The 127296-nt window shown below is 40.8% G+C and overlaps 3 protein-coding genes across 13 annotated transcripts; 2 read left to right on the top strand and 1 right to left on the bottom strand.

The window, feature by feature from the left end:
• Nucleotides 1-15324: 15324 nt before the first annotated feature.
• On the bottom strand, nt 15325-23303 carry CKAP4 (cytoskeleton associated protein 4). The gene is made up of 2 exons (XM_061371847.1): nt 22886-23303; nt 15325-18431 (listed from the first exon to the last, which is right to left on the bottom strand). The coding sequence occupies exons 1-2, from the start codon at nt 23237-23239 to the stop codon at nt 17103-17105; spliced, it is 1683 nt and encodes a 560-aa protein (XP_061227831.1). The 5' UTR covers nt 23240-23303; the 3' UTR covers nt 15325-17102.
• An 8828-nt stretch (nt 23304-32131) lies between these two features.
• On the top strand, nt 32132-46553 carry TCP11L2 (t-complex 11 like 2). Of its 11 annotated transcripts, none has more exons than XM_061371839.1 (12): nt 32132-32330; nt 35318-35438; nt 37108-37244; nt 37350-37519; nt 38748-38883; nt 39823-39943; nt 40848-41068; nt 41931-42067; nt 43107-43294; nt 44635-44816; nt 45544-45716; nt 46272-46553. In XM_061371839.1, the coding sequence occupies exons 4-12, from the start codon at nt 37384-37386 to the stop codon at nt 46520-46522; spliced, it is 1545 nt and encodes a 514-aa protein (XP_061227823.1). In that variant the 5' UTR covers nt 32132-32330; nt 35318-35438; nt 37108-37244; nt 37350-37383; the 3' UTR covers nt 46523-46553. The 11 variants fall into 11 exon arrangements, with proteins under 11 accessions (XP_061227823.1, XP_061227822.1, XP_061227826.1 ...); XM_061371838.1 differs by having other exon boundaries at nt 37097-37244; XM_061371842.1 differs by having other exon boundaries at nt 32132-32341; nt 37097-37244.
• Nucleotides 46554-50442: 3889 nt separating this feature from the next.
• Nucleotides 50443-127037, top strand: POLR3B (RNA polymerase III subunit B). The gene is made up of 28 exons (XM_061371833.1): nt 50443-50565; nt 51694-51726; nt 54178-54234; nt 54329-54393; nt 54928-55003; nt 58543-58643; nt 59830-59921; nt 61113-61230; nt 62242-62350; nt 70049-70171; nt 71274-71390; nt 71878-72012; nt 78176-78337; nt 81011-81211; nt 82260-82422; nt 84058-84211; nt 85999-86073; nt 86786-86884; nt 90354-90481; nt 97580-97789; nt 99647-99805; nt 101216-101333; nt 102026-102168; nt 114604-114707; nt 115563-115729; nt 117050-117163; nt 121882-122055; nt 126498-127037. Exons 1-28 carry the CDS (start codon nt 50494-50496, stop codon nt 126625-126627), a joined length of 3399 nt encoding a protein of 1132 aa, XP_061227817.1. The 5' UTR covers nt 50443-50493; the 3' UTR covers nt 126628-127037.
• Nucleotides 127038-127296: the final 259 nt, after the last annotated feature.

The following is a 127296-nucleotide window of genomic DNA, read 5'->3' as shown; positions in this document are numbered from 1 at the left end:
ACTCCAGTGCTGTCCTAATTGCCGGGCCCACAGCAGGGTGACTGTTAGGGCTAGGGTTGGGGCTTTTAGGGATGGAGAAGAGATGTTCTTGCTGTGCTGACAGGCCATTTTATTTGGAGCTGATGCTAGCTGGTCCACATGACAGCCACCTCTAGGCTTCTCCAGTCTGTGCTGCAGCCACAGACAGTCACAGTTCACCAACCCCAAAAGACAACACAGATCTTCAGAGAGGATGCAGCCACAGTCATACAAGGAGAAGGAATGCAACACAGTGATGCCAGGAGCTTCCCTGCAACAATGCAAAGCACACAGTACTTTGGGTAAAGCTAAGTGTAGAAAAGACCTACCTTCCCCAGGAAGCCCACAGAGATGCCTCCCTCTCCTCCGTGAGCTATGGCGAACCAGAAAATCTGGCCCAGAGCCTAAAAACACTTTTAAACTTGTCTTTCCTTATCTCTCCTCCAGAACTAGAATGCTCTTTCCTGCCTCCCAAGTATTATACAAAAATAAATCTTCTCGGATCTGCAGAATGCTTTGCTGACATTAATTGTGTTATAGGAAAGAAACATTTATTTTTAATGGAACAGGACACTCATTTCTAAAGAACATGGTTGAAGGTCTGTTACCAAGATGAAAAAAGTGTTCAAATTTAATAAGAGGAGCAACATGACTTCTGCATATTTCCCATTGCTTTACCAAGGCCGAATCCTTCCCATTTTACCTCAGCTTGTGCTAATCTCCGTGAGGGTTCCATGCACAGGAGCCTTTGTCAGCACCAAAGATGACACCAGTTAGGCTGCCTAGAATTAACCAGATGCTGCTGCAAAACAGCTGGAAATTACTAATCTCCCTCAGCATCCATCCCCTCTTGGCAATGACACTGTCTGAAGTCTTCTGTCTGATCCCTTCCTGCTTCTGTTCCCTTCCCTCGGTCCTCAACCCGCTCTCACTTGCTAGGGCAGATGCAGCAGGCTGATTGTGGGCATTTCCCCCTTAGGACCTAGACATGAAGCTCAAGAACTTTGCCCTATCAGGGCTTTCATCACCATTCTGCCCTGGCTTGATAAAAAGGAGGCTTTTGACCACTCATCAGCTGTCACCTACGCAGTATGTCTGGGGTTTTCCAAGGAGCCAGAGGATTGTCGGTGCTCAGATCATCCTGGCTTTGCACTTTGTGACACACATCCTCTGCTCTGAGTCACTGAACTCTTGAATGTGCAACCTGAACGCACCTGCTTTCTGTGACTGGTGGTGCTCAAGAAAAGCAAAAAGGAGTGCTGGAAGATCAAGAAAAGCAAGTGTGAGCTGGCGTGGGGCATGTTCATTTTTAAACGGGTGAATTATCCAAGGATGCTCCCTCTCCTGCAATTTTCAGCTCCATTGGAAATGCGTAGATCAAGTATCTGACAGAGGGAAATGAGTCAGATGAGGCTGTAACTTTACACACACCTTCAGTGGGGAAATGCAATAGCTAGATTTCTAAGATTTCACGCTTGCAATACTCGTATGAGAAGAGAGAAAGGAAGAAATGCGCTTCTTGCCACAGCCTTATGTAATGTGGTCTCTGGTAGCTGTTGATGAAAGAGACAAAACCTGCTTTGCTTTAGAAAGCGGAGTAGACCCTTTCTGTAGCACCACCAAGTGGCTGAGCATCTGTAGCAAAATCTATCTGCAAAGCAAGCATGCATCAGTGCTCACAGCAACGTTTTTCAACTACTTTACGGTCTTTTAAGTAGTAAATATTATTTTCGGCATGCAAACCTGGATGTAAATTGGGATTAACAACACTGACGCTGCCCAGAGTGTGAGTGAAGACAGTATTAGATGTATTGCACTCAAAGGAATCAGAAGACTGACAAAACCTGAATGCTCATCTGTCGTCTTCGTGGGTAAGCAGATGTCTTGAAAAAAAACAGGACCTGGCTGTATTAGGAGTGCGGCAGGTTTATAAAGCAGATTTGAACAGCTATGAAATGAGTTGTGATCAGAAATAGAGATGGGGTCGGGTTCCTGGTTCCATGACAGGCTCCTGGTGTAAATTGCCCCATCAGTGAAACTTCTTCATATGACGTGTTACCAGCTGTTGCTGCCCTACCTTCAGGGTTGCTACCCGAGGAGGATTCCTTTGCCTTTAGTCTCCTTATGATGGAGAGGGGCCTGTAGCAGCCTGGTTGCTCAAGCTCACCCCTGCCACAAAGAGACTTTCAGGCAAAGAAATTGGTTGGGGTGTCCCTTGTAAAACCTGGCTCCCAAAATGGTCCTCAGGAGCACACAAGTATCTAGTATGAGAGCCCACACCACTGGTATTGTCCTGCTCATGGCTTATTTGAACCCAAAAACCTGACTTACGGAAAGACTAAAAGTACTGCTCCTGGGACGTGACCATCAGCCTTCATCTGCATAAAACTGATTTAAGCAGGTTTCAGTGCAGGAGCAAAGCCTTTGCATCTGTGGTAATTAACCCTTAGAAAGGCACACTGTGTAATATGCCTCTCGGCTACCATGTCCCCCTCCATTCATTAACTGTAGGTGTCATTAGTTCTTAGCCAATGACCCCTACTTGCTTCCTGGCTGAAAAGGAGGACACTGAGGCTTGTGTTCATCACTCACCTTTTGCAGAGCCACAGGAACACTAGCTCCCTTCTATCTCCAGGAACAAAGGGGACCAAAGGTATCTCTGTCTTTCAAGGGGCCTGCTCAGGTGGAAAGAGCCCCAGGAGGAATGAAAGGCCACCTTCTGGTGTGCCAGCTAACACTTCTGTAATTAATAAAGCAGGTGCTTGGTGGCCATTCTGTCTGCCAGCCTGCAAACTTGAGGCACATCCAAAGATGCCTGAGGTGCCACTGTTTGGAAAAGCAGCAGAAGACTCAGCACTCCTAGTGACAGAGATAGGCTTTCAAAAATGCATTTCTTAGCATGACAGGCAAAGCTGTCATGGCGTGAAGTCTCAGGTGAAGTATTGCAGAGTCCCATTTTGAGGGACTTCCAGTGGTATGGCTGCTAGACTCATCCTGCAAGATGCTGCAGATAAATAATGGGAATATTCTTACTTGAAAAGAAGAGAAGCACCAACAGACCAGGACCCATCATAAACAAGCTTGTGAGAGCTAAATGTGATTTTCAGAGGAGGTGGTTATGCATGGATGTCACAGCATTTGCTGGGATCAGTGGCTGTTCAGCACTCCTGAAGAGAAGGCTGCATTGACCCTGAGGGAAAGTAGATAAATTGAGTCAAAACACATGGTAGTTTCTCATTTCCAAGAGATTATTATACTCAATAACAACTCTGTGCATTTGTGCATATGCAGCTGTGATATAATGAACAGCAGCATCCATATAAGTATATATAAAAATATTACCTACATATATGTATGTACATGAGCAAGTTCGTATTGCTTTAAGAGCTATAGTAGGGACCCTGTCAATATTAGCCATCAATATTAAACGTCCTTTAATGTTTATCTTGATGCTTGAGGATCTGAAAGCCATAGTTGACAAGGAGTTGAAATATTGTTCATTAATACCTCTAAAACGATAATCGCAGCGGAGCACATCACTGCTTTCAAGCCGAAGTCAAGCTGCCTGTATTAATACAAAGCTAGGCACCCCATTGTAGCTCTGCCCATCTGTATGCACGCTGTATTTAAAATGGAAAAAGGCCTCCAGGGAAAGTGAACCAAATTCACCACGGGTACAAGCAGGCATGGCTCTTTTGAGGTCTGTGAAATGTAGTTGCTTACACCAGTAATGGGTTTAATCCAGAGAGCATTGTTCTTTATAAGACTGTATTTTTCTTTGTGTTTATGCCAGCTGAACTCCATTTATTTTGGGAGGAATAATAATTATTTATACCAGTGTGAGTGATGCTATGTAACAGCTTTCATTGCCTGTTTCCTTTTCTACTTTACTGTACTTTTTCTGCAGGTGCTGCTCCTCTGTTTTTTCTACTTTTACTTCAGATTTCATTGGTCTCAATAAGAAGGCAGCCAGGCCTTCAGTGCCCACATCCAGTACCCGTTTCCCAGTGCACATCCCATTCCCGGTGCTGAGAATTTCTCTGTTGCCTTCACTGGCACTTCCCTCCTCCCACCATCACAACCACCACCATTCTAGCCAGGAAGGTCCATGCATTCCAGTAGTTCATCAATCCGACTTGCTAATTGTCCAAAGACTGGAGACAGAGGGGTGCTGCTCTGTGCGCATGAGGCATCCTTCTCTTCCTTGTGGGCTGACTGAATAACCTGATTTTCCATGGAGAAATAAGTTATGGTTAATAACTCAGGCCATGTCAATAAAATAAGGTAGGAAACAATAGTGTGCAAGAATCATGCGGTATTGTAGAGCACTAGAGCTGATCAAAAGGGCTTAATATTTAGTGGTCAGGAGAGTAGGCCAGAATGAAGGTAATGTTAACTTTCCCTATCATACAGTTAGCAAAAAGCACACATTTATTCTGCCTCTTTACTGTCAGACTTTGTGTCTCCAGACTTAACCTCGCAGTAAGTGCCACCAAAAGCTATTTCCTTAAGTTTTGCCTTCCTGAAGATCAGTGGCAGAATACGTGCATGCATTTGGGCTATTGACTTTATATATGCTGCTAAAAAGAGAGCCAGTCAGAAAAGGCTAAGCATCACACCATGGGTGTGGTTGGAGAGGTTAAAGTACAATCTGCCTTTCTTAGATGCCCGTCCTCTCACCCACTGATGTCATTTCCCCTGATAGCTGGAGCATTAGCCCTCTCCTCAGTAGAAAGATGAGTTCCCCAAGGAGCTTAAATTAAAGACGCCTGTACAAAAGTGCAGGGCCTGACCTCCTGCAGCTGCACCGAGGCTAATACTGATTCATTGTGCTGCTCCGTGTTACAGAACAAGGAGGCAGGGGAGGGATATGGAGGCATTTTGGGCTCCTCGTTAGCTCATTCATAGACACCTGGTATCCCGCCTCCTCCTTACGCTTTGGTGCACACCACCCCTATTGTATAGAAACCTCACTTCTTTAGAGATCTGAGCTGCTCAGGCTGGACAAAGACCAACATTAAATCCGCAGCTGCCCAGAAAGAGGCTTTCTCCGTCAGGGGTTATTATTGAGGATGTCTGATGAGAGACCAGAGTGGGGAACTCCCCTTGCCTCTGTCACTTCCAGTTACAGGTTTGGATGGATCTGTCTGCACATAGTTTTCTTCCTTCGCATGAAATACATGGGCCACTCAATAGATGATGTAGACTGTCACACCTCTGCTGACCCACTTTAGCTCCAGAGCTCCATGAGAGGTATATGACCTGCTGCACTCACCACATTTGGCTGGACAACACTCCAACTGTTCACAGCCTGCAGGGGCAGTGAGGCCAAAATACCCCTATTGCAGCTCCTTCACCCTCAATGAAGTTGCATTAAGGGTAAATTTGAACCGACAAGGGACAGCTCCTATTCTCAGTTACCCCAGAGAGAGCCTGGAATTGCGTCATTAGTGTCCAAGGAGTTAGTTTAGATCCACATGGGCACAAACGTGAGCAGAATCTGGCACTGAGTTTAAAGGAGCAGAACAAAGAGGGGTTTATGTCAAAAAAGAACAGTGGTAAGCGGCACATATAAGCTGTATAGCCCTGTGTTTTGAAAGGAAAAGAAATGTAAAGTTAATAGAAAACCTTTGTGGCTACTAAATACGTTTTATTCTTGAATCCCCTGTGGAAGCGATCAGCCCCTTGGCTTATAAAATAGGTGCAGCAGGTGTGAGCTTGAAGACTTTTGTGCCTCGTGTTAAGGGCACTAATGAAAAGTTTATGGTCAGTGAAACCGGGAGGAGAAAGCGGGAGTGGAAAAAATTCTGCCCTGCTACACTAGAGAACATCTGGAGCCATGCCATTGACCAGGGGAATTTAAATCTACATCTCAAAAGCTTTGTATCTGATCACCATTCCCACTATCACTGTCTAAACAGACCTCATGCTGGTAATGTGACCTATTTACTTGGTGGCTGCGCCTCCTGTTCTCTACATCTAACTCGCTTCTTTCAAGGCGATGCTGAGGACTGGTGTTGTTATCTGATTTTCTTTTGATTTCCCTGTTTACTCTGTGTTTCCTGTGTTTTCTTTGGGCACATCAGCTAAGTTGCAGCCCTTGAAGGCAGCCAAGGACAAGTTGCCTCCTTGGGACTGATGCTAGCCAAGCTGCAGCATGGGGGTGTGAACATTATGCAAATAGCAAAATATGGAGCTGAGAGTGGGGATTCACAGCCGCCACAGGGAATTGGATGACTGAATCCCATTAGGGTTGCAGTGAGGTTTGGCAACCTTGCTCTTCCTGGCCACCTTTAAAGAAGTCTCAACACAAAAGCTGAAGGCTAAATCTTGCATAAAGCAAGACACTATTACTCCCACAGGAAGGAGTGCTGCTCATTGCTATTGCAGTAGCTGAGCTGGATGCTGTGTAAGGATCCCTAGGCAAAACTCCCTTTATCCCGTATGAGGAAAAAAGGAAATATAAGGAGAATTTCAGGCACTGTCAAAAGATATTATGAGAATGTTGAAGATCTGCCCAAATCTCTATAGGCAGATCAGCTAGAATGATAACTGCATTATTGGTATTATTGGTATATTATTGGTATACATTGTTGGTATATAATATTGGTAAGATTTGTACATGTTTATAATTATATTTATAAAAAGTGGTCAGTGTTCTTATTCAGAGATCCACATGTACTTTAGCAGGTGCTATTACTTATTTAGCAATTAGTGAATTGCTAAACATTTGAATAGTGAAATAGTGAATTACTAAATAATGAAATAGTGAATTACTCATGTGACTCTTCAACACAGAAAGCCTGGTCATCACAAACTAGCTGCCCTATGTATTACAGTATGAAATCATAGAATCATAGAAAGGTTTGGGTTGGAAAGGACCTTAAAGATCATCCAGTTCCAACCCCCCTTGCCATGGGCAGGGACACCTCACCCTAGACCATGTTGCCCAAGATTCTGTCCAGCCTGGCCTCGAACACTGACAGGGAAATTCTGCCCCAGCTTGTGAATATTATGGGATTTGGGACAGGAAGAGGCAGTTAATCAACATGTTTAACCCAAAGATGGACAGTACCAGACCTGTTCTACACATCTTAAGTAACGCCAGTTCTTGACTGACTATGGAAATGTTTTAAAGTATGTTTACACTGTCAGAGTGATGAGAGGAGGCTCTTGTTTGTCAACAAACCAAGCTGCAGAATTAGGGGCTTCAGCATTACATCTCATCCTAAGGGTTTTGTGGTCTTCCTTTGCCCTCTGCTGCTGGAGCAGTGCATGAGAGTGAGCAGGCAGTGACAAAGTGCTACCGAACCCCAGTGCTCTGGGAGGGTTTCCCACACAGTTACTTACTCACATTTAGACATTTAAGATCATTAGAGCATCATAACAATGTGCTGCATCCTTCTTGCTTGTGATCATGCAAGTTTATTTGATAAATTTAGAACAAAACAAAACAATCCCTACTTTAAAATGGTTGAATTTTGACTTTGAAAAGAGTAAATTGAGTTGAACTGCCTTGAAGTGCTGTGTTTGTCTGTCACAAATACTCCTAATGAAAGGAGTAGGAGAAGGCAGGGAAAGGACAGACCCCACGGTTTCCTACCAAGGGTTAATATAATGTAGAGTAATATTGTAGAAGCACAGGAAGCTGTGAGATTCTCCATAATATCAGGGCTTATATTAAAGCAAACTGTTGTTTTGAATAAACTTTCTCACATAAACTGCATTAGAGATCTGCCAAAATGCCCAGAGTTCTTCCTTGATACCTGTGAAGGAGACCCAGAATACAGCCAGACAGGAGTTTCATTGTCAGAAACGTGCATATAAAGTCTAAGGTCAAAGTGCATGAGAAGATTTTCAGCTACACCTCAAATGTTGCTGTTCTTTTTGAAAGCAGATTGATTAGTGGTCTTGGGCCTTTTGCTGCACTTGGGACCTTTCCTCAGAGGGAGTTTTAACTGCACTCGCTCTCCCTCCCTGTACTGGAAACAATGTGGGGAAAGGTTTTCTCCTGCAGTAAAAGCACTTCAGCGAATGCATTGATGAGGAATGTCTGGGACTTAAATACAGGGAAACCCATAGCTGACAGCCTGGAACAGAGGGAGATATAATGAGGCAACTTAAGAAAATAAAAGCTAATTACAAACATGTGTAAAGCAAAAGGCAAGAAAAAGAAACAGGGAAAGAATGGCAAGGATCCTGTGGCAAAGTGTCCGGTGGTGAGCTGTCATGCCCAAAGCCACAGGATGAGGCCCACAGCATTTATTGCTCACTGGAAGTCATTTTTCAAGTCAAGGAGCAATACTTCTCCAACATAAATGAAAAATTCCAGTCAGCAGATACTTTAAACAAAAGTATCATTGAAGAGGGACTAATAAATCACCGAGTGACTAGATTTTTTCATCTGCAGTGGAGAATCCTCTCTCAAGCCAGGTCCCTGTGTCAAGCTCATCCCTTCGGTATTAACAACACACTTCAGGACGTGTTTATCTTTACTCAGTACAAACTTCAGAGAGACCTAAGCACTTTGGGAGTAATCACTTTGGCTGGGAGTTCCGACTGTCCTAGTGGGAGAGTTAGCTGCTAGCCTGAGCCCCCAGTCCCCTTTGCCTGTATAAACCCATAATAAAGGGCTGCTTCTCCTTTCTGGATGCAGACTGAATGGAGGGAAGGAAAGAAGCTTCTCTGCCCAAATACATACTAAATGCCACTCCCGAACACATTAAGGCATGAAGGAAATTTGGGCTCACAATCAAGACACAGTATAGCTGCATCCTCTGAAAGTCCTTTTGCAGGCAGCAGTATTGAGGTGGGCTGGATTCGCTGAAGAACGTGGCGATACGCATTTGCTTGTTGCATTCTGGATTCCTTTTTGCAGGAGTCAAGTGCAGATCCTAACTTCAGGCATCATCCTGAGACAAACTGGTCCCCAGATTCCATCCAGGAAATGCTGAAATCAGGGCTATATTCATTAACCACCTGTCTGCTGCTAATAGTTCAGACAAAAACGCAAACACTAAACTTCACTTGCTGCAGTGCATCTTTCCTGAGTTTGCTTCTCTTTTGTCAATGCAGAAAAGCACACCTAGTCTGGAACTTGGATTGTGCAGTGAAGTTCTTAAATTTATTTCATTGCTCTGCAGGCATAGGATAACTTCCTGTTACAGTGGCATGAGAGAAAGGAAAAATAAATAGCATTCAAAAACCTCTTTTTAATAGATGTGATTCTTTTTATAGTTCAAATACTTTCACAAACAGGGATTTAGCTCTGTGCAACCATTTGAAACAGCAGCTCTGTTACTGAGTTAATTTTATAGGTAAAGCAGTAAATTCTACCAGTTCTAATGAATGCAGAATAGCAAACCTAAAGACACTGAAGAGCTTTGTGAAGGCACCTGAAGGTAAATCAAGATCTGACAAAGGACAATGTAGTAGGACTCTTGAATATATTAAGCTGTTACACCCACTGTTTGAGGTTTGGGGACAGACCTCCACATGCACAAGAGCTGCATTACTGAGCTGTGTTACGTAGAGAGTCAGAATGTAGGCTGCAAGGGGCAGGACACTAAGACATTAATAAGACGTTCTTCCTGGAAGAATGGACAGAAGAAATAGATGATTCTTTGCCCTGGAAAAAGCTGTAAACTAATAAAGCTCCCCAAACCCTGGAATATATGTAACGGGGCCGGAAGCTGGACAGCAATAGGCATCCTTTGATCCTTGCAAATTTTGTTTTGCAACTGAATTCTTCCCTATTCTGATCCTACACATAATTCATCCAATAACTTTGGAAACTGACAAAGAAGGATCTATGTCCATGGGCCTTGGGAAAATGTGATACCACAGAAGACAGGGAGGGAAAGGGGCAGAAACACCTAGAAGCTAACGTTATAACAGGCGCAGTGGTTGCCACCAGCCAACTAGACTGGTTGCTCTCTCTGCTGTGTGCCACACTGCTTTAGCATACCTCATCTTTGTCTTTGGTTGATCAGCTCCTTTGGCAGGTAGTCTCTTATGTGGCTATACAGTGGAGATTTTTCCCAATGCTGTTGTTACAGGATAACCCAAAAGTGCATATGTGATAATACACTCAGAAGGCCCTACAATGGCCTGGCCTGGCTTAATCAAAGAAAGCTCCCCTGAACCCAAAGTAGCAGGAGTCATCCTGCTGCAGCTTTTAAACCCCAAGGACTTGGGAAGGTTGTACAGGGCTTTTTCCGATCCTGCCCCCAACCTGGAAGGTTCACTGGAAGGCTGTGACATTCTTCTGGGATGCTGTAATGCAGTTTAATCACCGAATGCATTCAAGTACAGAGGCATTTTTCAAGGGTCTAAGAGGTTATTATCACCTCAGTTAATTATCTGTAAGGATTCAGACTCCAGCAAATGTTAATTATCCTTCCATCAATCTCATGTTCACAAAAGCTTGGTAGGGCTATTTTTAGCAATACAGATATTTCCTTCCTCAATGAAAAAGCTGCTCTTTTCTTGCATATCTTTTTGCAAATGTTAAACACATTAGATGGAACTGAGGGGATTTTCCCTCTTAGAAACCATCCTAAGAATGTGCAATACTTAATAAAAGTGCTAACAATACCATCTTCAGACCTGAATGTATGATGTTAGAAATCTGGTATGGGGATGGGGCAAAAATTATCAGAATGGAGGGCTTGGAGTCCACATTTAATCCTGCAAAATATCCCATTGGTAGAGTGGTGCCCAAACCATTCGAGGGGATAGATGCCTACATAAGTCTTCTCATCTGGCACCTATGGCACCGGATTTGAGCCAATGCATGATGTTGTTATATGCATGATGTAGGAATAACAGCGCTACATTCAGATCACTCAACGTTCCTCGTTTCTGGAGCTGAGGGTTGTGATGGGATCTCTGAAAGCATCAGCTGGATGTGTACCAGTGTAGCTGCTCTGCCTGAAACCCCAAGCAGCTGGAAGCAATAGCATTGAGAAGTTTGTCCCTCAGTTCAGTGTTTGCTCTGGAGCTTAATGATGAGCATTGGGCTGTCTATACTATTAGTGTTTCCAATTTTTTGGACAGAAATAGGTAGCAAATATGCCCTGGGGCCCAGCCTGCTTCCCCAACACCATAAACCATATTTGTTTAAACCATAAACCTTAGAAGCCCGTACTACCTCCTCTGATGATGTTCTTACACTGCTGTGTCCAGACTCCAAGAAGGAGACTTTAGAAAGGAAAGGCTCACTCAGTATGGGAAGATCTGTTAGGTGTTCTGGTAAATAGCTCTCATGCACTCAGAGGAGAGGATTTTTGGAGCTTGAGGTACTGGAAATCATCACTGGGTATATTACACATTTTCTGTGTGGCTTTGGGCAAAGTGCTTTGGCCTTGATTTTGTACCAGGAAAGGAAAGGGGAGTGTAGCTACTGGCTTCAGTAGGATCTGGATCAGGACCCTTGTCGCTCTGTAATTTCTACGTTTCCCATCTGGTTGGAAACTTTCCTTTAAGACTTCACTGTTTTCACTTTACAGGCTTCAAATCTTTTGCAGTGCTCTCTCCAAACAGGTGGCTCTGCAGTGGTTATCCTCTCAAGCCCTGTTTTAGCTTGTGGTTTCAGATTATTGCTGTAAAGCAAATAGTATTTAAGCATCATATTCTGCATCCCCCCTGACATGTATATATTGGTGGGAAGTTGGTAAGAATGAAGACATGAAGGGAAAAGAAAACATTATCAGCACTTTGTTTGAAAGTCAGAGGACTAAAAAAAATTGGAAGTTTCAAGGTAACCCTGATTCTTTCTCCACTTGTTATGTTTTCCATCCTGACTCATAGCTCTAGGACTCCATCCCAACCCTAACCTAAGCAGTATTGACAGGAAAGGATTATCCACAGGAATTTGACATGGACAGTGCCAAAGGAAAATCTTTCTGAGTGGAACAAAGCCGGCCTTATTTGAACTAGATTCTTCCTCTAGAACTGTGGATGGACACCAGGATACAGGGCACAGGAGTTAACTGCGCAATAAGTATTACATCAAAACCATTTATTTCTAAACAGGATATGTCATAAAATGAGACATTACCTCTTTGGCTTTTATTCCTCTCACAGTGAAACTGGAATCACTTGAGAGAAGATGCAGTCCAAATGCTAAGCTCAGCATCTAGATAGCATTGTCTTGGAAAAGATTTAAAGATGTTTGTGTATCTGCAGCAGCCAAAGGAACACCTGCTCCATAAGCTTCAATATAAAACAGAGTTCAGGGATCTCTTTGTCTGAGGCCTAGCTGGCTACTACTGTGATGCTGCATTAACTCTGAATAGCTCTGGGTTTTAGTATTTGCATTATAAATGCAGGAATCATCAAGTGCTGCTCTTAGAAATAAATCTCCGAGTTTGCTTTCTCAGTGCATGAGCAATCAATCACTGCTCCTGAGAAGATAACATTATACAGGGAGATTGCAACATATTGCATATTAGAGATTCTAGAGAGGTTTTGCTATGTGAGCAAGAAGAAAATGCACTTTTTGCTTTGGTGTCCAAGGCAGAATTGCTTTTTGAGCATCCTTGGTCAGCGTTAGACCAAATGGGGTCCTGGCAAAAGGGATTGCTCTGTATGCTGTTGTACCATCTCATGCCAGAATTATAAATAAGCACTGGTAAAGTCCTGAAGGTAAATACTCTGTCTCTGCATCTCTGACATAGGTATCTATCTGCTCATGGTTGGGAGAGAATGACAATGACTGAAACATCTGCAGAAAGGGCAAGGTAGCAGCAATGTGTGAGCACTCAAGAGGACCAGGAAGGGTATCTATCTCCTTGTGCTACATATCATATACAGCTGGTACTAAAACCAAACCCAAAATAGTCACAGTTTCCCCCTCCCTAAACACCTATGGATGATGACACAAGAACTGGGCCAGGGACCGGTTATTACCAAAACAGCTACATTGGGCATCATAAGTAGCACTTGATTCTAGAGTCAGCCCAGCGCTGGCTGAAGGTACTTTTCAGGGGGGTGGTACCACATGAGGAGAGCATCAAACAGGGCACATGAGCCCATGCTGATGCGGGACCAGAACAGAGATGGAGGCGGAGCTGTGCCGCCTTTGCGAGCAGGAAGCGCGAGGCATGATCCCGGGGCAGGGATTGCCGTGGGTCGGACGGACGAAAGGACAGCCTCCATGGAGCCGCCCGCTGCCCTGCCGCGCCACGCCGCCGCCACGAGGGGGCACCCGCCGCTACCGCCTGCCGCCGGTTTTCCCAGCGAGGCCTGCTCGGGGGTTGGAGATGGTTTATGATCCTCTTTTCCTTTCAATCCCCCTTCCTCTTCCTTGGAACGTGAGCAGCCCCATAGTTAACTGCTCAGTCCCCTCCTTATGAGGAACGGCTGAGGGAACTGCGGTGCTTACTCTGGAGAAGGCTCAGGGGGACCTCATCACCCTCTACAACTGGCTGAAAGGGGGCTGTAGTGAGGTGGGGTCGGTCTCGTATCCCAAGTAACAAGTGATAGGACAAGAGAAAGCAGCCTCAAGCTGCGCCAGGGGAAGTTTAGACTGGATATTAGGAAGAACTTCTTCACCAAGAGCGTGATCAGGCCCCGGAACAGGCTGCCTGGGGAATGGTGGAATCACTGTCCCTGCAAGTATAGATGAGGCCTTCTTGTGACATAGAATCAGCTAGATTGGAAAAGACCAACCTGTAAGATCAAGTCCAACCATTACCCTGGACTGCCAAGTCCACCACCAAACAAAGGGCAAACTGATCTCCCCACATGATCTCCGTTTACAGCCACCCCTCATTTACCCCTCACAGTGGCACACACTGTATAGCTGCTGCCCCTACCCCTCATGGCTGCCCCTCATCTTCCCTCACAACCACCCCTCATAGATGCTTTTCACAGCCCATGGCTGCCCCTCCTCTCCCCTCATGATCTTCTGCCATGTCCCCCCAGCCATGCTGCTGCCCATGGCTGCTAGGGTACACAGACCAGCACTGGCACCTCCTTCCCTGTCCCTGTCAGGACATGCTCCTGAGCACCGACATGGTTTAGCACTGGACTTGGCAGTGCTGGGGTAATGGTTGGACTTGATGATCCTGAAGGTCTTTTCCAACCTGGTTGATCCTATGATTCTCCTTCACCCCAGAACGTTTTACCTCTCAGCATCACTCTCCTCACGATGCTCTCCAGCTCAGCCTCACCTTTCTCGAAGGGCTCCAAATGGGACAAACTGCCCTTGGCATTACTGAGCAGAACTGATGACCCACAATGGGTGTTTTTAGGCTATTGTGTCTGTACATCTCAGAAAGCTTCTTTTACTGTGGTCACTGAATTTCTCCGCAGCTTTATTTACACTACTGAGCTACGTCAAAACACGATGGTAAAAAGACTAAATCACTAAACCACCTTTGGGATCCCAGAAACTCTTCTTCCTGTTACAGGTTATTTCACTTGGGGCAGCAGTTGATGTGCAACTGGGAGAAGCCCCTGCACAGCACAAGATTTATCTCCATCATGTTTGCTGGCACAGCTATTCGGGCAAAGTTCTTCCAAATTTGATCAAGTCCACAGTGCCTTGGTATAATGACTTCATCGCTAAGATGGGAGCTTTCCATCTTTGAGATCAAATATAGCCCAACTGCACTGCTGGCTTTACACCCTCCAAGTTCCCTCATCATGCAGCTACTACCCTTTAAAGCCCAATGCATGCTCATGACCACCCTGTTGTCAACAGGTTCTATCTAATCTTTTAGACGGTAAGTAATCTAGTAACAGGGATTGCCTACTTCTGTGAATCTGGCCTCACGAATTGCTAAGGATGTGATGATGCCCATACTCCTGAAATCATCCTTTCCCAAACTTCTGAATGACAGTCATCTATCATGAAGACTGAAACAGTTTATGTGCCTTGCAATTCAGCATTCCAAACTACGCAAAAGCAACAGCCACTTTGGAGAGATGACAGAAGTCCTTTCTGCACAGTATTTCTGCTCTACATGCTTTGGGAATTGAAGTCTTACCAAGGCATCACTGGCAGTGTCCGACATAGCATCCATTCACTGCATAAATCACTTACTTCACGTATCACAAATAACACGTTGGGCTTCTGAGCCTGAAGGTCAACACCACTGCCCTAAGCTGACTCAAACCCCATTTTCACAAGCTCACCTGTAACTACAACAGATTAAGAGTGCCCCCACATTCCATTATGAAAGCTGAGAACAAGTACAGGGCTGCGCCACATCTGGTGCTTCACCCAGGCCCTTTCCTGTAACCTCACTGGAACCACCCTGGGAAACACAACATTAAGTAGCAATCAGATAAAAAAGGTGCAAAGAATATTCCAAATGTTTATTATGTATTAAAAATACCGCAAATAAGCCATACAGTTCATTTCACAGTAACCTAAACAACATTGTTCAAGAACTTCAGAAGTCAACAATGAACAGTGCAGTTCCAACAGCGACAAATTACCTTAATGCCATGGCTCCCTCTTTCTCTGCCAGCGACTCTTTCCGGTTTACACTGGGAACAACTCCGGATATGGTTCAGTATTTTATTTACCTAGGAGAACTCCTTTTCACCTGTGCTGTTCCCATAAGGACACCACTTCTGGAAGGTGCTGTTTCAAGGAATTCTTCTAACATAGTCACTGATCTGGCTAGTGCAGGCTGAGGTGGGATGATGCCCACAAAGGATTTCCAAGGTATTTGTGTGCAGACTCCTTTACCAAATCTTGAGATAAAGTTCAAAAGTAAACTTAAAAAAGGAGGGATATTGGAACTCCTTTCCAGAAAGATAGAAACCCAAGAAAGCTCGATGAAAAACTGGTTTTTAAATGAGCATCTAGAGAATTACAACACTTTTTCCTCACCCTCAGCCAGCTGCTAAAAAGATCCTTTGCTAGAGTGCTGCAGGCAGACATCTGAGGACAACGATGGTGACAATCAGGCACGAAGTCCTGAATACATAAGAGTTCAGGTTACTGTCAGCTGTGTGAAAACCTGGAAATGTATATGCCTTAGAGCAATTCTGCTGATTTCACAGTGATCTTCCCCTTTGTGTGTTTTGGAGTGTACTGTTATTGTTAGCATGCTTGCTATACATGGAACACAAGGTGCATTTGGTCCTTCTCTTTCCTTGTTCAAATTTGTGATAGGTTTTACAGAAAACCCTGTATTACCCTGTATTAGGCCTTTCCAGAAGAGACACATCCTCATCGTGGTAACAATCTAAAAATATGACCAAAAAAATTACTGTACCCTCTTGAAAGTTATCTCACCCTTCAGATGATGCTTCTAAGCACTGACCTGCACCAGCAGCTGAAGATGCTCCAAAGAAGCCTGTGATTACAGAGAATGAATCTCTCCAGCCATGTGGTGGAACACCTCTCTTATGTCTTGGTCCCAAGCAATGCCACTTAGCTCAAACTTTCCTTTGAGTTGAGGGGGCTCCTTGTTAACTCCTTGGTACAGATTAAGGACTCAGAGAAATATACTACAGCTCAGCTGACACCTGGTAAACTGACCACATGGCTGAATCCCAAACTGTAGAAACAGGTAAGTTGCTTCAAACCTGGTCCACATTTCAGGTTTCCTGCTCTGAACAGCTTAATGTAGGGATGTAGTTTTGTTCATTTGTTTCTTAAACCAAAACATACCAGTAAAATTCCCAGTGTGTACAGAAGTATGCATTTCATACCAGAAGTTGTAGCTTTTCTGTGTGGGGCATCTAGTGTCATAGTGTGAAACACCTTTGTGCCATGAAATATGCCCATGCTGGTGAAACACCTTCGTGCCATTAAATACACCCATGCCAATGAGGCTGTAGTGCCTCAGTTACACCACTACAGCTACAGCCATACAGCTTGATAGAAATTCAACCCCCAACTAAACTCTTGTTTTCTGGAAATTAAAAAAACAAACAACAACAACAAAACAACCAAAAACACTACACGAGAGAAATAAAGGAAATAAGCAGAACCGTCTCTATTATTAAAGTATTCTTATTCTCTTTGGAGGTATCAAATTGCTTTTAAAAAGAGTAAAAAACTGGGCATACAAAAGCTATTCTCCTTAATCCCTTATCTGCACAAGGAGCACCGCTGCCTAAACTTTTTCATGGATTTTTTCTACTTTCACAAACAACCTTTCCAGGTCATTCCTCAGGTCATCTATTGAGCTCTTCAGAGACTCCAAGTTGTTCTCATTACTTTCAATTTTCACGGAGTAGGAGACTAAACTATCCACTGCAGTTCTTATCATTTTCAAATCGGAATCAACCTGGCTGACAGAGGATCTCAGTTCATCTACAGAGCCTTCCACAGAAGAAAACTTTTCAAGATAGCCTTGAGACTGTGCTTCACCCTGGAGATTCCCTTGATCCAACAAAGTACTGATTTGCTTCTGGACATCCTGAAGAGCACCGGAGGATGGCAGCTCACTGATGCTTCTCCTCAAGTTCTCCACGTCATTGTAAAGTGAGGTCTGTGATTCACCAAGATTTTTCAGAACATCTGTGACCGAAGTTAAGTCCATGTCTGAGATTCCCTGAAGAGCAGCAATGCTTTGTTCTAGGGTACTGAGCTTACTCTTATATTCTGCCTCCTTAGAAAGAAAGGATCGCAAGTTTTCACTGTTTTGAACAGCAGCAGAAGTTAGAGACTCCAGGCTGTCTTCTATGTGTCTCAATCGAGACTCCAGTCCTTCACTGTTCTTCCCAAAAGCTTCTAAAGCTTTTCTGAAGAGCTCATTTTCTTCCCACTTGTTGAGGTCAGCTTTAACTTGCAGCAAATCTTCATCGAGTCTTTTAATGTCACTAGGGAGATGCATAATAGAATTCTCAGCTCTCAGAACTTTCTCCTGTAAAGCTTTTAATGAAAGGTGTTCAGTGTCTGCAGCCTCTTTGAATTTCTCATGTTCTTGTTTGAGGTTGACTAGCTCTTTCACTTCAGTATACACATCTGACTCCATGGAGTCTATTGTACTCTTCAAGGACTCTATATCCTTTTCTTTGGTTTTCATGGATGCTTGCATCTCATCAAAAGCATCTTTTAGCACCTTAATTTCATGTTTATACACATCTGCTTCCTCTAGTGAATCAACCTTTGCTTTCATATTGTTGATTTCATCTTGGCTCCTTTGCTGGACTTCGGTGAATACAGCAATGTTATCATTTATAGACTTCGTTAGCTCTGTTAGTCTCTCTTCAACTGTGTTTTCCAGAGATGTGAAGTCTCGTTCCCTTGCATCCTTCACCATGTGGATGCCATCAGACAAGTCTTTCAATATTTCATTTTGCAGCTTCTGCAGCACTTCACTGATGCGGTTTATTTCACTCTCCCCTTGTTTAACAGCCTTCTCAGTCACCTCCTGCTTCTGCTGAGCTATTTTCATCATGGACTCAAATTCTCCAAATGTGGCTTGAAGGGAACGCACCTAAAACAGAAATACACATGGTTAATACTTACAATTTCACCCTCACCCTTTGTGTCATTAGGGCCCTTGTTACGATACGAGATGACCACCTTGCAGTCCTTCATGCTCTCTACCCAAGGCGACCCTATGGTGAACGGATACAGGAGGCACAAAAAGCCCATCATATAGAGCCTTACAGCCATACAGAGAAATTCATCTTCTGCTGAGGATCCTTGGCCTCACTGACCTGCCACAGATGATCCAGGAAATGCATGTGTAAAAATCAAATTCGAGCCTCTTGAGTTTGCATCTACATCCCTGAGCCATCCCTCCCCTGTATGATGCCTGGTTCTATAAGCTGCAAGTCCACAAGGGAGGAAAGGGAAGGGGAAAAAAAACCAAAAACCATCTGGCATCAGCTTCTGAATACAGAAAAGCCAGCATTTGAAGGTAGCAGGCAGTAATACCCAAGGCCAATTCATGAACATGAAAGCAGTTTCACAGTAGACAAGAAAGAATAACAGGAAAAACTAAGGGGAAAGGGGAGGTGGGAATGGCTGGGGAATGGGAGTGGCGACATTTCCTATACACCAATTGAGACACAGAGTTTTCTTGTTAGCTATTTTTTAAGATAAAAAACATAGAAAGGCTTTAATGTTCTCAATACTTAGTACCTCATTATTCATACACTCACACACTCTTAGTGAACGTGTATGTGCAGAGGCAGAGAACAAAACCATAGAAGCTGCCAAGGGGACTGACTTGCATCTATCTCAGGTTAATACAGAGGGCTGTTACCACTGGATCACGGAGGTCCAGTAATCTTTACAGTTGGTTTTAGTAGCAGCAGGAGGGAAAAAGGCAAGGGGTGAGTGACCTCTACGTTGGTTTACTCTTACAATTAAAGGTAATATCCAGGCCAGGGAAGCACGCATTACTTCATCTGGGGGCCACACTGAGTATCAGTCTCAGACTGTGGAGAAATCTTCCTGTGTGCGTGTGGGGACTGTACTTTTTTAAACTTTGTAAAGCAATGTAAGAACTCCCACTGGCTGCAACAGGAATCCATCACGTAGAAAACACCTCAAGGCTTTGGCAGGGTGGCAAGTGCTGAGTAATGCATGCTGCCTTGCCTCATGCTACTCCCTGTGTCTGAGGGGTAGATTAATCAGTCATGCCACACAGGCTGCCATGTTTACTGATTAGATACACAGCTGGAGGGGTGGTTTTATTTTATAAATAGAAGGAAGTATATTTTATATGTTCTTAGAAAGAAATACACAGAACTCCTTTTTTTCTTCACAACTGAAGGAGGCTCCATCAGTTCCCAGTCAGACTTTGAATTCAGAAATTATTTTCAAAAAAACCCTAACAGATCTACTATTTAGAAATTAAATTATTTATACGTATTTTTGCAAGATTAAATCCCCAGCCAAATCCTCCTTGATTTTCATGGAAGTCTATACTGTGTAAGGATTGTGGGGTTTGGCCATGAGATTTACCCTTACTCCAATGGATTCCTGCAGTTTGAAGAATACCCATATAGATGACTTCTTTTTTCCCCTTCCCTCTGTAAAAAAGTCTGTAATGTCTTTACGTTCCCTATGCTTGTATTCTCTAGTGCCCAAATATGAAACTAGAAGCAAGCTGGGGGAGGCGGGGAGCAGATAATACTGCCATATGTATTGCAGCAGTGCACCAGCCACTACCATGACTTACAAACCTCATTTTCATTATGAAAGCCTTAGCTTTCATTCATTCTGATTTTTTCCACACAGACCTTTTTCTGTGTCAGTATGAATGGACTTCAGAAATCTAAAAGAAGAGCACAGCAAAGTTCTCCTCTCCCTTACAACAGAATTTTTTTTTGACACATTCAACCAAATCACTGGATTCATATTTGCAATTAACTATCTTCACTTATTAGTCTAAGAAAAAGCATCAGAAATGGCCAGGAGAACTCTCCAAAGGCCAGAATGTCTCTGCTGCTATATGTTTGCTAGAGATGGATCCCACTCCCCTTTAGTAGAAGTACTTTATACCAACTCCTCCACTGCATTTGGACCATGCTCATGGTGGAACCTGAAGCTATTCTCCTATACTTCCCACTGGGCCAGCCACATGAAGGTCAGAGAGCTCTGCCATTATAAAATGGACTGGTGTCTTCAAATGAGACCAGCTTCTAATCTGACCTGTCCTAACCAAGAGGCACCAGGACCCAAAGAAAACCCCTTGCACATGAGGGGTAAAACTGCAACTTCCAAATAGTAGTTTGTATTCACTACACAGTTGGTTTGCATGTGCACCTATGTGTGAGTTTGTGCATTTGGTGTCCATGGCGGGTAAGGTTTGAGACCATAGCCCTTGAAAGGTTTCACAGCATAAACAGCACATAAAAATGTATCTATAGCTAACACCTATGACTTCTCTAACTCGTCATGCTACCTTCTGTTTAAACATCAAACAATCTTGGCCTCTCAGAGAACTGGGCTATATTCAAGACTAAACTTCCACATCATTTCCTTTCTCCTACTGATGCGTAAAGCAGATGAGTTCACATAACACTCCCAACAGGAGCTCTCTGCAATAAAAAGACTGAAGAGCAAAGCCAGTTCCAGATGGCAGCCTGCACTGATGGCACTCCGCAGGACCCTGCACTTTTGGAATGCGGTGACAACAGCCTGGTCTCCTCTGCCTCAAGTCCATTCTTCTGTAAAGACATCAAACCAAAGCAAGCAAAGCTTTCAAGGGTTACACTGAAAATCTGTGTAATCTCTTTCCCCCTCCATTTCTGCCTTACTTGTATGTATGTCTTACATCAGCCACCTGCTATACACAGGCAAATAAAGTTTCAGTTCTTTTTGAAACCAACTATTTATAAACATTGGCTACATACCTGTCTCCTAGTGCATGTCAGATATACCTATGATTTTGTGCAATGACATGGAGATGGGAGGCAGCAAAATGTACCTATTCCTACGCTTATACATAGCAAAGACTTATATACTGCACATACATCTGCATTCCATGCTCATGCATTGTGCTGCATGCCTTGACATTGCAATTCCTTCCTTCCTACAAAGAGTCTGTAAAAATGCCTTAAAAAAAACAGGAAAAAACCAACTCTCGCTAGTTCAAATCATGACCCGATTATCAGTGAGTAAAATCCCCAGGATTTAAAATTAGCTTCAGAAACAACACTACAGCCCTGAATTTTACAATCCTTTTCACCCCTCATGGGAGTTTTCCCTTTCCTACTTGTACAGGAGAAGGAACACCAGCACTGACCCTACAAACTCCACATGCGCAGGTTGCTTCGCTTCTGGAGCACCACAGACCAGTCAGAGGATCTCTGCTAGTGCCTGTCCCAACCACCCTGTCCCCTCACCACCAGCCCGGAGGGATACAGGGAATCCGCACAGCAAGCAGTCAAGCTGAGACAAGAATTTCCTTTTCTTTGATCTGATTCAGCCATAACTTTACATACCGCTTTCCAACCAATTTACCTACTCCCCAGACAGAAGCTTGATTATATGTTGACGATACGCCCTCACAGACGCCATTTTTTAAAGGTTTTAGGCACTCCAAAGCACATCCAGATGGTCAGTGCTGTTTGTGAAACTGTAGCTCAGGGGCTAATAAGGCCTGAGAGAAAAAAAATAGGGAAACCAGCATTTCTTTCACTACATTTGAGCCGCACCCTTTGCCAACAACTTGTCAGCTCTTCCGTGGCCCTGGCAAGCCGTGGACAGTGTTGCTCCCTCGGCCAGAGGTAGCAGCAGGAATGTGGCAGGCAGGGTACTGCAGGCGCAGCGCTGCTGGCATGGTCTCTGCTGTTTGGTGGAGCTGGCGCACGTTTTGTTTTACAGAGGCAGGATGGTGCCACGTCCAATCGCACTGCCACGGCAGTGCACACACCTGCCCGCTCGACGCGGCGACAAAGAGCAGCCCATCTGCCACGCTCGGGTTCAAGTGACTGGCGACCGTCGAAGACGCGGAACCACCGTCAGCAGGGTCGCCAACTGCGGGCCCCCCGCACTGCTGCCAGCGTAAGCGTGCTGCCTGCGCTGCGTAAAATGGCTTCGCGCCCAAGCCCTGGAGGAGCGAGCTGGGCAGCGAGCCGCCTGCGGCCGCCACTATGCACTGCCCCTCAGGTCCCGCCCCGGCCCGGCCCCTCGCTGTGCTGTGCTCCCTGCCAGGGATTCTCCTTACGAGGCCACGTTTGCAAGCGCAGGCCCATGCTCGATTTGTCCCTCTAATGCCATGAAAGCATCTTTACGGAGGGGGAGAAGTGGAGGGGGTGGGGTACGGGACACGTCTGCTCTCCCGCAAGCCGGGCTGTCCCAGAGTTGCGTGGCTGCTTTTTTAAGGGGTGAACCCCCCGCCCCGCCGGTACCCGCGGCCCTGCCCGCCGCCACGGGGCTACTCCGCAGGATATCCCGCCCGCCTCCCACCGATGCCCGGCGCGGCGCTACCTTCTGCACCACGGCGTCCAGGGTGGCGGCCAGCTCCTGCCGCTGCCGGCCGGAGGCCTCCCGCTCCCGGGCGCTCCTCCCGACCTCCTCCCGCAGCTGCCGCACGTACCAGCCGGCGGGCAGCGCGGCGCCCAGCACCACTGCGGCGCCCAGCAGCAGCGCCCAGCCGCGGCGGGGGCCAGCTCCGGAGCGGCTCCCTCCGCCCCCCCCGGCGGCCCTGCCGCCCCGGCCGTGCGATGCCGCCGGAGGTTTCTTCGCCGCCGGCTCCTCGGCGCCGCCGGGCTGCGCGCTCTTGTCGTTGGCGGCGGCGGGTGGGCTGCCCCCCTTAGCGCCCCGGTGCTTGGCGGCCGACATGGCGGGACGCCGCCACCGCCGTCCGCGGAGCGGGAGCAGAGGGAAAGGGAGGCAGGGATGGAGAGAGGGAAAGAGGGAGGGCGGGGGAGCCGGCCCGAGCAACGCTGCGCTCCCCGCCCCGCCCTGGCCCCCGCCCCGGGGTGCCGCCACGCACACGGGGACGGCCCCGTACCGAGGCAGGCAGCGGGAGGGTGAAGCGCCTGGCACAGCGGAGGGCTGCCCCGCCCGACCCGGGGTGAGAGACCCGGTGGCGGCCTCTCCGACTGCCGGCAGGGCCCAGCCCGGAGGCCACACAGCGGGTTGCGCCGGGCCCTCCCTTGTCACAGCCGCGGGTGTCCCCAAGCCCGGCCCGGTCCCGCTGTCGGGTAGAGTTTTAGTGGCCTCATGAAACTCCTGTTTTGCTTGGTGGTGATTTCGGCTCACAGAGCAAGCTCCAAGAGCAAGGCACGGAGAAAAAGTTGTTTTCTCCATCCACATCCTTGTTTCTGTGCCTGCAGAGCAGGGACTTGGCATAAGGCTGGTCCCTCGGGCACACAACAGCTGCCTTGACTGGCAGCAGTGCTGCTGGCCCCACACGAATTCCCACCGGTTTCGCAGCGTGCTTTATGTGAGCACAGTCGACGATGGGAACTCAGCACTCGAACTCCCTACCGGGCCTTCGTGGTCCCATCATGCTCTTTTGCCTCACCACGTCGACACGACTCTGCTGCATCCCAACAGAGCATGTCCCGGCACATGGCAGGAAAGGATAAGCAGGCTTCCTCCTGCACCATGAGAAAGAACTGTGGAGGAAAGAATAAAACAGAACAAAGGGATGGGGTAAGGCACTGGTGGAGGAAACGGTCTGCTGTGCACCAGATTAATTAAGCGGTCTTACGGGAGGGAGAACTGCATCTGATGCTGTAATACAGGATCCTTATGCAAGTTCCACCAAGGAACTGGGTGGACTTGAGGCTGTGGTTTTAGGGCACTGGTAATAGAGGGCTGGGGGTGGGTACTCTTCATAGAGGAAAGTGGTAGGGAATGTACTTTACAGCTGTGTTTGGGTGGAAGGGAGATATATAGGAATAACTTGAAAACTCTGTTGAAAATCTCTCAATTTTTTCAGCATCACAAAGACCTGCTTAAACCCTTTTCAGAAACTGAGTAGTTGTATGTTAAACTGTTATCATGTACTTGCTTGATTGTGGAAACTTGAAAAAAATACAACCTAAGTGCCTTTCTGCTGTCTGCCTACAACTTTGGCCAGACTATAGGACAGGCCACAGCACAGAAAAAGCCTTAAATTAAAAAAAAAATTGCCTTGAGTTCAGCAGTATTGTACCCCTTTTTTGTTCTTTAGTCCTAAGTGGCTTAGAGAGAGGGACTTTTTGTAACCTTTGATGTCAAGTTGTCCACACACGCACAGCACAAGGCCAAGGTGTGTAACTGCGTCTGCTTTTTTTAACTGGGTTACAATTTGCAAAGTGAGTCCTAATTTTTACAAGAAAGGACTGGGGCATATTCTCTTTTAACCTCACTGGGTACCTTGCAGGCAACAGCAATACAGACTTTCACATACTCGCTGAGTACAAATACAAGTGCATTGCACTTGCCTTCTTCAGCTCTTGAGCCCCGCATGACTTCTTTCCTTCTTGAGTCCCTTGTGCTTATGTCCTGTTTGCTGCTTCCTTTGAAGTTGGAAGCAACAGTTACTCCCCTGTTTCATGAGTTGCCTGAAGATTCAGAGTGAGATGTATATTGCAAGTTGCTATTTCAGTGTTAGTAGAAGAGAGCTTGCAATCAGGTGGAGACTTGCTTGTTGCTGGCAGCTTCCATGAGGGTCTTGGACCCAGGATTCCGGACCTAGGAGGACAGTGTTGTACTGAACTGTCCAAGTAGCTAGGGTATCAGGATGGACTTGCCAGTATTTTTGAAAACTGCCTTTCATTTCACTACAAAAGATCAATGAACAAAGTAAAGCTGGTCCTATATTGTTCCTTTCTTTTACAATTATGAAGACCAGAGACTTACACAGTAGACTTCTATTACTGCCTCTCACGTTCTCGGGGGGGTCATGCACAGCAATAATGGCTCTAGACCTGGGCTAAATGCGAACAACTGCTAGACAACTAGTAGCAAATGTGGTAGTTTCAAAAGGATTTGGTGTTTGTGTTTTTAAGAACAATGCAGTGGAAAGTTCTTGGCTGTTGGTTTCTCCCTCAGACATGCTACTCTTCTGCTGTATTTTATGTGTATCTCTCTAGCTAAAGCTAACTTTTAGAACAAAAAGTCTTTACTCATGTTTCTATCTGTTAATATTCTATCATATTAAATATCTGTGGGGGATAAAAGAAAATTCTGTTCAAGACACAGAATCAATGAATGAAAATAATGCTTTAAAGCTCTGCTGGGGCTTCTGGGCAGAGATCTTACATGTGTCGCTTCGGTGTCCCTAAGACATGAAAGAAAATGTTAGTAGCAACAAGCTCATTCCAGTTCTATGCCTGGGCTGCTGAACTGCTGATGTTAATTTGATTTATTTCCTTCTTGTGCTTTTATGTTACACGGAAATGCATTGCTTGCCAAGAGGCACTGCACAAGTGAAGTTCAGCATGTTACTGTGCAAGCCGTAACTCCTTGCAAGAGAAAAGCTTGAGGTGCTAATGTATCTGTTTCTCTGTTTGATTACAGCAAGAAATCCAATCAGGTTTTGTCTTGGAAGACATTTTCTTTTCTTGGTTGTTCATTTGATTCCCAGTACATATTATAGGCTGTATTTTTAAATAAATTTTAGGTTGAGTATTCTTCAGTGACAACAATCTTTACCTAGGCAGTATCACAGCTCCTGATGTCAGACAAGCAAATCCAGTTCCATTCAATACTTTCAGCAAGGTTTAAGAGGAGCTGAACTGTTTAGCCTGTACATGATGTTCTAGGCAGTAACTACTAGCATGGGTAATAGAAGCAGAATTTACAGTTGAATGTCTCAGGCATTTTGTCAGCACACTTGTGTTTAAACACCAAATGACCTTGACCTTCTACAGACCTGAAGCCAAAAGTTACTATCTGGAGATGATGCTGAAGTGGCTGCAGGTTACGGACACCACAGCAAAACTTGCTTAGCTGATTGCACCGACCATCATAGTCCCAAATAGTGGAGAGCTTGCACAGGGTCAAGAGGTTGTCTTGAATACATCCCAGAGGTGGCTGGAGCCAATAGAAGGAGGCTTGCACTTAAACAGTTGAGGAACCTTCAATACTCTGTCCACCTCAATATCATGGGAGTAAAAATCTTCATCAGTAAATGAAGCACCCTGGGAAGGCTAGGACAGCAGTTTCCAAAGTGAACATCCAGCCACAGCCTTGGCTGTCTCACACTTTGTAAATGTGATAAAGGGGATCTCAGATTTATCTTAGGAAGGGGCTAGAAAGGCCAGGATTTGCAGCAGTACCCTGAGACCCACCTTTGAAGCTGTTTATTTCGGAGAGCTTACAATAAGAACTGAGCCGTATGGATGTTACCAGGGACGATAATAAAGAGGATCATCATGTTAAGCATGAAGGGAAGCAAGTCTTTTTCAGATAGTAAGGCAGTGTAGGCAACTGTTCTACCATTTCTCCTCCAGTTTGGCCGTGACAAGGAAAATGTTAGCCATGTACTAGCTAAGTCTTGTTCTCACCAAGGAGCCAAAGCAAACTATTCCACACCAAAAGTATTGCTCTACAAACAATTTCTCATTGTACTTGGTGTAGTGTGTCAAACTCTTTCTTTCCTATGTACAGAAAGACAGAGCACTAGTGCAGAGGAGAGTGTGCATTAGGGATTCGCTGAGGTGGAGAAGCAGCTAGAGATTGCAGACTGGTGCAGTTGCGGAGTTTACTGATATACCAGTTTCTCTCAGACTTCAATATAATGGTTTGCCTCTGTGAATTTGAAGCCAAATGCTTCAGCGTGGAGAAGCAGCAATCCTGTTTGCCTCTCACAAGACTTATTTCTCCTTGGAACACAGGAAACACGAAACAGCAAGCTGAGAACGCAACCTTAACACCTGCCTTGTGGACTTCTTGTCTTACCCTTGAGCCTATTATCAAATCTGGGCCTGATGGTCTCAGCCAACCCAGAGTCTTAACATCCATCTGTTAATACTAAAGCCAGTCTGCCTGGCTCGGTTATTAGGATTAGGGTAAAATATCTCGTGACTTCAAGTTAAGTTCTCAACTTAGTTGTCATGAGCCCTGGGTAAACAATAACATGCCCTTTCCCGCTCCTCCCACTCAAACCGTAAGTTAGCCATATACTGGGACATTTCTGACCTGTAGGGCCAAATGCAGCTGCACATCTTACCTAGTCAGTAGCTGTAGCTGTTTGCTGGATAAAGCAGTGATTAATTGTAGGCTTTATTAGCTTTGCCAGTTTTACTGGTAACAGTAAGAAAACGTTATGAACTAACACCCTGCAAAGGCTGAGCACAACCAGTTCTTCAATTAACAGTGCTTCTATAGTGAGGGACAATTAAGGCCAAATTAAGACACTAGTCAAAATTCCAAATTTGTACATTGCTGTGGTTTAACCCTAGCCGGCAGCAAAGCACCACACAGCTGCTCACTTGCTTTCCCCAGTGGGATGAGGGAAAAGAAGCAGCAGGGTAAAAGTGAGAAAACACATGGATTGAGATAAAAGTAGTTTCATAATTGAAATAAAATAATAAGACATTTTAATGAAAAGGAGTATAACAAGGTGTCCTGGGTTCAGCAGTAGCAGTCATTTTTCTCCTCCTCAGTAGCTGGTGGAGTGCTGTGGTTTTGACTTTCATCCTGGGAACAGCGCTGATAACACCAATGCTTTTAGTTGTTGCTCAGTAATGTTTAGTCTGACCAAGGACTTTCTGAGCCTCATGCTCTGCCAGGGAGGAAGGGAAGCCAGGAGGAAGCAGAGACAGGACACCTGACCCAAACTAACCAAAGAAGTTTGGTGGCCACCAATTTGGTGGCCCTCTATGATGGGGCTACAGAACTGATGGACTGCGGTAGAGCAGTTGATGTCATCTACCTGGATTCATGTAAAGCGTTCGACACTGTCCCACACGACATCTTTGTCTCTAAATTGGAGAGACATCAATTTGATGAATGGACCACTCAGTGGATAAAGAACTGACTGGAGGGCCGCACACAAAGAGTTGTGGTCGATGGCTCAGTGTCTGGCTGGAGACCAGTAACGAGTGGTGTCCCTCAGGGATCGGTGTTGGGACCGGTCTTGTTTAACATCTTTGTCGCTGACATGGACACTGGGATTGAGTGCGCCCTCAGCAAGTTTGCCGATGACACCAAGCTGTGTGGTTCAGTTGATGCGCTGGAGGGAAGGAATGCCATCCAGAGGGACCTTGACATGCTTGTGAGGTGGGCTGATGCCAACCTCATGAAGTTTAACCATGCCAAGTGCAAGGTCCTACACCTGGGTTGGAGCAATCCCAGGCACAGCTACAGGCTGGGCAGAGAATAGATTCAGAGCAGCCCTGCGGAGAAGGACTTGGGGGTGCTGGTCGATGAGAAAATGAATATGAGCCAGCTTCAATGTGCGCTTGCAGCCCAGAAACCCAACCGTATCCTGGGCTGCATCAAAAGGAGCGTGACCAGCAGGTCGAAGGAGGTGATCCTACCCCTTTATTCTGCTCTCGTGAGACCTCAGTTGGAGAATCGTGTGCAGTTCTGGTGTCCTCAACATGAAAAGGACATTGAACTGTTGGAACAAGTGCAGAGGAGGGCCACAAGAGTGATCAGGGGACTGGAGCACCTCCCATATGAAGATAGGCTGAGAAAGTTGGGGCTGGTCAGCCTGGAGAAGAGAAGGCTGCGTGGAGACCTCATAGCAGGCTTCCAGTATCTGAAGGGGGCCTATAGGGATGCTGGGGATGAACTCTTCATTAGGGACTGTAGTGACAGGACAAGGGGTAATGGGTTAAAACTTAAACAGGGGAAGTTTAGATTGGATATAAGGAGGAAATTCTTTCCTGTTAGGGTGGTGAGGCACTGGAATAGGTTGCCCAGTGAGGTTGTGAATGCTCCATCCCTGGCAGTGTTCAAGGCCAGGTTGGACAAGGCCTTGAGTGATATGGTTTAGAGCGAGGTGTCCCTGCCCATGGCAGGGGGGTTGGAACTTGATGATCTTAAGGTCCTTTCTAACCCTAACCTATGATTCTATACCACAGCACGTCACGCCCACTATATAAACTGGGGGCAGTTACCCAGAAGGTCTAGATCACTGCTCGGGTTGGGCTGGGTATCAGTCGGCGGGTGGTGAGCGATTGTATTCTCTTCCCTTGTTATTTCCCTTATCATTATTATTGGTGGTGGCAGCAGTAGTGGTCTGTGTTATACCTTAGTTAACTGCACTGCTCTTATCTCAACCTGTGGGAGTTACATTCTTTCGATTCTCCTCCCCATCCCTCCCGGAGCCAGGGGACAGGAGGAAGGGGGGGAGTGAGAAAGCAACTACATGGCTCTGAATTAATGACTGGACTGAAACCATGACACAAGGGGAGAGAAATAAACCCCAAAAAAGACAAGTGCTACAAAGGAGAAAACGACTGCTCACCACCAACCCGCTTGATGCCAGTCCCCAAGCTGCAACTCCCCAACAACCTCCTTCCTAGTTTTATTGCTGAGCATGACTTCCTATGGCATTAAATATCTCTTTGGTCAGTTGGAGCCAGCTGTCCCTACTGTGTCAACTCTCAACATCTTGTGCACCCCCAGCCTACTCACTGGTGGGGAGGTGTCAGGAGCAGAAAAGCCCTTGATCTTTGTAAGCACTGCTCAGTAATTAAAATATCCCTGTGTTATCAACTCTGTTCCCAGCACAAATCCCAAACATCATCCCATAAAAGTTACTGTGAAGAAAATTAACTCTATACCAGCCCTAACCAGCACATACCCGCATGTCCTATATAAGACACAAGGACATTGATCTTCTTAATTGAGCAGAACACATTTAAAAGTTGTACACTTAATTTTCCTGGCTGACATTGCAGAAGACATAAAGAAGAAATGAGTGAAATTTCTCACAGTAGGAAACCTACTTCAAGATCCATATAATGGCCTATAGATTCAGTGCCTCTGGATCAGGAAGGAATTGAAACCAAGAAGGAGGTTAAGTGTTGAGTACTCTGGTGTCTAGCTTACTCTTAGCCTTTGGACTGGAATCTGGAAGAATGTCTTTGGTGCCTCAGCTATGTACACAGATGCACATCTCAGACAGACAGATAGGACCAACTAGGTATTTAATGAGCTCCAACCCAGCCAGTGTGCTGTGCGAGAAGGGCGCTGCTACAACTGAAAGAAAAAAAAAAAAAGTTGTTTTAAAGCCATCCCTTTCTGGAATCCCATGTCTTACCCCATGATGTAGGGGGATACCCCTCAGATACTTTTTTCTTTAAAGTTGATCTTTCATACAAATATTTAGAAGCTAGTTTACTTGGTGAGGCTGAGGCATCCCTTTCCCTCCCTGTGCTAGGCCACTGAGCATCACAGGTTTCCTCAACTGCCAGTCCACACAGACAACACACAGTCACTGGCCCTGGTGTTTGCAGCTAGTACTCTTCATGCAGTTTTAGATGATATAGCTGGTTAATTAATAAAAGGTGCCAGCTGCCATCACAGCAAAAAGTAGAATACAGCTTCCCCCCATCTTTCAGGTGGCATTTAAGACAAAACGGATGTAAAAGATAACACTAAATAATGTCATCTGAAGTGGAAACAGTCCTGCACAAAGCAGCCCATCTGTGTGCCATCAGTCTTCTCCAAGGCTCTTTTGAGCTTCTCTCAGATTGTCATTGCCACATGACATGCAGAAACTGGGGCAAAGTAGCGCAAACATAGTTATTTAAAACATTGTCTTCTTTCTGGGAGCTATCGGATTAGGCTGTTGGACTTAATCCCATTTAATGTCTCTGGAGGCCAGGCTAAGAGTGCCAGGGCTGGCAGGTGCTCTGCACTGCCAGGAGCAAGCGCTCCTACCCAAGCAGGGAACTGCATTTGTGTAGCCAAACTCCCTTGCCTGCTTCAGGACCTCGCTTTTATAGTAGAGGTTAATAGGACCCACAGTGGGCTTTGGTCTATGCAAATACAACATCAATCCCATATAGTTCACTACGTGTGCTAAAAGATTATCTGCAGGAAGGGACCTCAGTGTCTTCATGACAAACAAAGCTTGATGTAGTTACCTCCTGCCTCAAGAGACGACTACCGCCGTTTTCCTCTCCACGCTTCCTGGTAGGTGGGGCAATGGTGTCACGTAGCTCCTGGACAGGAAGAGGTGATGACCCTGACAGGTACTGCTGGCCCGGCGGGTGCGTGAAGCTGCCTGGTCAATGAAGTCAATACAATAGGTAATGCATTCACAGTAATAGTGCTGTGCTGCCTCATGCCGCGTTCCTCAGTGGGCACTCAGCAGGCGTCCCAGCACCACAGTCATGAGAAAGGCGGCTGACCAAACGCGCCACAGCCCTCAGACTAAGACGGCGGGGGGGGTGGCAGCGGGCGGCCAAGTTGGCCGGGGGTGTGGAGTGTGGTACCTCACCCCCTCCCCGTCGAGAGACTAAGGAAAGTAGGGCAGGATTGCTCGTGGGGGCATACTTGAAGCTTCCACGGCAGCGCGGCTAACACAGACGGGCAAAACCGCCCTGAAGGGCTGCCACTTCCCGTGTTGAGAACGGGACCTTTAGTGTCCGTCCCCCCATCCCCCGGCGTGTAGCCTCACCCACTGAGGCCGCGTGGGGCGGGGCTAAGGCGCAGACCCTGCTCCTTCCCAGTGTGGGGCGGAGCCAGCCACACCGCCGCGGCTCTTCCGTAAACACCACCCCGGCCTTCCCCCCCACCCGGCAAGGCTCATTCGAGGCGGGGGAATCTGCAGAAGCGTCTCCCCAGTCACTTGATACATTCTCTCCCTTTGGTGCTCGCAGCCGGGTAGAATGAGGACATACGGACTGTTTCTGCGGGGATAGGCGCAAGGTGACCCAAGTCGTCGGACCAACTGGTCGCTGGCAGGCCGGAAAAGGTTACTTCCCCCCCACGTCACCGGCGGAGATGGACGCGTCCAAGGAAGACACTAATAGTCCGTGCTGGGTATATAACTGTAGGGGGGAGGGTGTTTAAAGCTCTGGCGAGCCCCGCGGGGAGGGTGAACTGCTGCTGGCGCCGCCGGCCCGCGGTGAGTGACCGGGGTGAGCAGGGATGGGCAGCGGTTGTGCTGGCCTGCGGTGTGCGAGGCGGCACGGCACACGTCTGGGTGTTCACGTACAGGCTGTGGGGTCAGAGCTGGCCCGTGCGGAGTGCTGGCAGGAGCGGGATGCGCTCGGCTCTGCAGCCCCAGTGGGGCTTCCGCTGCAGCAAGTGGGCTTCACAGCCACTGCTGTGGGTCTGTAGTGTGACCCTTGCCTTGCGTTTCCTGGGCTGTCTCCGTCCCTTGATGTCTGTTGCCCACCGGGATGGGAGCAGCAGTGGGGTTTTCACCTTGCAGCCCTGCTTCTGCTCCCTTCCCGGGGCGTGCAGGGCCAGGACGCTTGGGGACGGGCAGCCGGGTTCGCTTTCCACGGGGTTGGCGGAGACAGGGTACCCTCCTCTCTTGTCCTCCTCCCTTCCCCCCCCGGCCCTGTCCTTGGAAACGCTGTTTGTTTTGGTCGGTGAGTGCCAAGCTCCTGCCTATGGTAACTGCTAAAAACATGGGGCCGGGGGAGGAGACAGGGAAAGAAACAGATGGAGGAAGAGGAGGAGCAGGCGGCGGTGCCGCTGCCCCGCCGAGGGGAGGGGGTCGGACAGGGTTGGGCATCCTCGACCTCCCTCAGCGGTGTTTCTGGCCCTGGGTTGGGGCGCCTGGTGCCCAAATGCGGGAGGTGAGCGTGGCTGCCGTGGGCACGGACAGTGGGGGACGGTTGCGCATCTCGCTTTTACTTGGTTTTAAACTCTTCAAGAGAAGCCTGTATGTAAAATGGAGAGCTGCGGAACTAGGAAGGTAAAGGGAGAGAAATGAGGGCTCTGCGCTGTGAAAAAGGAGGCATGAGGAAATTCCTTAACTCTTAACAAAGGCTCTTTTCTGCTCCGGTGCCGTGAGTGCTGGCAGAGGTGGAATCAGTGATAGGGAAACTCGAGCCCAAAGGAGATTCGGTCGGTGCCAGCTAGAAGATAGTAAGGATGTAAGCCCAGTAGAGTGAACAAAGTTAAGACATTCAAAGTGGTAAAACTGGACAGAGCACTTTAAAAGTGTGCATGGATGGAGTGACTTACTTGAATAAAAGCAGGGCTGTGGAAAAACTTTTCTTGACGATGTTATCTGAAGTCAAACTCAGCCAGACGCTTTCCTTCCCTCAAGGTGCTTCATGAAATAACTTTTAAAGGAAGCTTTTGGGTATAAAAAGTGTTTGTGTTCTCTAAAACTCATCTGATCTTGTGATCTTTATCAGTTATAACTGTATGATACAGTTATCCCATCACCCAGCCCGATAAGAGCAAGATGCCTTTAGGCGTCTACAGTGTTGTATTCATTGCATCCAAGCTGTTTAAGTCGCTGCAGAAACCATGATAACTTAGTTAACTAGAATCCTGGGGTTTGTACACTTAGAAGATACTTTTATCTTGGTCTCCTATTTAGAGTTTTTCCTTAAAACCCTGTGGAATCGCTGATTGAAAGAGAGAAAACAGTGTATTGAAGCCCACTGTGAAGGAGTTCAACCTAATATAAAAGTAAATGAAATCGGTTTTCAATTCAGGAAGAGTAAAGCAGGTTGTAACCACAGGCTGATCCTTTAATAGAATAGGTAGGATATTAAACTGTATTAAAACAGCAACTAGTATGTAGTACCTAATGAACAACTAAAAAAAGTTGGGACTGTCTATTCAATATGGGGAGTTACAAAGAGATGTTGGAAGGTCAGAAGGATTTCTGAAATATTTTTACTTGGGGATTATATTAAACCTAAAGTTACATATGAACTTGGCTCGAAATAATTTACAAGCAGCTCTGTGCTGCCTGGAACAGCAGCTCTTCCAGTGTTTAGGCTATAAAAAAAAAGGACTAAGTGACTTGGTTGTCTTTTGTTGTAACTGTTTAGAAGTGCTTTTTTTTTTTCTTGTTTGTACTTCCCTTTGATATGCTCAATGAATGTACTTTTGTCAGAGTTTTTTAGCTGTTGGGTAACATATTTAAAAACTGTAGATGACATGTCCACATTCTGCTTGTACATTCATCTGTTTACCTTGTTGTGCTTACTGCCTTGTTTATCTTTTAAACTTGTAAATTAGCAATAATGTTCTGTATCTGCAGAATGTACCCATTCTTCCTTACCATTCCATTTGAGGCATCCTACTTGGTAATACATTTACTGTGGCAAAGATTTCAATGTATTTTCAGTGTGTCATCTCCGGTTACATTGTTGAAACCTGTTATTTAAAACCTCTTATTTAAATTGGGTCTTCTGAAGCACTCTTGACAGCTCTGCTATCTGTATGTGTGTATGTATTGTAGGAACACCTATGGTCTCAGTACTTCAAAATATGTCATGGGCCTCTTTGAAATGCACATATTTGATGCTGAAAGCTCCTTTACTGGGACTAATATGTAAAGATTTAATGTATATAGAATTTTATCATCATGGAATCATCATAGAGCGGATTGGGCTGGAAGGGACCTTAATGATCATCTAGTTCCAATACCCTGCCATGAGGAGGGACACCTTCTACTAGACCAGGTTGCTCAAAGCCCCATCCAACTTGAACACTGCCAAGGATGGGGCTGCCACTTCTCTGGGCAACCTATGCCAGTGTCTCAGAACCCTCATGATGAAATTTTAATTTCTACCGTAATGATTTGGACCTCTTGGGAATCATGACTGGGGCAGAAAATGGCAATACTGGCTTTCCTTCATGGCTGGTTGAGTATTCCTGTCAGGAGCTCCTTGCAAATTTGAGTGTTAACAAATTGGAGTATTTATTAGGATTATTATACTAAGAAATTTTTGAAATGATGACATGAAAATTGTGTGAGAATTTTGGGATTTTAATGGTCATGTAACTTTTTCCATGTTCTTAACACCGGGACTGGAGCAGTAAACACATCTTGAAGTGCTCATACTAGGCAAGTGACTTGCAAGACCTTTTGGGCCAGTACGCTGCTAACAACATTAATTGAATCTTTCGATGGACCACATGCAACATTAACCTTTTGGAGGTTAGTTATTTTTGTATAAATAAAGTCATATACATGACTAACACCTTGAAATACAGTGTTCTGATGCTTATCCAGAAACAATAGCGGAAGGACAATATAGGCTTTACAGACTCTGTAAAGTATTTAAGTGAGCAGTTCCATGTCAAGAACCTATGGGTAGGTTACTTGTCACCACTAGTTGAAAAAGTGAAAAAGTAGTTTTAGTCTTTTGTGTAACATTAACTAGTGATTAATTTCTAATCTTAACTACAATTTTCAAGTAAAAAAAAATTCTCATCCTTTTGGTTTTATGGGTTCTCTTGCAACTCTGTCTTTAGTCAATACTGTTTTAAGTATCTGCTTGTTTTCAGTTGCTTGTTAGACATTATGAAATTGCTGGCTTAATAAAGTTATGATGTTAAAGATCGCAACACTCTTAAGTCTTGAACCTATGACCTCCATCCTGATCAGAAGTCGTTACTGGTTTCTTCAGTGAAATGGTAAACTGTCAATTCTTGCTGCTGTGATTCTTTTCACAAAAAAAACCCAATGTAATTACATAAATAAGGCACTCAAGTGCATCTTCTTTCCTCTTGGGAGAGGAGGAAGAGTAAGCATACACCTAACAAAAGTTAATCATCTCAATTAACAGGGTAGTACTCATCAGTGTAATACCTCATCAGGTTATAAAGGCCTACTCAGGATGAGCTGGTACCCAAAAACTCAAATGCTCTGAGGTGTAACTAGGTGCCAGTGTAAAGAAATCTTCATTTTTTTACTCACTTTTGTCTATCTCTTGGCCCTGTGATACGCTGATTCATGTAAATACACACAAAGATCATCCTTTTGCTTCCAAAAGTGACTTTTCCAAGTTTAACAGTTGTGAAGTGTGGTATTCCTTGCCTGCTGAAGCTGGTGCAATTCAATCATAGATGGAGTCATAGTACTTAAATTTGCTGGTGGAGGGTATCGTTGGCTGTGTCTCTGCATAAAATCTACTACAGAATGCTTCGTGGCTGTAATGATGGACAGCTACTTTTGGTATCTGGGCCAAATTCCTTTGGTAGTAATTATGGCTGACTTCCAGTTCCTCATTTTAATATGATTAGGAGCATATTTTTTACTTCCTGTCATACAACCATTAATCATCTCTATCGTACTATGCAGCTGTCTAAATTCTCTGCAGTTGCAGTTTATCTGCCTGGGAGGCAGTTTCTTCATGTGGACAGAAGCACTATGAAGCATGACGTTTCTCAGTGTTGTGATGCTGAATGTAATATTAAGAGGCTCAGTTACCGTTTGATTTAAATCACAAAACCCATCCACCCTCACTGTACCATTATTTTTGGGGTTTATACCATTGTTGATCTGATTCTGAGCAAAAACCCACCTGAAGGAGGAGGCCAGGCTTTCAGCTACGCCCTGTCAGAATGTAGTATTCTGAATTATTTGCCTATTCTGCCCAGTAGCTTCTGTTTGCTTCACAATTGTTCCACTCAGTACAGTTTGTTTGTGGAAGGAAGCTAATTGCTAAACATCACTTGCTGGTGAAGTCAGGTGGGGGATGGTAACACCATGAGTTGCCTTTATGGATGCTGAGAACTTCTGAAGTACTGACAACAGGCAGCTTCTGGGATTATGGTGGGTAGTCTTGTATTTTATTTTTTTTTTAAATATAGTGAATTTACAGACTGTCTCTAACATAACCATGAGGGTATGAAACAGCAGAGGGTACAAAGCTTGCTTGCAAAACAGGTGTAGTTTGTTAATAACTATGTGCTTCTGCATGTTGAGCCAGATCCTTTCTGCAACACCTTTTTAAGAAAGGTAGCTACTTGTTCTTTATTGGCAAAGTAATGATCAGTATCTGACTTCTGAGAAATAAACAATAGTAAGCATTGGTTTTATGGCAAGTGTATTTTGTTTTTCCAGGTCTTGTGTACTGTAGCACATAAAGTGAATCAGAATGCCTCTCAGTGATGACCATAACAGCGATTCAGAGTCTTCGCGCCTCTCAGAAAGCACAGCTGCTTCTAGTGACTCTGAATATTCAAGACAGAGCTTTAACAGTGATTCTTCAAGCAAACCCAGTTCTCCAGCATGTAAGCCTATTTCAACCTTACCTGCATTGTGCATAGACAGATGAGGTTAACTTATTTCATTTCTCTTTGCTATTCTGGGTAGAACCTGGGATTCTGAATCTCTGTTTAAGAGTATTAAGAGAAAGGCATGGCTTTCTCTCTGCTGTGAAACAGTGCATCTACTTGTGTCTGGAACACCACCAGCTGTATCCGTGGGGGTCTCCCTGTGCAGTCCTTCCCTTCAGAAAGTGTAAGAAAAGTGTGCCGCTTGGTCATCCTAATCTTGATGGGGGTAGTGGTCTCCCACTCAACCACATACAGCTTTGTGCAAAGGGTGGCTTTCTTCTGTTTGCTTCATACATTTAGAAATTAAATCTGTAGCTTACAGATTTATAACTTAGTTACATGAAGTTAATCTCAAATTCCCCCCCCTTTTTTTTTCTTTCATAAATACTAGGATGAAATAGAAAACACACATTTGCACAAGGAATATATTTTAAGTAATTATAAATAAAACCCTGGTTAAGATGTGCTTCATGTTTATGTCTAAACATTCTTTGACCATGCATACTTTTTAGCATCTATGTAAGTCTGACATTAAAACAAGTGTGTTAGTGGAGCTGTAGTTGGCAGCTGGCTATCTGTCTTTATTACCTGTCTTCAAATGGTTAATTCCAAATACTAAATTAAAATGCAGAATTTGGGGCTTTGGAAACTTTGGGAATTACTCTTGCTTTCTAACGTAGAGTTTGTTATGATGTTAATGCTTATTTGTAAAAGTGTAATTTACAAAGCATCTGCTATGGAACGTAAGTGGGGGTGTTCCCAGATCTTCTCTACAGGCAATAAAACCACAATATAGCCATTATATGCTCAGAATAATAATAGACATCTAGTATCTGTTATTGCCCAGGTTTTTCGTCTGGTGGATTTTACAGAAGAGTTAATAGCAAATCTGTGGAATGCAAGATCCTGTTTTAAAGGAAAAAAAAAATCTTGCTTAAGATGCAAAAATATGAAATTGCTCTTCAAAATGTTATGAGGCTTGTGCAGTGTTACCCACACACACACCCCTGATAAGCTGGGAGTTTCCTGAGTTAGTGTTTTAAGAAGATATAAAGACCCAGTAATCCTAGGTTGTTTTTTCTAGAGTCCAGTTAGCAAGCAGTGAAACTTCTAAATTTTAATATTTTTCAATTGTGCTTATGAATTAGAGATATTTGGCTTGAACGGATCTTGTTTGTTTCAGCAGCAAGTCCCCCTAAGATGATTACATTTGATGAACTGATGGCAGCTGCAAGGAATTTGACGAACTTGACCCTAGCTCATGAAATTGCTGTAAATGCAAATTTTTGCATAAAACATGAAGACTTGCCACAGAACAGGTAAGAGCCTGAATTTTGTGAAAAGCAGCACTGGGGTTGGGAAGAGAGTAAAATAAAATACCACCCCACCCCAAAATTAACCCAATCAAAGCAAAAGACTACCAACAAACAAAACCCAAACCCTGCACCTCCAGGAGTCACTGTCAGTATGATGCTGGTTGCAACAAGTTGTGCAGTCCAGCTGAGTTGATATACTGTCTTGGCATGTTGCTCTGTTTTAAATGTCATGGAAGATAAAGGGTTAATGTAATATGAATGCACATAGTGAAGATGAGCATTGGTTTGTTCTGTGCAGTACCAAGTCCTGTGGAAAAGGTGAAATGATAGCTTTGTATGTAATAGCTCATTGGTGTAGTAGTATTAAAGAAGATAAAGCTCATCATGAACATAGCTCTAATATTAGGCCCAGAAGACATGCTATTACCTGGAGATCCAGAGGAAGCAAGACATAACTTCCCTTATGTAGGTAGCTAAATAGACATATCTGTGAGCAAGAGGAACTTAAAAATGACCCTGGTCTTTGCTTTGAGAAAACTTATGTAAAAAAACAAGGGTATTTTTAATTGCATAAGTCCCTTAACTGATAATTGGTTATATGACAAAGTAGTTTTTGAGAAAGCATAGTACATAACATACAAGGTTAGGACAATGAGTACAAATCCAATAAGGAAAAAGGGCAGTTTAATACTACTTTACCCACATCTGAATTGCCAGCACCACTTTATAAGACACCTGTATTTTATAAAAGACTTGTCAGTCTAGATGATGTTTTGGGAGCTGATGACCCACAGCCCAAGAAAGATATGATTGCAGGGCACGGTAGCTGGTGAGGTGCATTTTGCCCCACCAGTGATTGTGATCAGACTAGTCTAAATCACTTTTACCAATGATGAAAAATAGTTGGGAGTCATTTCTATATCTAATTGAATTATTACACAGTTTTGCAGGCACAGTGAAACAGATTGTACACAAGGCATTTTGGGATCACTTGGAATCGGAACTGAATGAAGAACCTCCAGAATATGAACATGCTATCAAGCTCTTTGAGGAAATCAAGGAGGTAATGCTCTTCCTCTCCTGTGCCCCAGTATTGTTTTGTCAGCTTAGGTTTGAAAGGCTCTGACTTCACTGAAGGGTCTGCTAACTCATTCAACACCTTTATGTTTGTTCTTTAAAGATGAAGCCATCATTACTCAGAACTGCAAATAGATGTATTTATAGTGTATTTATATTAATATATAATGATAAGTTGCAAGTCAGCTCTTCTCTCAAACCTTTACATTTCTCCTGGTGTCTTTCCAGCAATGTACTGTGAGCTTATGGTATGAACAGGAGTATAAATCTGACTGTACCTGCTCATGTAGGCTTTGTTTACCCACCTCCCTTGGCATTTCACACTCCCAAGACCCACTCTTGGCAACTTTTCTGACCCTTTAGACTGGTTATTAGAAAAAATCTCTCCACTGAACGGGTAGTCTGGTTTTGGAACAGGCTTCCCAGGGAAGTGGTGGAATCACCATCCCTGGAAGCGTTCGGAAGCTGTGTAGATGCAGCCTTTAGTGACATGGTTTAGTGGTGGACTTGTCAGTGCTGGGGGAATGGTTTGACTTGATGATCATAAAGGTCTTTCCCAATCTTGTTGATTCTGTGATCATACAGGGAAGCATGCACACCTTCAATCCTAGCACAATACTAAGTCTTTAAAAATTTTGAGTTAGGAAATGTTTGTTTTATAGGGCAGTATTCCAGACATGCTTTCTGTTCTACTAGAGCTTTGAGCTTTTTTGCAGAACTGTATGGAGATAATTTTAACAGTACTTCTTTCCTGCTACCTTAATGTTCAGCCTTAATGTGTCTTGTTATAGTCAGCTAAATACACTTGACATTAAGATCCTATTTTAGCATGTTTACAAAGGGGTTTGGTTTTTATTAATACGTTTTTTTATTTCCCCCCCCTACTTTAGATTCTTCTTTCCTTCCTGACTCCTGGAGCAAACAGGATTCAAAATCAAATTTGCGAAGTTCTAGATACGGATCTTATACGACAGCAGGCAGAACATAATGCTGTTGATATTCATGGGCTAGCTAATTATGTTATCAACACAATGGGAAAGTTGTGTGCTCCAATAAGAGACAATGATATCAAACAGTTAAAGGCAACTGACAATATCGTAGAATTACTGAGGTTGGTATTTGAGTGTCTTGGGGGTTTTCAGATGAAGAACTCTTTCTGAAAGAGTACTGGGCAGTGGAAGAGGGGGGTATAGTCTTAAAAAATCTTTAAATTATGTCAGTTTACAGAACACCTGCTCTCAAACTATAGGAAAACTAATTTTTATACAGAAGTATTAAAGGGGAGAAGCTATGACATGCTGACAAGAATATTGTCTTACTTTGTAATAAAATGGGTAGAATGCCTAGATCAAGCAGTACCAGCTCTGACTATCTAAGCCATTGAACAACAAAAAAACACTCTTGCAATAATCTGTTTCAGAGACTGCTTTTTCAGTCTTGTTCATCCTTACAAAGCTTATGCAGCACATTTGTACAGTTCCATCTTGAACTATTTAATGCATGTAGGAGGCCAAACTTTGCATTTTAAGTATCTCTAGTAAAGATATTATTTGAACTTGAGTAAAGCATAACTGGCAGAAACTAGTTTACTCTTTCTTAGATACATGAAAATACTAAGAGTAGATGGAGCTGATCTACTGTTTTATTGCAACTTGGGTCATATGCAGGATCCAGGCTACTGGAATTGTTTCTCTTTGTACAAATTTAAATAAAAAGTTAACGTATGTTCATTTAGGCTGAAATGTACCAACTTACAGGTGCTGCATATTGGTCTTGGTACCTGTGACTTACACCAAACCTTACACACAATCCTCCTTCAGGTATCCTGGAAGCTGCGTAATGTATGTTACACTGAAATACTGATGCAGTTTACTTCTCCCAGAATTGAAGTTATAGTACTAATGTAGGTGTATCTCACATGTGCTGGTTAAAATCAATAGACTAATAGTCAAATTTTAAATTTCTCCTTTCAGACAAATATTCCGTGTTTTGGACCTGATGAAAATGGATATGGCAAATTACACAATTCAGAACCTTAGACCATACCTTCAGCGTAATTTGGTGGACTACGAAAGAACAAAATTCCAGGAAATTCTTGAAGAAACACCAAGTAGGTATCCTGCTATCTTTAAATCAAAACATTCTGAAAAGAAACCCCCAAATAAAAACCACACCTATTTAAAGACATGCTATAGAATCTGTCAATTGCAGTTAATTTGGAGGAAAACTTCAATTTCTTGTCTGTATCTAGCTGATGCTGAAGTTCTTTGACAAGCAAGCTACCAATGGGCAATTGCTGAACTTGCTGTAAAGTATGTTCATCTGTAATCTGGGCAAGTTTTCAGACAAATTTGTATTTGCTGTATTGGTTCGTATCTGAAGAACCAACTGTAGCTCTTCCTGTCTGGAGACAGAAGCCCTATGTACTGAAAGATGAGACTTTATCTCTTTTGTATGCAGCTAGTCTATTGTTAGTTTGAAATACGTACATAAAACTAGTTAGTATGCATGAAAGTTGGGACAGGATCCTATTTTTAATAAACGAAAGGCAAGCTCTGAGGGAGTATCTTAGATGATGCAAAATCAACTTTATCTATTATTACAGGTTTTGTGTAATGCGGCTAAACAGGGTTCAGGAAACATTTTCCAAGAAGACAAAGTAAGCTTACTAATGTCTGGAGAGGGGCTTCTGAAATAGGAACCGCAACCCACTGATGTAGCTTGTAGTATTTATATATGCAGCCTGAGGAAAAACTGTTGTTAACAGCAAATGAAATGCTCATAGAGCTCTTTCTCCCTTAACTTCTATTTCCAGTTCTGTACCCCAGCTAGTAACTTGCCTTCCTGAAAAAGGAAAATAAAAAAATGCTTTGGGAACTCGGAGGCTGCTTTTACCCCAAGATCTTGCCTGAGGTCTTAACAATTTGTTGCTGGGTTAAAAGCTAGCTAGAATATTAAGGTGACCAGTGGAAGATAAGTGGGGGGAAAAAAAATATGAGGAGGAGAGTTTACGTGTTAAAACTCAGCTGTCCACTATGTTTGAGTCTTCAGAAGTCATACGAGTTTACGAGTACAACTTTTTTTTCCTCAAGGTAGTGCTTATTTTGGTGAGAGCATGCAGTAAATCTGTACTGATTTGCAATTCTTAGGTGCCCTGGACCTCACAACAGAATGGATAAAGGACTCTATAAAAGATGAATTGTCATCTGCTTCTGATGAATCTTCATCATCCCCTGGTGCTGATAGTAGTTCTAAACGAACCATTAGTCCTACACTGGTGCTAAACAATGGCTACTTGAAACTGTTACAGTGGAATTACCACAAAACAATTCCAGAGGTAGGAAGTGTATTTCAGTGTCTTCAGATTTCTAGCTATATGAAAATATTTGTGTAGTATAATAATCCTTCTATTGATAACTAAGTGAAGTATTCTCTTGCACTTCTTAAATTTCTGAATAGTAAATTTGGAGAGCATGTGCTAGTGTAGTGTCTGAAATACAAGATGTGCAGCAACTAGAAAAGAACAACGTAAACCCTGTCTTCATTCTATCCCATCGTAGCTCACCAGCTCCACCCTGAGAGCAGTCTTGGCCATGGTCACAGGCTGGGGCTGGTACCGCCAGCTCTTGGCTTTGTGTACCTTCGAGGGGACTGATTATAGCTGTTTTCCTAATAGCAGCAGGAATTAGTGGAATTGCTCTTGCTTTAGAACAGAATCAGTAAGAACTTGGAGCCCTCTAAAGTAGATATTCATCCTTTTGCAGTGCATATAAACTATTGCTTTGAGGATCAGTGTTCAGTTTTTCCTGCCAGCTCCTCTGCAACTTTCCATAAAGCCAATTTGAAATTGTCCATCAGTCAGGGCTAAAATTAGCATCTGCAATGAGCTCTTTAGCTATACTTAGGGTAGGCTGGTAGAGAACTTGCTGAATACATGGGGAGGCTTTTAGTGTTCTCGGTCAGTGGACACAAGGGAAACTACCTTATTCTTACCTTAATTTGAAAAGATTTGAATAATAGGTACATACAGGTATCCTCTGGTGAATGTAGTTTGCCATACTATGAAACTACTACTACTGAGTGTTAATGCCCCTGTGCTTCACAGTAAAGGGATTTGGTTAGGATTGAACTCTTTCTAACCTAAAAAGTCACTCCAGCTACATTTTGCTGTGGGAATTACAGTCTTGGTATGATCAACTGCATGTTTGCCTATAAGAGGTTATGAATCACTTGCAGAATTTGCTCTAATGGTTGAGCTCATGGTTGTCATGCACAGTTGTTCATCACTGTCAGTTCCAGACTGCCATTTTTCAGAGAACAGCTGAATCCAGAAGACTGTTGTCTGTAACCTTGATTACTGCAATGTCCTCTGGATCCCCTGAGCATTTTGCTTTGTTGAATTTTCATCAGCAGTGATGAGGAATAGCATGCAATGTCCTTGGTTTGCTCTGCACTGAAGACATCACCTTTCTTCCTGCCATAGGTTTACTTCTGGTACTCATACATGATGCCACTTTGTGCAATATTACATATTCAGGGTATTTCAGCTGCTGTCTCTTCTGACATTGTGTATTTGTATTTAAAAATGTCAGTGCTTCATGATTATATCCTGTATGTGTCCTTTTTCCTGCTCTCTCCCTCTGTATTCCTAAATGAGCATTACTGTTTCAATTCCAGACTCTAATAACAGATGAAGCTCGTCTTCAGGAGTTGAGAGAAAAGCTCAGACAATTAAGGATCATAGCTTGTGTTTGTCTTATAACAAACAATATGGTGGGTGCAGCAATTGTAGATGTGCCTGATTTTGCTGAGCAGCTGAAAAGGATCTCTGTCCCTCTTCTTGAAGGCATGAACAAGAAGTAAGGTCTTATTTTTATCACTCTTCATATTCATTTATTTATATTAAACAGGAAATATCAGGTGGATCTGAAAACCCTTGGAAACAACTCAAATGTCATAGCCAGTGCTTGTTAATAGAAAAATATAAAATTTTAATAATCTGTATCTATATTCCCTTGAAAATATAAGTCCACTCTGTTAGGCACATGCTTTCAAAGGTATATTTTAATGAAATCTTAATCTTGATGTTAGTATACAGAACTTTGGCCTCTAGTACTAAAGTTCATTCATACGCTCCTAATACTGAAGAGACTTTGGCAATACATTCACTGAATTGTCTTGCCAGTTGCTTCAGGCTAGTTGCAGTTAAAGCTCTTTGGCTGCTTATTTCTGCTGCCTGCAAGTAAGTGATGTGATCTGAAGGAGTGTCTTAAAACAGTTTTTTCACACTGCTTTTTCTTATGAAATACTATGCATGTGGCCCAGGAAAACACCTTAGCATAATGGCAAAATGATGTGGTGTTGCTGCTATACACTTGAAATTATTTTTCATGTTAGGCACTTATTTTATCTTCCACATTAAGATTTGTGCTGTACCTGTAGATGCTTGTAAATCTGCAAAAGATAACTTTTCTAAATTCTTTTATTGCAGCGGGTGGGTTTAAAATAAAAGGACAAGTAAGGTCACTTTACAACCTATGCTCTAGAAACTGCCAAAGTTAATGCTTTTCTCTTTCTTTCTTCCAGAACTTTTAATTTGAAGGAGGCTCTGAATGCTATAGGTGTCCAAATTTGCAGTAAAGTGAACAGGTCTCTAACTGAAAGAGGTCTTCCCACTCTTGATGAAGAAATGCAGAGTAATTTAATGGGTCAGATCACTCATATTGTAGAGGAGAATAATCCTGTCTGTTCCTTGATTGGTTAGTAAGATTATGTATAATTGTTGTCTTGTATGTGTCTTGTATTGTGTCATATATCACCTTACTCCCAGCAAGCTTAATCAGCTGTAAAAACTTACTGCAGCAAAACACTGGGGCAACTATGAGTAAGGAAATGTTTACATAAAGAGGGTGTTCTTAGTGTGCTGTAGATCATGGCTAGTCACAGCTAGAAATACTTTAAAAAGTGCCTGAAGAAACAAGCCTTGACATGCTCATATTTTGGTGGAGAACTGAGAAAAATGAGTACTATTCAGTCTCCCTTCTGTCAGTTCTGGGTTTAAACTTAGTGGGTTTTGTAATTTGAGTCTACTTAGTTAATGTAACTTGTTGCAGCAGGTTTATGCTGCGTCCAGCTTGCAGGAGCTGACTTCAAGGAGCTTTCAGTATTGTTTCCCACTACAACACAGGCTTGGGAAAGAGTTGTTACCCATACGGCTGGATTTTGTGCTGTGCTGATGTATAGGGTGCTTACAAAGTGACTGTGGCTTCAGCTTGGGTTCTCTTGTTCTGAATATACTTTATATTTTATTTCAGACAAACGGATCCAGTTCTTCCTGAGAAGCTTGCTTGCTCTTCCCAGTTTTCAGAAGTCTATGCCTACCATGCCAGGAGGCCTTTCTGTGATTCAGACAGAAATGGAGCTTGTTGGATCTCAGTATGCAAGCATTGTAAACTTTAATAAACAAGTGTATGGACCCTTCTATGCAAACATACTTAGAAAACTACTTTTTCATGAGACACCAATGGGAAAAGCAGAACCAGGAACAGCAACAACTACCAGTTAAAAAATTCCACCTTTTTTTTATCCTCTAGAGTTGATCTGTCTTCCCTACTAAGAACAGTCCACTCCAGTGAATATCAGTGAGAGAGATCTTATAAAATTATACAGATAGCTTCTGAAATTCACTGGAAAGACATTTAAGTTCAAGGACATATACTTTTTTAATAGAATAAATTTGCTTGATGCATTTTGTCACTTGTGAACTATTTGTCACTCGTGAACTATTAGTTCTCATGGCAAGCATTTATGATTTGCATTGGGAAGGGGCTGGCAAAGTACTTGGTTTGGTTTTTTTGCCACCATTAAAATAATGTTATTTTTTCAATTTAAATATATTTACATATAGCAATGCAATTATGAAATGAGAAAACGATTGTAGGTAAAATGTACTGTGCTTACATTGCATTTTTGTAGAGCAACATCTAATACAACACTCACATTTCTGAAAAGACTTTAATGTAAGAACTGCTTTTGTAACCAAAACCAGACTCGTACTAGGCCAAGTTCTGGTACTCCTGCAACTACTGGAATGAGAACTTGGCCTCTGTTAATGTTAAGGAATGCCAGTGTTGTAAGCTGTATGAAGTATAGCAGTTACAGAAGAAGTATGCACCATTTGAAGTAGGAATCATTCAGAACTTCTCAACTATAATTGAGATTAATGACAAACACCTAAGAAACATCATGTTGATGGGAGGGAGGTGGAGTTACTTTCTGTATATAATGTTTATAAGCATTTTGTTTATCCCAGTGGTGGTCATACATAAATCTTACCTTTAATATGTGTATGTATTAATCTTTGATCTTAATGGGTATTAAGTATTTTTTAAGTTAGGTCTTTCTGACCTTTATTCTCAAAAGCACTTGAAAGTGACCTTAGAGAGTACCACAGAGCAGCTTCCCCTTCTATATTCTGTTGGATGAGGGCATAAGCTTTTCAAAGGATATTCTGGGGTCTGAAAGCAAGAACTCAAGTGATTAGTCGTTCTGAAAATGTGATTGAGTTTACTTTCACTCGTGAGAAATATTGCGGTTTTCTTTAAAGTTCTTTGTAATAGGCCCCAATAATAAGTTCCCATTTAAGGCATCAGGAATCTTGCATACAGAAAATGAATAGGCTTGAAATTGAGAAATGTGGCAATAAACTGTAAATTTACACAGGCTTTATTTTGCATATTTCAGATTACTGGGAATAGATACTGCTGGAATACATATTATAGATATGTTGTCTATGAAATGGAATCATAATTTACTTGAAAATAATCTTTAATATATTACTACATAATCATCCTTTTTAAAATGTCGTATATAAACTCCATATGGTACAAGTTATCTAGCTTGTTCTAATATTTTATATTACAATCTATTTTTTATGAAGAGACAAGATCACCCATAAAAGCTGAATGTGTTCCACAAATTGTGTATGTACATTACTGTGTCTTACCATAAAGGTCTAAAAAAATCTGGGCATTATTAGCACTGTGGTTTTGTAGTCCGTTTCTAGAGAATTGTGTACTCCTTTTGCTAAGGGAAATGACTTCTGGTCAGTTGTTCCTCACTGTTGAAGAATTTTGGTCACGTGTACATAGGAAACTTTCTCCAAAATGCCTTTTTAGAAAAGAAATTTCTCTAGTGCACTTCTGCTCTATCCCTTGTAAAAAACATTGCACAAAATAAAGATGAATACATATTTTAAAGGGAACTGTTGCCTGAAGCCTGAAAAACCTGTGAGAAAGAAACTCCTAGAATATAGGAATTGTGCCACTACGTAGAACAGGCTTGCTTAGATGAATATGAAATTTTGATACGCAATTCAAAATCATCAAGAGAAGAATGCATTTTAAAAGAAATTATGGGAAGTTAAATATAAGTGAATTGCTGCATCTTTGGAAAGAACTATTTTAAGCTTCAGCCAAAACAGGATCTTATCAGTGTTTGAAGATTATTTATAACATGATTATGATTCTTTATCATAATATTTTATATGCATTCTATTATTAAATACAATTACAGATCTTCAGTGTTCTGGGGAAAGTTTCATACTAGGTTTTACCAGTAAATACTCAAATAAGGGTTCGTTGGGGTTTTTGGTGGTTAACTAGCAAAGGGCATTTTATAGCATGGCCTATGCTTCAACTGATTGTTTAATGTATCTTAATTTTTATTTAATGTTTGAAGCTTAGGCGCTGCATCAGTTTAATGTCATGTGTTGCATGCTGTTGACACTACCGTGGCTGAAATGCATTTATCTTTACTCTGAAGCTGGCCTTGTGAACCAAGATGCAATTCTGTAGCAGCTTTCCCTGATGAAATGAATATTTGAGGGTTTGTATGCATTAAATTGTTTGTGATATGACTGGTGATGAGAAGTCATTTATGCCAACTTTCTGAGATATAATGAATTATTAAATGCTGAAGATAAATTACCGCACTAATAACACATCGTGATTAAAATTTCTCAGTAGTAGGTGGAGTCTAGAGCTGTGATTTAAACTGGGCTACACAAGTAACATTCGGAACAGTTGTGTGCTTAACCGGGATTCCTTGGAAGAAGGTTGTATTTGGTTTGCAAGACATCGTTTTGACAGCAGGGTGTCTATGGGGGCAGCTTCTGTGAAAAGCTGCAGGAAGCTTTGCCCCATGTCTAATAGAGCCAATGCTAGCTGGCTTCAAAACAGACCTGCCACTGGCCAAGGCTAAGCCTCCCATCAGCAAGGTAGCAGCGCTGGGGTAACATAGTTAACAAGGAGAAAGAAAAAAACCTGCTGTACAGCAGCAGCCAGAAGAGGGGAGTGAGAGTATGTAAGAGGTCAACACACCACAAAGGTAATGTGTAATCACAGCTCCACTCTTGGGAACGATTAAATACATGGGAGGCTTCAGACTGGGGGATACTGGGGTAGAGGGCAATGCCAGATCCCCATAGTGAGTGGCAATAAAGACACGGGTAAGCATTCTGTTCTTCTTGTGAAATCTCTTAATCTAGAATCACAGAATGGTTTGAGGCGCTTAGTTTAGAAAGGTAATAACTCAATCTTCTGAACATCACTGTTTGTTTATTACTGTTTTGTGGAAGTAATCATGATTTCTGATTATATACTAATGGAGCGGGGTACAGGTCACTGGACTGAAACAGTTAGTTACTTTGAGCATGTCCTTAGATGGAAGGGCATGAAGGATGTTGCAGCCCTGCTGCACGTTGAACTCTTCAGGCTGACTAATAGGCATGAAGCTAAATGGAAGTGGTATGAAATGCTGCTACTCCCAGGTTTAACCTGGGCCTTCATGTCCAGGTTGTACGTGTGGAGCCCAGACCAAACTTGGTCCGCTGTTCATGCAGAATGTGAGCCAGATCAGAGGTGTGTGTGCAAGTACTGTTTTCACTCTACTTTTAAAATGTACTTAGCAACTGTTAGACATGAACCGTCAAAAGCTTTTTGTCACGGGAATTTTAAAAGATCAGTAATGCTTCTTTGTTTAATCTTAAACTGGGGAAGAGGAGTAGTCCTCTGAACTGTGATTTGGGCATTTCTAGCACTTGGGGGGGGGAAAGAAGGCTGTAGGTGATCCAGCTGCAGCACTGAACTAAGCTTGGAAAGAGACAATAATATTCTCTGAAAGCTTTTCTTTGTGTCCTAAACACTGTAAAATACCAGCACCCCACTTGCTCTGTGCTCTCCTGTGTCAGCCTGCTCCCCGGATTCAGAGGCAGACCCCCAAACGCTGACAGGCATTAAAGTCCCCTCCGAGGAGCCAGAGCATCGGGGGAAGAAGAGGTTGGAGAGCCCCGGCCGCCCCTACCGAACCCTCCCTTCCGCCCCGTTTTCCTGCGTGTGTGCCCGTGCTCATCCCGCCAGGGCCCCGAGGCCCCGGAACGTTCGTGCCCTGCGCGGCTGCGGCGGGAGGACGCGTTTGGTTGGCGCGCACTGGTCCCTCGGCGCCGGCCTCCGCTGCGGTTTCTGTGCGGGGTTGGGGATGGAGGCGCTGGCGGAGGAGCTGGGGGCCCTGACCCCAGAGCAGGCGGCGGCTCCCGTGAACACGGTGGAGGTTAGCGGCTGGCGGCGGCGGGGAAGGGGCGACACGCGTAATGGGGGTCTCCATTCCTGGGTTTGTTCTGGAGCAAAGGGGCCTCTGCCCTCTGCGGTGTTTCCTTAAAGTTTGAGGATTGCCTGGCGTGGGGATAGGGAGGAAGTGAAGGAGGCCGTTTGTCAGGTTCCTTTGGCTGCACTGGGCTTCGTGTTTGGAAACAGCACGTCAGAAATGGAGCCCCAAAACCTTGTGCTGCGATTTGCCATGAGTTCCTCTACCAGCTCCACCGTGAAGGATTATTACCCCACAACTACAGCGCTGACATGTGCTTCTGAATGTCAAACTAAGCGGTGATGGTCTGTGAATGTTACAGAATGCTCTCCTCTGGAGCCAAGTGCTGCAGCCTCGGGCTGTACCCTCTGGTCCTCCTCACCTTTACCCTCAACCCACGTCCCTCATCTCAAGTGAGGGGTGGGCTCCCCATGCCATGGGGGGTGAAGGTGGGGCTGATGAAAGAAGATGTTCCCAGGGGTCATCAAAGAATAGAAATGGAGGAAAGTTTGTAGGAACCTTGGTATCCTTGGGACTGCACTTTGTTTGATATCAAACTTTGTGTTGCATCAAACTTTGACAGTTTTGCTAAATCTCCGTAGGAGTCAAGGTACTGGTAGGTTTTACAGAGACTCATGTCTGCAAGTGACGTTCCCAGGACTGAGATTCTTGCATGTATTTTGTCAAGGAGAAGTTGTAGCAATCTTCCCTTGCTAGGAATATAATTTGCAGTGTTAATGACCAAAAAAACATTATTTGTTCTTAAATGAGTGTGTGTCAGTAAGGAATTTTCTAAGAAATAAATATTCCCACATCAGTTGCTTTTAGAAAAGATAATGTCCCATTGCATCCTGAGTAAATACTGCATAGTACATATAGCTTATCAAATGATTCGAGTCATCTCTCTGTTTTGTTTTTACTCATCTAGGTTGGTTTTGCAGTCTGTTTTTATAAATGGATCTGATTTTAAATAACATCAGTGTTTAAAGTTGTAATAATAACAGCAACAATAGTAATAAACCAAACCCAAGCTTGAGCCTCTTAGATGCTTGGTCGCTCTTTGGAAAGATATTTCAAACTGTTTTTTGTTTTCAGGAAAAATGGAGACTTCTTCCAGCGTTTCTGAAGGTTAGTGTTGTGCATGCATTTCATGGCATGAATATTTCGTCTCCTTTCTAACTTTACATTCCTCTCTTCCAGCTTTTGCTGTTTCCCAGGATACCTGTCCTCACCTGTGTGGATTTTGCTGTTATTTTTTTCTTAATTCCAATACAATTACAGATAAAGTCATTACATAGATAGCTTTCTTGATTAATTTGTGGGGGCATTCTTTTTGATGATTTTTGAATGGCTGTTTTCAATGAACAATGTATATATGTAATGTTTCCAGATCATTTTGCTGGTTTGCTGGCACTCAGAGACCCTATCATGGTCTTTATAAAAGACTGGGTGTTAAGTTTGTAATTGTGTTTGTTGTAGGAATCATATAAGTACAGTTCTGGGTTCTGCAAAGGCTTGAATATATGTATACCTTCCCTCGTGAAGGCACAGCCTGATAGAACTCAGATTGCTAGTGTCTTAATTTCAGTGCTACTCAGTCTGGTATTAGTTTAAGGCACAGTTCTATATAAAATGCCATTGGATGTAATAGCAGGACTAACAAACAGCTGGAAGTGAGGGAGGAGAAAGGCAGTAATGAAAATTGTATCATAAAGATAACAGGTAAAGTCTGTGATGTTCGTAGGTACCTTCAGGGAATTGCAGCCACCTCTGCACCCATCATCAGTCTTGAGAAATGTTGCCTGCTTTAGCAAGCTTCTTTTCAGCCTCACTATGTTAATTCCATTCCTTCCCAGTTTCTTCTTTCTTTCCTTCTCTGCACTTCTCTTTTTGTTGTACCCGTGAGTGTTTGATCCGGGCAGGAAAACAAAGCTCAAAAGCCAGTTACTGATTGTGTATGTTTTCACTTTGGCTCAGGGCTCTGAAGATGCTTCAGGGCCCTAATGAATCCTGTTTCTGTGTCTCTCCTAGCAACCACATGGACTTCCATCACAAGCTCGAGCTACTGATATTGTCTGAATTCTTGAAACTGTGAAAAAGGGAGGGTTGCTGCTGATTGTGGGGTGCAATTTGCTGAGGCTTTATGCCAAGTGTATCCATCCCACATTATTTCCAGCCGGTGAGCCCTTTGCTACCAGGCTGCTTGATGGTGGTCTGGCCTGTCTGTTGCATGTTGATTTATTTATGCCAGCAGTGGTAGTTATACAAAGCTGACGTGCATTACAGTTTCTAAAGTGGAGTTTTCTTCAATAAAGCTGTTGAGATCACTTCATTGAAAAATAGAAAGAACTACTGGCCTGATTTCTAATAAATCCATAATATTTTCCATAATAAATTCATAATAATGAATCTAATAAATCTATAATAAATCCATAATATTTTTCTTGCCTATATCATATGATGTGCAGTGTTGTTATAAATTAGGGAAAGCCTTATCTGAAGAATTCTGCTCTGGAGTCATTTCTTCTTTGTCTTAACCCATGGAGGTTTCAGTGAGAAGCCTGATTTGTCATTCTAAGCTTCTTATTTCCTACTAATTTAGAATGAACTGTTGCCTACCATGCGAACAATGTAAATGTGTCTATTTATGTATGAAGTTTTAAGTCTTCTAACATGTCATTTGTCATGGGATGTTTCAAAGCTTAAAGCCCTCTGTAAGCATGTAAGCACGTGTCAATATCAGCTAGCAGTCTTTCCTTTTCAAGGCTGGATTTTGCACTGTAGTGAGGATAGTTATACCTTTTATTTCTGCAAATGCCAATCTGTTAACAAAATTAATGCTTCTCTTAGTATTCCTTCAAGCCAAAATCTTTCTTCTTTTCTTGAATCCCAGATGATTTTATTTAGTGTAATACCCCTTCTTTTGATTACTCTAAATACCTTAAACTTAAATCCTTGAAATGTATCATATTAACCCATTACCTGGGGGAACTGCGTTATGTTTTTTGTGTGATATTACCCTTGCGCATGTCCTCTCTCTTCCTGCCTACAAATCAAACTCAGATTTCTTAGCAGTGTCCGGCCCTTCTGTGACTTGTTTCCTTGCTTATTGACCTCTTTCACACCCCACTTCTGTTCCATCTGCCCCATCTCATTTGCCATCCCTCTCATTCTTTATGCTAACTGCTCTTGTTAGGGTGCAGGCAGCTTCTTTCTCAAGCAGCACACACACACTGCTAATTAGACTCTAAATGCTTAAAATTATTTCAGAATAACAGCAATCTGACAGAAGATTTTCCCTTATATTGGCTCTTGTTTGTTTACATGAATTTCAAAGTCTGTTGGGTGCTTACTTTGTACAGTTACTGATTTATTTTTCTGACTCAAAAGGCAATGACAGCTCATGGCAATGCCTAGTATAGAACCAGACTGGTTGTCCAGGCACTTCTCAGAATTTTTCAGCTGAAAGAATTTAGCACATATCCAAAAGTACTTATAAATTCTTGTCTCTTAATTTCTGTCTTGTATAATTTATGTTACTGACACTAATTCCATTTACTGCATGCGTGTATTTTTTAGGTGAAAGGACTTGTGAAGCAGCACATAGACTCATTCAACTATTTCATCAATGTGGAGGTATGTTTTCTTAGTGGAAGAGAGTGGCTCTTAGTACTCAGAAATGGCACATGATTATCTTTTGTTGTTATGTGTTGTTTTTTTTTCCCTCCAGATAAAGAAAATTATGAAAGCAAATGAAAAAGTTACAAGTGATGCTGACCCAATGTGGTACTTGAAGTAAGCATGAAATGTTTTCTGTATCGGTAGTAACATCTGGTGCTGTCTTACGGGTTTGTCATTGGCTATGCTTTTAGGCACCTGTGTACGTATAAATCATGAGAATATTTTCCATGGGTTACCTGTTCTTTGGAGCTTCTCTTCTATTGAAATATAGGAATATTTAAAGAATAATCATGTGAAGCAGACTAAATAGCCAGCTGTTATCAATACTTTATGTCATAATTTTTTCTGTAATTTAGTAATCTTGTGTGACAGGTGGGAGTTTCTCTTTGTCTATTTGCAACGGTAACTTGGGGTTTATTGCATGTGCAATTTAAATCTTAATTTTAACTAAGCAGAACATAGCTCAAATATGAGTTACTTTGGGAAACTCATTAGTAACCAACCTACGTTTATCAAAGCATTTTTCAGTAATATTTCGTATTACTGAAACCTATCAAAACCATTTTTCAGTATATATAGAATTCTGCTTCCTGAATTTCCTTAAAAATATTTGCCTTGTTGCTCATTTTGGAGCTGTTTGTATTACAGGTACCTCAACATCTATGTTGGTACTCCAGATGTGGAAGAAAGCTTCAATGTGACACGACCTGTATCGCCTCATGAGGTATTAATGTTTGCATCTGTGTTTGTTTGGTCTTGGGAATGTGTTAGGTACTAGCTGCAGATAACTTTATTTTGAGTATGTGCATGCTACCTGAGGTGATACAATGAATGCCATCATCGCAGTAGAAAGAAGTTTCAGAGATTTAAACATTTCATAATACATTCTTTTATTTTTTAGTTCTTTTTTTGTGACGTGTTCATAGCTGTATTTGGTGTTTCATGGTAACTGTGTCGGAGTGAGTTTCCATGAAAGTGGTGAAAAGTACTTCTCTTGCTTAGTCTTGTGGATCTCCTTATTACAGCTGAAGTCATCACACCACAATGTGGTGTTCTTTGATGTTTTTATTAGCTTCTTTTAAATATTAGCCTTGCCGCTGTCTACACCATAGGTCACTCCAGTCTCCCTTTCCCTCTCAGTCTTCTTTGGGAACATACATCTGATTTTTTTCTCATAGTTCTTAACTCCGAGTCAGAGAGCGAACACGAAAACTTTGAGAAAACCCAGGTGGAAGTTGATAAAATTACAAGAAACTGCAGAAGAACATTAGCTTTATGGGTAGTATATTTAACTTCTTTGCACTGCTGTAAGCATGTAGATTAACAAATAAATTGTGTACTTCTGGAATGAAGGTGCATGTTGGAGAACAGATGCTGCTGTGAACTGACATCAGTGTCTGTTGCTTTTGGAAGCATATAAGGTAGCTTCTGTACATATAAGAAAGCCATAAACTAAGATAAGGTTTAGACTTTTTAGGATTGCTTCCATGACTAAAGTCATTCAGTTCCCATCAAATTTTGCTCAGGAATAAAATACTCTTCTCCTGTTGCTATGCTTCCAGATTTATGCCACTGCAACAGAGGTACTGACAGCTTTTTTAGCCTCAGAACAGGAGCTGAGCTTGGAACTTTGCCTACAGCTTGTTGTCAACCTGATAAATCAGTTCATGTATCAGACATTTTTTATTTTGCTACATGCACTTGATTCATGAAGTTGAATTGTTTGGGTTTTGGGTTTTTTTTCATGTAGACTCGTACCATGAAATACATTTGGTCCTTTGGAAGAATACTGGAAAATCAAGCCATCTAGTGGCTGCCTCTTGTGCATAGCCACGTTTCTGTCTCCAGTGACCTGACTGCGTAATTCTTATTTTGTATCTGTGTCTTGTGTGGACAAAGCACAGACGAAGAATCCCAAAGCCTTTCCCCCTCCCCCCCCCCCTCAAGTAATACTAATGAGGCTGTCTAAATCCCCTTCTCACACAGATCTCATGGGAGTTTCATGAACTCTTCATACAAATGAATTTAAAGTAATTAGAAAACAGAATTATTCTTGGTTACATTTAAATTTGATGAAATCGTTGGGAGCACAGCAGGACCTAGTTTCTTACAGGTCACAGCTGAAAACTGCTGGTGCACTTCAGTATTTTATTACTAGAGAAGTGGTTTACTTTTTAATATGGTAAGAAGGAGCAACGATGTTGTGAGAAAGTCTGCAGTGATTCTTGAGGCATTTTTTTCCATACAGTTGCATCTTCAATATACAGCACAATCTTAATTGCATTTTATTAATGCATAATGAGCACATTGAGAGCCTATGGTATCATAAACGTACAAGTCTGAATACTGATGGATTTGTAATCCTGGAGCTCAAAGGTATAGAATGCTCAGAGAGGTCGTGAATGGCCTGATGTGCATTGCTCAGTTGTATTCAGTGAATGCTGTAAACCTTGTCTATATGAACATAAGCCATACCTTAAAGGCTAGCAAGCAGTCAAAGAATGAGGCTGGGGAGAGGAGATCAGAAAGACTGGATTAGAAATGATTGAGCCTTGAGCTAGGTTATGTCCTAAATATGTATATCTTGCTTCTCTTGCTATTTGAGGAATTTGCAAACTAATTCTGGGAGTCTTTACAGGAAGTGGTACTAAAGTGAACCTTCTGTAAGATATCTTTAGAAATGGTACCATACAGTGAGATTTGCTCATTCTGTTAGTAAGGTAGCACACTCTCTGCCTTACTCTCATGTGTTTCTCTCCCATCAAACTTCATATGAGAGCACAGCTCTACAGCTGCTGAGAGCCTTCGTGCAGAAATGTCCCTGAGCTGAGCACTGCTCTCAGAGCCTGTGACACAGTATGGTCTTTGTGTCAACTCTGTGGATTAGGCCTGTTTGTTTGATTAAACTGTTAAGAAGTTGCACTCTGCAGTGCTGTCCTTTGAAGATAGATCCACTGGCTGCTTTTGAAACATGTATTTGGGTTTGGTTTTTTTTTTTTTTGTTTTGTTTTAAACAGGGACTCATAGAATCATAGAATGGTTAGGGTTGGAAAGGACCTTAAGATCATAGAATAGTTAGGGTTGGAAAGGACCTTAAGATCATCAAGTTCCAACCCCCCTGCCATGGGCAGGGACACCTTGCCCTAAACCGTATTACCCAAGGCCTCATCCAGCCTGGACTTGAACACTGCCAGGGATGGAGCATTCACAACCTCCCTGGGCAACCTATTCCAGTGCCTCACCACCCTAACAGGAAAGAATTTCCTCCTTATATCCAATCTAAACTTCCCCTGTTTAAGTTTGAACCCATTACCCCTTGTCCTATCACTACAGTCCCTAATGAAGAGTCCCTCCCCAGCATCCCTATAGGCCCCCTTCAGATACTGGAAGGCTGCTATGAGGTCTCCACGCAGCCTTCTCTTCTCCAGGCTGAACAGCCCCAACTTTCTCAGCCTATCTTCATATGGGAGGTGCTCCAGTCCCCTGATCATTCTCGTGGCCCTCCTCTGGACTTGTTCCAGCAGTTCCATGTCCTTTTTATGTTGAGGACACCAGAACTGCACACAATACTCCCAAGTGAGGTCTCACGAGAGCAGAATAAACGGGCAGGATCACCTCCTTCGACCTGCTGGTCATGCTTCTTTTGATGCAGCCCAGGATACGGTTGGCTTTCTGGGCTGCAGGCGCACACTGAAGCCGGCTCATGTTCATTTTCTCATCGACCAGCACCCCCAAGTCCTTCTCCTCAGGGCTGCTCTGAATCTCTTCTCTGCCCAGCCCGTAGCTGTGTCTGGGATTGCGCCGACCCAGGGGTAGGACCTTGCACTTGGCATGGTTAAACTTCATGAGGTTGGCATCAGCCCACCTCACAAGCGTGTCAAGGTCCCTCTGGATGGCATTCCTTCCCTCCATTGTATCAACCGAACCACACAGCTTGGTGTCATCAAGATCATCTAGTTTCAATCCCTGGACTGGAATCCCTGAATGGGTGGGAACGCCTCACCCTAAACCCTGTCACCCAAGTCTCTGTCAAACCTGGCCTTGAGCACTGCCAGAGATGGAGCATTTGCCTCTTCTGTGGGCAACTTGTGCCAGTGGCTCACCACCCTCACAATAGCCCAAGTACCATGAAAAGCTTGGTCAAGCTTTGCTTTGCTTGATTTCTTTGAGGATTTATAGGAGACAGAGCAAACACGGAATGTTTTAAGAGAACCTCTTCAGCTTGTAAGCCAACATCTAACCACATGACTGTTCTCCTTTTAGTGCCGCCTGCGAGACATGACTTACTCTGCCCCAATTACAGTGGACATTGAATATACACGAGGAAGCCAGAGGATCATACGTAATGCCTTGCCCATTGGCAGGTAAGGTGCTATATGTCAAGCGTCTGGTGCTAGTTTTCATTTGGTGCTGTGTTTGGAAGAGATCTTACTGCAAAGTAAACGTAGACTAACCTTGCTTCCTTGTTAAAAGAAATCGTGACTAAATTTTTGTGAGCAGCTGTACAAGATGTGTTTGTCAGGTTCTGTTGTAAGATCCTGTTTTGCAAAAGCTTCTGGAAATCCCTTTTCTTCCAAAGAAGAGCAATATCTGTCCTTCCAAATAAGGACAGATATTGTCTATGTTTATACTAATATAAAACCAAAGAGGGAAATATATGAAAGAACACTGGAGCTGCAAAATGAAAATAATCATGTTTGCTTTGTAGCCAAATTACTTATTCTTTCATACCTAATATGCAGAGATACATCTGTAGAAGGTGAATGGTAAAACCAGTAAGGCAAGCATTAGTCCTTCTGCGTGAGGTTAAGATCACCTTTAAATTTTATTTGGTTTAGAGTCAAGGCTGAGCTTTAATGGAGAGACATTAAGGAGTTTTTGCTGATTTTGTTTTCTAAACTCTGTCAAATGACTTGAGGTTATTATTTTTTTCTGTAAGAAATTAGATGTCCATCTTAACCATACCAAAAATGCAGAATCCCTGACAGTTCTAGCGTTTAGTGAAATCAGAATTCCATTTTAAAGGCAGTAAAGATGTCTGTCTTTTGTAGACCATATTTCTTAAAGACCATCCCTCCTGGCTTTAAAGGTCAGTGCCTTACAGAGACTGTTTACTGTGTGACTGTGCATCTTACTGAAGGTGGAGTAGTGGTAGGAAAAAAAAAGATGCGTACTTAAGGAGCTACACTTGTAGTGAAATTTTCAGTTTTCATATTAAAAAAATAGACTTTAATTCTGTCGATAGAATATGATGCACAACAATGCTTTTACAAAGCCAGGCTTCTATAGGTGTAGTAACAGTTTCTTGTTCTAGCTACTTAAGAAAAGTCTTGAAAAGACTGTCTAAATTTGAGTCTTTTGAATTATTTCATGGTGTGTACTAAAGGCAAAAAGTTCAAGTAAACGCTAATTTTCAACAAAACACATTACCAGTTTCTATACAAAAGACAGTCTTTAAAGAGTTTATTCAGCAAGGTTTTTGTTCAGAATTTGACGCTTCATATTATTCTCTCTGAATCTAAAGTAAAAGTGTATCTGGTTTTCTTGCAGAATGCCTATAATGCTGCGTAGCTCCAATTGCGTTCTTACGGGGAAAACTCCAGCAGAATTTGCCAAACTTAATGAATGTCCTTTAGATCCAGGTACTTTTGCGCTCCTGTTCTTTTTTTGCCATCTGTGTTTTTATTTTTAAATCCTTTTCAGCATAAAGCTACCCCATCATAATGTTTCCTGCCACTGTGAAGTCATCCTGGGAACTTCTCAACTGTATGCTTGTAACTGAAAGAAATGGGCAGGCTTTTGAAAATAGTAAGAAATGGTTGACAGCATGGAATCTTTGTATTTGCAGGCATTTTTCAACCACAAAAACAATACACCAAAATGCTGAAAAAGTTAACAAATGTGCATAGTATTGTAAAGTGATGTGTTGTGTGGGAAGAGAGATGGAATTTGTTCAGGAAAATGAAGAGGATCAAGGGAGAGTTGCATATAGTGGTGTACTCCAGAGTGGGAACTCTCATTTGCTGTCTTTTGTAAAACAAGAATTATGTGTTACATGATAATATTTGAAATGTGGAGAGGAAATGAAAGGTTATAACAACCGATTTCTTTGGTTTTTATCTGATGCCTGCAGCATGCACTGAACATGTGCTGTGCTTGCCTGTGGTGGTGAGATACTGTGACATATTGTGATGGACTGAAGGAGCATTGATAGCTACAATGTAAGAGATAAATCTAATGTGGCTTATGTGCAGATTCTTTATATTGTCTTAGATAAAACAAGGGCTTAAAATACGTTTTTAAAAGTAATAAAAATTTATCCTTGGACTGCTGGAGAGAGTGAGTCAATAATTATGGAACACTTTCTTTATTTGATACCAGGCATCTGGAATAGACAGTTATTTTTTGATGCCAGTTCTTGTTTGATGTATTCTTCTCACATGCAATATTTTTACCTAATTTGTAGAACTAACAATTCCGCACCACCTTTTAATAAGTATGGTTATCTTACAGATTTGGGGTTTTTTACAGCTTTACAGTTTTTGGTCTGCCTGTGGGTTCTTTCTTTCTAAGTACTTTCCACATGAAGTCTTAGATCTCAAATACTGTGTGTGAACCTAGCAAAAGTTCTGTTTAGTCTAGTGGTACATTGTTTTAGTTATAGGTTCCACACAGAGTTGGAACTTTACTCTTGCAAGGGAGAATTTACTCTCCTGTTTTGTTGTTTGTGTACTCCGTGTATACTTTAATAATTTATATTCAAAGGCATAATGAAGGAGGCAAGTAAGGCAAAAGGGTACTGACATGCAAAATCTTTCTTTTCAATTGAATAGGTGGCTATTTCATTGTTAAAGGTGTAGAGAAAGTCATCCTTATTCAAGAGCAGTTATCCAAAAACAGAATAATTGTGGAAGCAGATAGAAAAGGCACAGTTGGCGCTTCTGTTACCAGGTATGGTAAATAAATGCCTGCAGTTACGTACAGAGATAAATACAAAGTTTATTGTTTTAAGTACCTGTGTAGTTTTCTTCCTAGTATAGTTTAACAGGAAAAAGCTATAGACATTCAGTGCCCCTCTCTTGCTAGTGCCATTTTGTATACTAAAACATTAATCTCAAAATCAGTTAGTAAAGTATTCCCACAGAAATCAATGGGATTTGCTCATGCACTTGATAATTCGTCCCAGACTAGAAAAAGCAAGTTCTAATTTTTAACATAACAAAGTGCACTTCCTAATTGATGGTGTTTGATCTGATTTTGCAGCAAGTAGCATGAAGTTACTGCAGTGGAAATTGGATAGTAACCTTTTGTCTGACCATCTAGTTGGTGTAAAATCTTTTAAAGGCAATTGAGAAGGAAACAAAAATCAAGTATTTTTGTACTGAACAAATTATTGAAACCAGCAAGATGTCTAAATTTGGCCTTTACTCCTCGACTAAGTTTTCTATGTATTTTGTTTGTTTTTTTCTTCTTTGAGCTGCATGCTGGTATAAGATGGTTATTGTCACTGTTCAGTATGAGGGCTGTTTTTATTTCTCCAGAAGACTCTCTCATGTATCTTCTAGCCTAGCTACTTTACTGTTCCATAGTAAACCTAGATGAGGTTAATTGTACAATACAAGGTACTGTTATATCTCATTACTGTTACTGCTGCAGTACTTGTGCACAGTATGAGCTTGCTGATTATATCCAAGTCGATAATCATGCAAAGATGATTTTGAGAAGTACAGGCTTCTACTTGCTTAAGTCAAATATTGACCTTCCCCATCACAGGTGATAGTACCCTGTTGGCTTGGAGTTACAGGGTGATGCCTGGCTGCTCTAATGTAATTTTTAACGGAGGAGATAGTGGGATTAATTCAGCTGCAACATTGGTCAAGCTTGATAAGTCTTATAGAGGAGATTCTAGGAGTGTCAGTACAAGCTTTGTTGAACATATGTTGGTTGTTTTCTTAATTTCAGTTCCACTCATGAGAAGAAGAGCAGAACAAATCTGGTTGTGAAACAAGGAAGATTTTACCTGAAGCACAACACTCTGTCAGAAGATATTCCCATTGCTATCATATTTAAGGTAATACAGCTGTTATATTTAAGGTAATGCAACTGTTGGTTTGGAAAGAAAAGAAAAACACAAACCCAACCCAAACTGTGCTGTAGCTGAAGAATGAAGATTGGCAGCAGCTCTTGGATGTTAATACATACAGAAGGACTTGGCAGGGCTTAGGGAATGCAAGCTTTTTTTTCCCTGGAAAAAATCCTTATTGTACAGCAAAAGGAGAAAAAGCACTGCATTTTTCTGCAAGGAGGGCATTGGTGTGCCAAGACAAATGCCTGCTACCACCTTACAGCTTTGTAAGGCCCCTCGGCACCACTGTCTGTGCTCCTGTTGCTACAGAAAGTCAGAAGGATTTTGGTTTCTTTTGTTATGTTACAAACTTGTGTTAAGGCTCTTCATTTCTGGTTTTGGTACCCACCACCTCCAACTTGTGGACTGCTCAGCATCCTTTGGATGGACTGGAACATCCTTTGTTTCAGATCTGGGGACCTAATGTAGCCATGAGGTCATTAAACATGACTTCCAGTCATAACTGTAAACAATACTGATGGCCTGTGGGGAAGTCTTGCAATTCTTAGACTTATTCCTGAATCTGTTAAGATCACTAGCGAGGCTTGCATGTCTTGGCAGTTTACTTCCTTCCCCTGTGAATGAGCTCTACCTCAATCAGAACACTTCACTGGTATTTTCAGTGCAGTAAATACCTGGTTAGTTATCTGAGCTTTAAAGCTATCTCCAGTGGGACTTAAGCCTGTGAAAGGCATCTACCCCTCATTCTGGGCAAGAATTGAGGAGTATTTCCCCTGCCAGCATAGCTAGTGATCATGTCTTGGCCCTCATTGCGTGTGAAACTGCTACAACTGCTTTCTCTTCCTCTCTGCTTCTCTCTCATTTTAATTAACCCAAGGGTGCCCCCAACTGAAGGCATAGTGGTGACTTCTTCCTAGCTGCCCAATAGGACTGGAAGCGGACAGTTAGCCCACCTGTGTGTGGCATCAAACACATGGGCTACATCCAGTGAAGATGACGGGTGGACATGCACTGTCCAGCTGCTGCAGAAGACAGCAGGGCATGACCAGGCCTTAAGCTAGGACCTTTCCTCCTGGGGATTGGTAACTTCTTCCTGTCATAGGCTTCCCTGATGCCTGTAGGTTTGCAGCCTGGTGTGCTGTGTGTGCAGAAGGAAATGGGAGGCACTGTTCACATGGAAGATGGCTTAGGGCACCAAAATGCTTCTGACTGGATCTAGCAACCGATAGAAGTAAATCCTATAGCTTCCTTTTCATTTTAGCTGTTTACAGCACGGAAAGTTTGGAAGGTGATAGTCGCTCGAGGAATTAAATTGCCAGGAGAGGGCAGCGCTTACTCACAGCATCCAAATAGTTTCTGCCAGCAGGGCTGATTTGTTGGCCTTGGCAAGTACAGACTTTTCTGTATTACCACAGCTCTTTAGCTGATTGAAAATTGTAAGAATCGGTTTTCTTGTAGGAAGTGCTTTGGTTTGTGTACTAGAAAATAGTTTACGGTTTGGATTTAGACTTGAGAAACAAATCTGTTATCTCTGTTTAAGCTGGTCACTTCAACATGATCGCTTGAAGGAGATCATCTAGTTTTGGTAACCAGTGTTAAAGGAGGTTGAGAAGTTTCTGTGGACAGAAATACACATAAAAGCGTCAGGATTAAGTTCACAACTTTTCCTTTGCAGGAAAGCGTTAATGTTGCTCCCTTTGCTGGAGTACCAAACAGCTGGATTCCACCTTCGCTTACAGACTTTTATTACATTTTGTCACCCCCTGCTGGTATAGATAAATACCTGCTCACACAAGAGTAACTGCTCAGGGTTATTAAGTCTGAGGAGGTGGTTGTTGGGTTTTTTTTTTAAGCAGCGTTGTACTATTTGATCACCTTCTGACAATGCTTCCTATAATTATTCCCTGTCTATATTTTATATTCTATACCATGTTGCATTATTTTTCATTTATTTATTGAATAAGGGGTTACAGTTATTAGAAGCTCTTTCCTGTAGTGCCTTTCAAAGATTTCTACTCATTTAATCCAATAGCAAATTAGCTACACCCAGTTCAGCTATTCTCAGTGTTCTGTTCTTGACCGGCACTTAGCTGTACTCATGAGTTCTTACTTTGTCTTTAATGACGTGGGGACTTTAGGGATCTTCTGTCCACTTTTGATGAGTGTCCAGCTGGAAACTTAAAATCACAGATAGTCTTTTCAGTGGATTCTTAGGCAGGCACCAGCCTCTGATCTTTCTTGGGCATTGCTGTAATGCAGTATTACTTTGTTGTATTTAACTACTAAAAGCAAGGTTAACAAATGCTGCAGCTCTGAAACTAGAAAATCCCTATCTTAGGCGTCACTGTATAGCCTCAGCTCTCTCACACTATAGTTTTATACATAAGAGATATGTTGGAAAAGCAATGAGAATAGTTTCCTTGTACTCTCACTAAGCCTTGGGCATGAAGCATGGGACTTCCTCATTGCTAGTAAGTGCTGTGATTCTTGCTATGTGAGGATGCACATCTGCAAGGGTCAAAGTTAAGCTGTACAGACAGTATAAGGTCTGAACTTTTGGTTGCCTTTGCATCTTTAACTTTTACTATAAGTGCTTTTATAATCTCTGTTTAAAAAATAAAGCAAGAAAGCAGTGACAAAAATTTCCTCCCAGAGCAACATTCAGGCTGCAGCCAAGTTCCACACACCTCAGTGTTTTGACTAAGAAAATGGCTAGTAATTGGTCACCTAGAGGGGACAGTTTTGTCATGGGTTATCTCTTACTCAGTAGGAGAAGATTGGGCAATTTCAGATTGTCTTTCTAGTCCCACTAGCTTTAAATGGCCCAGTGTCCCTCAAATTGATTTAGAATGTAGATCTGGTCCAGAAAATCATTGTAACTTTATGGAAAAGAAAGCAAGTATTGGAGATGTATGATCTAATGTGGATTTAAAACTACTGCAACTGTAAAGTGAAAGTGTACTAATAGCCCTTAGACATCTTTGTCAGAAACAAGGGCGATGAAGTAGAAATCATTACAAACACTACCTGCTGACAGAGCTGAGGCCTAAAATTCATAAAGAGCTCCCTAGACTAGATCTAAGAGCACTATTGTGCTTCAAGCGTGAGTCATGGACACAGCTGCAAGGGCAGGACTTGGGCATACAGTGCTCCCATCCTACATTTTCTTTCCTGGTGAGGAAGGAAATACAGGCACGTGAGCTGTTGGGAGGGGTGGAATAGTGTGGGGCTAGAAATCTTTTAGTCTGGATAGGTGTGGAGGGGGACAGGACTGTGTGGGATCGCCCTAAAGGGTGCATCTGCCTTGCCCTTGTCTTTTCTAAACTGGAAGTTTGAATGACTTTGTTCTGCTGCTTTGCTTTTCTGCCATTCAGACCTGTAAGGATCTTTGCGATAGACATATTTGTAGATTTAACAGCTCATTGTGCTGAGAACAAGTTAAGTTGTGGTTTTGTGAAGTTTACCACATTAACACAGCTAACTGAAATTTGATAGGCTACAAGTGGCATTCTAGGACAGAATAGAAGTGTCTGCTCTTCAGGTGTGGGGGAGTTAGTACTTTGTTGCTGTGCTAGCTTAAAGATGTTTCCCTTAACCTTTCTTCTTGAAAGTGACAGAAGTATTTGTGCAACCCCTGTATGTGTAACTGAAGATTTTGGTTTGAAATAGTGATATAAATTGAACAGTTTTGTCCCCAAAGTATGTATTTGTTGAGATTTCTAAAGGGCTGTTAGCTGCCTTGTAGTGGGAAGTAGACGCAACTAATTTGTTTCCTGTTCATGGTGTAGCACTGCTTCATTAGTTAATATACACGTGCAACCGGGATGGTATTCAGGGTGTTTTGAATTGACTTGCAATCCCAGGAGGCCTTTATTTTAGCTGTGTGTCAGTTGTGCACAGGTCATAGGACTGTGTGAACTGTGCGTTGTGGGTTTTTAATATCACAGTATGCTAGAGATTGGAAGGGACCTCAAAAGATCATCTAGTCCAATCCCCCTGCCGGAGCAGGAACACCTAGATAAGTTTATATGTCAGGTTATGAGCTACACACGCTTTACCTGGGGGCTTGAACAGTTTTAGGTAGCAGTGAGCATTAGAGGAGATGTGGAATATTTGTGTAGTACTTAAGGTGTTTCTATCCTGAGAAACATCAGGGTTAAAGGTGAGGTAATGCTGCTCCTTATGCAGGGAGCTCCCTACATTGCAGAGAGTTAGAGCTGTTTTAAGGTAAGGAGTATTTCTTCTTTTGGGTTTGTAATCTTGATTCAGTAGGCTTGATTGTGTCCTGAGAGGTGAAGTAAATGGAGGTTGCATGCTGCACCAAAACTGGCTGTGGAAAGAGGAAAGTGTAAGTAACCTAGGGGGACTTAAAAGTTGAATTTTACGACCTGAATTGCTAGGTGAAGTATCTTTAGTTTATGTGGGAGCTATAAAGAACTGCACTAGGACCTGCGGCAAAAGATTTGAACAGGGGGTCAAGTTTCATTTTTACAAATGAAACCTGTGTTTGTCCTGGAGCTGTTAAAATGCAGCTCTAGAGGAAGAACTGAATGGTGGTCTTACATGATCCACAGAATTACGGGTTCCCATGGTTGCAGTTTCATAGCTCGTAGCTTTTGAATTATGAAAGCTCCAGACCAATTCTGTCTGTGATGTCAACCTTGAACTTCCCTGACATCTTTTTAATCCAGTCATCTGCCTGTCTCCATTCTGTAATTTAGCCTGATGGCCTGCAGATCTACATTCTAGGGAAGTGCCATGGAAACGCTTAGATATCATCATTAAGACATGAACTGGGGGAGGAAGAGCCGGGCTCACATTCTCTCATGTGCTCTGTAATATGCACATGTGTGTGCACACACACACGTTTTGGGCAGCAGGAACCTCCCCAATCCTAGGAAGCGGCTGACTACATTTGGACTACTTTTCCCTGCTTGAAGTCAAGGGTGATCTGAACGTTTGCTTTGATTTGTCTGCCTTCTGTCCATCGTCTACTAGTCTTCCAGCCATGCTCTTCAAAAGCCTGTTACCGTCTCTCTCCTCATCCTTTCACTGCTGATGTTATCCCTTTGCAATGTCTCCTTCCCCTCCCCCCGTAAAATCATCCCTTTGTGACATTGCCTTCCAATGAAAAATAAACAAGACATCTTGTCTCCTGCTTTGCTTTTATGTTAATTCCCTTTCTCTTGACTTTGTGGTAGGATCATGAGCAGTGTAAGCATAGGACCCATTCCTATTTTGCAGGTACTCAGTGTTTCTGTAACACAAGCAACAACCCAGCAATATTTTGTTCCTGTCCTTTTGTGATGTTACAGACTAATTTCAAAGTCCTTTTTTGTTTTGGTTTGGGTTGGTTTTTTGGGTTGTTTTTGGTCAGGTTTTTGTTTTTGGGGTTTTTTTTTAGAATTGCAGTTTCAGGGCCAAATTTACTAAAAAAGAAAGTGTCAAGATTACAAATCTGCCTGATACCGTGGTGGGCCTGTAGCTTGCCCTGTTAGTATTGCATGTAGGTGGATTTGTGTGTGCAGCTCTGCCCATGATTGTTGAAAGTACTGAGGAGAGAAAATGGGTTTACTTTTAGGCTATTGTATCAGCATATCTTTTTCAGTTGTTTCCCTAAGCTTTTAGTCATTGCTCATAAATTAAATTCCCCCAATTTACACTTATTTAACAATACAACATATGTTGTTTAGTGGCAGTCCCAGCCTTTCCCACACACAGATTCAGAATTTTCAAGTGAGTTTGCTGCTGCAGAGTTCAACTAGAAAATCTACATGTGCATAATGATATGTCCTATTCTCATCTTATTGTCGGGTTTCTGGTCAGAGGATTTATCAAGTTAGAAGAAATAATCAACCCTTTTTAATTTATTATGGCTTTCAGGTTTTTTAATGGGTGGAAAAGCTAAGTAAAACTGCAGATTGACTTCTTGTCACACACACTTGCTTTGTTCACTTGTTACGTTACTCTTATCTGGTTGCCATCCAAAACTCAACTGAATGGGCAGAAATAGGGTGGTATTTATAAGTTTTAGATAAATTTACTCCTGGTATATGTACCTGGTATGGCACAAAGATTCCCTTAATTAAATTTTGTTCTTCTTCAGGCTAAGTGCAATAATTCTATGAATGCATCTGTGGTTCCTAAACTGGTTTGCTGATCAGCAAGTCCTAAACACATGGAAAATGACTATTGTGAAGCTTTCATACTTCTGTAGAGTTTCTGGCTCTCGGGTCATGAGGGATTTTGTTAACTACTGTGTGACCTTATTTAAAAGGGTGAGGAAGAATAAAAATATTGAAAAATAGGGATCTGAACTACAGTAAGATCACTTGGGAAAATTCTGGCACTGAAACGAGCCTTGAGATCAAAGGGGTTACTACTCAGTGGGAGCAAACTACAGTGAAACTTTCATCTGCTGAAGTAACTGTATCTTGATTTGGCACTTAGGTCTGTCTGAGATGGTGGAATTGTGATCTGTTCTTTGCACTAAAATGAGAATGTTCTCACACTGGATGTGTGCTACTTTTGCATTGCTTTTAATTTCTAATAAGCCACATGGTGTACAGGCAGAGTTTGAAGTTAAAGGAACCTCAACCAACCACTTCTTCATTGAAAAAGAAAGCAGAAATGAAAGAAAAAAAGAAAACTAATAGCTGGATAGAGCAAGAGTTTTGTAAGGGGATAGCGCTGTCTAGGTGCTAAGCAAAATGGCACCCAATGAAGGCAAAAAGAAGGGAAGGTGTTTGGGCATTTTTGAGGAAAATGTGACTTTCTGAGGCACTGCCAGTTTTTAATGAGAACCAGAATATGAGGGTCTACATAGGCCATGATTTACAATTGTCTTTGTGGCAGGCAGTTTGAGGAATAATACGAATGCAAACGTAACTTCCTCACAAAGTTCTGAGGAACATATTCCCACTCAGCCAGAAAAGGTTTAGTGAGATTATTCCATTTCATGATATGGCAGAGCTCCAGGCAAATGTGTGAAGGGGGGAGCTTTAGCACCATCTGGAATCCACAAAGGCCTTCACTGTTGGCTGCCACCTTGAAACACTTACTGATAGAGAGATTTTTCTAAACCTGTTAAGCGCTTTCTTAGTTTATTAAGCTTTTTCCGCGGTATAAAGTCCAACAAGGTGTCCAAGGATGAGTGAAATAATAGGATGGCTTTCAAGAGGAATTGTGTAGTGAAGTCATCCTCTAAATTCAGAGAGCTGCAAAGAAGTTAAATTGTGTTTTGCAAATAGGACATGTGGCTTTGTCAACTGAGTTGACAAAACTGCTTGTGGTAAGAGACCATGTGTAATCTTCTAATAAATTTCACCTTCCTTTATTTATTACAGATTTTTACTTGGTTTTCATTGTTGCATGTGTAAGGTTGTTATTACCTGGTATTTATTTATTTTTCTTCAGAAAAATAGATAGGATTTAACTTCTGTCAGTGAAGAAAAAAAAGCTCTCCAAAAAGTATCTGTGTGTTTCTGCTGCTTATCAAGAGATTCATTTAGCATTCTTCCGTAGCTAGAATATGTGCTGCCAGTGCCAGATGGCACAGTTTCTTAGAGAAGAAGTAGCTCTTGCTTAGTAGTAATGCAGACAAACAATACCAAATTAGCATAAGCAAATGTCAGTGAGTTAACATAAAGCCTGTGCTATTTCTGTCTTTTCTTCTTTTCCTAGGCCATGGGCGTTGAGAGTGACCAAGAGATTGTACAGATGATTGGCACAGAAGAACACGTGATGGCTGCATTTGCTCCTAGTCTGGAAGAATGCCAAAAAGCTCAGATTTTTACCCAGATGCAGGTGTGTCCTTTCACATGGCCAAAGGCCATAAAAATCTAAAGACAGTGGGTATTGACCACTTTGCTGTGTCAGTAATTGACACACATTTTGTGTTTTGAGGTTTCTTTTTGGGGGGGGTATTTTAAGCTGAGAGTTTTAAAGGGGATGGGACTTGTCAAAAGTGAAGCTTTTCTTTCATTTCCCAACTGAGAAAAAAAACCCAAAGTCAAGAAACAGTTCGATTTCAGAAACCCAGGGTTATGTTTTATAATGTATGGAACAGATAGTTGATGTCCATAAGATTATGGGGTTTTGTTGAGGACAATTCCTATTTTTTAAGATGTAATTGCATGCCCCATTTCACAGAAGCCCCACTGTTGGGATATGACCATTTCATCGAGAGTAGGTGTTCTCCAATTCTAATTTCTTGTATAAAGTCCACTATAATAGCCATTTTCCATCCTACTACAGATTTGCAAGAATTCTCTTCAGGTCATGCGTACTTTTATAATTAGCCTGACCACAAACCATTTTTCTGGCAGCATTTGCATCATGTACATATTAATCTGCTAGAAGATTAGTCTTATTTCTGCTATTTCATTGTAAACTTTATCAAATCTTCCCATGTATGACGTTGAGTGTTGTAAAGTGAACATCCTTCTAGTTTGCATCTTTGAGGGCTTTTCAGGGATAGAGGTAGTGTCAAGGCCCCCTAATTCAAAGTCATAAATGATGATGCTGGAGGAACATAGGGAAATGTGAAGCATCCAGGAAAACAGAAAAAACAGAAATACAGAAGTTGCTCTGTGTATGAAATGTCAAATTAAATGAAAGTGAGCTATTTACGGAAGAAGGTAACAGATGGAAAGGATAGCCCGTTATTTAGTGGAGAGGGTAGTTCTTTCACATAAGGGGCATGGCTTCATTTCCGGGCAGTAACTTCCTGTGTGGACCTGGATAGTTTGTTTCACTCATCTGATCCTGAATTCTGCAGATTGATTCAATTTCTTGGACAGTTGACAAGAGAATAAGAATCCATTAATCATTGTACTCAAATCTCCATGCATGTGCATATTTGCATAGGTAATTCTAACATTGACTCATTAATTCCCACCATTGACAGGCACTGAAGTACATTGGAAATAAAGTACGAAGGCAAAGGATGTGGGGAGGCCCAAAGAAAACAAAGATGGAAGAAGCACGAGAGCTGCTGGCATCAACTATTCTGACCCATGTTCTTGTATGTAATGTTGGGTTGGTTTTTTAAAACTGGTGTAAATTTGCATGGTTTTTTATGGTGTGAGCTTTGTTGTCAGGGGAAGATGTCTTTGAATGCTTAGTAGATGAGATAAAGTAAATCATCCTCAAAGGGAAAGATTAGGATTGAGTCAAAAGTAATTTTTATGTTTATGAAATTCTGTACCATTGAACTACGTATCATATAATCAATTTTTGTCTGCATAGCCAGGCATATCAGCTGTTAGTTCAGGTTCTTATTCTCATGATCTATACTTTTATTCATATATGTTTTCATTTACTATCTGTTTCCATGTCATTATTGTTTATTACTTTTAGCTTTTTTTAAGAGCATAATGTGCACAAATTCCTTTTGTAACTCCTCAGTCAGTCAGATTACCCATTGATTTAAATGCATATCTTTGTCTGAGTAAGAAGTAAGGAACTGATCCTGAAACAGCAATATGGTTTCATTTTTGCTTTGTTTACAGGTGAAGGAATTCAATTTTCGTGCCAAGTGCATATACACAGCAGTGATGGTGCGCAGAGTGATTTTGGCTCAAGGAGAAAATAAAGTAGATGACAGAGACTACTATGGAAATAAACGTTTGGAGTTGGCAGGGCAGGTGAGTTTTCACTTAAGAGTGAGTTTTTACTTAAGAGTAAGCTTTTCTTGCTATCTGTTTTCAAAAGATGCAAAATACGGAGCATCCCTGTCTTCTTGACTAAAGTGGTTTTCCTCTCATTTTATTTTTGTTGGGTTTTTTTCTGTATTAACTCGTAGATATGCTTCTCTGATTAAGACTTAGAAATTATATCCTCATTTCTGTATTGTCTCTTTATATCATATGAATGGACAAAGCAGTGTAAATACGGTATTCATTGTAACAATGTTAGTGCCAAAAAGGCAGCAGTGAGATCCAGCGTCCCTGCAGCTAAGCAACTGGGTAATAGAATAAACTGGAGCCAAGTAGGTTGCTGTGTGTCAGCTCTAGGCTCTCCCACTATGGGGAACCCAGCTTGTGCAGCAGCTCACAGAACAACCACTCAAGCCTCCTGTAATTTGCAGAAGCCTATAAGATTGCTTATTTATTATCATCTGCTTTTCTGGTCTCTAGAGCAGCATGAATTAGCAGAATGGTTTAAAGTTGACTTAAGCAGCTAAATGAAAGTGGATTGTGTGGACTTGTCTGCTTGCAGAATTTTGACGCTGAGGTAGAAGTAAGAAAGGGCTGTGAAGGAGAGAATGGTTTGAGGTGTTTGATTGGCGATGTTCTTTTCCAGAGAGGGTGGCAGTTCACAGCTGTTGGCCAAATTATGTTTTCCTGATGCAGTGGGAATTTGCCTGTCAGGTGAAGGAACTGCTTTGTTACCATGGCGTGGATTTTTCCTTTCTGTGATTGTTTGATTAACTAACTTACGTTGGGATTGGGCTAATTTGCTGTGCTCTGATTTAACATAAGTTGGAGTTTTGGCAGTCAGTATCATCTCTGGTTATTGATCATGCATCAGAACCTTGGACAAGTATACATAATGCACCAGGTTGGAGAAACTGCATCTCTGCTCCCCCCATGGTTTGCATTGGGATTTCTGTTGTAGCACAAGTAACAATATGCATTCATTTTTGTTTGTATCCAATGGGAATTCTCATCTTCTTATACTTTTTAAGATGTGTGATTGCATATTGTCTCATGCTCCTGTTCACCTCCCCACCCTGCCCTGTCCTCCTTGCACACATGTGAGCACACACACAGAGTGCGCAGTCATTTCAGAGTAAAAACACATTTAAGAGTAAAAACACATGCTTTGCTTCCTAGTTCTGTAAAGGAACTAAGATGATGCTCTTGAACACGCTCTAAGCACAAATACAAGGGGAACAAAAACCCCTCTTAACTTATTGGGGAAAAAAAATCCTTTCTTGAAAATAATATGTTTACTGTACATCAAACTTTCGTGCTCAAGCAGGACATATTTGTAAAGGTAAGGAGTGGTAAGAGGACATTAGTGCAATATTCTAATGGAGCAAATATTTTAAGCTGTAACAGATTTATTTGGATTCTGGTGTAATGTTGCTGTAGTTCAGTATGACTGTAATCAATAAAATTAGTTGTTGCTTTGTCATTGTATTGTTCTTATTTAACTGGATTGAAGGAGTAGTTTGGTTTTTCCCAGTATTTTTAGAGGCAGAAGGTAGAGCAGGTAAAAGGTTTTCTGCAAACTGCATGAAAAAGGCCTCTGCTCTCACAGTTGTTAAGAACCAAAGTCCTTTTAAATTAACTGGGAAGAGGTTTTAAATGTAGAGGATCATCATAACAAAGCCAGTGCATATTTTTTCTGCATCAAGGAGAACTGTTCTGGGGGGTGTGTGTGGTGTGGTGTGTTGTAACACTTGATTAAGAGTAGTTCTGGCTCCCCTGTGATATTTTAAAAGCTCATTTCAAGCTGAACACTCTAATTCCTCTCTGCCACGTTATCAGTGTAATATTGATTGGATTACAGACTATAAAGTGTAGAGATTTTTTACTGGTTTCTAAATGTTTGTGTTTAGCTGAGGTTGCATGGATAAAATGGTTGGTGCAGGGTATTTTTTGGGGGGGGGAGGGGGTGTGTGTTCTGTTTTGAAGGGTTTTTTTTAATGCCATCATGTTCCTGGAATAAAAATCCTGTTGATTTAAAATTTGAATAAAGACAGAAAAAAAGATTCCCATGTGAGGAGAAAAACATAGCGGTCTAAACAATATGAAGACATAAAAGGCATTGTGTTTATAAAAATGTGTGAAAACAATAGCTGCTAATTTCACACCCCATGGGACAAGAGAGTACGAAATGTGCTTTAGCTTTAGATAACAGAGTTGTATCCACTAGCCAAGCTGGTTTACAGAGCTTTCTCATAGTCTTTCTGCCACTAGAGGCTCGGTAGGCCAGGTGCCAGCTGAGGTGTTAGCAAAACCTACCGAATTCAGGCTTAATCTTTTCACCTACCTTTTCTCTCTCCTTAATGTGTTCATTATTTGCTAAGCATTACTCTGTTCTTTGTCCTCATTTTTTTTGTTTCTAATGCAGCTTGCTTTGTATGGGTGAGATATGGAACAGCACCAAAATCCGGCACCCTGGAAAGCAAGGGATTTCTACCCTGTGACAAAAGAATACCGCCTTGACTTCAGAGATTGCCTAATCCCAGCTGTTCTGATAATATAATTAAGGCTGCCTAATGTCTTTAATTTTGCAACCAGTTTGTGTGAAAAGGAGAATTTGGCACTCTAAAGGCTTAAACGCTAAATAGCAATCTCAAGGCGCCTAATTAGAATTCTCTGACATTAAGCTAATTGGTGAAACTGTATTTCAGCAGCTTAACTTCTTTATTAATTTTTCTTAGCATTTTCAATGAAAATCAATTGATGAGCTGTCAGTATTTTTTTTTCTGAAATATAATTTGCTCTTTAGTGCTCCTGTCTGAAGCAGGCTGAAACACCCTGGACTAACTACAAAATCCGTTGAATATTATCACTGGCGTTCCATCCTTTTTCTTTAATCTCTTGCTCTTGACCTAAATAATGCAGTTATTGTGAGACTCAGCTTTGCCAGATAGTCAGAGCTCTTACAGGCCGCGAGTCTGGGAGTGAAATTAGCAAACTGACGCCTTTCAGACTGACGGATAGTAGCAAGTTTATGTACTTGGGGTGTAACTTACTTTGTTAGTTCAGAGAAGAGGAAGGATGGTGTGGCTTTATAATCCCTATGGCATGTGGAATTTGGGCACTTTTGCTATTTTATGATCAAGAAATCACATATGAGAAATTTTCTAAAGTGAATTTTTTAGATGTTGTATTGAATGTTTTGTTAAATGTTCAAGTTCTGCTCAAACCTGTTGAGATCAAATGTATGCCATGATTGAATTCAGAAGAGTCTAGTTGTTATTTGACAAGACATCTTAAAACTGTGCACAATCCTTCCTTTTGCTTTTTCCCTACTTTTGCAATAATTCCCTCAAAATCTAGTTTTTGGAGACTCCAGTGGGTTCTCCTTCCTAATATGAGGCTTCATAAAGATGCTTTTATTTCTGGTGAAAATATGACTTAAAAGAACTGTGGCATCGCAGATGAGTTGAAGGTGACTAGATTTCTGTTGACAGTGGTGAAAGGGTTTTACCTTGTACCTGTTAATGATACTAAAGCATCAGGAAGAGAAAGAAGGTGTACAACACCTTCCTCTCATGGTAAGACCAGGTCTTAAAAAAAACAATAGATCATTTTTCAGCAAAGCCTCTCTGTCCAGAATGGTTCCATTTTTGCCAAAGGTTTGCATACAGTGTGTATTATCGCTGGTTTTACAATTTAGTGGCTGAACACTACATGGTATGGAATCATAGAATCATAGAATAGTTAGGATTGGAAAGAACCTTAAGATCATCTAGTTCCAACCCCCCCTGCCATGGGCAGGGACACCTCACACTAAACCATGCTACCCAAGGCTCTGTCCAGCCTGGCCTTGAACATCGACAGGGATGGAGCATTCACAACTTCCTTGGGCAACCCATTCCAGTGCCTCACTACCCGCACAGTGAAGAACTTCCTCCTTATATCCAATCTAAACTTCCCCTGTTTAAGTTTGAACCTGTTACCCCTTTTCCTGTCACTGCAGTCCCTAATGAAGAGTCCCTCCCCAGCATCCCTATAGCCCCCCTTCAGATACTGGGAGGCTGCTATGAGGTCTCCACGCAGCCTCCTCTTCTCCAGGCTGAACAGCCCCAACTTTCTCAGCCTGTCTTCATACAGGAGGTGCTCCAGTCCCCTGATCATCCTCGTGGCCCTTCTCTGGACTTGTTCCAGCAGTTCCATGTCCTTTTTATGTTGAGGACACCAGAACTGCACACAATATCCAAGTGAGGTCTCACGAGAGCAGAGCAGAGGGGCAGGATCACCTCCTTATGTCTTCCTTATCTCTTACGTGTTCCTTATATCTTGTAGAGTATGCTGTTAAAGATAATCCAGTCTTGCTCTCTTTGAATGCCATTGGGAGCATTTTATTACAAATCACAAAAACTGCCTTGAGTTCTCAGATTTTGTCATATTTTTATTCTTAAATGCATTTGTGATGCCAATGAAAAAAGTAGCTTATAATTTAGTTAGTTAGCTGCTTTACAGTGTCATTTGCCAAATGCTTCGGTCAGCCTAGCTGAGGAATGTAGGCAGGGGAGAGCAAATGAAAGCTCGTGGCCCATCCCAGTGACAAAGAAATGAGCGATTTGCTTTCTTATTTCCAGAAGGTGAGGAAAAGTTTGGATTATGTCTGATGGAGACAGTTAAAATTCAGTTTAATTCTGCACATACAAAATTAAACAGTACAACTGATTCCAGAATGTCTTAACTTGTGGTGACTGAATACCTAGTTTGTTCAGCCCTACAATGCTTTGTATACTGGGAACTATAATTTCTGGCATTGGTAGCTGCTGCATTTGTAGTTCTGACACTTAGGAGCTGCTGTAATACAGAATCCCAGGATGGGAGAGCCAGGCTTTAGAATTGACATTGCTTGCTTGCAAAGCAAATCATTGTGAACTCTTAAAATGTATCATATAATGCAGATTTAAGTGTTTTGGGAAGCTGTTAGTGTTTGCAAGGAGAGGTTGAACAAACTGCAGAAGCAAGGCATATTGGAGAGCAAAAAAAAAAAAAAAGTCAGATCACAAACTTTGGTAGCCTTTTTCTTTTATTTATTTTAAGGACTAGAAGTGATTAGTGTACATCTACAGGAAATAATTGCGTTAAATTGCAGTACTTTTGAAAGGTTGTATTGCTGTTTGGTTTTTTGGTTTTGTTTTTAGTTCAGTTCTGCTGTTTCACATGGCTTCTTTGCTTAAACTGTAGACTTTACTCACATAGCAGTGATAGTAGCACTTCTAGAAAAGGATATTGAATCAGGTGGACCCTGTGGCTGTAACTGGTTTTGCATAGATAGTGATGGGCAGAAAGTAGCAGAGTAAAAGTGTATCTGAGTGAGGAAGCTGCCTCCGTAACCTGAGATATGTCTTGCCAGATGTCAAGAGCAGAGATTGCTTCTGGGCCCCTAAAAATGCCTCTTTTAGTTCTGCTTGTCCAGAAAGAATGGTAACTCTGCACTTCTTGTGTTTCAGTCTGCTCTTGCAAACTGTGCACTGCTTCCAGACTCTCTGCTGCTGAGTTGCTTTCCCTAAGGGCTGCTTTCCCTAAGGGTGTCTGTCTTGTCCATTTTAAGTAGTTCCTAGGAATGGGCACTTTAAGTTGCCTTTTTTCAGTTTTAATAGAAAATCTCAAAGTGACTTTTCACTTACTTCTTTACTGCAGTTATTCTATCCAGTATTAGAACAGAATCTGGTCTTCAAATCTTGTGCATAATTCAGGGTTGTACATTTAGGATATTAAATCTTTAAAAGTTTGTGACAAGTAGATCAGATGGATTAGAATGTGATAGTTTATGAAAAATAGTAAATTGATAGCATAGGGATGGGTAGGCTAAGATATTGTGAAGGAAGAATTAAAGCAAACCAGAAAGAGGTGACTGTGTAGACTCAGGCCATTTTCCTACTTGATTTGCTTTCTATTATAATTTCTTTGGTATTGCAGTTTAATTTAACAAAGCAAAAATCTTGACAGAAAAACATCATTTGAGAAGCAGAGAGGATATTTTTTAACTGACAAGAAGTATAAAGGTAGAAATATTAAATGTATTTATGTCATCCCCGCCCTCCCCTATTTCCGGGACCTGGAGAAGTGTAATTTTTGCCTTAATCTAGTTGTTTTTTATTTCCAGCTTCTTTCGCTCCTATTTGAAGATTTGTTCAAAAAATTTAACTCTGAACTGAAAAAGATTGCTGACCAGGTAATCCCCAAGCAACGTGCAGCTCAGTTTGATGTCGTGAAGCATATGCGTCAGGACCAGATCACCAACGGCATGGTCAATGCCATCTCCACAGTAAGTACTATTTTCATTCTAGTATGTAAATTTTTTCCACCAGAGAAACCTTGTCGAGCTAGATGATTTTTTAGGTCCCTTCCAACACAAACCATTCTATGATTCTGTGGAAATGTATAAATTTTGTTCTCTTGGCTACAATCTTTGACCATAAAAGCAATTCTATTTAACATTCTTTACAGATTAAAATTGCAAAGTCCGTCATGGGCAGGGCCTTTGGAATTCACTGAAGAATCATTAATCATCAAACCACTTTTTATTCCACCATTTATTTCAAAGTGATGTTTTGGTGTTTGTGAAGGAATGGTAGAAACAAGTAGATTTCAAATAGTGATCATGTTGGTATTTATCCAACTTGCTGCCTTCTAGGTTCTACTTGACTGTATGGTTCGTGGTATTTTTTTATTACCTGGATTTAGCTAGGGTCACATTACATGATCTCTCCAAAAGGTGGTTGAAAAACAGCAGGAAAACATGAACAGAAGATAACTGGGGTGGGGATGCAGGCAAAAAACCCCAAACCAACCTGAATTTTGAGCTCTTTAAGGGTGGCGCCTTTTTGTTCATACGAAATCGCTAGTATGAGCAAACTTGCAGCGTAGAAATAAGTACTTCTCTGCTAATGATACTGAAGTATTTAACAGGGAAAACTGCTACATGCAAAAAAACCCTCATACTTAAACCTTTAAGTATTTGTCTTGATTCAATCTTAGCCTGTGTCTGCCTCTGCCAGAATGGATATTTCCATTTGCGCCAGTGGACAAAAATAAAAATGCGATTACTAGCTTTGTTTCTTACCTCACACATCTGCAAGAGTGATTTGTGAGATGGTTCCTGAAATCTAGCTCCTAGCTTGTAAGTGACTTTGAAATCCATGATTTTTTAAGAAATTAGATTAGTCTGAGTATTTTAGTAGCTGGTAAAAATTGTGCAACTTAATTTTTAATCTTTGGAACTCTTGAGAGGGCTTTTCTGCTTAACATGAAACTGAGTTTTTTCTTCAGTTCTTGTAAACAAAATTAGCTATACAAATTGCATCCAAAACCACCAACAGTCTGTTACTTACAAATCCCTCTGTTTAAGCTTATCACTGTTTAATTTTATGAGTGCCCCAAATGTAGTTAAATCTCTACAGTGCACGTAACCAAAACAATTGACAGATTTGTTTCTCTAAATGCTAGTGCTTTCTCCTAGCTGGTGCCAGTTTTTCCATTTGGACTGACAGAGATAAATCTGCAAACTATTCAGTACATATTGTAAAGTCTTCCTTCTTCCACTATCTTTGGACTTCTGTTTTTTTACTGCCACATAAGCAGTTAAACCCCATCTGCTCTTAAGCATTGAAAATAATTTCTCAGGAACAATGCCCAGTGCATACTATTCAAGAGATTAAGCAAATACCATAAAAATCATTCTTGGAAATGACAATCTCCAATCTCTCCAGAATGCTTCAATGATAGTCTCAAAGAGCATAAAATAACTCAGTAAATTCATAATTAACACCAGAAGCATGCAAAAGAATTCATAGCACTACTGCATCAACTGTATGGTGGTGTTCAGTGGTATTTGCTATTGGTCTTTTTTTTTACCCTGGAAAATAACAGAATAGAGGGTAGGTAAGGCAGTAACGCCACAGGCCTAATTTCAGCATCTGCAGAATCATCCAGTGCTGCTGTGAGAGCAACTTTCAGTTCACCGGAGTTCTCAGTAGGAAGTTCTCCACTGGGGATGGTCTCACAACAAATTAGCAGAAGGCAATCCCTGGGACAGTGTTACCTTTGAGATCTTCATTGCATTTGGACTCACTGGTGACATGGTGGCTGGGGTAAATAGTAGTTGGGACAAAAACTTGCTCGATCTACTGACTCAGGTGTTGGAGCTGTTATATGGAGTAGATGTCAGGACATCAAAACTTGTAGCACCAAGTTTCAAGATCTTACAGTAGAGATTATTAAATCTGCTTGGCATGGAGACATAACTGTGTCCTACAACATACACTGTCATCTTAATTAAACCCACAAGTGATACTGCATGTGACCAATCCTCAAACATGAAATCTGTGACCATCCCTACCAGGGAAGTCGGATAAAACTAATGCCCCCCACTCTTCCTCTATGAGAATATACATCAGTGAGTCTTTTTCTTCTGGATTCTAACAACCTTCAAAAGCATACAGATGCATTTGATGTCAGGCTTGTCAGCATGAATGCTTGTGTTTCCTACAAAAATAACAAATTATGAAAAAGGTGAAACTGAAACTTTGTGGGATCTGTTGTAAAAGTGTGTTTCACTCAAAATATCTTTTTAAAAAAGAACTAAAAATCTATAAAGGTAGACCAGGAAATAATTTAATTTGGCTAAATTTGAGTATTCATTTACCTGTGAGTGACACAGGATGAAGAATCCTGGTGTGATTGTGTATATATTAGCAAAAATATCCTGTTATCTGACAGAGCAGTTTTCTGTTTAAACTTAAAAATACTTAGTACAAGTATGTTAGAATTAGTAGTTTATATGCAGATAGGTAATTAGAAATCTGTTTTATATAAATGGGCATCATTTGCTGTGTAAAGCTGCTCATATCATTCTGTCTAAGTTCTGAAAAAAGACATATAATGTTGAGACAGGGATAAACTGCAATAACTTTTCTGAAACAATCACTTTATTCTATAGGGAAACTGGTCTCTGAAGAGATTCAAAATGGACCGCCAAGGCGTGACGCAAGTATTGTCTCGCTTGTCTTATATATCTGCCCTGGGAATGATGACTAGAATCTCTTCTCAGTTTGAAAAGACAAGAAAAGTGAGTGGTCCTCGGTCACTGCAGCCATCTCAATGGGGGATGCTCTGCCCATCTGACACTCCTGAAGGAGAGGTGAGGAACTTTTATTTTGCTTTCAGTATTTCTTGTCTTGAGGAATGGGGACACTATTTTGAAGCAGGTGAGCCTCCATCAGAGGAAGAATTCTGATGAGGAGGTTTCTGGAGAAATAATTATCCTCAGCTTGATAACTTCTGTGTCTTCTCACATCCCATCTATTTATATCCTATTCTTCCTTGCTATATTGCCTTTTTAATCCTACCTGAGAGGACTGTCTGGAAACTGTTCAGAAATCGTTCGGATACATAGGAATGACATGCAACCTCCCAGTTTTGCTCTTTTGATCAGAGCAGAGAGGAGTCCTAAACTCTTACCCTTTTGTTCCATAATAAACATTCTGCTCTGAAATTGCACTGTCAACCTGCATTTTTTCTAGAAACATCTATTATCGCAGAAACAGCTTTACACTACAGTTTGAGGGAGAACACTGTCATATGTTTTACTTTAAAGACATCATTCAGCTCTTTCAACCAAACATTTGATAGTGGCAGTCTTTTTTTCCCCTGGATAGAAAATACTGAGGGACTATGAACTTTCTGGCATAAATATGTAGTTAATATGAGCTGGTCTCATTAAGCAGCTGAAATAAAATTGCACTGTATAAGATACTTGGATAGTTTTCATTTTAAAATGTTGAAATTTGTGTTAGAACATACTGGATGTTTGGCAAGTTGATAAATAGATTGATTTTGTATTTCCATTATGCTTTTAAGTATCTGTTGCTTTAAAGGGAGAAATACGGGGTTATACATGGTTGGACAACTTAAGAACTACAACTTCATCACCTATATTTTTTATTAGTTTGTAAATGCTAAAACATTGAATTTCAGTGTAATAGAGAAAAATCTTCCTTTCTTCCCTCCTAATTTTCAGTGTAGTTAATTTGGTTCATTTGTTTCACTTTATACTTAGACTTTTTTTATTGTTCGTAAGTACTGTTAGTAGTAGTAATACTGTTGCCACTATTAGTAGTAGTAATACTTTGGATTAAAATGGATAAAAAATGGTTTTGGGTTTGTTTTTTTATTTATTTTCATTTTAGGCTTGTGGTTTGGTTAAAAACCTTGCCCTCATGACTCATATTACTACAGATATGGAAGATGGCCCGATTATTAAATTAGCTAGTAATCTTGGAGTTGAAGATGTCAACTTGCTCTGTGGTGAAGAACTTTCATATCCAAATGTGTTCCTTGTTTTCCTTAATGGTATGTAACTTTTCAGCAGTCTTGTCTGATTTGTGGCTGATGGAGAGTTAGGTTTACAAGTTCAGAGCTTTATTCACAGCAAGTATTTAATTTTGCTCTAATCTTTATGTATTTTTATACTTATTCATGCAAGTGCTGTTAAAAACAGAAAGGAAACACCAGTTGTTTGCAAAGTTTAGCAATGCTACTCTCTTTAAAACTACCTTTTAAAGGGCAACTTGCTTTGTGAATGGTTAGAAAAAACTTAGACTTTGAAAAATAAGCTGTTTTGTTAAAGGGATGATTTGACATATGTGCTTTTCATCTGCACACTTATGTTCCTTCTGTGGCTTTCTATATGTACAGGTACCATGATATCACATTTCAAAATATTGACAGGTTAAAAACTACAAGTGTGATTTTTACAGTAACCCTTTGTCAACAGCATCTACTTCCAGGGACCAGTATTTAATGTCTGTCACCATGAATAAGTTCTCCATTTACCTTTGAATTAAACAGCAGTTGTTCTTCAGTCCTGCCTTTTCCCAGTAAAATAAAATCAACACTTGACCAAACTGCATTGCTTTGCTCTGCTTTTCTGCAGCAGTATGTTAAAGATAAGCTTCAGTGAAACCATGTGCACTCTTTTCTGTCTTGTTTTATTTTCCAAAGGGGAGTGCAGAGCAGAATTAGACTCTTCCTTCACAAGCTTAATCTGTTGTATGGAACAAGGTAGTTACGTTCCTATCTGGAGGTGTTCAAGTAGTAAGTGAGGCAAAACAATTTTCTATTCAGTCTATTCAGTTTGAAGATTTAATCCATAAAAAGTTTCAGGCTTGTGGATGACTGACTTGATTCTGTTTTAAACTTGTAACTCAAGAGGGAAGAAAGTCTTTTAAGTACAAATCCTTTAAGCTATAAAGATCTTTTTATTGTCTTACAAACTCCTTACACTCTTATGCCTTGTCTCCTCCCTCAAAGTTTTTGTTTAAAATGACACCACAGTTATTTTATATACTAAGTTAACTTTGGTCAGGTGACTGTAAATGAATTTTACTCTCTTGTTCATTAAGAGAGTAAAATACTCATCATCAAGAGAATAAGATACTTGTCTTGTTCATCATATTTAAGTACATCAGAGTACTTAATTATGCACTAAAGTGCCCTGCTTAAATAGCAGAAGCTTGTTGAGCTAAGTTCCTGAAGGAGGAATTATGTTGCTGTTGTGAGTGGTCACATATATCAAAAATACCAGCTCTATCTAAAATTTCTGACAAGGCAGTAGGACAGTTCCTTGGTCTGTTCTTGGAAACCTTGGATTCATTTCAGTACAGGCTTCAGAAGCGTTGTTTGCTTGTACACCAGTTGCTGAATGGGCACCTGAGCAGAAACATATATGAAAAAAGGTGATTTCTGAAGCTGTTTGGAGGCAAATAGATAGATGACCTGTGAAATTATGTTACTTAGGGTTTTTACGTTTCCTGAGAAGAAAAGGGACAATCCTTAATCCATGTCAGAAAAGGGAAATTTTATGACAACTCCTGTTATTTGCAAGATGTAGGAAGTACTTCTATGCATGCTAGATGTGATGAGAATTTGTAAGTAGAGTTTTGGATATGCAAAGAATGTAGAATGAATTTGTTCTCTTCTGAACAGGTAACATCCTCGGTGTCATACGTGATCATCAGAAATTAGTCAACACGTTTCGGATAATGCGTCGGGCAGGTTATATCAATGAATTTGTTTCCATCTCTACAAATCTTTGTGACAGATGTGTCTATATTTCGTCTGATGGAGGGAGGTTGTGCAGGTAAACATCTCATCAGAATTCTCTCACTAGTGAACTTACTATAAACATTGTCTTAGGCACTGTAAATACACTGGGCTAAGAGTTTCATGGGTACAGATATAAGCAAATTCAGTAGGACTTGACCACCTTTTTTTCTGCATAAATAGCCCTCGTTCAAAACAGACAGGTCTGAAAAACATCCTACATAGTCAAGCAACCTAAAAAAAGAACAAAAGCCCAGAGAAATCTGGTTTATCTGTAAAGAAAATTCAAAACAAATTCTTTCTTTCATCTTCTTAAAAAGGGTGAGAGGGGATTAAATCAACCTGATTGGCAACTCTAGTAATATCCAATGTCCTTGGAGGGGTTTTTTGCTTTCTGCGAAGTGAGAAACAAGCAGCCATTAGTCTGGTATCCCATTAATGTGGTATCACATTTTAGAATGAAAAGCTACTCATTGTCTTTACTTCTGGTGCAAAACTTCCTCAGGTGTGCATACCTGTTTGTTATAATACCAAGAAGTATATCTTCCAACTTTGGGTTTTTTCACTGCTTACCCGTAAGTAGGTAGGAAATTCAGTAAACCAATAAGGAAGGTCTCTGCCTTGAGATGTGTTTGCTCTTTATTAGACATAGGAAAGCAGAAAGGAATTGGGTGTCTAAAATGATAAAGAATGGAACGTAACAACATTTTGAGATAGAAAATTATGTTATTTTATAGCAGAGGATAGAAACTCTAATCAGATTATGGTAACAGTGTGCAACTAGTTCAAAAAGGGAGTAGCCGACTAGCATTGACTACTTCTGTTCATATTTTGTGTGTACTTTGAAGGAGCAGCAGTCACAACTACAGTTGGCATTCCACCTTATTCATTAATTGAATTTCAGAGTATGTTGAAAGTTGGAGGTACACTAGAGGCACATGTACAAAATAGTACATGGACAAACTATCAGATAATCATGCCTCAAGAGATACAGAGTAGGCGCATATTCAGTGGCGGAGAAAACATTTCTCCAGTCAGGGCTAATGTCGGCCATTCTGCAGGTTTGGAGATGCAGCAAAACTTCTGATTTGTGATATAAAGACAAGTGATATCATATAGATTTCCAGTTTACCAAGTTTGCTTTGTGGCAACATCACCCTGCAATTGTTCAGCTACCCCCATTAACCATTTGAAAGTAGTTTTCAAACTGTTATTTAGACTTCAGAGTGGACTCCACAAGTATCTTGTAGCTATTTGCTGTTCTTTATAAGAGCAACTTGTCCAAATAGCAACAGCCCTTGACATTTCATTCTTGCATGCCATCCTTTGTGTCAGTGTTTTTGTGTCGTAAGGAAGCCTTCAGAGATCCATGTGTTGTTGAAATTTATGGATTTATCTGAGGTCACCCATAGTAAATGCCTGTAATTTACATTATGTTAGTAACAGCAAAATGCATTCTTGCATGTGGACACTTAAGCACAAGCTGTTCACCCAGTGTTGTATGAAGTACAGTATCCGTAGAACTTAGTGCTGTTCTTAGATTTGTAGATTGGGAAATCAAATCTTTTAAAGCCAACCACAAGATGTGAAGGTAAAACTCATAAAACGTTAGTTTAAAGATTCGGAGGGGGAAAGAGGCTTCCTCCTCAAAATTGAAATCTTAACTTTTCTGGTATACTTTTTGGGTACTTCGTAGACAATATGTCAGTTCAGGATATCTGTGTATCAAACCAAAGTTTGAATAATTACTGTATTTATGTGTTACCTGCCTAAATATTTGTTATGATAATACTTTTGTTGTTTTGTTTTTTATTTTAATTGTAGACCCTACATAATTGTCAAGAAGCAAAAACCTGCAGTTACAAACAAGCACATGGAAGAGCTGGCTCAGGGATACAGGTACACAATTCAAGTAGACCATACTCATGTTTACTAAGTAAATACTGTGTGGAAATACTTCAGTCAGTATTTCAGTATTTCGGGGTTAGCTATGTAGAGAATTTTACTCTCTTAGATATATTAATGATTGGTGTGTTGGAGATTTAAAGCCTTAATTAAGTCTGGTGGTCTTTTTACGGCTAAGAAATTGGCAATTATACAGAATAAATACATCTCACAGGCTCATCTTTTTGCAAGTGGAAGGCCTGAGGCAATATTGTCCTTCTCCTCATTGAAAAAATCAAACATTTTGCAGGAATATCAATTTGATTGCCCTGAACTAGGCACATTCAGAATTAGTTTTGAAACTCCTTGCACATTCTTAGTTTGGTTGTTTAAAATAACACACTTACACAAAAGTGTTTAAATTTAGCTCTAACTAAATTTTGCAAACCATCACAAAAACTCACTAGATTACCCTGAAATTTGCTCACATTTATTCACTCATAGTGCTGATGAGTACATGCAGGAACATTTTATTTAGTTATTCAGATAAATTATATTGGTCAGCCAGACTGTGTGAAACAATAAATGGGCAAGGGGCTTTTGATGTAAAAGTTTTTCTAGTGTAACTCCTACACATCACATTCCTCCAATATACGTATTACATATTTGTGCATAAATACAAGCAAAGAAAGTACTCGTAGTGTAATTTATTTTAATTTAACTGTAGGAATTTTGAAGACTTCTTACATGAAGGCCTTGTTGAATATTTGGATGTGAACGAAGAAAATGACTGTAACATTGCACTATATGAACATACAATTAATAAGTAAGTATGCATTCAGATGAAACACTTGTACAGGAAATGTTCTCATAGGTTGACTCCCTGAAATGCAGCTGTATTAATAATGTTACTGTTTTTGCACACACTGCTCCATGGCAGTACAGTTTCCTTGGTTGAAACGACTCAAGATGAAAGCTGAAGAAAGAAAGCTGTTTACACACATCCTAAATTTTATCCAGGGGGTGGTTACAAAAAGGGGTGTAGGTTTTGGGGATCTGAACTACACAAGAGATATCCTGTTTCTTTTGTTCTAATCATTGGACTGCTCATTATAAGTAATTTTATACAATAGGAATCCACAAGGAAAATGATTCCATGTGTTAAATCATGATCCTAGCATGTCATGACTGTTATTTGGGAAAACCTGTATGGCTGTAGAGGGTCCCTAAGCAACCATCTTACACTTTGACTTTTATATGCATAATAGGCACTGATAAAAACATCTGTATTGTTCTGTGTATTCTTTATCCTAGAAGGAAACCCATTCCTGGTATGTGATTTTCATTTAGAAAGGTTTCTAGATTTGTTGTGGTTTCCATGTATCTGAAGGACCTGGTGCTTTGTTTTTTCTCCTGTCTTGTGACTGTGATAAAGAGCCCACATTAAAGGAAGGATTCTTTTAAATTGTTAAGTCCTCCTATCTTTTTTCCTTTTTTTTTTTTTTTTATGTTTTTCTGACCATATCCTGTCAAGTGAATATAAGATGTTAGAAGATGTTAGAAGTTATCTCCATGAAATGGTTGATCAGTAGATTTATGCAGAAAATACATTTTCTAAATGTTTTGTCCTGGTCAAGCACTCACGGAAGCCAATAGAAAGACATCATTGATTTCAGTGGATCTGGATGAGACCTTCAGTTATCTTTAACCTTTGCCAGATGAAATGCATTAAGTCTGCTAATTATATTGTATTGCTCCTGTCCAGGCTTTTGAAGACTTTATCCCTTTAAGAAATTACTCTTGCATGCTCTTGGCTGGCTTCTGTATACATGAGCAGAGAAGAGCACACACAATTGCTGTCATTTGTGCCAAAATTAAATAACTTCCACAGAGCACCAGAGCTGAAAAGTTTAAGTTACAGGACACCTGGCACAGCTAGGGATATTAATGGGAGCATATCACATGAAATCACTGTTTAATCAAAAATAGGAGACAGCGAACTTCCAGTAGACCAGTGTGAGGAAATGATTCGACAATAACTGCCAAGAACTTTGGGATATTCTTGCGTTATCTGTCAGTTTCATTTGAGTTTAGCTTCAGTGCTTGTAGCTAATAGTGCCATAAGTATTTGAGCTTACACTGGACGAGCATGTTGCTTCTTGTGTTTAGTAGTGATATTCCCTACATCCTGAGTAGTTGATTTGTGTACCCCCTTCCCCCAGCTGATCATCTTGCATTTTAAATGGTGCAACCATGTTGGTACAGCTTGTTCTGGTAATACAACTGATGCAATCCACTATTGTGAAGTATCCCATTAACATTCCTGCTTTTGTAATGTAGGGTTCTTTTAGCTACAGTATCCTCTCTTTACCTTCCCAATCCAATTAGGGGTTTTTTCTTTGGAGGATTTGACTCTATTTAATGTGTTCAATTTCTTCCTCACACATTTGTCACTCTGATTTTCAAACTCATGAGATTACCTCCCTTTTTTGTGCTCATTTCTGGCAGTGACATTTTGACTTACAGAAATTAAACTGCTCTATAAAGTTTGAAGATCTCTTATTAGCACTGTGGAATACTTAATAAGATACTAGGATCTGCAGATGTTGTATCTTCTTTGGTTGAAGTAGAAAAAATGGAAAAATGCTTGCATTGAATCCCCTATCTGAAAATGTGTATGTAGTTCCATGCCCTAGTATTTTCTGAACAAATTCTCTGACTTCACTGTCAGTAAGTCTTAAGCCTTTTGTTTTATTGTTTGAGAAGTGTCAGCAGTTCTGTGAAGTTCTGCAGAATGAGGATCAATCTGTGCTTTAAGTTTGCTACTTGCTTCTGAGACCATTTTGCAATTACTTGACTGCAGTTAGGATTCTGCCATTCATTAATTGAAGCCAGGCTTCAATTAACATAGCTGCTTTTTATCAAGTGAAGAATAGTGGCTATCCTCTGACCAGCAGGTGATTTTTAGGTTGCTTAAGCATATTTGTGATTTATAAAGATCTCTGGGTATGATAAATCATTTCACTAGGTTTGCTCCTCAGGATTTCCAGGTTTTTCAGTTTTCAGACTTCATTTTTTTCCAGTAGTACATACATTGTTTATGTAAGTTCCTGCTGGTCCTTGTCTTCAGTCTTGTGGGTAATTCCTCAGCCTTTTTGAGCTTGTGATGCTTTGCTGGCTTGTAAGTGTTGTAAAGATTTTGCCAGTCATTTCCTTTTCCAGGTCTCAAAGTTTTGTAATCAAATTACTGTGATTAACTAATTTTAAAAAGTCTTCCAAAAGACTTCTAAGAGAAGTCAAACATTAAATATGGGATTTTCATAATGCAGTGGGTTAGGCATGTGGGGGAAGCAATGCATGCCTAAACCCAAGCTCTGTGTGGTAACTCCAGAACATTGTGAAAGATAATTCTTTGGATAGGTTTAGTTAATATTATCTTTAATTCAAATTTCCCTATTTCCTAGTTACTTATCTTGATTTAAATTCAGATCTGCTCCAGCCAAGCTTTATTTTACACTCCATCCTTAGTCTCTCCACTTGCATCCCAATGCATGTTAAGGTTTAATTGTCTTTATTGAGCATGGACTTTCTCCTCTGAAGCTCATGCCAAGTGGAACAAATTTGGTATTTCTCAGTCTTTACTCATCCTCCCTGTGTTTTTACATATTATTGATACTGCCTTTTAACAATGTGATTACTTCCAAAATATGTGCAGAGCTTTTCCAATAGTGTTGTATTATGCCTTGTCACCTGTGGCACTGATCTGTTTTGGACATAGATGTTTTCCCTCTAACTGACTACGTAACAGACCTTGGAAAACTAAAACTACACTTTTTTTTCCCCCCAGTACCTGAATCTGTCTTGCCCTTCCTTCCTCCACTTCCCCAGTGGATTCCTATGATCTCTGAGATTTGTAATTTCATGTGGAGGACTCTCATTACGTGAGAAGACATTCCTTAAGGCATTTTAGGTCTTACTGTATAAAGTGATGATTTATTGCCTTACTGAGCTCCCTCAGGTTGTCGTTATCTGGAGGCTTTTTGTCCACGGTGGAAATTCTTCAACCCTCATTTGTTTCTCCTTTATTTCTTCTCATGTGGAAACATTTAAAGCCAAAATAAAGCTTTTTGTAAAAAAACAAAATCCCATAGTGAATCCATATTTTGAGGTCCTGCTGACTTAAGTTTTCCTAAACAGAATTAACTGAAGTATTATGAGATAACTGATAAATTAAACAAATTCTAGTGAAGATGTTTGTTCACAAGACTGCTGTAATTGGTATTCTTTCCTTTAAGAGATACAACACATTTGGAGATTGAGCCTTTCACGCTTCTTGGTGTCTGTGCTGGACTGATTCCATATCCTCACCACAACCAGTCTCCAAGAAACACTTACCAGTGTGCCATGGGGAAACAAGCAATGGGTAAGACTTTTTTTCATTCCTTTTTTGAGTATTATGTAGTTTTTGAAGCTACATAGAAAAAGAAACCAGAAATTCTGTCTTTCTAGTTCATGTGAAAGCTTTGCTGGGAAGAGGAAATCGGCACTTCTTTTCAGCTTTGAGGAAGAAAGAATTTACTTGTGAAAGCTGGAAAAGTTAAAAGCCAAAATACCATTCAGTTTTGCTCAATGAAGAGCAATCATATCTGCAGGTCTTCGTGCTTTAAACAAAAAAACGGAGAAAATGGGGCACTGTTGCTTTTTGTGTTGTTTTTTTTTAATAATTGTCGTGGCTTTCACATTTTCAGCATAGCTGCAAGATTGACAGAGTGTTTTTTTCCTCTTTATGCTCTAATATGCTGTGGGTTTCCAGACAAAAAGAGTTTAAACATGTTCTCACAGAGACAGAGCACGGAAAGAGGAGCATTTCCCTGAATAGTTGAGTAGATGTCCTAAACATGAATAAATAAATAATTACAGTGACATTAGAAAAGAGTAATCAAAAACGTGAAAGAAAATGTTTAGTTAGTTGAACACTTCCTGCAGCTGTAGTTTCGATTTTGGGCTTTTTCTGGTTTGGATGAAGAGGGCAAGTAACAACTCTCAGTAAAATGACTGAAAACTGCATCACTTAATAATTGTTTCTACAAATGTGATAGTTGTTCATTAAAACCCAATGGTTTTACATTTGTTATCATGGGTGATTGACACTAGGTAAGTTCTCATCCTTCCTTTAATACACAGCTAAACTAACATTAAAGCATCCAAGTCACATGGCCTGTGATCAAGCCAGAGTGAGTCCCAGGAAGAACCTGACCAGCAGTACATCAGTTCAGACAGCTGTATTCAGACTGGTGCTGTACATGCCAGTTTTATGTGTTATATTAATGGCGTGCTTGCAAGTCGAGACCTACAGTAGAACAGCTCTGTGTCATGGAAAAACTACCACTTCTATTAGGTTTACTAAACCATTTGTTGGATGCTGTGTATTCAAAACTGAAACACTGCACCTTTTGTGAGACTTCTTCAGCAGAATTAATAGCAAAGCAATTGCCTTGTTCTGAACTGTCATGTTTGGTGCATCAAAATACCAGAAAACAGCAACAGATGTATGTCCTCCCTTTACATTTAAAAATAAAGGGCAGCGATGCAATCTTTTTCCTTACAGTTCTCCCCCATCCCATTATCTTTCCCCCACCCCCGAGTCTCTATTTTATGACTATTAGTCTCAGAAGGTTTGGTTACTTACCACACACAGTTAAGCAGGATCAGTGTGTACAGAAAGCCAATTCAGTATCTGTGGAGTTCTTTTGTAGTTTTCTGTGTGAAGGTTTTTTTCCCGTTTTGTTTTGAGTGTCATTTGCAATTCATTGTCTGTGTTTTCTGAGGTTGGTGTATTCAGCTGCTTTGACCCTAGGTCTTGCACATTTAGCTCCTTGGATACAATCCTCTGACGTTCCTGCTGACGCTAGGAACACAAAAGCCATTGAATATCTTGAGCAATAAAAAAAGCCTTTGTTTCGGTTTGTTATGACAAAACACCTGACTCAAAGAATAAGCAGCTAGATAAAAGTACATTTTAAAAGTTGGCACATGACCTGAGCTGTATTTTCCTCTGCCTGAAGTATCTGCAAACACCTGAAGATTTTTATAATTGTTAAAAAAAAAAAGAAAAAACCCACCATAAGTGACAGTAGATAGAGGCAGAAAAGACTTTTTTCTACATTTATGGATCAATTGACACTCAGAGGATATTCCTGAAACTTTTCACGTGGAGGGGGAGTTCTGTTTATATTTAGGAGAAGATGTAGTGCTTCAAACCCCCACTTTTCAGTAACTATCTTATTTTCTTTCTCCATACTGAAATTACAGAGCAGCTCCTGGTCCAACATTGCCATTTAGAGAGTCTCATGTCCAAGTCCACTGTGCCACTCCCTTGGCTGTCAAAGCCTGGGGGCATGGAGGGAGCCCTGGGGCTCAGACTTGGAAAAGAGAGCCCTGTGCTGGTCAACACTGACCCCCTCTGACCATGTCACAAGGCTGTGCCCAGCAGCTTTGGACACTCTTAGCTCTTTTTTTAAGCAGCATCAAGCCAGGGAAGGGTGTGAAAGCACAAGTAAATGGAGAGTGGACATCAGAGCTTGCAATGGGGTCTGTAATACAGTATCCGTGACAAGCATTAGGTGTTAAAATATTAATGCTTCTGCAGGATAACATTAAATGTCCTGAAAAATGTCCCTTTCATGGGCAGAATGAGTCATCTTGAAGGAATAGGGCTGAGCAAACTGGGTTTCAGTGAAATGAAGTTGAAAGAAATCCCTCTGTTTTGGCATAGATAATTTACCATATGTTGCAGGTCAAACTGTAGGACTGAGTTGAAGTTATGATTATGTGGCAAATAAAACAGCAGCTGCAAAGACCTCAGTTCAGTGTTGACATTTCAGTGCAAAGTTAACAGTTGTAGCTTAAATCTGAGAAGTATTTAAGATTAAAATACAAGAGTCTGGCCTGTTTGTATCCCATGTGTTGCTAAAATAACGTGTAAGAGGATCAAAGGCTTCTACAATTAGCGAAATCATTTTAAACGGAGCTTCTCAAGTCCATTAAGACATAGTTTGACACTGTACCTCCGTGACTGTGAAGTGTTGTATAAAAGCCTGATGTCGGAAATTAAAACATACACATTTTCCTGCCAGTAATCCACCATATTGCACACGCACATGCACATCTGCGAGAGCATCGGTGTGGGTACACAAAGCAAGCTGTACACTTTTACAGCACAACTGTGCGCTGCACTTTCAACGCATATGTCATTACGTGAGTCTTGAGTAAGGAAAGGAGGGTTTGGATGCTAAAGATTACTTCAATCTGTGAAAGAGTAGAAGTATTTTAGGGGAGGATGGTAGGTGGACAAACTCTGTTGCAGAGGTTTATGTTAAAGCAACTTCTTTGATATTACAAAGGACCCCTCTTACTGTATCATGTACATATTGCTTTGCTTCTGGGAAGTAGCAAAGCCCTTTATATACTGACTTACCTTGTACTGTAACCAGCTGAATATGTTAAAATTGAGTTGAGAAGACAAATGTACTTCAAGGAACGGAGTGCTGGGGGTTGTTGGTTTTTGGCAGTTATGAAAGGCTTGTTAGTAGGATGAGAGCTAACAGAGAACTGAAACAAACTTCGAAGCAAAACCAGCTGTTGCTGGTCATCACAGCTGGACCTGAGTATTTTGTTGTCAGGGCTCAGTTTTGCCACTGCTCTTTGAGGAGCAGCATTTGTGCTCTGTGACATAGTCTCTTTTTGCCAGCTCTTCTCTCCCTGGTAGCAGACACAGAAGTGCTGGAACAGAAGTGAGCCAGACTACTAACCCCAGTTTACCCATAATCTTTTTAACTGACTTCTTAATCTTTCTGCGGTGAAAAGAGTATTTCAAATGCTGAACGTCCAGATCACTTAATATGTGTACTGTGAAAATCTCTCTGAGATGAGTTGGAGTCCCCTCTACAAGGCTTAGTGCAGCATTTAAAAATTCCTTTCTCTGTTGATTTGTAGTCATGTGTAAGAACAGAATAGTAGAAAATCCATGGTGAAATCAGGAGAAATACAGTAGTACAGCAGTTCTTTTCTTGGCATGTGCAATAATAGCCCTTTTGGCTCATATCTTAAGTAGATTGTTTTCTGTATCCCTCTTATTTTGATTGTACTATGTAAAGTTGCTCTAAGTAATACACCAGAGAATTGAATAAATGTTTGTTTTAGCTGGCTGTTCTGGTGGGTTCTCAAAAGTCTGCATCAGAATACTTATGCTAAATATCAATAGATAGCATTTTCATAGTGATTACTTCACACTGAAGAATGATCAAACGATACTTAAAAATAAAAAGTCAGGAAATGAGAAAAAAAAAGGAAGAATGCACACAGGCATTCACAATACACCAAGCAAAAGAAAAAAAGAGAAAAGCAAGAAAATGATCTTTGTTGTATCCAGGTCAACCTTGTGTGTTTTGCTTTAAACAGGGCTAATTACCAGTGAGAAAAAAAATTGCTTCTTGCTGTTGGGATCATTATAAACGTGGGTCATTGTGAGCAGGGTTTGTTATGGTGAACTTTAATTATACTTTACTTTCACTTGGCTGTTTGGCTGAAGCAAACAAGGGCTCTGTTCTTTCAGAGAGAAAACAGAAATAAAGCTAGTGACTTCCCCCATTTCAACACTCACAGTGAGGTCTGGTCCCAACACACCAGTCCTCGTAAGACAAGAGCTACTTCTTAATTTTAAATAAGCAGATTGTGGTTTAAAGCTGTGGTTTGTTAGACCGTTCTAAAGAGGGCATTATTTGTATAACCATTAAATCATAGCAATTAGGACAAATATTGTTGGCATAAAGCATGCTTTTTGCCTAATTTATTTCACTTGTATGCTTGAATCATTGTCTAACTGGCTTCTTTCCTGCTAGGGTATCCATCATTTGTATATATGTATGTGTTTTCCATTTGATATGATACAGCATTCAACTCCTGAAGACTTGACCAAATACAATTTATTATTAAGGCTCAAAATCTCAGTGATGTCAATTGCCCATGGCTCCTGGTCTGATACAAACAGTAGTAGTTCTGTTAGACTCATCTGAACCTCTGATTACAAAATGCCAACTTTGAAATACATGGAGCTCTGAGAGAGAAGTAAATTGCGTTGCCTGAAATATGTAAAAGTGTCAGCTGTAATCATTGATAATATAGGGGATTTCCACAGATTTTTACTGGGGTATAAGACAAGTTTAGCTATGATCAGATGCTCTGGACATTGTTGCATCTTAGTATCCCTAACCAGTGAACCATAGCAGGTACAGCATATAAGCATCTCAGAGAAGAAAAACATTTGCAAGCATTTAAAAACTGGAAGTTGACATGGCTTTCTTGGGAGAAGATTTCTCTCAACAACAGGAAAATGTACCTGTCCATGAAACTTTGAGGATGAACTTTACAGCAGAAAATCTATCCTGAAAGCACTCAGATTGTTCATCTTAGGTGCAGAGGGAAAAATGGTCTAAAGCTTTAGGTTTTTGTTTGGAATTTTCCTACCTGTGTAGTAGGAAAACCAAGTTGGTGTTTTGTTTTTTTTAAATCAAAGTGAAATAAAAACAGTGTGTAATACTTGGGCTAAGAGAATAGGGCTCTCAGATGGTAGACCTTGAGAGCAGTGACTGGGAAGCTCTTCGGTGTTGATGAATCCAGGCCCTATGAGCTTGTTTCTTATGGGACACAGAAAGTACTGCTCAGAGATGATTAATTTAATTCTCAAAAAAACACAGAAAGGCAGTTGCTCAAAGTGAGAGACAAGTGAAGCCCATCAGCTGTACCAAATCTTCCTTGCCATTTGAAAATGCTGTGCCTGTGGCTTCAAATCCATTTTCTAGAACCAAGACAAGTTCAAGTATACGAGAGTCAATTATAGCAGTTTATTTTCAGACAGTATCTGTTGAGCTGTCTCCTCATTATTGTCCTTTGAAATCATCACAGAATCATAGAATGGCTTGGGTTGCCTTAAAGCTCATGCAGTTTCATCCGCCTGCCAGAGTCAGGGAACGCCTTCCTCTAGACCAGGTTACTTCAAGCCCTGTCCAGCCTGGCCTTGAACACTGCCAGGGATGAAGCAGTCACAGCTTCTTGGGCAACCTGTGCCAGCACCTCACCACCCTCATAATGAAGAATTTCTTCCTAATGTCTAATCTAAACCTGCCCTCTGACCTGGTGTGGTTTATGAAAGAGAGCTTAGTGCCAAGGACAGGATAGGTCTTTGGAATACTTGTGATGCTGCCTGGTTTCAGAAATCTGTTTTTCTAGACATTTTACTTAAATGCAGGAAACCAGAAATTGCAAGTATATGCATCTAAAACATGAAGCTGCCCTCCCCTAAGCCGATTTGTGTTCAGTTGTACTATATTCTGGCTATGTGAAGTCTTCATTGTACACTGGCTGTTTTCACCTTTCCTTGCAAGCAGCCAGCCTCTGAAATTGCAGGAGAAAATGAAAAAAGTTTTGAAAGACTTGCCTCCTAAGCACAGGCACTGCAGAATATTTAGCACTTAAAGCTCTAAAACTTTTAACTTTTCAGACTATAATTTCTTAATTACTTAGAGACATAGCATAGTCCTGGTACAGCAAACTCTAATAACATACGATTGCCTTAACTTTTGTTCTGCTACACAACGGTTTATGTTTCCCTGCTGGGTGTTAATTATTTTTTCCTCAGATTTCAGAAGACACTTTGGCAGTTTGATGGGACAGGGCCAAAAATTTCAGTCTCAAGCTGGGAGGTCTGTGCGAAGGATTGAGTTCTGGACCATAAATTTAAAATTAATTTCATGTAAAAAGACAAATATATTGTGAGTGAACTTCTACTGTAGTCTTTCTCGCAATGACGCCTCTAATTTCAGAAAGTAAATCAGTCTTGGCTGCTGTTAACTGTATGCTTTGTTCGTGCTTTGTGACATTCTAACACAGGCTGCTGTTGAACTAATTATTGCCCAGAAAAGGAAGGAAATACGATGTGGAAGACACAGAGCTCGATCCACAGTTCCCCTTGAGCTCGATGGGAGTCTTTCTATCGATTCTCATGAAATTTTGGATCAGGTCTATGGAATCAAGTTCAGCTTTCCAGAGAAAACCCTATGGCTATTAGAACAATATGAATAAAACTTCATGCTTGCAGTTTTAGTCAGTGTCATGATTTTTAAAAAATTCTCATTTGCATTCAGTTGTATAGGACCTGGCTTTGATTTCTATTGTTGTTGCTCTTTTTTGTCTTGATGCTTAGGTTTTCCATGTTTAAGAAAAAATAAGTAATTCTTCCTGGAAGTGTAAATGAAGAAGCCACTTACATCTTTATTTAAATATAATAATATAAAGTAGTTTTAGTTCTGTCTTTCACAGTTATCCACCTTTTTTTTCCTTAAGAATTTCTATTATTAGATTAAATTCCTCAGTTTGTTAATTTGTATCTTGGTAATTTTTTAAGCCAAAACTTTTCTAGGTAACTCACTTTGTTCACACAGTTTTGTTTTCCATTTACATACAGGTACTATTGGATACAATCAAAGAAACAGGATAGATACTCTCATGTACCTTCTAGCCTATCCTCAAAGGCCAATGGTAAAAACAAAAACAATAGAACTGATAGATTTTGAGAAACTGCCTGCTGGACAGAATGCCACAGTTGCTGTGATGAGCTACAGTGGTTATGACATTGAAGATGCTCTTGTCTTAAACAAGGCCTCTTTAGACAGAGGTAAGAACTGTCAGTTCTTTCCCACTTCTCTAGCATGTGTTCTAGTATATATTTTCATAAACTTCTTGTCTCTTGGCGATATTCTAGAATAACTCTTATTGCAGTTAAGAGTAGTACATCTCCAATTAAGAAATCAGATTCCAAAACTGCTTTGTATGCTTTTGTTTGTTTTCTGCATGAATAGTGATTGTAACTCAATGCTTGCAATAGTGTGGTGAAGTTGCCAAGATGGGAATAAATTTCTGATTATGGATATTATAAGAAAAAATGGCTAACTTTCGACCTCAAATAAAAAAACATAAATGGCCCCCTTTAAACAAATACTTAGTTTACAAAAATGGGAGTTATTATTTAATCTGTTCTGTTGGGCTTGCTTTATAGATGGTTACCTGAACCTCTGCTCATTACTAACAGAGGGGATGTCTCATTATTTTCACCAGTAAAAAAAGCAGTAGATTAAATTAGGCTTCTGAATGTACTTGGGAAAGGAATGGAGTGTCATTGTCAGCTTATGATCTGAGGGAAAAAAAAGAGTATTGCCTACTTTCTGAGAGAAAATAGCAGTGTTTTCCTAAAGCAAAATAATTTAGTGTTTATTCAGAGATAAACCAGTGACCTACATCCTTAAAATAATAATCTCTGCAGTCCTGTGTAGCTTAAGTAGAAGTATGTAAGCACCAAATATAAGGTAACTAAGTGAAACCAGTGCTTGTGCCTGTCTCACTCTCTCCATAGTTCTTCAGCGCTTTGTATTAATGCTGCTGGGGGTTGGAGGCGAGTTGCTCTAAAACTTTGTCTCTCTCTCTTTTCTAAATAAATTCCCTTGAGAGAAGACATAGTACAGTGTGATCAAATTGGTTTTAGTTTCGGGTGGCCAAAATCAGATTCTTCCATCACTTCATTCCCCCTACACTCCCTTCCTCCTCGTTGCTAGGCAGCAATAATAGTTTTCCTAGACATGTATCTTTGGCATTAATGTCTGCCGCATTTAATTTATGCCTCCTTTTCTAAAACAACAACAGGCATGATTTAAAACTGAATGTTTTCTTTTCTGGTAGACTGGTAACTTTTACAGGGAGAGCTGTGGTGCTTGTCAGGAGTTACTTGACATAATCTAAAGATGTAGATGTACTGTATGTGGCTGCAATGATATTCCAAATGGACTAAAATAATGTAGGAGGATTAGAAAGCCTTTCTTTTGGCTGTTGCAATTCTAAATGTGATTAAAGTGTTTAGTGTTGTGGGTAGTTGCTGTAGTTGGAGAGAAATTCCAGAGATGCTACTTTTCTCATCTAAAACCCAAAACAAACCTATTTTATAACAATATATATAACTCAAAATTCTTTCAGATAGGAAAAAAGTGAGCAACAGGGTGATTATATATGAAACGCTCAATCAGTACTTCCCTGCTAGGCTAGCTTGTGTGAGCCACAAACATGAGTAAAAGTTCAGGTTTCTTAGAACTCCTGAGAGGAAGAGGTGCTGTTCTCATCCTGTCACAGTCTTCTCTCCTATGTTATGTCTTTCTGTGAAGCCACCAAAGGTAAGAGAAATGATGTTTGTGTTTGTGTGTGCGTGCAGAGGTATAGAAGTGGGTTAGCACAACTTCAGAATTGGACTGTAGTCCAATGTCTAAAAAAGGTAGCATGCATGATCCGATTTTTAAATTGTGTGCTACTAAGTGTCCATGTACAATGTTATACATATCCATGTATAAAAATGAATAATCTTATTAATAAAAAAAAATAATTTAAGTTCTCTTACTCAGCAGGTAGATCAGCATTCTTGGTTTATTCTGATAATGTGTTATAAAGAATCTTTGAACTCCTAAGCAGATGAGTTCGTGTTGCATTTTAGGTTTTGGAAGGTGTCTTGTATATAAGAATGCCAAGTGTACACTGAAGCGCTATACAAACCAGACATTTGATAAAGTCATGGGTCCGATGTTGGATGCAGCTACCCGTAAACCAATCTGGCGCCATGAAATTTTAGATGCTGATGGTATCTGCTCTCCAGGTATGTCAGACTACATGTTCGATCATAGCCTGTTCATAATCTGAGGTAGAAATTAATATTCTGTTCATAATTCTTGTGCACCTTGTTTTATACTTGGTGTAATAAGTTTGGTTTTTTTCTTCTTGAAGGTGACGGTGTTGTAATGGGAAATTAAAACATGTTAGTTTCTGAAAGCAGCAGGGTACCAATCACTGGGGGATTTTGTGCTTTATATTTAGGAAACTTTAAGTAGAAGAGTGAGTCTTTAACAGTGTGAATCTATTGAAGTGTTAGAACTTGTATTCCTCTTCTATTCCTGAACTGGCAAACTTTTGATACTGTAGTTTTTTACTGTTGTCTTTCATATGTTCTGTTGTTGCTTTTTAAGGATGGATTCCTTATTACTTTGATTTCGCATGTCAAAACCTCCTGCCTTGCTGTCAGTTAGTGCAGTTGTTTGAGGAAGTAAAACCTTGTGTTTTTAACACTTCAGCAATATGTTAGGAGAGAGAAAAGAAAGTAAATACAGCTACATTTAGTTATGAGGATAAGTGTATGAGTTTCCAATGGAAATAAATTTGAGAAAGAATCCTCCCATACTATCATCCTTCAATTAGGAAATGGCTTAACAGATCTGCCAAGATTTAGTAAGAAAGGTGCTGTAAAAGGCACTAAACTTAATTCCATTGTAGCAACACAACTGGGTCACTTTTGCTCTTTTACACATCACAATGGAGCTTTCAAAGTTAGTTAAAGAAAAACAGGCAAGAATCTCCTGGAGTATTAGGATACTGTTCTCAGTGTGGAGGTAAAACCTCTGTGAAATAGTTCATATGGACAGAAAAGAGGTATAGGCTGAAGTTCAGTGTAATTTTGTGGAGGAGGTTGGAGGCAAGTACAATGTGCATTTGTATCACTGGGCATGCTACTGGTCTGGTTTTCTATGTGAAGTGCAGGATAAGGGAATGGAAAGGAAAACAGCTGATATACGAGACCCAGAAGCAATAGAAAAAAGTAAGTGCAAGGAGAGGCTGGAAGTAGTCTTACATAACTCATTGTGGAAATGATGCGATGTCCCGAATACAAGTGTGAATTTCTAAAAGTTGCCAGTTAGCCTTGTTTGTTAATTTTCTCCGTAATTACAGCAAATGACTTCAGATGCTTTTGTGTATTCATTAGACCCAGGGTATGTTGAAGAGCTGTTCTCATAGTGCACCAGAATGCATCTATTCTGTTTTAGTTACCAAAAAAAACCCCAACCTAGTTTAATGATTCCCTTACCATATAATAGTCAGTAAAATAACATGGCAAATTTCCTGGATATGTTCCTCTCAGTTAGTCCAGGTTACCTTTTTGTGAAGCTTAAAATGTATTTCCAACATAGGTAGCCAGATATGTTTTCATGGTGCTTTTTTTCCTTGTTCTTCATAGGTGAGAAAGTAGAAAATAAGCAAGTCCTTGTGAACAAATCTATGCCAACTGTGACCCAGACGCCCCTGGAAGGAAGTGGAGTGCCTCAGCAGCCGCAATACAAAGATGTGCCAGTAACGTACGTTGCTTCATAACTTTATACTTGGGGAAGGTACTTGGAGGAAAGGTATCTGAGAAAATATTAAATTCTAGAAAAGTCAAAGGAATATATTTTGCAATATATAGAAAAAAGCAAATACCAGAATAGTTTCCTTCCTGCTCTGTGATATCTGCCTCTTTTTCTTTTTTTTTTTCCTCCCAAAAATCTCTGCATCTCAGACTCTAGGGTTCATCTCTCTTGGTTCCTTGTACTGCGTTCTACCCTTGGTTCATTGCCACACCTGTACCTGATGCATAGTTTTAGTCAGGATATTATACTATAATTTTGTTCTTAAATACTGATGGTATGTTCCTTAAACTCCCTCATCAGCTGTAACTCTGTGTTTGGCTTTTGCTTAAGTGGGGATCCAGACATTTGCAATATACTAGGAAGCTTTTTTCCATAGAGAAGAGCCCACATGACAAAAAAAGATACACTTTGTTCTTTACATGTTCAGCTTAATTCTCCCTTTCTTTCTGTTGTATCTCTTAAGCCTTTTACAGAAACATACTGTACTCTGGAACTTTATATAGTCTTTGTTTCATTGGCTTCCCATATCTAAGTTCCATGAAGACTACAGTTTGGCCAGAAGTTTCCAAAACACAGATGCTTGACTGTAACTTGGTTTTGGTTCGTAGATGTAAAACTTGTCTTTTTTCTTCTTGTACTAGCTACAAAGGTGCAACTGATTCTTATATTGAAAAAGTAATGATTTCATCAAATGCAGAGGATGCTTTCTTGATCAAAATGTTGTTGAGGCAAACTAGACGTCCAGAAATTGGAGATAAATTTAGCAGTCGTCATGGGCAGAAAGGTAAGCTATACATTTAATAAAAATAAATGCATGTTCGATATGCCTGCTATACATGCGTAATACCAACATGCATGTTTCCATTGATCAGTTCAGATCTTTCATGAATGCAGTAGTAGAAGACCATATCCCTTTTTTTTGTTAAGTTCATCTAATTTAGCAATGATGTTTCTGGAACCAAGGAGAGGAATTGGTACACAACTCTCTGACTTACGAATCTGAAAAATACAGTAGTTGCCTATTTTAAGCAAGATCACTGTGTCGTGGTTTAACCAATGCCAGACAGCTTTCACTCACTCACTCCCCCCCTTTCTTGCCCTCCCCCTGCTCTCGGAGGGACGGAGAGGAGAATCAAAAAGAATGCAACTCCCACGGGTTGAGATAAGAACAGTTTAGTAACTAAGGTATAACACAGATCACTACTGCTGCCACCAATAATAGTAATGATAAAGGAAATAACAAGGGAAGAGAATACAACACCCCATCAACAGCCGACCGATAACTTGCCCCCCAGCCCGATCAAGCACCGACCGATACCTCCTCCAACCCTGCGGTCCACTCTCCCTCTTCCGGGTCCCCCTCAGTTACCTCCTGGGCATGACGTGCTGTGGTATGGAATACCTCTTTGGTCAGTTTGGGTCAGGTGTCCTGTCTCTGCTTCCTCCTGGCTTCCCCTCCTCCCTGGCAGAGCATGAGGCTCACAAAGTCCTTGGCCAAACCAAAACATCATTTTTATCAGCTTTGTTCCCAGCCCGAAAGTCAAAACACAGCACTGCACCAGCTACCAAGAAGGAGAAAAATGACTGCTACTGCTAAACCCAGGACACACGGTTTTGAGGTTTGGTTGTTGGTTTTGTTGTCCTTTTTTCCCTGAAGTGTGAATTTGGCTTTAAGTGATAGGTTTGTCAATGGGCTATCAAGAGAGATTGGAAGAAGGAGTGAAAGGGCTTATTTTGAATGGACATAAAAGACGAGAGATAGAGTGGGATGTCTGCAAGTCATCTGCACAGACATATTTCTTTAAAGACGAGACTGCAGGTAGATAGCTCAGAGCTTTGGTGTAAGAGGGAAGCAAATCAGGAATCAATTATGATTGCACCAGCAGAGACAAGAAAAAGGGGAAAATGCTTTAAAACATACACCTGGGACATGATTTTGGGCACCTCTGGATCTTCAAAGGGAGAACTGAAAATGGGTAACTACTAGGAAGCTGCTTGGTGGCAGGTAGCCCTCTAGTGTTAATAGTAAGATGAAAATTGGGAACCTGTTTCTGCATCTGTTGAAAAAAGCAGTGGATTCCCTTTGACCTTGATGGCAAAAACCCATGACTTATACCATGCTCTCTGAATCTTGAAGGACTTGGAGGTGTGGGAAGGGTGTTAAGGAAGAAGCAACTGAAAACAGTCTGACTGCAACTTAAAGTGTTTTGATCCCATTGGCCTCAATGGGGGACAGGTTGAGACATCTTTTCACCTGTCTATACACTTGGAAAATACAGGTTCTGCCCCACTTTGTGCTGTGCTAAGCCTATTACCTACATGTTACAATCTTACGACATTTTTAGGTATTACTTTTTGGTGTGAGAACATTGCTCAGTCTCTTTAATATGTGGTAGGGAAGCAAAAGATTGATAATACCAAATCCTTTCCATTGCAGCACATGCACTCCTTTTCTGTTGCCAGGCAAATGTGATACTGTTTTAATGATTACTGAAGCAAAAGAATTCTTACTTCCTTGCTTTGATTTCTGAGGAATTGGAAGCAGAGCATTGAATGTAAAGCATACCAGCCTCTTAACATCTGGTAACACAAGTATCTGCTAGGTCTCTCTGGAGACCAGAGGGAGGGAACTGAGGAAATAACAGAGGACACTGTTTAGATTTGAAACACTAATATTCAAAACTAGTTATAGTCAATGAGTTTTGCGGTAATACAACAAATTACAATACTAGCTAAGGGATGTCTTGTAAACAAACTGGCCTTTTGTGAACAGCGTTCTCTTTGTCAGAAGACACATGGAAGAAGGAATGTTTTTTGTTAGGAGGGGCTTCCAAAAGCATCCCTTTCAGCAATTTCTGATGTTGTCCCTCTCTAGTCCCGCTATCATGTTGGGTTTGACCTTGTGCTAATTCACATCCTGTGTTCTTGGAGTGGACCAGAGAACTCTGTAGGCAGATATGCCCTGTAGTCAGTCAGCAGAGAGCTGGTACTTGCACAGCATCCATATGTAGATATAAGCCAGTGAAAACAGATAAAACTACAACAGATATCATCAGAACACAGGCAGTATCCAGCTTTAAAGCTCTCTTACATGAAGCTTGAACAGAATCATCTTCAGCATATTCAGTGCCTGTGTGACTGGAAGAGGTTGCTTCCAAATGGACCCAAGGCACAAGTAAGAAGTAGTTTCTATAATGCTCTATGCCACTGTTTACTCCTTTACTCACATGTGTAGCCTGAAGTCAAACTTGAGGTCCTTTAAGACTTTCTGGGGCTATGGAAATATGTAAGTATCAGTGGCAATCAGGTGGCCAAGTATAACCGAAGTGAAAGACCACATCCGTGTCATGAGGTGCAGACCATAGTAATCCTTATTTCTGTAGTCTCTAGGTTTGGTGATAAGGACATCTGCCTAGAGCAAGCCATCAGTCAAAAGAGGTGAAATAGGTACAAAAAGCAATAGTTGATCATAATGTCAGCTGTTACCAGATGTTGCCTCAAGTTTGCGTGTTTTCTGTAGAGTACAGTCAGAATCCCTCCTAGATGTTTGATGTTGTGCTGTTGTGTCATTGATTGCTTGAGATTGACCCAGGAGATGACAGTCTTGTTCAGAATGCATGGGTAAAGTCCTTCCTGAATCTTCGTTAGGGAAGACAAGCCATCCTCACAGGAGAAGGAAAACTCCTAACTTCAAACCCAGGCTGATGGAGCTAGTCTAGCTGTGTTAGGTCTTCCGTCTAAGAGAAGGACACTTATAAAACCTATGACCTGAGGACTTTGCTGTCATTGCCCTAGGTAGCTAGGCCGTGGCAGTTAAACCTCAGGTTTAAAGGGTGGGGCCAGTTCTGCACACGCTGCGCCTCACCTAAAAAATCCACTGCACAGGCTGGAAGGGCTTACTCTCACTTGTCGAAACTGCAGGTGACAAGGTACCTGGGAAGCTGCAGATCCAACCTTGCATGCGGGTGGACCAGCACATGGGTCACTCAGGGTTGCCCCAGGAGATGACAGTCCTGGTCAGAAACTTCCTGATTGCCTAAGCAGCCTTTTTTCCAACCAGATTTGCATATCCCACATGCCCTTGGTTATCGTGCTTGTAGTGAGTGTGGGTAAAGCCCTTCCCAAATCTTTGCTTGTGAAGCCAAGCCGTCAATCAAATCAGTCAGTGCAGGCTTTCTTAGTACACCCAGCTCTTCCCAAGATCACTCTTCCACAGTGTCTTTCCATAAACCCATAGAACTGGTTCTTGAAAAGAAGTAAAAGAAGTTCTTCCATTGATTCTGCTGTCATTAAGAAATAGAAACTCTTCTGGTAAGCACTGAAACATTTTTCCTGATGGCTTTTGATCTAAAAACAGGAAGTGATTTTCACAGGGTCCTTGAGTGATTTGGAAACAAGTACCTGTTGAAGGCTTCAAAAAAGTAAAGAAGCAGCAGTACATTATTGACCTTTCTTTTAAAATCCAGTCTAGTTCTTGCCCTACCAGCTGCATAGAGTAGTTTCAGTAAGTGAAGAGGAAGATCATTAGCTTCAGAGGCAAACAGAGTTGAGCAGTTGGAATGCTTTCAACTGCCTCATTCCTTCCTTCTCTCCAGGAAGATTCTCCTTCAGGAAGGTTTCATGTACAATCTCTTTAATACAATTGTTTAATCTCATACACGATGAAGATGTGCAGTACTTTTAAGCCTATGACTGCTTTTAGAGCAAAGCCCATTTCTTCCTATATTTTGAGCTTTGTGTAGTTAGTCCTTTCTCCTTGTGGATGGCATATGCTGTTTTAGCTGCAAGTTATTATATAACAATGTGATCACTACTTTGCAGGACATTTTCTGACTAAAATTTAAAAAAGAACCCAAACCTACAAATTGTAATAAAGAAGCTGCTTGGTTAATCATGATAAATATTTATGGACATTTGCATGAAATATTTAAGTAGGTAAGATTTTTCTCCTTGTTTGGGCTATTGATGTGCACCTATTAAAATAGTTGAACAGGATTTAAATGGAACTGATTTTCATACCTGTCCAAAAATTAAGAAAAGGGGGCCACCACAAATCTACAACTAGCAGAGGGGGAAAGGTGGAAGTGAAAGAATAACAGAAGAAAAGAGAGTTGTATCAGGCAGGCTGCATTATGGCTTCAGGGAATAGAGGGCCTTCTATAACACTAAATGCAGATAAAGCATATCACTGTCCATAGCAAGCTCATTTTAGAGGCCTTGATGGACAGACATCTTATGAGTACTTTTGCTACTCATCAAATCCTGGTACTCATGGTCAAATTGAGAAACAACTAATGTGCACTCTACTGGAATCTGGTGGTATTTTCTTTAGTATCCCCAAAGCTATAAAGGGTAATTTTTTCCCCAAAAATATAAAATACTTTTGGAAATCCCATAGCAATGAAAAACAACAACCTAAATGCTGTAGGGAACTTGAGGGTGCCCATAATAATGCTTTGCATTTCATCAGGTTAGAATGACTGATCCCCCAGGTATTTCTACTCTAGACCTATAATAATAACAAGCCAATAACAATATCAAAATAACAGATGTCCCTTTCAGCTTGGTTTGGGAGGTAGACAGTTGGTGTTGTTCAGCCTGGAGAAGAGAAGGCTCCAGGGAGACCTTACAGCAGCCTTCCAGTACCTAAAGGGGACCCACAAGAAATCTAGAGAGGGACATTTTACAAGGGCATGTGGTGACAGGACAAAGGGGAATGGCTTTAACCTGACAGAGGGGAGATTTAGATTGATAGTAGGAAGTTCTTTACGATGAGGTTGGTGAGACACTGGCACAGGTTGCCCAGAGAAGTTGTGGCTGCCTGATCCCTGGCAATGTTCAAGGCCAAGTTGGATGGGGCTTTGAGCAACCTGGTCTAGTGGAAGGTGTCCCTGGCCATGGCAGGGCATTGGAACTGGGTGAGCTTTAAGGTCCTTTCTAACCGAAGTCATTCTGTGATTCTGTGATATGAGTGGGAACATTGCAACAGTTGTATTACAGAGTTGGTGGGCATGTGCTTGTTAGCTGTCCTGCACATCAGTCTGTAGTAATCTCTTGTGATCGCGGGATGGATCATATTCTAAGTTATTACACTGTACTAGGATACACGGCCATCCTGGTAATAAGCCTCTTAGTTTGATGGTTTGTAAGACATTGTGGGAACAGATGTTATAATAAATGGGAGAAAGGAGAAATATGCTTAGTGAAGATGCATGTGTTAGATACCATGAAAAAAAAAAACAAAAACTATTGACAAGAACAGTGGCATTCCCTGTTTTACAACTTCAGTATCCAGCAGAAAAACAGATACTGAAATTAATCTTAGATTACAGGCAATGATAGAACTGGAGAAAAGGCATGAAAAGGAAAGGGAAAATCTTCTTTGCTAGCTGTTTAAAAACACAGCTGGTATCATCCTTCTCTGACGTCAAATCAGGGAAGGATCAGTCATAACAAAGGCATATAGACAACTGTGAAAGAGAAATCATTATACTAACAGTTTAACCTTTTCCATTGAGAGAATTTTTAATTAGCCTGAATTTGTTCTCTCATCTCTGAGTGCAGGCGATTACCGCTTCAAGTTTAATTTCTGTTAGCTTTAAGCGCATCATAGGGGCATTTAAACCTATGATAAGCTTAAACTAACAAGTACCTTGATTCAGTGAGAAGGAGAAAAAGCATATTTCTCTGTGTTATCAGCCTTCTCTGTGTTCTAGGCGGAATGCATGAAGATGAGATTTGATTTCAGAGAATTGTAGTTTTAAAGTTAATTAAGTATGTGCAAAATAAGAGATTGCACAAACCACATTTCTCAGATTTTTTCGTCTTGCCAAATTGATTTGTACGTGTTCCTTGGGCAGAAGTGAGAGGGGTAAGAGAATTGGAAAGTGTCTGGAATACAACAGATTAAGTCTCGCAAACCAGCTTTAGCTTTTTGTTACAGAAGAGCCTTTCATTAAATATGTACCAGATTTTTTAGGCTTCTAATAATATAGACCTATGCCACTGCCTATGTAATTGCTGTCTTTGTGTCTTCTCACATGTCAGCATGGTATTGGTAAGGGTCACCACTTCTGGCCTGTCCACTGCACCGTCTTTTCATGCAAGTCTGTGTTTTAAGTACATTTCTAGCGAAAAGCTAGCCTTTCCATCAAGACCTGACAGCAAAGCAGTATACGGGGAGAAATGAATGAGGCCATCATGTTGTGTTCTGAAATGCAAATATTTTGCTCTATTTCAGTATTCATCTTCAAACTGGATATTGCAGTAAGATCTTTGGGACTGAGACTGTCTCTTTAGTCTACAAAGCTCTTAAGCTTCTGCTGTCTCATAAACATTTACCTACCAGGGAGGATTTATCCTGAGCTGTAGGACTTTGTTTTAACTATATTGCATCATATATTTTCCAGAAGGATAAAGAAACTTCTTTTTTTTGGTTAATTATTTTGGTTTTTTAATCTTGCATTCTTCAAGCAAAGTCACTTTTCAAAGCACAGAAGGCTAAAGGATTGTTAAGCTAAAGAAGTTTCATCTGAGTTCCATACAAACTAAATTATTATATTTCCAGATTTCCTCTTGCTTTGCTACAAGTCACAATGAGGAAAAAGTTGGGCTCCTTTGATGTGAAAAAAAGCAATATAACACTTCTCTGAAAGAACATTTCTCAGTCTCTCATGTGAAAAAGGATTAACACCTCCAACAAAGGTCCTGTAGATCACAGAACTAAGCAGCAATACTGAACAGTATTCCTGAGGAGTGGAAAAACTGTATTTAAGCAAGAGATTGTTTGAACTGGCAAACAGAAGCTTTTTAATAGCTGAAGATCTAAGATAAAGGATTAAACCTTTCTGAAGTATCTGCACTTAAACAACTCTAAAGACAAGGAAACAAGTTTAAATTCATGAAAGATGGCCTTTGTTTTCCTAAATGAACCATGTTCCTTAGTGTCAAAACAAAATCCATTCACAGCATTGTCAACTACATAAACTTCATGACAGTACCACTTATCTACTGAAGACTGAACTTGCTTAGTTTTAAAAATGTTTTCTAGTTTCAGACTCTGCCTTGTGCTTGCCTAACTTCATAGCTGAGAACAACTTCTCTTTCTCCTTTAAATGGGCAGTTGTACAGTACGGGTAGCAGAATGTGTAAAGTAAGATGTTGGTTTTAAAAGGCTACTTGTGTCATTTTTCCCCCATGTTACAAGTCAGATTTAGCACTTTATCTCTAATAAAACATCAGTGGATTTATAGTAATTAAATGGTTCAAGTGGCATTAGAAAGAATTTGCTGTTATCGACTGCAGGAATGTGGGATGATTAGTAGTTATTAGGCATCAGGAAAGGTAGGAATTCCTTACCTTATTTTTCTCTTCAGAAGTAGAATATGAGAGTTGAATATGAGAAACGGAGGTGTCAGAATGCCATTAAAACTTCTCCTACCATTGTTTTCTCTTTGTATTTGACAAATGTGCTGCTTAGCTTGCTGTCTTAAGAAGAAAATCACAGCATTTTTTTTATCTCGAGCAGCAAACAGGTAACCTTACGACCTTTTCAGTAAATCCTCAACTGAACCTCTGAAATTAGGGTGATTTAGCATTTTACGGCATAGAGTAAAAATCTCTAATTCTGTTTCCAAATAGTGTATCCTGAACACACATTTTATTAAGCTCTTGACTCGTTCAGCCATGTGTATTTTGTAAAGTTCCTATGGTTATTGTTTTACAATAGCTGCTTCCAGAAGCATTGTAAGGGTTTCAATTAATCAGCTCTTTGTGTGCTTCAGACTATGCAAATTTATCACATCAGACCATTCAGCAGCTCATGGGAAAGCAGTGTACAAACTGTATTGTCTTCTAGCACCTCCTCTCATTTAGAGTGATGTTTTTAATAAGAAAACTAATCAAGTTTACTTATGCATTATTTATCTGTTAATTTTAATTCTGTTCTTTACCTCTTATGTCAAATGGGATGTAGCAAGTGATATGATAGATCAGTGAATGATTCAATATTGAACAAAGCTTATGTGATGCAGCACTTTTTCCTTCTGGACTTGTTTTATGCTTAGTTAGCCAACACAGTATGTAATTAGAGAGTTTGGAAGCAGATGTACATTTTTGTTTAGCCTTACGGATGTTTGCAAATCTGCTTGTCACTTGCCCATAATATACAGCACTGAGTTAGTTGTGTTACTAGCACAACTAATTACATGATGTAGTTTCCTTCTCAAGAGTATTTCCAAAGTCTGGCAAACCTGGTAAGTCTAAAATAGACACCTTTCAAGTTAGTTTTAGCTCTTTTACCACTGTATCGTCAGAATAAGTAAACAAGCACATTTAGTAATGCGCTTCTTTTTATCTTGCTGATAGAAATTGGTATTACCGCTGCTTCTATTCACTTTGTCTCCTTTGCTCTCTAATGTCCCTCCTGCTGGTAGTAATTAGTTTTCTATATTAGGTTGTTTTGACTTATTTGATGATTTTTTTTTTCATTTAGCATATGTGTGTATAGAAGGCATTTTACCGTAGCCCTGTGAAAAACTTTCCCATACTGTCTGTTTTGTCCCTGCCCCCTCTCTGCCGCCCCCCTTCCCCCTCATTGCTGAATTGCTGTTTTACAAGTCTGGGTATGTTCCTGTTTGTCAGCAAACCGTAAAAGCAACCACGTAAGAGATACACCAGTTCTGGAAACCTGAATTTCTCCTGATTAGAAAAAGAAAGTCTTGAAGGACTAGGATACAGGGGTGAGGGGATTGCTGTGCTCTGAGGAGGTACATGGGTGGTGAGATGCTGTTGGGATAGCAGGTGTGAAGATGGGGGCCATCAGGCATAGTCAGAGAGCTGTCATTTATTGGCTAGCATACAATAGCTTTGAAAAACACTGCCTATGGCTGTTTGATACTTGCATGTTAAGCCACTGTAGATGTCAGATTTAAGTTTATCCTAATTTAAAATGTTATCCTTGCTGTAAACTGCCACACTTATTAATAAGTTGTTCGTTTGTTTTTTTTTTTGAGGGCTATTTTAAAAGAATTTGTTAGCCTTTTTACTGTTTTTTCCTCTAAGGTAACGCTATGAAATTGATATGCAAAAGTTTTTTTTCTAGAATTTAGTTTGCTTTTCAATTGAAAAGAAATAAATGTAGCAAACTTCTGGTGCTTTCCTGCTCAAACATACAATCCTCTTGTTAGTCCACATTACAAAAAAATAGAATTGTTTCTTGTATTGCCTACAGCTTTTTCATATTGTTAATGTTTGGTTCTGGTCATAGATGAAAACTCCAGAGCTATAGGTGAGAGCAGATTCAGGCCCAGTACAGTATAGCATCTACTCTAAATTGTATTGCTAAATTTCAGCATGTAAAATTGTGAGGGGAAGGGAAGTGAATGAAACCAAATTATTTTGTATGTCCTGTATGAATGCCGGAGATCAATTTTCATGTGATGTCTAAATCAGTAGTAATTAGGAAATCTTTATAACCTGTAGTAAGTGCCTCAGAGCAAAGTTACCTGTTAGTTTGAGTGCATCCTATTTATGAATATTGTGTGGGGAGTACTTGGGCAGCTCGTTTGTGAAATGCAGTTCATGCTTAGACAGGGCAACATTCGGAACTTGAGACTCTCTTAAATCCTGCCTCTTCTTTTTCTTTTTTTACTATTTCATTAGCCAGTTGCAAGTGATAATGCCACTTATATGGATTAATTCACTTGATCACTTTTTTGCAGCTGCTTGGCAACGTAGAACTGCTGAGTTTGCCTTTTACTGCCCTGCTGCAAATCCTGGCTCAGTGATAGGGGATAAAAAAGAGTAGGAAACTTGGAATTTACAGTGCAGACCTGAAAGTGTTAATTGCTTAAAGAGCTTCTGAAGGCAAATGACTGCAAAAAGAAAATCAGGTTTTCATTTTAAAGCTAATTGCAGTTACTTGCTTTTATAAGTAGCTTTGTCTGAAGAGTGTCTTTCAGCTTTTTTCACATTTTTTTTATGAGAAAAAATGAACTTTCTTAAAATATAGGGGAGGAATAAACTTCTCTCTGTCCTGTTCTCTGGATACACATGGGCGTGCTATAGATCTGTTATAAACTCAGCAACTTCTTAAAATACAGAAGCTGAGAATTGAGGTTTTATAGCTTTCTCTTTTTGTTTCTTTTTTCTGGCCCCCCACCCCAGTGTAAAATAGAAACTTTATAAATGGCCAAGTGAGCTTCACATTGCTGGTTTCTGTCTAAATATTTTGTTTTTAACTTCTAAGCTCATTATGCTGTCTTTGTGTTAACTTGTATTAAAATCTGTCAGCTATGACTGGTCTCATAACCACAGTCAGCGGACCAGAATAAGTTAATTATTTACTTGTGTCACTTGTGCTCTTCATCTAATGAAATGCACAGCTGTGTTAGATCTGCAGTTGGGTGTGTAGGTCCCATTGTTACACAAGTCAGCGGAGGGTAGAAGCCGCTATGATGGAGAGCCCTCAGTTCTTTCTGCTGTTCTGCCTTTCTGTGTCGATTTCATGGATCTTTTATCATTCACTTTCACACAAAACAAACAACACAGTGGCTGTCTGCTATGGGAACCAGCTTGGCATATAAAAGGTTTTCAGAGCCTAAAGTAATTTTAAGTTAGCTAAGATTTAATTTTTGGCTTACAGGTGCCATGAAGTCCAGATGCAAGCGAATGCTTTCTTAGAAGGAAATGAGAATAAATCAAAAACGTACATGCCATAGTACATACATAATAAAGTATTTATGGGTACAATTTTAGGATAAAAAAAAGCTGTGCGCACAAGAGATAGTGAGTTGGCTTGGTTTTGGTTTTCTTCTTTTCCATTTTCAGCTAATGATTGCAGCTTGGAGCACAGGGTTAGAAGGATGTTAATGATTTATCATAATAGAACAAAGAAAATTAGTTTCAAGGGGTTCAAAAACTAAATACAACACACACACACCCTTGCCCCAGACACTCCAATCCTTTTTTTTTTTCCCTGCTCCCTTCCCCCATACTTACCATTCTCATTCTATTAACTACTGTCCCATATACCTATCTCTGTCTTGCTTGGACAGTGGAAGAGGAGCTCCCTCCTGAGCAGACGCCAATATCCCCCTGTGAACTGGCTGGTCGGGGGGATGCCTTTTTAGGGATGTAAGCAGCACCCTCAGTCTTCCAGGAGCCCCCTCCACTCCAGCACTGTTCCCAAAGCGTGCTCTGGCAGTTGCAGCAGGCTGATCTCAAATGGCTTGCAGACTTTTTCACCTCTAAGGACTTCTGGAAGAAATTGTCCAAATGAAACAGTAGCTTTGCTTCAAAGGAGTATGGGCTTAAGCAGCTGCATTTTAGCACCTGATTTTGAATGCTAGGTCTCTTGGTCATTTATAGCTGCAGTATTTTGATCTGCAAAATGCACTATAGAAACAGTCATAAGGAGTGGAAGGAGAACTTGGGCATGTATGATAGAATATTTTAAAGAAGTTTTCATGTTACTGTTTTACCTCTACTAAAGAGTTTGGGGGGCTGGGGGGGGTGGGGGTGGGGGTTTGTTTTACATCCAATACTGATGGAAACCGAAAAAAGCTTCCAAAACTTTTAAAGGTACAGTTTGCTTTCATGGACTGACAAAACACAAGCAGTCTGTGGAGTGGATTGTACTTTGTCATTCATGGAAAGCAGTCTTTGCTTTCCTAAAAAAAAAATAATTGTTGATTTCTTTTTTTAATTTCCCCTACTTATGTTCTCTTAGTCCCTGTCAAAGTCCTGCCTTGATTTGCTTTTATTCACAGTATTTAGCAAAGATACATATGATGAACAAAATCTGAGCTAAGAATGATTTTGTATGTCCAAAGACAATACTGTAAGAGACCCAATTTCTTCTTTTTTTTGCTGCAGGAAATTATAGCATTAGCTTTAAAAACAAGGTCTCCTTTAAGATGTTTCAGTCTGACTGGTCAGAAGTTTGCATCTGAAAACTGTATCTAAAGCTTTCTCCCCTAATTTGCTAACTCACAAATCACTGGGAGCATTATGTAAGGGTATGCTAATTTTGCCAGTCCTGTCGCAAGGGCTCTCTTCTAGCCTGCAAGTTGTGAGCACTGGTCATGATAATGAATCTGGGTAAAAAGTGATCCATGAGAAAGAGAGGAGGAGGGAAACACTAAAGAAAATCTGGTGATGAGCGTCAGCCCTGCTGGTGGTTCACGGCTTGTGAATTGAAATGTTTTCTCTTCTGCAGGGGTGTGTGGACTGATTGTTCCTCAGGAAGACATGCCATTTTGCGATACAGGAATCTGTCCAGATATCATAATGAACCCTCATGGCTTCCCATCGCGTATGACGGTTAGTGGTTATGTTACCATTAAAGAGACAGCATCCCCCGAGAGGGAAAGTGAAGTAGATCAGCCAGAAGTAACAAAGTTTGAAACATGGTTTCACTGCGCATACTAACCAGTCAGGTTACACGCTTGCTGTTCTACAAGTATTCAGCCCTCTGTTTTGCGTGTTTTGAAACATCCTGCTCTAAAAGGAGTTGGGATGTGGGTTGTTGTGCATCATTTGCATTTTGTTCTGTATCAGACTGATAGGAAAGCAACTGAATACTTCATGTGCACCCTTTCTGTTTGAAAATGTCCTGCTCTTCTTTGTTGCTTATGCGTATTAAGCTGGCAGGGGCAGACCATGAAGCAAAGATTGAAGAGGAGTTTCAGTAATGGTTCTAGACCTGGGTAACTTCCTACCTTACACTCACCTCCCTGGAACTGCTGCGAGTCTTGCACTTGTGATGCAGGGTCACACTGCCTCACAGTCCGGCCTTTGTATGGGACCTCCATCTATTACTTTGTACAGCCTCTGATATTTTTTTGTGTATTAGCTTCTTCCTTTCTGTTCCTCCTGCTGTACTGCAGCATGTCAATCTCCTAGAGCAGAAAGCCACATTGGATGTGTGGACACCTGGGAAAGATGGAGCTACCTCACTCTGGACCTTAAAGTTCTTCCCAGACCCTGTGATGAGTCTGGTTTTGACCCTTCACCCAGGAGTATTCCTTGTTCTTGGGTTTCTTCCATTCCTCTCATTGCATGCAGTAACCCAGGCTGCCATGTCAGACTCTTTGCCTGGCTAACTTATTCCGTGTCCAGTCCAGCAATGTGCCTGTACTTGTGAGCAGGCTATTAACTCTGCTTTTCTTTGCACAGGTAGGAAAGTTAATTGAACTCCTGGCAGGAAAGGCTGGGGTCCTCGATGGCAGATTTCACTATGGAACAGCTTTTGGAGGCAGTAAAGTTAAGGATGTGTGCGAGGATCTTATTCGCCATGGTTATAACTACCTAGGGAAAGACTACGTAACATCTGGTATCACTGGGTAAGAATCTGCTGTATGGATTTAGATGTTTCAGGGAAACGGAGAAATGCTTTTGAGACACATCTGAAAAATCTTCTGTCTCAGAGCTCAGGAACTTTCACTTATTAGAAGGCAGCTCTGTGAGATGGAGGGAAAGTGCTGAATAGTCTGCTACTTTCTTCTTTCCTTTTCTTTTTTTGCCTTTGAAGTATTTTGTAGTTCTGCATTTTAAGAATTACTGGTATTTGTGTGGCTGTAACATGAATGGTCCTTGTAGTACATATGGAAACTTCCCAATCTACTTGCATGACAAAAAAGGTAAAATCAGGGTTTTCTTTCTGAGAGCTTGTAAGAAATTTCAGGTTTCTGTTGACAGCAAATCATACATACATGGAATGAGATAAGCATTTTCATGTTGACTTTAACAGTACTGTAAAATATGGGTTTGGAGGCAGGTGTTTGTCTTGGGAATATTTTGTGTGTGCTCTTTTCTTTTTTCCTTTTCTTTTTTTCTCCTTCTTTCAATTACACAATGATTCAGTCTGGCGTAATACTCTAATCTGCAAACTTCCTGCTGTGTTGATCAGACTGGCTTCTGAGACACAGAGTTCAAAGAATATAAGATAGTTTAGGAACAGGAAAAGGCCATATGGCTTCACATGCCTGCCCTTCCAAAATGTATCTTAATCCTACCTTCCTGCTACTTTTATTATCCTCCCATTCCCCTTCTTCTCAAAGAACAAATTTAGGCCTTTTTTGTAAGTTAGGGGGCAGGGATTTAATACTTTTTATTTTAATTGCTTTTCTTACCAACTTATTCCATATGTTGTTTCTTTTTTTATTTTTAGAGACATGATTTTGTTTTCCTTACCTACTCCATATTCCATAAACTTTATGTATCCTGGTGTTTGAAAGACTTTCTGTTAACACATCATGGTAACTTTTAACAAATCTGACTAATTTTATTTCATAGGGAGAATAAAATCATCTAGCTTTAAAAATCCCCCCATCCCCAAACTTCAACTTTGTAGTACCTTGTTTAGAGACTTTGCTTTAGGTTACTGATATTCTTCCAAGCAAATTTCCCATGCTTCATCTATTGGTTACGAAGCGTGAAGGCAGATTTCATAACAATGTGGAAGTTTGCAAATTCCAAATGTGTAGTCAAGTTTTATTCTTTTCTTCATAGGCAACTTTTGGAATAACACTGCATCATGGTGAGAATGGTTGCCGTGAAAGCCCAAATGCATTTTTCTAGGACTCATGATTCCCAAATTGTTCCACATTCCTCGTATATGCTAACTATGAGTATTGGGTTTGGTTTGGTTTTTATTCTTTCAGGGAGCCTTTGGAAGCATATATCTATTTTGGCCCTGTGTATTACCAGAAACTAAAGCACATGGTGTTGGATAAAATGCACGCAAGAGCTCGAGGACCCAGGGCAGTGCTCACCAGGTACTGTTACAGTCTAAGCACAAAATACATGCTTACATTCAGAAGTGTGCCCAGTTGACTGGTGGGTATAAAATGAAGTTTGTTTACCTTTTGATACATGACACAAAATGATGCTACCTGTTAATGTGCTGTTACAGACTAAAACCTCTCACAATAGACTGTAGCAGGAAGTTACTCTGAATGTCCAGGTGTGCTCTGTGTGGTCCAAAACTTAGTTTGCTTCTCAGACTTAAGTTGGCAGTTGGGAAAAATATCATCACAGTTTACATTGAAGCCTTTTCCTGTCAGATTGCTCATATTGTCCGTATTTGAAGAGGATTATTTTTCATTCTTTAACATGTGTACTTTTACAAAATCAGGTATGTGTAGAAGAAGTAAATTTAATATTTCAGTGTCCTTTGGTATCAGGCTGATACTGATGTGGTCCGTCTCTTCATCTGTCAAGGCAAAGCAAATGCACTGGCCCTGGCATAGTGCAAGCAAGCATGAGAATGATGTTCATCACTGGTATACTGCACTTTGCCTTGGAGACTCCTCCATTCACCTGGAAAACTGAATTTAGAGTTGTATGTGCTGCTTCACATTTGTCATTCAATACCGTGCAGGAGAATAGCACTTTCACACTAATAAATTGTGATTTACAGAGATGCCAACAGTAAATCTCCATTTTTATTTGACCAGTTAAAGATATGAAGTTGTCTCACACTTTCCGTGGAAGTCAATACCAGTGGTTGAGCTGGGAGAGAAATCATGAAAAGGTTTTGTAATTCTTGGCTGAACATTTTCACCAACCACATTAAGAAAAGCAAGGGAGGTACAACCATTATTTTCTACCACAGCTGCTTGCCTATATGAACATAAGTGATATTCCCAAATAATGGGTTGTCTGCCCCATTTTCTGTTCTTCCGTATGTTAGTCATGGGATTGGTGCTTCACGTGAAAATGAAAGTTCTCTGTCTTAGCTAAACCAGTTGGTTTACTGGTGATCGTAACTTACCCAAATCCCTTGATCTGCTTTTGTATTGTCTCCTCAACTTCTCAGCTGTTTAGAGATACTGAATTTAAATGAAACCTAAATCCCAAGTCAAGGTAGTGTTTACATGTAAAGATGAAGGTGGTGTGATTTCCCCCACCCCTTACTTCCTTCGAATTCTTTGTTCCAGTCAGTAGCATCATAGTATGCAGCTAGGGCTCTTTATTTGACTTTCAGGAAAGCTAGTGGATGTTCAATTTATGCTGCCTCTTGACTAGTCTTTTAGAAATGTTCTTTTTTCTTCTCAACTAATTAAACTTTTGTTATTTCCATCGCCTCTGCTGAGAGGCTGCTTTGCCAACTTTCATACTCACTATTGTTTTATCATCCATTGCACTTCCTGGAGAGTAGATTGCCTCTAACATTGTTTTTGCTTTTAAAAGTAATCCTGTAACAATTTCCAACATCGAGTTTGGCTGTTGTTGTCTTGAAATGCATTTTATTCTATATCAAACATGCCTTAACTGATAGAGCAAAGCTGTAGTTCCATCTGGAATAAGGCAGAAGACCTGAGTTTCTTGAATGGAACTGATTCTAGATATTGTTCTGATTAAAACAGGACAAAGCAGGATTCTTTGTCAGCACAGTCAAAAACCACCAGGATGTTGCCCTCTGAATTGGTATTATTAAATGAAATGCAATACTTAGTTTATTTTGCCATGCATAGTTGACAATTAATTTAAAACATAGTTCTACATAAGGGGTTGCCTAGAATACCCAGTCCTGCTAAATCTTTTTAATAGATAAACTGCTTTTAGTTTTCCTTACAAGAGGTCAGTATAAGCTTTCCCCATGCGTAGTTGTTTGGATGGACATTGTCAGAGCTGCCACCTGCATGTTGTTTGAACTCATAAGATACGGCAGTTCCTGTTAGACTGCAAGGGTGTCCTGTGATGACACTGGGTCAGGGCTTCTCTCTGCACTCTGGGTATGTGGCAGCATGGTATGCCCTCCTCCTTCAGGTAGTGTTTTTCTAGGGAATACTCCACTTCTTGAGATGGTTTTCCATAACAGGCACAACAGTGAGATCTGCTGAGACCTGCAGTGCCTGCTATTTCCCCAGACTGGTCAGTGAAATAAGGAACAGGGCCATAAAGCTGAACCTGCTGTTCTCCCAGAAAATGCAGAATTAATGCCAATAAATTCTTAATGTGCTTAAAAACATTGGAGTTAATTGGTTTATGCTTTTTTCTAAGAGTAGATTTAAATAGTATGAATACCATTTGGCTTTTTTTTTTTTTAATTTAAAGTATCACTGTGTTTTATTTAGCATTTAATAATTTTAAGAATTTCTTAATATGAAAAATATCTCTTTTTGATGATATTCCCAATCTTATTTTCAAGAGTCTGTTTTGTTTTCAAAATGTCATGTTTAGAATAAAGAATGGAAGTAGTTGCCCAGAGCAACAGCTGCAGTGTACATGCGTATAGCAGGAAAGGGGAAGGACAAATGCATTCTAAATAATGTTTTAGCAGTTTAAGCAACCTTTGACTTGAGGAGTTTTCAAACTCATGTGAGCCAGAAGACAAATCTGATAGACTTCGGGAGCGTAAGGTACATTTTTGGTAGTTCAGAAAACTACTTTTTCGGGAGGAAAGACTTTGATTTGTTTTTTTTTTCTTAATGAGGTCATTTTGACAGCGGGAGTGAAACACTCAACAGCTTAAGAATCAAACTGGGGGAGTTGGGGTGTTTTGCGTGCTTTTCCTGGTTTCTTTAATAGGATTTCAGCTGCCTTAGAAATCTTCATCCTGTATCTCTTGGAAGACCCATGGTATATCAACTCCTAAAGGGCTGGAATTGACACCCCATCATTTTTCAAGATATTTTGTCCTCCTTTTGCTGGAAGGGGACTTTGTTTGGACTCATTTATAGATGAGACTTGTATTTATAAACCTATTTTGTCATTTTATACTGTGGAACAGCACCCAGTAAAAATTTGGGACGTAGGACTATGCATGAAGTAATGTTACAGGAGTCAGCTGGTAAAAGGAATTTGGGCACTTCTAGCACTGCAGCAAGTGCCTGTATCTTTGGAGGCCCCAATTGCGTTGAAAATCTGCCTCTTGGGACTTCAGAAGAGAAACTGCATTCACCACAGGGTTAGTCCTTTAAAACAGCGACTGAACAGTGGTGGTGCTGTCATCTGGGGAGGGGGGTCCTTGGGAGTTTAATCAGGATGTAAACAACCTCTATCCATTCTCCCAACAGTGGGAAAAATAGGAGGTTATATGAATGAAAAGGGTGATTTGAATTACAAGCAAATTAGTTTTAAGCTTCCAGTGTGGGCAGAGTAAGGGAAACTACCTCCCCCTAAAGACAAATACAACTGGCATCTGTAGAAGTTATTTTGGTCTGGAAATTTTGTTACACTTATTACAAAGTATTGTTAGATGTTTAAGGCTTTTATCAATCTTTTTTTTTTTGAGTCTCAATAAATAGGCAAAAACTTAAGTGTATTTAGGATGCTTAAAAATTTTGATTGTTTGAAATAATATAGACAAAATACACTCCAAAAGTTATGGGCCAGATCTGTCACTGGGTATTCAGTGCAGGTATCATAAACAGCACATAAACATGGGGCTTCACTGAGCATGAAGCCTCATGATTGCCAGTATCATTTTTTTATTCCTTCTCTTTGCTGTTATGTTTCAGGGAATATACTAAGGTGGAAATATTTCATAAAATGCATGTGATGTATAAGTGCAATCAGGAATTAAAGATCAGTTTTGCTTCATAGTTCACTCTAATATTTGCAACCTAAGTACTACAGCACTGTGTTAGTACCTGAGAGTAGAACTGGTGTTGTATAAAACTGCAATATGACAGACAAGAGGTTAGAAGTTTTGACTGTGTTCAACAACAAAAAAAAAGAAGTGGCTTAAATGGTCATAATATTTTGTGTCTTGCCTTGTTACCTCAAGAACTTTAGTGTATACTTGAATGCTTTGTTAAAAGTTGCCTCTAGCACCATGAGGAAAGGAAGCCTTTCCCTGAGAAAATGAGAGTTTGATTTGTGTTGGGGAGCTAGAAAACCAGGAATCTCTACAATACGAAAATCAATCTATTAACTGTCAGACATGAAAAAAAGTAAACTACACAGATGTTAATTAAAAAACAAAAAGGTAGGATTCCAATAATGAGTTACTAATACACGTACTACTTGTTTGTTGCTTTGATTTGGTATTATTCTTCTGGAGAATCTCTCAGATTCTCCAGAATCAAAACTGCTTGGATTTTAAGAATTTAGTCTTTGCTGTGGTTCAGCTGAAACATCAGCTTGATGATTCATTCATTAGCTGCTGAACATTGTTTTGTTTAGTTAGCTACAAACTATAATGAATGTTTTCCAAATAAAGAGTATCAAGTTGGTGTCCAGATAGTCTTGGATATACTGGTCAGTCTCTTTTTATTCTCACTCAGCTGTGTTCTGTGAGGTAAAGAGTTGAGGCCTGGCTCTGCAATTGCCACTCACAGAATTGCAATGTATTGCTAGTGCAGGAGCAAAGATGAATTGCTGTAACTTGAGTAACACATTTGTGAGATCAGCAGTTCTGGTTTGTAGAACACTGTTGCTACAGTGCTCCTGTGCTGTTCCTACAGTTGCAGACTGGCAGTCCTAGAGTTGTAGATGGTATGTTCTGGAATACTTACTGCATTTTTTTTCAACTACTTATTTAAAGGCAACCCACTGAAGGTCGATCCCGTGATGGTGGTTTACGTCTTGGAGAGATGGAACGAGATTGTTTGATAGGTTATGGAGCCAGCATGCTTTTGTTGGAGAGACTAATGATTTCAAGTGATGCCTTTGAAGTGGATGTTTGTGGACAGTGTGGCTTACTGGGGTACTCTGGCTGGTAAGTTGTCTAACTGTAATGGTTTTTTTTTTTACATCATGGTGTCACCTCCTCACTTTGTCCATGTGACATGTTTCATATTTTTATAAAACCCCTTGACCTCAGGTGCATAAAGCAAAGTAGTACAGGACAAATGTGCTTCCATGTAACAGAACCTTGCCCTTGGCTAAACCTTCTTGGTTTTAAAGTGCTCACAGACACCAGTTAACAGTCCCACATGCCTTAATCAAAAGCAGTGTCAATGTTCAAAATTGGTGCTTGGAAAATTGGTGACAGGGAAGTGTTCTTTGTAATGGTCTGATTGAAAACAAGGAGCTTCTCTTCAAAGCATAAGACAAATGCAGCAATTCCATGTTGAAGCATGAGAGACAAGCAGCTCTCTGGTTGGAAATTCAGCTAGCTTCTGCCCAGCTGCCTTGTCTGTAAGAGACTTACCTCTGTACTAGCTAATGGTCTTGTCTTTCTCTGAATCCTAAGCCAGTACTGAGTTTATCAGCAAACAAAATGATTTTCCAGGTAGGGGAAGCGTAAAACTGCATGTCAAAACTATGTGGAGCTCACAGTGTGTTATACTATGGGCTTTGCTCTAACCATCTTTTCTCTGCAGTAATTTTGAGATGATAGATTTAAAGTTGCCCTGTAGTTTGTTGGAAATACACCACTATTATTAGAAGATAGGGAACTTCCTTTTATGTTCTTTAGAGGTGTCAGGGAAATTATTTGCCTTTGGTTTTGTTTTAGCCAGGCAGAAAAACAGACTTGTGAGACCAATAGGAATTTATGAGATACAGCATTCTTGCAAGCTGTGAAAACAGGTGGCCTGGAATACCAAACTAAGGGAGGAAAAAATAAATGGTGCGAGTTCAAGTTACAAGTTACTGTAATATTTATGTCAGGGGAAGATGGGGAGTTGGAAGAGGAGAAAAATTCATTTCTAAACACCTCAAAAGAACATTGTTGGAAACTTGCCGCATCTTGGAGATCAATATCAATCTATTGGAAGAGGCAGGAAATTGGACTTTATTCACTTCAGTGCTTCGAGAGTGATTTTTTCCATGATATAATGAAGTAGGAAAGTAAGGTGTGTTCTCAGTTTGTAGATGTGTAAAAGTTACAGCTACCGTTTCTGCCCTTTGCTAAGGCCTTATTCTGAAGCATGGGGCTTCTGCCCAGAAAGAAAGTATCACATCTGTCTGCTAACAGTAGTAGCAGTATTTCTGCTCCTTTTGGAGCAAAAGTTCAGACAGAGATAGGTAAACATATGTGAAATTCAGGGGAGAGCTAAGGCCTGCTCTGTGCATCCTGTTCTGGTTGGTGATTTTTAGTTCGGTGTTGTCCTGTTGGCTTTCATGCAGTATTTTTGAGAGTTCTCGAGTGTGTTTACGCCACGTGTAACAAGTGAGACCTTTTCCTGATCCAGCTCTCTTAAAACTACTGCAATGTAAAGAACAGTTGAAGGAAGTTGTGTGAAAGGAAGGGCATGCAGTAAGTCAGCGAGCCAACCACTTCTAACTCTGAAAAGCACTGCCTTAAAAATACTGACACGCAGATGTATCACAGTAGGTTAGAGATTGGAAGGGACCTCAAAAGATCATCTAGTCCAATGTAGCTCCATTATTTTTTTGATAAGACCTTGGCTTTCAGAGCAGTCCTTGAAGATTTTCAAAGACCACAGGAATTGAGGGTGCCTTGGAGAAAATTGGGAGTTTGAACTTAAGAAATCCTATTACATTTTATTTTTAAGGTGCTGTTAATGTTACAAACTCCATATTTTGTAACTCTTTTTTAAAGAACTGTGAAAGAAAATAGTCTCAGTCAGAGCCAGACATTCTTACAATTTGGTCCTGTGAAAAGCTGTCTGACGTGTGAGAGCAATCAGTACAAGGTAGTTACTGCTAAATGGTATGCTGTGTCTACCGGTAGCAGAAGAAGCAAGTGGCCCTATAATGAGCATCACAGTAGAGACCAAATCACAGAGAGAAACATCCAAAGGGGCCTTTTCAGTGATTCTGGTATTAACAAGACATTGCTACAAGAAACCTTTTAAAAACGTACTGTTTGGGGGCTGGTATTAAAGGCACTTGTCCTAAGGAAGATGAGCCCTGACTCCTGGGCAAAGATGGGGTGTGTTTTTCTGCAAGATAGTAACAGCAGATCAGTGCTGGGGACTGAGCTGGTACTTTTGCAGGGGAAGGGGACTGTTGTGGCAGTGACAGAATTTGTCCCCATAAAAAATACAGTAGAAACTTACTGTGTTGTACCAGTTTTATGCAAGTTTTCCAACATTGCTGTTGTACAGGTACTTGGGGGCAGGACTTCACTGAACGCAATGAGCAGAATTTGGTTCTTTCTTATGCCAAATTGAGAAGTCCTTCTGATCCCTAGAGTCTGAGCATTTTCAAATATACATGAAAAAAACTTTGTTTCTGGTCCAGATTCATCCTTAGCAAAGTTGCCTTTTGCTGTCCTGTGAAGTATTCTAGTATCAGACTGGCCTTTCAGGTACTTAAATTTGTGATTTCTGTTTGGCAGAGCTTCGTGCTTACTGCACCTTAGCCTTTCTGGGTGATCCCCATCCAAGTACAAAGCAGGCCCAGAAGGGTGTAGCTTTCAGCCTGGGTGTAGTGAGCAGTCTCTGCTCCTCAGTCCCTAGTAGGTGTAGTCAGGTGCCAGACATCTGCTCATAGCGGAAAAGTTGTGCCTCATCAGACTTCCAGGGCTTGCAAGGCTGCTTCTGTATAGAGCAACTGCTTGCTATGTTATCAGTGGAAAATGGCTTCTGCTAAGGTCACTTCCACCCACCATAAAATATACCTATCCCTATAGATTTGGGCTGGGGAGTAGTTACAAACCTGCAATTGAGGTGTGTTCTGTTTTAGAGGCATGATAGTTGTTAACATTTTCCCTATGCAACAGTGTCTACAGGAGAAGCCTGTTGCAGGGAAACACCTAGTTCAGTCTGTTACCTTCATCTTGCCTATAGTCATATTTAGACAAATCCAAAGCAATTACTAAGTGAAGCTTTATTCATTATCATGACATGCAGAAATGTAATTAAGGCTTCTGTACCATTGGTTAAAAGCTTTCTTGGTTTGAAAAAAAAAATAAAGAAAAAAGAAAAATAAGTTGTCCAAATATGGAGCATATGGAGGTCAAGGCAACCACAATTTTCTTGGAAAATAACCAGCTCTTTGACATGCTGTGTAAGTACGTCTGTAAAAGAGAAGTAGCAGGATCTGAAAAAGTAACTGGAAGACTAATGCCAGCTCTCATAACCAAGAACCTTGTTAACACTAACCAACTTTATTGGACCTTTCTCCAATGACTTCCACATGCTCTAGATCAAGTTCACTGGTAACAGAAACAAGTCACGAAAGCGTTGGCTTTACTGCAGGTATTGACTCTCAGCCTCATTCTGTACCAGAAGCATGTAGGAATTTTGCTAATCCTTCCTTAATTGGATCTTCGAACTGTTATGACTTTATGCCAGAAATATAAATCTGAAACACAGATGCAAAAGAAGATCTTTGTCAGATCATGAGAAAGTGCTGGGTTCCTCTGTGTTCCCAAAGGCCTAGCATTCTCAACTCTCTAAAACCAGAAGATGGAATATACAGGAGATTGGAAGCTGATATTTATATAGAAAGATGTTTTGGTTTTCTTTGTGTGTACATAGAATTTGAAATTAAATAATTGAAGCAGTTGCCGCCACCACTGAATTTGAGTCCTGATAATGGAAAGATGGCTGAGTGACCAGCCTATGTATTCCTTATATGATCAAGTTTATATCTCTATGACAAAAAAATCCCTTTCCCCAAATTTTAAGATCATTATATGACTAAAACATGCAAAGAATATGTGCTAAAGCAGTTTTACTGGTTTCCTGGCTTGACTAAAGCTTTGGCTGTTGACACAGAGAGATGTAAGATGAAGAATGCCTCTTCTCTGGAATGTGACCCTATTTGAGACACTGGAGGGTGAAATTGTGTATAAGGAAAAAAACAAAGTGTGAACCTTCTTTCTTCCTGCTGTTTTTTGTGGCATGTATGTAAGACAGAAACTGGACCATTAGCCACATTCTCAGAAATAGCTGGCTTTGTTCACATGCTTTCCCTCATTACTCAATGCTGAATTTGCCTTGGCAGTTATGTGAGCAGTGAAGAAGCAGCTGTCAGTCCTGTTAGCTGAGCACTGTCATTCTCCTCCAAGAAAAGCATAAGTTTAACATGAGACTCCTATTGGCTTCAGTCAGATGGTTTAAAAGCTTAAAGTTATGACTTACTTAAGGGCTAAAATGTGTCTCAAGCACTTGGCTCTTCCTAGGACTGAGACCACTGTTTAAATGCATGTGGACAAAGAAACCAGTGGATAGCAGTCACTGTTGTGTTCTGCACCCTGCATTTATGCACCAACTCTGACCTTCTTTCTGTTTGTTTCCCTAGGTGCCACTACTGCAAATCATCATGTCATGTGTCTTCTCTGCGCATACCTTATGCCTGTAAACTCTTATTCCAAGAACTGCAGTCAATGAACATCATACCTAGGCTAAAACTAGCTAAGTACAATGAATGAACATGAGGAAAAAAATGGGGAGAAGTACGTTACAGAAACTGAAATCCAGCATGTATAACTGGAAGATTTTTTTGGTGAACAGGAGTAACTCTAAAATCTGAGTGGGTAGAAGGGAGGTGCAAGACAATGTAAGGAATCCTACAGATCCTACCTAGTTTTAAGGTGACAGGGGAGATTCAGTACTGGGAGCAGTTATGAAAGCCTTGATTAGTCTGAATGAGGGAATTGTGGAATAAGGCCATGATCCAGCAAAGTGCTTGCATCACTTCAAACAAGCCAATGCTTGGTTTTGAAAAGTGCGTTACTGGACTAGGGCTTGAGCTGAGCTAAACACAAATCTTATTCAGAGATGTTAAAAACGTTTTCCAGACCAATGTAATATGAAAGACTAATAAATGTTTCAAATAATACTGCCTGAATATATGTTGATGGTTGTGTAAGGATGGTAAAGCCTTCTTATAATGTCTGAACCATTTTCCTATTCCTAAAGCATTTTGTTAAAGCGTTAAAGTTTTGTTAAGCACTGTCAGGTGGAGAGAAATGAAACTACTTTCTTAAGAACCTGAAATGGGATGTTTGGACTGGAATTTCAGTATGCAGGTGCATTTGTGTGCAAGCTATGGTAGTGTTATAGTCAACCTGCTTTCAGCTAAACATATGCAGTTTCCA

This window comes from Neopsephotus bourkii, unplaced genomic scaffold, assembly GCF_033783945.1.
Source record: "Neopsephotus bourkii isolate Nb327-2 ecotype Australia unplaced genomic scaffold, CSIRO-AGI_Nbou_v1 NB_1589, whole genome shotgun sequence".
Classification (NCBI taxonomy): Eukaryota; Metazoa; Chordata; class Aves; order Psittaciformes; family Psittacidae; genus Neopsephotus; species Neopsephotus bourkii.
This window is presented reverse-complemented; position numbering and strand designations above follow the sequence as displayed.

Bases quoted from the DNA above. Each gene is read 5' to 3' on its own strand.
- CKAP4 (XM_061371847.1), bottom strand. From the start codon at position 23,239: ATGTCGGCCGCCAAGCACCGGGGCGCTAAGGGGGGCAGCCCACCCGCC. The intron at 18,432-22,885 runs GTAGCGCCGCGC...TTTCTGTTTTAG, and splicing joins TGGACGCCGTGGTGCAGAAG to GTGCGTTCCCTTCAAGCCAC.
- TCP11L2 (XM_061371841.1), top strand. From the start codon at position 37,384: ATGCCTCTCAGTGATGACCATAACAGCGATTCAGAGTCTTCGCGCCTC. The intron at 37,520-38,747 runs GTAAGCCTATTT...TGTTTGTTTCAG, and splicing joins CAAACCCAGTTCTCCAGCAT to CAGCAAGTCCCCCTAAGATG. The intron at 43,295-44,634 runs GTAGGAAGTGTA...TTTCAATTCCAG, and splicing joins ACCACAAAACAATTCCAGAG to ACTCTAATAACAGATGAAGC.
- POLR3B (XM_061371833.1), top strand. From the start codon at position 50,494: ATGGAGGCGCTGGCGGAGGAGCTGGGGGCCCTGACCCCAGAGCAGGCG. The intron at 62,351-70,048 runs GTAATACAGCTG...TTCTTTTCCTAG, and splicing joins CCATTGCTATCATATTTAAG to GCCATGGGCGTTGAGAGTGA. The intron at 81,212-82,259 runs GTGAGGAACTTT...TTTTCATTTTAG, and splicing joins CTGACACTCCTGAAGGAGAG to GCTTGTGGTTTGGTTAAAAA.